Here is a 144,179-nt window from a genome sequence, read left to right on the forward strand (position 1 = left end):
TTGCCTAATGAAAGACAGGCATGAGGGCCAGAGATTCTACAGCTTTAAAGGGGGTCCCTGCTAAAAAATGAGCAATGTTGTCAGAATGTTTACGGACAACTAGAAGGCTTCGAACTTGCCATGTTTCATTTTGTGACATTATCATGGGTTTTTTGTTTGTTTTCCATATGATCAAACCAGAAATGGCAGAAATGCAGGAACATTCATCATTAATAGATGAACGAAAACGGCATGCAACTTTTCTCAACAACAAAACACTGCAGAAAAAGTTACAGCAATGCACTTTCAAGAGCTGCCATATACCTCAGACAGTGAAGATACTTTTTTACAGCTGTGTCATCTGCCAACAGTGACTGGGAACCCAAAATGGTAGGACAAATTGGTTTCCTTCCAATAAGGATGGACTAACAGGTCGGCCAGAGGCCCCACTTGTTTTAGTGCCAGTGAGTTACTCAGACAAACATCAGGAGGATGTATCTATCTTCAGCTCAGCACCTGCCTCCCAGTGCATTGTGGCACTTGTAATGCGGAAAATTGCCACACTGGTTTGCACGTGCATCAGAGGACTGCATTCGCCTTGTCCTCTCCTTCTGTCCAGGTTCAGAGGTTATTACAGTGGAATTAGCCTACTACATCAGTGGCAAGCACAAAAAAGTTCTGTGAAAAAGGCGAGAATAAATGCCATAATATAAATGATGCAGAGAAGTTAAGGTGATGAGCACAACAAGTATGTATGTAGTAATCTCGCTAGTAACTTCAATAATGTCTAAAAGAAGCTACAAAGGAAGCAGGAAAGAAATATGACCAGAAATATGGCCGTCTCAGCAAAGTTCATGGCAGATGAGTATCCCAAAGAATGATATGACTTGATGGGTTTCCTGTTCTGCAGTTGCATAGAAATGTTTGAAAATGCATCATTCATACATACATACATACATACATACATACACACAATATACCTACATGCATTTATGATTGCAGGAATAAACATACTGTGCATTACAATACAGAACAATATCAAATAATTTTAGTCAAATTTTTATTCTGTTGTCAATATGAGTCATTATTTGCTAATTTTTTGCTCAATTTCTTTAATAAAATGTCAAAGTGCAAATGCTGTGTTCTTTATACTATTTACCAAAAATATGAATATCATTATTGAAAAAATGATTATTAATTTTCCAATAATTAAAATCATATTTTGAAACCAAGAAAATGGAAATCAAGAAACAATAAAGTGGAAAATTGAAAATAATGAAAGGGATTTCATGGCTCTTCCGTTCCTATTCTGGTTTCCCATCTCATATCATAGAGCATGAATTCAGATAGAGAAAATGGGAAGATCATTCATCAAAACCAAAAGTAACAGCCACAACAAAACTACCAGAAGAATCAATATTTGTAGAGAAGGGCAACACTCACCTTGAAGCTATGGAACAAAAGTCAACAGGAGCATAAACGTTAAAAATTTGTTTGAGCTCCCGGTAAGCCTGCATTTGACACAGATTTTACAGTTTTACTGTCAGAACATGCCAAAGAATCAGACCACTTAGATATTAAAAAAAAAAACATCAAAGGAGGCCCCTGTGCAGCAATGGACCAGCAGGGAGTGGACCAGCCACAAGTGGAAAGTGTACTCAGACCACTGTCACTCACACTCAGATTGCCTCAGAAGCCGAATCAAGCTACAGCCCCAGCTCCTTTCCTCGCAAGACATCACGTGTGTCTCATGGGCAGCAAGAAGATAACCCTCTGCAGCACCTTCAAAGGAACGGGCAGACTTGTATGGTGTACTAGCAAACTCCTGGTAAAATCCTGAGAGCCTTACAGCTGCCGTAACCATAGTAGCAACACATAACACAACAGGACAGCTGGCGGACAGAGACCGAAGCAAAAGTGTGTTTAGAGGTGCTTTCACTCTGAGCAAAGTATTATTAGTATCAGAAGTATTATTATTATTATTACTATACTATAAAATAGACAATACATTATTCATTAATCCAAAAGGTAAAATTTCACGACGATCCCTGAACAGCAACCGAATAATATTTACAAATCACAACCCAAGTTGGGGTCAATTCCATTTCAGTTCATTCAATTAAGGAAATGAACTGCAATTCAATTTAAAGCAGAAAAGAGTGATGGGAAATTGTCAGTTCATTAATTTCCTGAGGGCATGAAAAGTTTGAGGAACACTTGTCAAGGTTGACTGCATTTAATTGTCCTGCAATTTGCTGAAGTGACAACCAACGTTAGGTTAATAATATATATTCTTGGCATAATGATTCGAAAATATCACTGTCTTTGATCGTCCGGTCATCTTCACATAACGTTCACCTCACACAGGGAACATTTTTTATGAAACAACGCGTGACACCTGCACTTTTGGATTACTCTCAAAGACCAGGAGAGCAGAGAGCATGTTTAGAAACCTTCGCAATAAAATTCATTAACCATGAAGTCAAACTACATGAGATATAAAAAAAAAGAAAATTCGGGTGAATTCGTGACATGGGATGTCTTGCTCTCTCCTCCATGCATGCACGACCGTGAACAATGTGTACTTTTACTTCAATGGAGAAAGTCCCTGGAGGGGGATCTGGCAGTGAACACACATGCAATTAAGGAGCAAGGCTACCGGAGAGGTTAAACAGAAAGGAATGATTGTTATTGAGGATTTCAGCTGCAATGAACCAACACGGCTGCTTATGTGCACGGCAGTGAAGCTCATCAAAAAAGATTTGTATGGGGAAGAATAATCACAGAAATAAACTATTGAAACAACACATATTTATCAGCAGTTATTTCAAATTCCAATCAAGTGAGACTGATTGAATCTTTTGTTTGACAGGACTGGAGTGTGGACTGAAAAAGATTTTTTCCTTGCACTGAAATTATGGCCTTGCGTGATGTTTGAAGGGATATCTATATTGCAGCATTTCAGGATAGGGAGTAAGGACATGTATACAGGACATGTATACAAAGTACTTTTTTGTGAAACAAAACAGCTTGCTTGAAACTTAACTTGAATAAGAGCATGATTCTGGCACCTGTGCATGTACTTCTCTTAATATACTATTACTACTACAAATAATAATAATAATGATAATAATAATACCATCTTATCAAAAAGAATGCACTCATTTGCATAGTCCATGCTGGCTTCCATACATACTGCAATTTTAATTTGGATCTTGGCTGGTGTTTATTGGACTATTTATTAGTTGCACACCATGCTGGGGGTGTTACTGGATGATACTGCAAGTTTAATCAAAAACTATTTTCATCCTTGACATTAAGGTCAATAAATCTGATATTTTTTCCAGCATTTACACCAAAACTTAGTTTAGTATGGTTTAGATCAAAACAACACTCAAAACACATGTTTCTACACATTTTGTACATTGTACAAATATATGTTACACTATTAAACATTATTTTAAAAAGCATGTAATCATCCCTTAAATATATGTGTGGAAAAATAAATGTTTTATTAGAAAAATAAATTGATTTAGTATACACCTAAATCCCATGGTGTTTTCCACATAATCTTTTGCCTCATCTTTGTGGTCAAAAAAGATTAACTGTGGCTCATTTTTGTGTCTGTGTACCTTTTTTTTATATAGGCTGAAATAAGAGCACAGTCCACTTCCATCAAAAACTAAAGCAGATAATTACAGTCAGCAAAGAGATCGGTGTGTACATTCAAAATTCAACATGAAAACAAGAGATCCACCAGAAAAACTTGGTTTGGGGCAGAAAAAGTATGTGTATTTCCAGTTCTTTGATGCCCTGCTTTGTTGCCAGCACCTGAGGAAATGGGATTTGTTTCCTTTGTATCCCTTTAATGCATTATCTGACTCATGGCTGGAGGACAATATGCTAAAATCAAAGTTGAAGTTCACAGAAGAACTTTTATTTTCTTGAAGTCCTGTGAAATGAAAATGAGAAATATACTGTAAAGTATACTGTTCTTGCATGAAATAAATTATGGACTGATAAACAATGAACTAAAAAAGAAACAACAGAAGTATTGAAGAGATACCTGATATTTAAAGGTATACAAATAAATTTGAGTCGTGCTCAGCAGAATGTTAATGTATTTGGTGAATGCATTCTCATGACTATCTAATTATGGTGAAATATTAAGTCCAACAGGGTTCAGTTTTAGGCTCTCCTCTCATCATATATGCTGCCACTTGGTATTAACATCTTCTAACATTGGGTAAAATTTCACTGATATGCTGATAATACCCAGCTTTATGTGACATTGGGACCAAGTTGAGTAGTGCAAATTGCCAGACCATATATATATTATTAAAAACTTTGTACTTGCACAGGACTGCAGTGAGAGGCAAATGCAATCTTTTGATACAGACTCACACCAACATGACTATTCTCACACTGCAAGTATATAGTATATAGCAGAACATAGCCTATAGCACTATATCTACTATGAAGTAGCTGCCAATTAGTGGGTCATTATCCAAGCAGCTTGCAGGTACCCAAGGAGTCCACAGATGCTGAAAGCAGTGTAAAAAGGGGACTGTCAGACCTACTGACCCCAATTCCTGGCGAAACCTCACCACACTGGCAGTGACTGATATACATGTAATGTCAGTTATTACATACATAGTTAATCTCCAGCACATGTTGCAAAGGGGTCAAGGAATTCAGTTTTTTTCCCCCTTCAGTCTACCTTTCCACTGGTCTGGAGTCTAAGCTCTCCTGTCTAAATGTAAAGAGTTGTAAGGAAAAACAGGGCACAATTGCAATCTTCGTGGAAAAGTTGTCGGCAGTTGTCATATTTATATTTAGTTTTATTGAATAAAAGCAAAATACACATAATATACAGCCAAAACAAAGGAATCCCCCCCATTAAAGAAGGTTCCCCTTGCATGCATTACATTATGTACAGAATTGCTATAGAGCAGGGCATAAATTATTTACAAACATTTACAGGCCTGGATGCCAGGCAGAATAACATGTTCACAGAACATAAGTACACCTGCTCCAGCAGTCCATGTATCTGCAGAAGAAAAACATTCCATTACAAGGCAGCGCATCAGGTCAGTGTAAGTTCTGTCAAAACACTGTGAAACATACAATGAACAGTAAAACGGGGCAGGGGAGGGCTGAGTGACAGTGTAAGAACCGTGAGGTTCTTTTATTGTGCTTGTGTGAGGGGGAACTGGGAAGGGGGGAAAGAGGGTGAAACTTTATTGGAGGAGGGTGAATAAACCTTTCCATTTTTCACGGTTTTTCACAGTTGTCAGAAATACGTGACACGCACTCCGGGTTCAGCGGAGTCAAAATGAACCCCGAGTACTCAGTGAAAGCATTCTTTAAACTGATACAGAGCTTTGATCAGGATAGACAATAATTAAATAACCATCAATTTGAGAGTGAGAGTACATGTGGTGAAATACAGGACGTTTGGTAATGAGATTATCTTCCCCTAGCAAGAACAGAGCTTTGATCAGGATAGACAATAGAATACATGTGGTGAAATACAGGAGGTCTGGTAATTAGATTATCTTCCCTAGCAAGAATAGTTTTCAATCACCCATCACCGGTTTCTTTAGAAGTATCAATTGCCACAATGGTTAGCTGTGGCCAAAGTGACAATTTAAGTCTGTGAGCAGAACTGTGGTTACAATAAGGCCATCTAGACAAATGAATACAGGCATTTGCATACCTTAAGTGAGAGGATCTGTACTCTCTTATGCTACACTGAGTGAGCTGGTTTAGGCATTTGGACCAAAATCTTACGGGGTTCTATATCAAATAAAAGCTGATGGACTGACCGATTGACTGATTGATTAAATTGTTTGATTGATTAAATATTGTATTATAAATTGTTTTGTAAATGTAGCATTATGTGTGTGGAGGAGAAGGAAGAACTGATTACCAGGAGATTCTGTATTTAAAGTCAAGTATCAAATCAAAAGTGAGCTGAATTATACCTGTATTAATCCAGCCAGGAAAGACACAATATTTCATAAAACAGTTAATTAGGTTCTGCTTCTCTCTTCTGTGCAGATTTGATTTGGTGGTGCATTGCCATTATAACAGTTGTGTTTCTCTCTTAGGAGTGAATCATAGCAGTAATTGTTATATATTTCACAGGTCCATTATTCGCTGCTTGGACCTTTGTCCTCAGCTCCTTAATGCAGATTAATTTGATTGCATTGAAACACATCTGATTTAGTGGAAAAAACCAATTACAGCTTGCTTACACACTGCATGAATTATAGTGATTTATTTAGAGTAGATTGAATCTGAAACACATATACATTAATTAACTTTGTACACGGGCACTTGGTTATGACAGCATATCAAAAGGATTTTAAGTACCAGTTCAAATTGAGTGATAAAAACCCCTGGGCTGTAATAGTGATTGCCTCAAACAAAGGCTGCACATTAAAATTGATCCAACTGAATGAGCAATGGTAGTAGACAGGGAGGGGAGAAAAGCCATGTTTTTGATTGGAGGGATGACTGAAATGGAGTGTTCTGCGCCAACATTTGCCGGAAGCTTGACTGAACTAGGCCACTGCTTCACCATGAGCAGGTGTGACATCAGGCAATCAGAGTCGGGATGTGTCAGCAGCTGAACACGAGCTGCAACTTTTCTGTAAACTGTGCACAGGCTGAGATTTCTGTAATATCCCAACACAAGAGAGATGAGACATTCTGCCACTAAGAGTGGGGTTTCTTGGTCACAGCTTCCTGTGGGTCAGATGACATTGTGAGGGTACCGCGTGACAATAATAAAGTCACACTGATCATGACCACACGCAGCAAAATTCTGATCTGAATTATTGCGAATATAAATGGAAAATATCTGTGTCCAATTTTGAGCATAAGTAAGTGCAGGCATCTTATCTGAATCTAATCCATTCTAATATAAATTTAAAATTATTTTCTTAACAGCCTTATGAAATTCCTTTTTTGAGTTTCAACATAGTTAAATGAGCTGTCACCATGGTGTTGTACATCATCAGTTGGCCTGTGGGTACAAATTGCTGAAAAACTTCTGTAGAGGACTAATTCAGGGAGGCTATTGTGGGAGCAGAGAGGGCTGCTCCTGTATTTCTCTTGTTCGCTGCCAGTAATTACTGTTGGGTCTTTAGGACCCACTGCAACAGTAGCCTCACAGACAGGCACCTGCATGAGGCTGATCGCTAATGGTGTGAGGTCTGTAATGCTGTCCTGCTCACTGCCTGAGTGCACCCATACTCTGCTGTGCAAAACCCTCTGTCAGCCAGTTCTCTAGCACTGCAGCTCAAAAGGGGCCTTCTCCTCAACAACAGATCTGCTAAATTGTTTTGTTTGGTTGGCCGAGCATTTCATCCAAAAATATGTATGTATTTATAATTAATATAATTTTAAATGCAGTGCCACTTTGCTGCTGCCCATCAGAAATACAACTGCTTTTGTGCATGACTCAAAATCAAAACCTCATATCAACTGTAAACTGAAATGTTGCATATTGACCCTCATTTACTCTTTCCGAATATCCAGGCTGAAGCTGAAATTATTGCAATTACGTCCTGCAATGATTAGCATTCAAATCATATTAAAGGTGATGCTTGACATGATCATGCACTGTTTGTGAAATGTTCAGCCAAAATTTGTCAACATCATTCCCAAGAGGTAGCTACAATCCTGCCAGGCATGCAAGCCCAGTGATTGAATTTCAGACATGAATTGCAAAAACAAGCTCAGATTGGATTACATTTCAGAAGCGGTGCATCCCCTTAAGACACAAGAGCAAAAACTTTGAGAAGCCTGACAAACATACAAATACCTGCGTGCCACAATCCATACCATGATGCATGAAAGTCATTTTAACTAGATATAAAAGCAACAACAATAATGTAAACAATAAAAATGTAAACAATAAATCTAAATCAAGTTTGCCTGGGGCTTGTCTTTTTTTTTCTTGAAGGGAGATCGGCATCAGTAGGTTGGGGAGGTTATATCTACCTTTATAATAAATAAATATTATCACACCTTTGGACGCTGCAAGTCAAGTTCCGCTCTGTTACACAGTCTGTCTGTTGTTTTGCTACAAACACCTCCTTTTTCAGGGCGAAAATATTCGGGGTTAGGTTGAAAATATTTGTGCTATAGCCCCGAATGATCGGACCTAACAACGCCACTGGTGCTATGTATTCCCTGCTATTTGTCATGTGTCAAGGTGGTAAATACATGATTGCAGCAGCGGGACATGTCACCTACAGATACAAACACCATGTAAAACAAGATTTTTTTGTGAAATTGCATGTTCAATTTTTCTGAACTGCAATTCCAACTGCTGATGCATGTCCCATGGGTTCTTCCTTCAAGTAAGTCCTTTGAATTGTTCATACACATCCATTAAGCCTGAAGCGTGAGACTTAAATCGAAACGAAAAAGATGAGTATACCCCCATCATGCAACAAGCATATCCATACATACAACACACACATTGTATGAATGTATAAGCAGAGATGGATACAAAAACAAACAAAAAAAAATTCACCATTGCAGCTGTATTCAGGTACCCAGGATCATTCTAGCTTCATCTTTCCCTTACCATAGAGGTCATGACAGGCAGTCCATAGGACAGCATCAGCAGCTTGCTGTTATGTACCATATTGAAAGGAACAAATGTTGAAATGTTAACATTTCTGTTCTCAACCATTGCACTCTGGCAGAGGCCTTGAGCTAGAGTCACAGCAGATGGATGTTCTGTGAGTGGGTGAGCTGTATGCAGTTTGAGGCAGGCTGTAGGGAATGTTGTCACTCATGGCATGGCACGTCTTATCTGACCAATTCGGATGAAGGTCAGAGAATCTACTTTTAAACCCTCTTTATGTTCACATCTTCATCCACTTTGTGTGCCAAGCTTTACCACTGATCTAAACATATGTAGTTCTCTTCCCTTGATCTATTTCCCACTTCTTAAATCTTACATCTTAAAATGTAAACGGGCATCATCACGCATGTGTGGTGTTAAGCAAATACACTGTAACATCAAACACTAATTTAGAAGACTAATTAAGTACTATATTTTGATCTGTTTCCATGACAGTTTTGCTATCAGTGGGTAAACGTAATTATGGCTGCTCTGAACCAGATCAAATGTGCTTGCTTTATTTTTGATATATTAATTAAAGCATTGCTTTGAATTCTGTCTGAGCAGATAAAGCATTAAGGTACAGAAGAACAAGTTACCCACAGCACAATCCACAATTTTTGGCTGGATTCATGTAGGTTCTAAAATTGGGATTTGGTACATAGCTTCACCTTGGAAATGGCATAAAGTGAGTGAAAATTTGTTAAAATGGGAAACAGAATGTTTTTTTACAAATATGGAAGGAAAAAATACACATGATGGTGTAATTACATGGGGCGAGTGCTTTACGTTTTTAATCACAGTTCATACTATAGCGCTGATCTTGACCTGGGTCAAGGCTTGCATTGAAGTACTGTGTCTTTTGTTTGAATGCATCTGGCTTTGGTTTCTGCATTGAAATGCCAAATGGTTTCACCTGTCAGTGACAAAACCAACATTCATTTGTCATACACCTGATTGTTAGTTTTTTGCATGGCTTCCAGTGGCAACACACCAGTGTAAATGAGCTGAACGTGAACCAAGTGCTTGCAAGAAAATGTGTGCAAACCATGAAGGACGACAAAAATGATATGGTCGTCGTGCTCCTTTGTGTATGATCAGCTGCACCCCCTCAGGGGGATTAAACCTATTTTAATCCCCCTGAGGATCGATCGTTAGCCCAGCTGCAGCGTATCCTACGGCTTTCAGAATATCCTGTCCATTCGTTTTCTCATCCGGTCCCCTCTTCTCAAAAAAACTAATCCATACCACTTCAGCCGCGCGTGCATTACATCTGTCCGTGTCCAGAGAAAACAGTGGGTGAACAGTGGAAGAGTGGGCAGAAATATGTCCATTGCATCTCTATATTCATGTTTGTGCAGAGCCTGGAGTCTCAGCACTGAAAAGAGTTGTAATCATTAAATCTGGCTGCTATGTAATGCTTGTATGCTTTGCCATTCAATGCAGTGATGATGAATCAAGAGAATAAACTTAATGAAATGACAATCCTGTGTGCAACTTTGTTTATATGGTGGCATTTACAGAATAATGGGTATAAGTGCTGCGTAAAGCTATCAAATAAAATTGCATAATTTCTACTGTGTATATTCAATCCAGATGTTTTTTTTACATTCGTTCCTTTGTCTCCTCCCTCTGCAATTTCCAAAAACTGGTTCTTCACCATTAGTTTTTAAAGATGGCTGTTGTATTTCAGAAAGTTGAACATAATCAGCCATGGTTGGAATAAAGTGAAGGGAAGACACTCCACATGAGACAATGCCAAAGCTGGATCAGCAGCTGGGTTGAGTAAGTAGTGTGGAACAGATGGGCTCTTATTTTGTGGAAGAATCTGACTGGGTCAAGGACATGATGTTTTCTGTGAAGGAGATGATGCCTTTGAGGGTTCTGAGTGGAGTGGGAGGAGAGGAAGGGTGTGGCATGCCAATGGGGTGGTCTGCAGCGATGCATTCTGGGATATAGGAGTGAGCAGACGTAAGCCAGGGAGCAATGCACATGCGCAGGAGCTACAGTATGTTCTTGCTAAACAAGCTCACAGTTGTGATTTAATTTTAATCGCATAATCTGGCTACACAAGAGGACAGCAGTTAAAAAGAGCAGAGTGCCTATTGGGAAGACAAACCCACAAGAAGATATCTATAAGAGTGACAGATGCCACTACATCCCTTCTTTCTACCCAGGCACAGTGGAAGAACTGGACAGTCCTCAACCCAAGAGTCTACAGGTCAACTCTACTCATTCTGGAAGCAGACCCAAAGGCAGTTAACTTTAGCGGTTGAACTGTGGTTGCCTGCACCTGGGATGTCTGGTCTCACCACCACTCTAACCTGTCTAAAACACTCCATGATGGTCTCTAACCTAACCCTAACCCTAGCCCTAAATTTAAAATTAGGAAGAGATCATCTTTTCCAACCAATGCCAATATTTCCACTTTCAATTTTCACACCACACACTTAAAATTAAAAAATTCCAAAATGAACACTAAAATTTTCCAATTACTATGAAAGCAAAAACATTTAAAATTGGAAGACTGAATTTTCCATTTTTCCAATTTGCTGCATCAAGGAGTGAAAATTGAACAGACACACATTATGCAGCAACATATCTTCATTGTTGCCAGGTGCAAGTCAGTGAAATTGTCTTTGATTTAAATGCTGCCTCCAAATGCTTCAAGTGCATCACCAGTAAGAATTTGCGCAGGTGATGCCAGGACATCCCAAGTCAGTGAGAGTATCCAGAATGGTACAGCAGAGGTGCAGTGAGGTTGATAAGCCCCACAGCTGGGAACCCAAAGAGGTGACAATATATCCCTCTTTAACTCTTTCTGCCAAGTTAGTCGCTCCATGAATTTCAGCATGAGTGGTCGACAAGATCCTCCTGGATGTCAGCACCTCAAGCTGAACCTCAAAAAATAAAAAAAGTCGATTAAAATTAAAATTGTATTTCCTGGTTCACTGGTCCAAAACCTCACTCAATCTCCCTGAAGTGCAGCACTCTGACCCCCTCCTCTTCTCGTTGTGAAGTCACACACAGGTCAGACCATTATTCACGCAAGACACATGAAGAGATTCGTCTCAGGACACTTTAAATTTAGGACACTGACAAACAGGGACAAAGAGGCAGCAGAGATGGTGAGGTCTCGCACACCGATCAGACCTGACTAAAAAGATTTAGCCGCATTTAGCTGTCATGCGTCATAAGGACATTCTCTGCAGATTACAGGTTATTCATTACATCAACACACGTTGATGTAATGAGTAACCTGTCACACGTCATTACATCAAGACACAGAGCAAGCTTTGTTTTTGTGCATTGTTTGATTATTCACACAAATTAAAAATCCCTGGCAAACAGGAAGACAGAGGGATGAGAACTTTGCTCTACAGAGAGCCTCTTCAGACATCACTCTCCTCAAGGGCTGTGTCCCAGATGGCACCACTTGCCCTAGTGTAAGAGTTAAAACTTTGCAATATGTTCTGTGGTTAAAATGTTAAGAGCTGTTATCCTGAATGGGGTGTTGTTGATTAGTTTGGCCTTGATGTTTGGCAAAAAAGCTTGTCTAGAGGCTAGTGGAAGAGGGGTCTGTAATGGTGATTCTGTAAGTTCTGTGTGCCTAAGGTGAGTAAATGACTAAAATGTCCCCCGTTTTATTTAGTGCAGCACAGTCTCATCTACAATATATACTGCCCACAACCACAGATGTTACACTAGGCTTGTATATGTTGCATCCATTTTTTTCTTCTGACTCCGAATTCTGATTTCTGAATCAGAAATCGGCCAACGAGGAAACTGGTCATTTTTCTACTTTAGACTTCATACACTCACTCTCAAGACACTCTCAGAATTTGGCACAGAGGATAATTTACGGTTTATACCTCTTGTCCCCCCCCCCCCCATTTTCTCCCCAATTTGGAATGGCCAATTCCCCAAATTCTGGAACGTCCAATTTGTCATCATTGATGTTTAGTCCCATTTCACAACCGCCGCTGTCAATCCGGAAGAATGTGGACAAGCACGTGCCCTCCTCCGAGACACGTGATGTCAGCTGCTGCTTCTTTTCAAACTGCGGTCCACAAGCACAGAGATGAGTCGGAGGAAGACATTTCGTACGCAGCTTTGGCACGTGGACCACAGGCGCCCGATCGACCAGCAGGGGTCACTGTTGCTATTGGGACCAACCCCCCTGCTGACATACCCACCCCTATCCCCGGCAGAACAAAGCAAATATGCTCCGCCCGTGAGCTCCCGGTTGGGTTTGAACCTGGGCCGTAGCATTCAGTCTACACTAAGAACAAGAGTAGACTTTTACCAACTGAGCCACTCGGGAGCCCATACCTCTTGTTTTTTAATAGTGGTGTTTTATTGTACTAAGCAAATCGTACTTGAAGACCCTATGTTTTCGTTCTTTGCTTGTGAATTAAGCCTTGAGAGACTGTGCAGGAATATTTTAAAAGTGCATATATTATAAAAGCTTTAGCAGAGTAACTTTTTTCATATACACAGACTTAAAAATCCATATGGCTGGCTGCATTTCTAAATTTTCAGTATTTGTCCCTATTTACAAGAAACTGTGTACGGATATCACTTATCCCAGACTGTGTGATATCTGTATAAAAATTAGCTTTTTTCTGTAGGCAGAATATGATATTTAATTACTTTGAGTACTTATATCAGGCAAACCTCAGCCTCTAGGGTGAAAATGAGGTGTATCTGAACATCACATAAAAGGGACAAACTGTGAAAGCCGTCAGAACAAAGCCTTAAAACAGCCTTGGCATGGGTCATTTGTCCACGAGCGTAGTACTCTACAATGATTTCAGTGAATGCCTCTGGAAAGGCAAACTCATTATTTTCTCCCTTAGACCATTAATTTCATACAGAGGATGAGGCAGAATTTACTTTTCTTAAAATTGTGAAGCACTATTTAATAACATCCCCCAAGGTTGTGAATTCCAATCAATTGTTGTGAGTTACAGTGAGGATTATCTCCACAGCCTTCACTTCAAGTAGTAAAGATTCACCTGAATGACTGGAGCACAAAGCCAGCCTTAGCGAAGCGCATGCTTTTCTATCCAAGGTTTCTGTTTCGTAAAAAAAAGGAGCAAGGTCGTGAATAAAACACACACAATGAACGTGATCGTAAATCAGTTATAAATGATTTTTTCCCCCCGTATCGGACAGTAGGAGGGTCTCTGAGCAGCAGAAAGGACACATTTCTATTTCAGTGTGCCACTTTCAGTGATGTCCATTTCTGCACAAGCCGTTACTGCGTGACCTTGTGCTTCCCATAACTACATTGTGAAGGATGGACAAAGAGTCTTTTCAGTACTTTTTTCTCTCTCTATTTTTTTCTCTCTCAAGTTTATAGCTTCAGGATAGCGGAGGAGTTCATGTGCTATTTTATTATATTACAATTATATTATTCAGCAAGGCAGTGAACACAAATTACTACAGGATATCACTCTTAAAAGCTGGGGAACTGCATTGTAACTAGATTTTTGTTGGATTCCACTAATTGAATTGTATTATGTATAACCATGTTTGGCATACTGGACGAACTGAACAAATCAGTGTACTGTGTGCTGAAGCGTTCAAGAATTTGATTTGTTCAGTGCTTGAAGGTGCTTAAGTTCATTTTCTTTATAGTTCTGATACGCTGCCATCCCCAATGTGATGTCAGTCTCCATTTACTTCTCATGTTTTGATTTTGCGCTTTACAACAGGCTGCCATTATAGTTGCTCTAAACATTTTGGTTAGTCACCTGCCTGAGCACAGATTCTACAAGTGTCTGGGGCTCTATTGGAGGGATGCAAAAAATTTCTTGCAGAGAAATTCTATCTTCGGGTGTTTTGTTGATACTAGTTGAAAGCACTCTCTCAGGTGCTGCTCCAGAATTTCCCATAACTGTTCAGTTGGGATTAGATCTTGTGAGAAGACCACAGTACATGGTTTACATTGTTTTTATGCTCATCAAACTATTCAGTAACCAGTCATGCCCTGTGGTGAAGGTGTTAACGATGCTAGCATTTACCTTGCCCTCTAAGGGGTTGTGTGGACCTCAGCCATGCCGTGAGAATGCACCCCACACCATGACAGAACCGCCAGTGCCCTGCACCATGGGAAACAAGTGCTCGGACCTGTGGGTTTCTTCATGCATGCACCATACCTGCACTTACTGGCTTGTTTACAACAGAGTGAAGGATGAATCATTGGATCATGCTTTCCAGGACTCAGCAGACCACTGCCTGTGTTCTTTGCACCACTTTACTTGAAAAACCTGCAATTTTGGTGTCATAAGACGTTTATGCACTGCAGCTCAACCACAGTATCCCTCTCTGAGAAATTCTTGATCGACTGTTCTTGATGAAACTGCCTGCTCTTGGCCTCATTTGCTGTCAAGTGATCCAGAGTTGCTTGTGAATTTTGCTCAGAATTTTCATACATGATCCTAAACATGATGAGATGTTAATTGCTTTATCAGGAACTTAATAACTGGGTTAGCAGATTGCTAACTCAGGAACCATGCCTGCATGGAAGCACCTGCTTTCAATATATATCCCTCATTTACTCAAGTGTTTTCTTTATCTTGACAGTTACCTGTGCGTGACAGCATCTTGAGGGACAATAATTAAGTCGCTTAATTTATGAAGCTGTTTTGCATTGGAACTGAGCTGAATTTTGGCCCATATATCTGCTTCCAGTTTGACCACATATTTCCTGTCGTAGTGACCAAAGATTACACAGACAACAAACCATCATTTTTATTTAATGACACTTGTGTTGAAGAGCTTGGGTATGCTGTAGGTGCTGTATGCTGGAGCTACACAATTCCCTCGTCATTTTTAGATTTCACCTGACAACAGCGAGCCAGAGGCTATGTGAAAATTAATTTGTTGATAACAGAATGGGGAGCAATTAGCAAGTAGTGAGGCAGTCCTGTTTCCCTGTTCCCGTACAGATTGCTATTACATATTTGTTTGGATAACACTGATATCCATGGCAACACACATAGCACCCACTTATACAGCTGGACATTCACTGAAGCAGTTAAGTACCTTGCTCAAGGATCCAACAACAGGCCCCACCTGTAAATCAAACCAACAACCCCTGGGGTACAAGACCTGATCTTTACAACTACGCCATACTGCAGAGTACTGGGACAGGAGGGAATGGCCATAGACAGAGGTGTATGAGGAACATGGAGGCGGGGCAGGGGGTCGGGGAGGGAGCCCCCATAGTGGTCTGGGGGGCTGGCTGCAGTCGGAGTCATGAGTGTCAAACCAAAGAGGAAACCAAGAAAGTCGCTCGTCTCAAGCGATCGTTTGTCGAGTTCAATACTTTTCAAGGAGAAAAGCACCAAATGACTAGAAAATGAGTGATCCTGGAATAAGGAAGGGACGTGATTGACAGATATTCACACCTTGTTGAAACTCACTCACGGCCTGGGGGAACTGGCACTGAGGATGTAGGCTTTTCTCTTGGTTGGCGCAGACGAGAGAGTTAGCGAATTCTCAGCAGTTGAGGCGGTCAATGTTGCCCATTTCCCTGTGCAGATATATAAGACAAGTGCGACAATTTTAAGGCACTTAACTTGCAATCCAAGGGCAAGAGGGTGACAGTTAAACAGGCATTGAAAACATTGGAAAATGAGGTTGCTGGGAGGTGGGCTGTTAAACCTTTTAAAATTATCTGCGGTGTAATGAGCTCACATTATCCTGCAGCGATTTCTGTCAAACCCTTTCACGCCTTTTTGGTCCTCTGAGCGGAGAAGCATGCGAGGTGAGATTTTTCATCTGACAGAGCTGAAGCAGATAAAATGAGGGATTATTCACTAACTGAAGCTAAACAAGGCATTTGGTTGGCTTTTTCAAATTGGAGTGGGGGCATTCTTTTCTCCACAGCATATGTTATATGAAAAACTGACACAGATGTCAATGTTCTGTCTTATCTTTGTAAGTATGTGTCTTTCATGGAAATATCCCTTTGCAAACCACTGGTATCATGGCATACCTAATATTCCATGTAATCTCAAGGCGACATGCTAATAAATGTTTTTAGAAGCTCTAAACACATTGTTAATGGTTAATGCAAGCTTTGAAAGATGCCCTTGATATGTAAGCTGAAAGTGATGATGATGATGATGATGATGATGATGATGATGATGATGATGAATCTGCAATCTGCAATACAGATTTCATTTTGGGACCTCACACCAAATAAAACAAATGTACTAATTTTACACTGAGCACACAATACCCGTGAATGAGTTAGGCTTTCAAGAAGCTAACAGACAACTTTGTCTGTCTGGCATTGCTTTCTGATTAAATAATTTCAGATTTATAAATGCATAAACATGATGACAACCTCAGGTCCTCTCCTCCGCGTTAACATTCACAGCACCGGTGAATGACGCATGCAATTTCAGTGAAACATGACCTGCATTTCTATTTGCAGTTTTGACAGTTTCGTTCTTCTTAGCCTGGTTTACAAAAAAAAAATCCTTGTCTTTTTTCATGTTTACAGCTAATGCTTTGAGCCAATCTCAGTTAAGCCTAAACCACAGGTAACACTTTTATAATTCCTGACGTTTCCATTAATCAACAATTAAGAACTTCAAATTTTTAATTAGCCAATGCCAACAGTAAAATGTATGCATACCCAGAGACTGCCAATGACATTACTCAACATCTGTTTCCTGCCACTGCAGTTAATACTTGCTACCCTTCTGTCGTTTCCCACAATTGATCCAGTATCAAATAATTCCTTTTGTGAACTGGCTGGCAAAATGAATCAACAGGAAATCAAAGTCAAAAAATGAAATAATGTCTATGACTCACTTATACATAATCACTTAAAGACTTCAATAAAAGGCTTGCATGACTTAAATGGAATCTAGCTCTTCTGATACAAGTGACACCTTTTAGTTATTTTAGTGCTAGTTCGGATCAAACATAAGAAAAAACTTTTGGTGCTGTAGAAAGTATTTAAATTCTCACATGCAGAAAAACTAGTTCTGCCCTGTTAGGTTCGACTGCGTGAATCAGACAGTCAGATAAATCAGATAAGACCACTCTTGCAGAGACAAGGTTTATTCCCCAGGAGTTATGCATACAAACAGCGCCCAAACTAACAGTGGCTCAGATGAGCATTCACATAAATACCCATGTGTGATTTAGACCACATCTCTAGTTGTTGACTGTATTTTGAGAGAGTGATGTGAAAGTGAATTACAGGCATTGATATGGTAATTATCCTTTGTTTGAAGACAGTTCCTGTGGACCATTTGGTATGGTCAGCATTGATATGGTGACAACTTTGTTCTATGACAGTTCCTGTGGGCAATTCGCCATGGTCCAGACAGGCATTACAGCTCTGTATTTGACATGGTTTTAGCAAGCAGATAAATGTGTAATAGATGGAAGGATAAGTCAATAATAAAATGCATAGAAGACTCAATGAAAACAGTATGGATCAAAATGTCGATCTTAACAGCCCTTAAATTGTTCATATTCACATGATGCCAAGTTACAACCAGATTATTGTGCCTTGTGCCTTGGCCCTGCTTTTTTCTCTTTACAATCGTAAGCGAATATGTGCTATTTGTCATATAAGTAAAACTGCTAGAGTGTCACAGCCCATCCTCAATTTCAAAGTGTAAGTAACATGGGCCATAGGGCTCAGCACATGTCCAGAACTAGGACCTCAACCAACTCAGCTAGTCACAGATGTGTGCAGAGGCGATATATATATATATATATATATATATATATATATGCTGTGTGTTTCAAATGGCAGCCTCCTGCTCTTCAGGGCATGTGCCCGTGTCTCTTATGAGGCTCCAGAAGTGCTTGATTTACAAAATTCTAAGCCTACTGTCATGTGTAAACCATCCATACTGTGCTTTAGCCACTTGCTATCTTTAGCCTGATCCTTGTCAGTCTATGGTAAAATCTAATACACTGAGAGCACAACAATGACTTCCATTTCCTGTCATCTGAAAATAGTACAACTGACATTGAATTCTCCCTCCAGTGTTGATTGAATGAGTCCACCAACAAGGATGTAATTCTAGCAGCTGTGTGTGGGTGCAGGCGATGTGACCTCAAAGACAGCATAACTGACAGCTGGCTCTCTCTGTCTCTTTGTCTGTTGTATATTAATATCATTCGTGGCTGTCAGTGTTTTAGTGTTTGACAAATGAAGATCATTTGCTGGATCAATGACTGCTCTTCAAACAGAGGGCAGAATTAATTAGACAATATCACAAGCCAGGCAAGATAGCTATTTTTTTCTGTGTCATAAGTCTGGTTGGGGACTGATTGCATTTAGTGTGGATTTCTCAAGCTCCAGTTTTAAAAACAACCAACAGCTTCACTGAAGTTATTAACGCTGTTAATTAATTGTCGGTATTTCACAGCAAATGCCTTTGTCGCATCTCTCAGTAGACACCACACTGGGCTTCCTGCCAGGTTTTTGGAAAAGTAAATGCAAAAACCTCCAGTCTGCTGTCCCACACCATTTCCTCTCAAATATTCATGCCATATATTTTTAACCACCAGTTGGCGCTGTTGCCATTACTTAACGAAAGGATTGAAGACAAACTGTTTCCTTTTTTCAGAAATGGTTTCATGTTTCATGTATTGCAATAAGCAATACATACATCACATACATCACCCACCTGTTAAAGCCCAAATGTGGCCAGTTATTCACTTTTAACAGTTGTACCATGGCAGGGATATGGCTACTACTTCCTAGGTTAGCCACCGGATGGCCACGTAACATCCTGTGTTCTATGTCTCATTTAGTTAATTTCCTTCACCTTTCTTAATTAGTTATTGTTTACACCTGTGTTCTTTGTTGTTTAAACACTGCCCTTAAACACCTACCCTGTTTTGTTTCACCTGAGTCTCCAGTAAGGTTAACTTTATTTCCTTTGAACCAAACCTCTCGTGTCCTGAGTCATCTCTGCATTTGGATTCGCCCTGCTCCCAGGCCTGGCGCTATGGGGGCGTTTAGGGGTGCATTGCACCCCCAGATGGACCCCAGTGCACCCCCAGTTGTCTCCTTATATCCTGATGTCTACATAGTATTTATGACTTTTTGTGCACCACCGTGGATTGCAGTTACACCTCTCTGTATTTTCTCCTGCCGCCGAGCCCGCCTGCTCCTTGTCACAGATGTCCTCTTATATGTCATCTTAATGGCATGCAAATCAGGAACAGGGGTGTGTATGAATCACCGAACAATACTACCTGCCGTCACATCAGGTGTAGCATCACGATGAGCCTTTTTGCATACACCCCCACATCTCAAAATGTGCTCCAGACCGTAGCTCCAAGTCTCCACCTATTCAACTGAGACGCATCCCTCAGCTGCAACCCCTAGTTATTAACCAGAGATTTGGGCAAATTTCTTTGCAAGATTGTCCTCCTCCTTTCTAAATGTAATAATTTAGCATGGCTCCACAGTGAATCGCCATCCTCATAAGCGGTCACGCAGGGGGGAGAGGGTGACAGTAATAACTACTTTGTAGATTTATTCTGTTCTGATGTTAACTCACTCGTGTTCATGGAGCAAAAGGAACTACACATGTTGTTGAAATGAACAGCAAAATTTTGTATGCTGTATTTATGCATTACCGAGCTTTACAGAAAAAGACACACAAGGAAGGGGTGAGTGGAATGGGTTAGTGGATGCATTGTGTGTGCTAAAGCCTAGCACACAGTAGTACAGGTGTTGTGCTAAGTTAACCCTTAAAAATCTTTAATCTTTCAGATATATTGCATGAGAGGGTTTATGTTTTCAGGTGGTGGTGGCCAAAAACTGCAGCTGCTGCTGCTCCATGGACTACACTTTAATAAAGCCACATTCATCTGTTATATCTGAATCCCAGAAGCCTGTGTGAGCAACTACAGGGTGTATGTGGAGGACCAAGAGAAAATAAGAACTGACCTTTTAGGTATCGAGTGGAGCTCAAAGATGAGCCCTGTGTCCATTTGATCCATTTCATTTATCATAGTGCACTATTTGTCTCCCATCTCTGAAATAACACAAATGTATAGGGGAAGGAGAAAGAATCACTGGCTTTCTGACCTGGACATGCCAAAGCTTTTGATCAGCTGATGCCCTTCCATATGTTTTCTGTTTGTTGTTTTTGCCCCAGCCTTGTGCTTTCAATTAGAGTCCTTGGGGTCGCCCTCACCAGGCCTGAGGGTGGACTTATACAGCCCCATTGGGGAGGTGGTCTGCAGGCACCAGGGTTTAACGCAGTTCTTCCAGGCCATGAGACATCTGTCATGCCTTTGGCAGTGGCACGGAGGTGCCCTTGCCGAAGTGCTGGTCCCGTTATTGTGCAAGGTAATAAAAAGAAGAGAAATGAGGCTTTGTGTTCTTATTTTGTTTTGATTTACAACAGAGATGTCATTTTGGTATGACCCTGCCTTCATCAGGGTGATAAATATACTGCTACTTGGAAATGGTTTTGTTCCAGATAGTGTGTGTGTGTGTGTGTGTGTGTATATGTTTGATCTGCGCTCTTCACTTATCAGGTGCAATAAAGATAATGCATATTCTATATATGTGTTGCTCTTTCTTGAGTCTATTTTTGTGTGTTTAGACCTGCTCATTTCAAATAAAGTAAAATGTCTAAGTTATTCTCCAGGTACCAAGTGAAATAAGGTCAGACTGCACCGTGTTTATGGAACATGTGAATATGTGCATGTGATAGAGAACAATACAGGCAAGTATTCATTGACAGTGGAAATTCAGGCAGAGTGTGTGTAATTTCACAGGAGTATACTCTCTTGACTTATTTTGAGGATAATACCTACATTCTAAATAGCCTTGTGACACAATGAAGACACTACACATGGCACATTTAAGAGCTGTACCCATTATGTTCTTCAGCCTAATGTTGATTGGGTGACTCATTGTTGCCAGGTAAACAGGTTATTTTATGAGCAGGGCTTCACTAATGGTTCATCATCCTCAAGGTCTTTTTTTACCCTCATTTTGTAAAGCTACACATCTCTGGCTGACCTTGGCAATAATCTTGTGTATATGCACACAGTAAATAAAATTACCTGAACGTGGAACGGGTCAAACTGACCGGTTTGTGGGTTGGGAACGGATCAACTCATTCTTAGGGGTGAAGCACTGTACTGGTCAGGAGGTGTCCCTAACACTATTTATCAGTATGGACTTTGCACATTCAGCCTCTTCATTCGCCTGCATTAGAATCATGTTTTAAAGGGTTAATAACAAAATTAAAAACTCTTTCCAAATTGCTTCATCATTTTTATGTACAGATATTGCTCTTTGAAGTGTAACTGGCTCAAGTAAGTACTTCTGTCAAGAACATGTGTTGAAATTATCCCATTTAAATTAACTTAAAGTTAAGATTTGATATTCTGGTTATAAGCAGCTGCTTATCTGTCCAGTTAGATAATCAAGCCCTTTTGTTTAAAAGCAACCCAAAACAATATGGTTTATTATGTCCTTAAAAATTCCACCTGTTGAAAACAATGCCTCCTGATTGTATTGTTTAAAATACACAAGTAAGAATATTACCATTGTAATGCCATTGTCCTTCATTTTTAATGCGTTTCAAATGGTCTCATGGAACTTCTTTCATGAAAAAGTTTCTTCTTCATGAAAAGGCCCCCTAGTGTTAGCTGGATGGAAAAACACAGGCTACTGAGCAGAATGATGCAAAGAAATGTTTCTTGAAAGGTAAATCAGTCCTGGCCTCTAGTGTTTAGTTAATGAAATAACAAGTGTAACTACAGTCGCAAGTACACTGTGCGTACCGGAGATACATTTTATTTTGTGGAACATACATTTTAAAAGAGTTTTTTTGGTGTTTTGTCTATGATTTTACAGTCACACATGTCATGTTTACAACAAACGAAGGTACCTTGCTCATAATATATGGGCAAAACAAACACGGTCGAGGTCAAGCGGTCTTTTGACAGACTAGTGAAGTCAATGACAGATGGCAAAACTGATTGTGAGTCAGACAAATCATATCCAAAATCAGTTGGTTTCAGGGGGTGTTTGTGTTTAGAGAACACACCAGTTCCAGATCAACTGTTGCTTAAACTGATGTTCATCCTCAGCTGACATATGCACTGATCTTACGTGCAATGAAACCAAAAAGAAAATGCACAAATGAAATGACCAGACCATTTGACACAAAGCACAGCATTTTGAAAATGTTTAGAATTTAATATATGAATTAATGAGAGTGTTTTTTACACCAGCATGCCTGTGTTTTGGTAATGCCCAGAGGCCTCCTGGCATAGCAGACTAATTGACCTCCAAAGTAAGAGATGTATCAAGTCTCTGATTTCTCCAGTGCAGTGCCCATGACATTGCAAAGGGCATCTGCAAAAAGGACTGGTGCATTTCTACATCAAACCAAATTAGGGAGGGAATCATTTAATCATTCCCAGCCTGAAACAGTGGGGGTAACTCTCAGTCGGAACATTCTAATTAGGCTGAATGTAAATGAGGACAAAAAGTAGACCCAAATTTAAGTTAGATAAGGGTTCAAAGGCAAAAACTCCTGAAGGAAAAAATGTCGCCATTAAGGAAGCCAGAGGTAAGGGAAAGGAAAAGGGTCCTCTAGCAAAAGCTGAATTAATGGTGTGCCCATTCTGCCTGTGCAATAATAACAATAACAATAGTAATAATAATAATAATAATAATAATAATAATAATGATAATAATATTTATTATTATTATTATTATTATTATTATTATTATTATTATTATCATCATCATCATCATCATCATTTATAATGATAATTAGTAGTAGTAATGGTGGAGTGTTCTGGCAAAATTCCGAGGCTGTTTCAGTCTGGCCATTTAATATCCCCTGAGTTAATTGACAAAATAATTCCCCCGCCTAGGTTGTCATTGCAAAAAATAATTAGTTTTCAATTGACCCTATCTTTTAAAATAAAGAGTGACAGATGTAGCTTATGGAGCAATGTTAACATACTGTATTTTCCATTCACACAGCTGGAGATTTACTGAGCCAGCTCAGGCCAAGTTTCTAACCTATGATGTACTGTCCCACAGAAGAACCAAACCAGAAACCTTTAGATTATAAGCCCTGATCCTTACCATTATAGTGTCGTTGTCCCAACTAGCAGTGCAAGAGATATCACTTATTTTCATTCATGTCAAAAATAATACCAGTCAGCTTATCAACCAATCAACAGCTGCAATTTTAATCCTAAACTGCATATTACGCGCAAACAGTGCAAAAGCATTAGTTCATGTTAGCCATTATCTTCAACACAAAAAAGATTCCGTGAGTAAATTTTCAAGTGGTGCATCCTATAATGCAGTGTTTCTCAATCCTACTCCTGGAGCCCCCCTGTCCTGCATATCTTCTATCCATTCTTGCTCCAAACACACCTGATTGAAATTAGTGTGAGCTCTTGATTAAATCAGGTGTGCTCAGCTAATCAAAAGTGCCACTGATGAGTTCAGTCAGGTAGGTAGAGCAGGGAAAGATGAAAAATGTGCAGAGCAGGGGGGTCCCAGGAGCAGGATTGAGAATCAGTGCTATAATGTATTGGTGAGAATCATGTGTCAATATGTGAAATGGTCTAGGAGGAGATTGGACAGTCAGCCAAGAGGATAGAAATCTTAAGTGGAAAATTAACATGCACTTGTAAAAATGCAAAAAATGCAAGTGCAGCTTAACTTGTTTAATATGAGCAGGCACACAGAATGGCTTGTGTAGCAAATTACCTGGCTCTATAGCACCACCATGAGGCCAAACTGACTTTATATGGTGGGCTTCCCTGCCAAAGTTTGTGTCTTTTGTTTGATAGTCCTTCTGCATTGTATTCCTGTTTTTATTAAACGGGTGAAATAAAGAAAAAGTACTAATCTGGATAATAACAATATGGTGCCTACACAACCGTGATGCTTCACCTCTAATAGCCCAGTGAGTTCAAACTCTGCTCAGCAACACGGTGTCCAAACCTTTAACAGGAGGTTCCTGTGCTGTCGGTATTCCTGTGCTGGCTATGGATGTTGGGTTTTAAACGACGCTCCTTCAAGAATGTTCATAGCATGCCAGCAAATGACAGCATTTGTAGCTTCAACAATGGCAGAGACACAATTTTCAGTATGACACATACTGAGCTGACTGTTTAGTCCAATGTATAGAAATTCTGTGGTATTCACTAGAATGCATTGTAACTATTGAAAGAAAATGAAGGCCTGTAACAGCAATCGGTAATGGGACCTCCCTAGGACACACTGTTAGAATCAGAACAGAAAGAGGCCCACAGAAATATCAGCTGGACCTTCTCTGCCTAACTCAGACATTATTGAAATGACAGTCTGAGAGGGTGAAACACTACATTTAAATACTGAGACAGTTTCTGTTTTGCATAAAGCTGAGACACCTCATTTGTCAGCATTAGCACTATGTAAAAAAAAAGCTTCTGCAACTTTGCTTTGTGTGGGGTTAGGAGCCCTTTTTGCTGGGAAAAGCAAAACACTGGCATACGCTGCATAACAACTGCACTTTGTAACTTCAAGCTGAACTCATGTAGTACGTTGTGAAAAGTACAGAGAGCCAATGAAGCCATGCTAGAGTGGGTTGGATATGTTTACATGTTCTATTATTTCTGAGACACATGTAAACAACCAGAAGGTTGGAATTAAGATCCACCAGGTCTGCTAGAAAAATCCACTGGGTTTGCTATTTGCCATTTAGGGCTACACAAATATAGTCCACATCCACCCCGACCCCACAAAAAACCTGCGTATGTAATATTGGCCGGCTGTCAGCAAGCAGCATATATCCACTGAGCCATCAGAGAGTTAAAGGGGTGTCACTTTAAACTTCTCTTGAAGTGAACATTTGTAGCATGCCTGGCTCTGTATGATGTCACTTGTGAGTTGCTTTGGATAAAAGCATCTGACAAATGAATAAATGTAAATGTAAATGTAATGCCACCATGCTCTATTTCAATGAGGCATTAAAAAAGCAAATGTTGCAGGGCTAAAGGTGCAGACCGTGTTCATTTCATTCACATTTTACATTCTTGGCAGATGCTCTTATCTGGACTTACAAAGCGAAAGTACAAGAGTGCGTTGAGTAAGGTCACAATAGCTAGAGTTCATGCAGAACACGAAAGAGTGCATCTGAGCATGTGTCAATTCAACACACGTGCACACACAGTTCAACGAGTACTTTTGTGAAAACAGCGAGTACAAAAGTGATCAAATTCATTTTAGCAAATGCACAGGTACTACATAAAAAAGGAAAGATTTAAATTGCAGTTGTGCAGGGATGCCAGGATGCAGTGGGGCTGGGTCTTAATAATGACAGATTACATTTAAACACCGCCTTTCAAAGTTAAGACTCGCCGTAACCACCGCTAATGTGTAGCACTTACCTGGGTGACGAGCAAACATCTTGCACCAGAATGCTCAGTTTAATGTCTCATCTGAAAGATTTTGTCCCCCTTCACTGCAATGGGGCATAGGTCTCCTGCTTGGAAGGAGACCTGAATGGAAAGACTTCCCTCCACTGGGTGACCAACAACACTTCTAACAGCAAACTGGTGCTCTCAGGAGGTTTTCCACTCAAATTTTAACCAAGCCCAGAGCAGCTTAGCCTTAGCCATCAAGCAGAAGAAAATTGCAGAAGAAAATTACAAGTCTGCAGCATTGACCATTACGGGACATTCATTCCACCACTTTGAGGCCAGATCTAGCAGTGGTGGGGCGAGATATGCAACCCCATGAGCGAAGGACAGCCCATCCTGAAGTTATAAGGCATAGTGTCCTAGCTCGAGTGGATGGGGATACATTTAATGTCTGATAATTGTTCACATATATCCCCTCACTCCCCAGTGGGCTAACAGCAGACTGGTGGAATTAACAATCCAAAAATTAATGATGAAAACATTCACCATTGTACAAATCAATCAAGGCAAACTTGCAGGGTTTATTCATGGACACTCAGAATCAAACAGGGGCAGATAGTGAGGCTCATATTTTAAATTCTAACATTAAACAAAATTCTGTACCAGCTAAACTGGAAAAGGCCTCCATCACCAATTTGCCTCTAATCACATTTATTGAATGTAGAAACTGGACATTGTTTAACCCAGTGTTGTAATAAACAGTTTACTGTTTATTAATTCATAGCAGAACAGACCCTGATTTAATAAAGCAGATTCAGGAAAGGACAATCAGTCCTGTGTGCGCTTGGACTGCAAATGGTATTGCCCTCCAAGATTCACCACTTCAGCTAGTAGGCAGCAGTGTGCTGTGGTGGTATGGAGCAAGCAGCACTTGCAACCCAAAGTTTAATTCCTGAGTGAGCCACTGCTGCTGTACTGTTAGGCATCATAAGGGTCCTTTTTCTGCCTCAGTAAATATCCAGCTAAATAAAGATAACATCTAAAAATGGTAACCAATACAAACTGCTATAAATGTAGTGTTGGGCCATTGGGTTGGTGTTTACAAGATTTAAGGCATAGGCAATTAATTAATCCTGGAGAGAAAATCCATTAACAACAGAAACATTGATTGCTTGGCTAGAAAAAAAAAGTTACTCTAAATTAGTCAACTGTTGCAATGAGTTATAGAAAACATTCATATGTATAACAACCTTTTTTTTGCAGACTCTATGGGGCTTAAGTTCTTTTTTTTTATCTCAGCTCAGAAAAAGGAAGTTTTAAGTCATCCTGTTCTTTATATATCTCTAACTTGGTCAAGAGCAACACTGGTCTATTGTATTAACAGAGTTGCATGAATCTGCATAGTAGGCCTAATAACTACAAACATTTACTTGCTGTTTAAAACGTACGTTGGTCATTTAAATGGGAGAGAAATATCCTTCTCTTATATGAATGCACAAAACAACATAAACAACCTCAAAAGCGAAGTGCAAAAGCAAAAGACAAACTTTTATTTGTCCAGGGTCTGAAAAAATACGCAAATACATTTTCTACTACACCGAAAGCACATGAATTCTGGTTGTCATAACATCGGCATTTTCCACAATTTAGTTTGCCATAGCTGACTAAAATTATGACAATTGCACTTAGTTGAAATCAGGTGGCAGAATATTACTGCCGCTTTGTCCCTCTCCAATTTCCCACAATGCTGTGCGGCGTGCAGCCTAACATGGCGAATGTAGCTGCTGTTTTTACCAGGGCCTTGGACATATGATACCAAAACAAAGCACGAAGATGGAGACTGTTTAATGCCTGGTGGAGTAAGAGCAGTCTGGAAAAAAGAGGGTAAAGTGTGTTCTTGTTTCTAAGCTTCACGATGTCTTTCTGTCTCTCGGAAAAGCAGGATAAATTCAGAAACAGTAATCAGGAGAGGTTTTGTGCGTGGGCTATGCAGATACCTGGCTCGCTGGTTAGCTAGCGAGCTAGAGTTTACTGAAGCATTAGCTAACGTTAGCTAGTTAGCTATTTGGGTAACTTTACAAACAAGCTAGCTAGTAAACGAGCGAGCCGTTCTCTGTTTTGTGCAGATAGTGAGCTAGCTAGTGAGCTACATCGTAGAACTAGCGATCTGTGTTTTGGCTAATTCGGAAAGCATAGATAACAAGATGTATTGATTGCTAGATATCAGCCAGCTATGTTTAACATGGGTAGACCTGGCTTGTCAGATAACAGCAACAACTTGGGGTTATGTTACAGCTGGCTAGCTTGCTAGCAGTGCTGCCCCAACGACCTTCGATTTGCAAGTTCCCTTTTCCTCGAATTGGCGAACTAATGATCTGGACTATCTAGCTAGTTTTAGAACTGTGCTAACTTAGCGACCTATTGTGCAAAATCTGCAGACTGCATGTTGTTGTGTAGTTATGTTGCGAGACTTGCTACTGTTACTAGCTAGTGGTTTTCTCCTTTGTATCGCTACCGTTGTGGCTGGCTAAGTTTGCCAGCGGTCTAGCTAGTTTCATCTGGTCGGCGATGCTGTTGAGCTAGATTGACCTAATATGTTGCTAGCGAACTGAATATTTATAGATAAAACTATACATGAGTCAGTGTAAACAGCTTTGTTTATTGGGCATTTAGGAAGCTAACTTGGCTATTAGGCATGTATTAGGGCAAGTCTTTTTGTTTTTCAGTAGCTAATAAACAAGCTCGCCGGCAAAGTTATTTAATCAATCAAGCAAAATATTCATATTGTGTTGCGAGCGCTTCCCTTTGTGTCGTGTTGTGATTGTCCACTCAAATTGAAGCCCGTCCCTACGCGTCAGCATTTTGAACTTTAACCTTTGTAGCTAGCGAACAGTTAGCTACTTTGCATGCTTAACAGATAGATATAGTTTGCAAGCCGAGTGGGTTTTGTGTGGATAGCTTGCAAAAAAGTTGGGACGACTTGCGGATACAATTGCAGCATGCTGTCGGCGTGCTTTCAGACGCTCCCAAGCAAGTGAGCTCTGCTGGATGTTGGTTGTGATTTTGATTTCCTCTTTCAGTGCGTAACAAACTAATATTTTGTGTTTTCTTCTGCTATTCTTAGACCAGAAAAGAGCATAAGAACAAAACTCAATGACTTCTGCTGTAGCTTGATAGTTTTAAGCAGTGTATTTACTAGTGCGTGTTCCTCTAGGTACTCAGTGGGCTGTGCTGCTCCTTCCTGGTAATAAAGACACCTAGAAAAGCTGATCATCGTTCTGGGACGTAGAGAGCCATGGAAGACACCCTAAGTCCCAGGAGAGTGGTTAAGCCCTCCAGTAGTGAGGGCAGAGAGGGGAAGACCCAGTCCTCAAAGCTCCAAAGAGACGCTCCCCCTCAGAGGGACTGCGCCAGGGCCCCGAGCAGGAGCGTCGGCCAGAACAAAGCCCCGGCGCACGAGGAGCCCCGGGACACGGGGAGGCCGGGCGGCCACGGAGCGGGCAGGAGCCCCGGGGGAGGCGCCCAGGAGCAGGGGAGAGGGAAGACCCGCAGACTGTCCGGCAGGACCAGCCCAGGGGATAGGGGGAAAGCCAAGGCTGGGAAGCAGCAACAGCAGCAGCAGCAGCAGCAGCCAGACACCCCGCTGCCCTCTGAGGGGCGAGACCCAGGGGTCAGCACGGCTCCTGCCGCGAAGACTGGAACGGACAGGGAACTGGCAGTCGCCGCGGCAGCCAAGACCCGAGTGGAACGCGGTCCGCACAGCGCAGTGGAGAACAGGATTGCCAAGCCTGCTGCAGACCGGAACGACTCACCTGGTACGTCCAGTAGGGAGGCCACAGTTTCACAAGTTTGCATCACATGAAACAGATTTCTTTACATGCAGGGACTGTATTCTTTACATTTCAGTTACATTTACATGTCAGTGACAACTTCCTTTACATTTCATGGTCATTTACATGTGAAGATATTTTCCCTTACACTTCAGTTTCATTTGCCCTGAATGGGTTTCCCCTCCCATTTCAGTTTCATTTACCCTGAACGGGTTTCCCTCCCATTTCAGTTTCATTTACTTGTAATTGACAGTTCCCTGACAGTTTCCTTGTCTTCAGTGGACAGTCACTCCTCACACACTGTTTTCTGGGGCAGCTTGTACTCAGAGGTGCAGGAGCGCATGCAGTGAGGTCACATGAACAGCAGCCTGTACAGGAAATGACAGACCACATCCGATCACATAGCATCAGCTGCGAATATTTTGGCCCCTGTTTTAGTTCAGACCTTACCTGCTCACGTGCTCACTGTGTAATTTTTCTGAGCCCTCTGAGTTTTTTTTTCTCTCTTTAAAGAGCTGACTAGATTACTGGTGTGATTGTTGCATCAAGTCTTCACTATGGAAAGATAGTGGATGTGGTTATTGCCTAGCCACACAAGAAACTGTCTGATGCAGAAGATTTAAATAAGTATTTCCGTCTGTACAGTGTCTTGTCAGCTGTCTAGAATTACTCTGGTTTGAAAGACAGTACTCAAAGAAGACAGCTTTACTGTCAGGAAACAATGCTGACATTGGTGGCCAAAGTGAGAAATGGCTCAAATCCTTTCTTTCACCTTGTAGAGGATCATTTGATTTATGCCTGAAAAGAGACATGGAAATGATCAAAAACAGTGTGCAGATTACCTAGCAAGCTTTCAAAGATTTGCTCTGTTTCTCAGTTCACACTTGATGCTGGACAGAGCTACAAATATATTTTGCTGTTGGATCCTGTGTATCTTGTTTAATAATGTTAATTAATAAGCTAAAGTATGCTAGAGCTGACACAGTAAACCAGCTAAGAAATCCATCCGTATCCTTACCACAGCTGTTTCCACAGAAAATTTCAGCCCGGTAGCACTTTTAGTCATATGTATATATGTACAGAGTATACCCGATTGCAAGCGACATGAAGCAGACAAAATTGAGCTTACTAAATCACTGCTTTCTTATCTGATGTAGGCTTTCTTTTTCAATTCTACAGAATTTGTGCTTTTCCTTGAAAATGAGATTATGGATTTTTGAAATCCAATAGAAATTTATTTTAAAGCGTAGAACCTCAGCTTTTTATTAAAATACCTATTAATGAAAAAGGAAGCAGGAGGTTATCTTGAAATATCGTCACTGAAAGTGTTGCCTAATTTCCCAATTAGTCATAGCACTGATGGTTATGGTTGTCATTGTGAGATTAATAATGTTGTCCGTCCATCCACCCCCCCCCCTTTTTTTGATACAGTGTAAGTACTCTTCATCTTCTTTATATGGCAGACCTGTTGACATTAAATGAACTTAGATTGTTGCAGAGTGCCTGTGATTAAAGACAGGCCGGCAACAGGTGGGGGTGGGAGTTTCAGAGGCAAGCGGGGTGGCATTGACATGGGTGGAGTTTGAGTGATAGATGGAGTGACATCAAGGGGGGGTGGAGTTTGGATGGTTGTGAGGGTGAAATTAGTGTGGGTGGGGTTTGGGTGGTGGGTGGAGTGACATTGGTGAGGGTAGGGATTAAGTGATGGATGTGGGTGGAGTGGCATTAGCACGGGCGGGGTTTTGGTAGTAGGTGGTCTGCACGTGTGGCTGATGGTGTCGGGGTGTGGTCCGCAGGAGAGGATGCAGCAGGGCCTGTGCTCGAGTCGATGGTGGGGGCGGGGATGGATCAGGGGATCGACGAGGCAGCGCTGACCTCAGAACAGCAGCTGGGCCTGAAGCAGGCGGAGCAGCGGCTCATCAGAGACTACATCCACCGGCTCGTCAAGGTACACCACACCGCTACATCAGCCAGTGGGCCGACAGCATCTTTCTCTGTTTACCTGTCCATTTCATAGAAGTCATAAAACATCATGACCTGATTGTGAGCGCGCACACACAGATAACCAGAGAGCTGACTGCTCACATACCTTTCCTGAGGTATACGTGTGCATGCTCCTTGGAGAATGCCGTGAAGACGTAGTCTAAAGAATACCTCTGCCTTGAATTGTATCAGTAGAGATCATAACATTTGAAGTTATGCCCTTTGATTTTATTTTTCCCTCCCCAGATGTAAAAGTAAATGAATGCTAAACATTTGTCCAGCACAGAGCTGCACTGCCATTAGGTCTTGATTCTACAACACTTTTTTACACACAGCCACGATTGCACATCCAGATTTCAAATTTATTTGAACATTTATGATGTAATGATCATTCATTTACTTGGCAGATGGCCTCATTCGGGATGATGTTACCATGCTTAGAGTAGTGCATATAAATTTCTTTGGTACTTCATGCCGATCAGCATATGTGAGAATGGAGCTGACTGCCTTTTTCAGTGGTGAACCATAGTGCTGATGCTGAGTGTGGTTTAATTGGCAGCGCTCTCCGGAGTACCCCAACTTCCAGTACCTATGCACTCTCTGCTCTGTGCACATCGAGAACATCCAGGGGGCTCACAAACACATCAAAGAGAAGCGCCACAAGAAGAACATCACGGTGAGAGGAACTGTTTCTTTAATGCTTTTCTCCCCGATTCATGTAACCCTGTTCTGGAATTGCCACATTATACTTTTATAATGTGCTTTGATTACTGCATGTGTGGCGAATACAGTTCACCAATACACTGGCACACAGCCATTGGTTGTTTCTCCACACTAAAAGTCTTGACAGTGCCCCACAGTCAGGAGGGTGCTCATTGGAGGATGGGCGCTACTCCGCTGATGGTCATATAAGGGACCCACAGACACCTGATGGATTGCAGGGTGCCTTAGATCAGTGAGGTGAGGACACCCTGGCCGACCTACCCACCCCTATTTCTGGAAGAAAGAAGCCAGTTTGTTCTGCTTCAGTGGGCCCCCAGTCATGCTGGTTTCAAGCTCATCCCATAGGGCTCAGCCTGCACTCAAGATGCACGGCTTGCAGATTACGATTCTCAGGAGGAGAAACGCCACTACATTAGTGAGACCTGGGATTTAAGGCTTAGAGCACGATTTAGAGAGGTAGTGAATCGAAGAGTCTAAGTGGTTTCCCCTTGTGGTCATTAATGGAAATGCAGTCTCCAGTTCCTCTGTGATATCAGCTCATTTATTTTTCATTTATTTATTGATTGATTTACCCTCACCTTGAGGGTATTGCATTTACCTCAGTGTCTGTCTGCGCCTGCATAAGAGGTGTGCAGAAACTTATGTTGAAGGATTGCATGAAGTTGTTGATAGTTAAGCCAATCATTGCACACATGCACATTGTAGGATGTTTGCTTCTCAGACTGGGGGGGGGGGGGGGTCACCCTGTTTCAGTTTGAGATGCTACAATTTAATGGTTCAGCCTTGGTGCATTGTTTACTAGTGATAAACTCTCAGCCCCAATCCAGTCACAAGTGCTGAATTTCTCAGTGCATGTGCCTTTACTTGCCCTTACTTGATCGTGTGTGGCTGTGGAGAAGTGGGCTGACACTTTTAGCAAAAATGAACACAAAGGACACACGTTCAAATAATAGAATAACTCATTTTAAAGGATACAATTTCATTGTCATTTAACAAGTTGACAATTAAACAAAGAGACAGTGTTGGGGGGGGGGGGGGGTGAAGGTTCACTTTCACAGTGACTAAAAGTGGGCAGTATCCAGTCAGATACCTTGTACTGAATCCAAGGGTGGAGTGTCGTAGACTAATGAATCAGCGAGACCGTTCCCACGCGGAGGTACCTTGACACGTGATGCCTGGCGGGTAGGCTAGCCTACGAGCTGATTGTCTGCTGAGCGGTTTCATATTTCTGAATCTTTTCACTTGAAAATTAACATGTTATAGGCAGACATTGACAGTGTAGTGTTTTTTTTTTGACTGAAAAATGCAATTTGTCCGTCTAATTAAAAGCACTGTAACATGGCAGGAAGACATCACTATGGGTTAAACAAAGCTAGGCATTGTTTTCACTCACTGAAGTCAGCCCTGGTGAAGAGAAGCAGTGAAAGGAGCACTGGAACAGTCAGCTACTGTATGAAGGAAGAAATGCTTAAAATGGCTAAAATCTGCTGTTACCAGCATTACCCATAAAGCATTACACTGAAATGTGCCACAGGTTGGATTTGCATGGTACTTTTTGTTGCGCTTAATTCACTTTGCTTTTATGTTTCTGTAATACAGTCAAATAGGCCAGCCATTGAAACGTGGTCATGCAGTGCTTCTAATGCTGTTGACTCCTTATGGTTTTTTTGCTTGTGTTGTACTCTGCCTCACTTGTAAGTTGCTTTGGATAAAAGCATTTGCCAAATGAATAAATGTTAATGTAAAATGTAGGTGATCTCGAAATTAATCCTTGCCCATCCTGATAGCTCATAATAAGAATGAGAACTAAAGAATTTCACATCATTGTCGCTCATCATTACTCATCACTCACTCGTGAGCTTGCATTTAGCTCTTGATAAGAAAAAATCTGTTCACCAAGAATAACCCACAGAACTAGTTTTGTTCTAAGGTAGCATGTTATGTTTTTTTATTTTTTTTGTAGCCTTAACAGTTTTGGCCATTTTAGTTAATTTAAGAATAGACACTGTGGGGGAGTTTTTATTTTGAATAGTGGATGTTTTTTTTTTTTGGGGGGGGGGGGGGGGGGGTCATAAGAACACTGGCAAGAACAGGCATTCAGCCTGTCTTAGTTTGTCATTTTGCCTTTATCTAAAATAGCAATACTTTTCTTTAATGTCTAGTGTTCATTCACGAGGGCCACAGGGTCAATTAGGTGGTTGTGTTTGCAGTCCTGCACTGAATGGTGACCCTTGTCCCGTGCGCGCCGGGCGGGCGATGTCGTGTCTGCAGGAGAAGCAGGAGGAGAACGAGCTGAGAGCCCTGGCCCCGCCCTCTCCGGCCCAGCTGCAGGCCGTGGACGCCTCGGTGACGAGGACCGCCCATTCGCAGGGCATCTCGGAGGAGGACTTCCTGGTGCGGCAGGGCATCGTCAGCAGGATGGAGGAGATCATCCAGCAGCAGCTCTCGGGTAGCACAGTCCAGTTCCTTTCAGCAAACAGGATGCTGGCCAGCCATGTACACCACACGCATGCATTTACAGATAGGCTAGCCTCAACGAATACTGAGAACTTTATCGTATTCAATTACAAATAAGACGCCAACAGAATTTAGCTGGAAATCCCCTTTTTGTTTTGAAGCTGGTTCTTCAGGAGAGAAAACTGCTGACAGTTTCCTGGTTTTGGATGTGACAATGACTGGCGATTACATCTGTAGCAATGACTTGACGGTATCTCACAAGACTTTCACACTGCGGAATGTGATTTAGCAATCGCAAAACTCCCAGCCGAAAAAATCTCTCTCGGCCTCAGTGGTGCTGCAAGAAGCAGTATGATGTTTTACAGAATGCAAGGCATTCTAATTTATAGCAAATTTCAAAAATTGATTTAAAAAACTCTGAAAAAAGGAATGAAAATGCAGGAGAGCTGCCAGACGACCCATTGCCCTTATTTATTTCACGTTAAACTGAATTGTCGCCACGTTTCGTAACGAAACAGCTCTGGTTGTGGTGGGTGGTGTTAAACCGGTGCCATTTCCAAACTGGGTTTAAAAAGGCCTCTGTGGAGTGCTTTTCTTGTGGTGAATAAAACCCAGTGTAACGAGGAAGTTAGCGTCTAGGTTTCTGGCATCAGTAGCGCAAAATATCTTTAGTGCTCTTTTAACGCCAAGCCGTTCCCTTCCAGCCTGCTCCCTGCGGCTCTACGGTTCCTGCCTCACCAGATTTGCCTTCAAAACCAGCGATGTGAACATCGACGTCTCTTACCCCTCCGACGTAAGTTAAGCAGGATTCCGGGAGGCGTGGTCTCCTGTGCTTAGGTTTACAAATGACACACGTGAATATTACAGCGGCCCATGCGTAAAGTGAGGTTATTTTTCAGAATTTCAGAGGCTGACCTTTTTTGAACTTTATGCTGGCATAGTTGGAGCCTTTGAAGGGACATGGATTGGTTGCATATATTGGTAATCATTGTCTAGCATATCTGCTATATCATCCAGTCCTCTTGGGGCAGAACAAGCGTTCAGGGGGGTAGCTGTTGGTTCCATGGCTGACCCAGTTATCTTCAGTTATTATTTATTTATTTACTTTATTTATTTTTTTTAGAAATAAATAAAAATGTGGGGCATATGATGTTGTTCCAAAAATATTTGTTGTCTTTTCAGATGACCCAACCAGATGTTTTGATACAAGTTTTGGAAATTTTGAAAAACAGCTGTAAGTTGACTTTCATTTCCGATGGGGGGGGGGGGGGGGGGGGGATCATGTCATGAGAGAGGTTGTGAAATCTCACAATGAGCTCTTTGTTTGGCACTAACGTTAAAAGCTTTGCTTTAAGAGAAGAGCTGCAACCTGAGTGGTACAAGCTCTAGGACTTTAACAGTTCAACAGAGAAAAGCAGTGCTTTGGGAATAACAGTCCATATATCTAAGGCAGTTCAAGTCTCACGTACAGTTGCTACTTCAAGTACTCAGTGGAACAGCTGTTTTTGTAGTGACTCTTTTCACAACAATGCTAAGCATCCTTTCCATCTTAGAAAAGCAGCCATAATGCCATACAAGTTTAGTAATATCAACTGTAAAATTTGTCTGTGTACTTAAAATCTCCCAAAACAGGAAAGTCAAGATGCCAAGAACATGACACATACCTCATTTAGGGATTTAGGAAAACAATTATGAAAAATGTAATCCGTAAGCTTTCATGTTATCAGAATTGGGCTGAGGAACGTGATTATATCACTGGAGCACTATTACTGGATCAGAACTGAAAGGAAACCATGTTTTATATGGTTGTAAAATCTTCAGTTCCTCTCAGCTTGGTCTCTCTGTTGATTTATATTCCTTTTTGTTTTCCAGCTCAATACACAGAAGTTGAGTCTGATTTTCATGCCAAAGTTCCTGTTGTGTTCTGTAGGGATGTCAACAGGTCAGTAGGAAGAAACAATCATTTTTCAATGTATTGTTGTTCATAGTCACAGCAAAGCCATTCACTTGTTACGTCTGTTTCCAAGAAAAAGGAAATTGATCACAGTTTTCGGTTGATAGTCACTACCTTAAATTGGAGAGCTGTAATATGATCGTTCTGAGGCTCCAAAGCTCTGTGCTTGTGAGTGGATGCTTTTTATTATTAGAAATTGATTAGCAGGATAAACCCCTTGAGAAAAGGCGTCTCGTTTTTGAGGGGGACCTGTAAAGACAATATAAACGTAGTCATGATACAGTGGGGAAAACGGCCAACAATACAAACACTTATAAATAAGAATAAACAGAAAGGAAGAACAAGCGTATCTTTATACAAATGCATACAGAAAACAGGAACAACTAGCATGCAGATAGTGTGGCAATAAAGCAGATTATAGTCCTGACTCACCAGGAAGAGCACTCAGTCTTCAGACAAGTAACAAATGCTTCTGTAACACCACGAAAACGCGGTGTGTGAAGCGGTTCCTGAACTGAGTGGTTAGTAATGTTAGTAGCGCTGAATACCTTGCCTTGTCAGATTTTCAGAATCAGTCTGGGCGAATGCTGGCTGACCAGGCTTGATTTTTGTCTCCCTGCAGCGGTCTGCTGTGTAAAGTGAGTGCGGGTAACGATGTTGCCTGTCTCACCACCGACCTGCTGGCAGCCTTGGCCAGGCTGGAGCCCAGGCTTGTTCCCCTGGTCCTGGCCTTCCGCTACTGGGCAAAGGTAGGCCAATCCCCTCCCTCCTAATTGTCTGTGAAGTTTTCTTTTCTTCTGGTTTTGCTCTCTGCTTTTCCCTCTTCCATGGCCTTACAAGCTGTATTTGGTTATCATTAATGGGGGGAAAGAGGCTTTGCGAACGCCATAGTGGCTGCAGCTCCCATATGCTCTCCACAGGAAGGCACTATTGTTGGCTCAGATCAGTGAGTCATTGATAACACATAACAGCTCAACCATTTTGGGATTTGTAAAGCCTCTGTTGTCACAAGCTTTTGTTTGTCTGTTGTGCCTCATTTGAGGCACAGCATGACATCTGGTGGTGACCCTTGACCCCTATACGTTTGTCCTTTCAGCTCTGTCACATTGACTGTCAGGCGGAGGGTGGGATTCCCTCCTACTCCTTTGCCCTAATGGTCGTCTTCTTCCTGCAACAGAGGAAGGAGCCCATTCTCCCCGTTTACCTGGGCCCATGGGTAGGTGTCTTGCTCACAGCCACTGCCCTCCCCCAGAGAGGGACCGCACTATACTCTTCTGGTTGCCTTTTTGGAAGTCCTCTCTCGGTGAAGGCCGTTAACTTTTTTTTTTAACTGCTAAGCCGATTTGTCTCATGCCCATGCAGATTCGTCAGTGCAGATATGCTGTGTATTTCTTGTCAGATTGAAGGTTTTGACGTGAAGCAGGTGGACGAGTATCACCTGACGGGGGTGAAGATGGACAGGTTTGTGGGCTGGGAGCACCGGCCCCCTCCTAACAACGAGGGCAGGGGAGAAGGGAAAGCCAAGGTGGAGCAGAAGAAGCCCGCCACCAAGAAGAGTGAAGCCGTGGATGGGAACGGCAAGCCGCTGAAGGCTTCAGAAGGCCTGGTGAGTACCACCGTTGGGCTGGATAGCTGGGTACTTGTTCTGTCACTTCCCCTGAAGAAGGTAAGTGGAAACTGCTTTCATTCTTTTGAGACTCGCAGTGCCTTCAAGCTCCCACATTCTCATCGCACGCCCTCTGTTTTTGCCCATTCCCCCGTCCCGCCCCTCCCCGCCCCGCCCCTCCCTCGGCAGACGAGCCTGACGCACGACGCAGCGCAGGGCGTGTCCCTGGGGCAGCTGTGGGTGGAGCTGCTGCGCTTCTACACGCTGGAGTTCACCCTGGAGGAGCACATCATCAGTATCCGCCTGCGGGAGCTTCTGTCCCGGGAGGCTAAGAGCTGGCCCCGCCGCAGGCTGGCCATCGAGGGTGAGCAGCATGGCGTACCGGTTTAGGAGCGGGGCTCATTGCTCAGAGGTTACCTGCTTAATTCCCAGGTTGGCCACTGCTGTTGTACCCCTGGGCAAGGTATTTAAAATACAATTGCCACAGTTGCTATCCCACTATTTAAATGGATGAGCTGAGTTGGGAATAGTAGATCCATGCCTGCTAAAGGTAATAGTCTTGATTTTAAACACCAGAATCATTAGGCATTTGGCATTTTGGTGTGATGGGATAGTATAATCTGAACATCATTTGAGAAAATTTCAGGAGCACATTGTGCACACTATCCAGTTTAGATGAGTTATGGATGTCTTTTTACTTATGACCCTGTTCGCTGATGTGAAAGACACAAATGACCGAGATGTCCGCCACTGTCGCCGTCCTCCCAGATCCATTTGCGCTGAAGAGGAACGTGGCACGCAGTCTCAACAGCCAGATGGTGTTCGAGTACATCCAGGAGCGCTTCCGCACCGCCTACAAGTACTTCGCCTGTCCGCAGACCAAAGACGGGCTCGCCAGGGGGCGCCAGAGAGGCAAGAAGGGGAAGTTGAAAGCTAAGGCGGCCAGAGGTGGGAAGGAGGACTCGTTGGCGAAGGAGCAGGAGGGGGGCAGAGGCGCCGAGCAGGGGCTCCAGGACGTGGAGGAAGAGAGCGAGGAGGATGACGACGGGGGCGGAGGCGCGAAGGAAGAGGGCTTAGACGCCAATGGGGCCCTGTCCGCCAACCTGATGGACCTGCTGCTAGGCGAGCGGGACGAGAGCGGGGGCGGCCCGCGGGAACACGCCTCCCCCTCCCCGTCCCGTTCCCCGCGGGGCGAGGCGGTGGAGAACGGGCTGCAGGAGAGCGACGAGGAGGACGAAGATGAGGAGGAAGAGGAGCGGGAGATGGAAGAGGTGGCGCCAGAGACCCTGCACTATATATTTGACAGGATGATCTTCACTGGGGGAAAGGTGACCTCTCTCATATGAATCCAACATTTCGCTTTCAGCCAATGCTCATGTATCCCATTAGGATTAAGTCTTAATAGTAATGATACTCACTCATCCATAGAGAGAGGCTACAAAACCAAAGTGTGAAGTATGCTGTGCTGTTAACTTGAAGATTTATTATGTGATTGTCTTTTTTCAATGTGCTGATCAAACAGCAGTACTCTTAAATGAAAGGAGCTGTAACTCTTGGTTCCAGTGTATGAATCCCAGTCCTCTGAAAACATGCGCTGTTAATCTTGGTTCTCCTGTGTGAATCCCAGCATAGTGTTCTAAAGGCATGACCTGTGACACACTTCTTTTGATATATCTTTGGTCTTCCAGCCTCCCACGGTCGTGTGCAGCATCTGCAAAAGGGACGGTCATCTGAAGGACGAGTGTCCCGAAGACTTCAAGAAGATGGAGCTGAAGCCGCTGCCGCCCATGACGGATCACTTCCGCGAGATCCTGGACGGCCTGTGCAGGCTGTGCTACAGTGAGTGCTGCTCTTAGCATTTAGCAGTTAGCGGTTAGCCATTTGGCACCTAGTGTCTCCACTGGAGTTTGTCTTCAATTCGCTCAGCAGTCATTGATGATTTTAAAATTATTAGTCAAGCTATTACTATTAATATATAATTAATTTGAATGATTATTTGTGAAAGTGGATAACGATATTTATTGTAAGTGTTTACGAAGTACTGCTTTAATGCATTGTACCCGTTCTGTGTTTTGTAGATGAGCTCTCCCCCTTACCAGTGGAACAGCAGAAGAGGGAACAGATTCTGGCTAGTTTGGAAAGGTTTATAAGAAAGGAGTACAACGGTACATGTTTTCATATTATACAAAGTAGCAATGTGTTTCGCATGTAGTTTGCCATTTCTGAATTGCATTATTCCATAGGCTATAATCAGGCTAAGCCATACCTTTTTCACTGATATTTGATGTTGAGTTTTATCTTGCACATTCTACATCTGTAATGATGGCCACTAATCATGTCCCTGCTCTCCGTCTCGTTCAGAGAAAGCAAGGCTGTGTCTGTTTGGCTCCTCGAAGAATGGCTTTGGTTTCCGTGACAGTGACCTCGACATCTGCATGACCCTGGAAGGACACGACACAGCAGAGGTAGGCACCCCTACACTATGAACAGACTGGGTGGGGCAGAACTGCTGCCCGCACTGAAGTGGACATTTTGAAAAACCCCGCTGTCCAAGCCCAGAATCTCCCCTTCTCCTTTCACCTTAAACTAATTCAACGCATCTGTCTGCTTTCAGAAACTCAACTGCAAAGAAATCATAGAAGGACTGGCCAAGGTACTAAAGAAACACACAGGTAAGACATTTACCGCACCTTACCGTCAGGGATTTGACTCGTCTGCTTGCTTTTTGCTTTTCAAATGGTCACCTGTCTCCTAATGCCCTCTAAGTCAACCCTTGAAAAGGATGTCTGCCAGGTGAATAAAATGATGGAAATTGGTAATTGTGGCCATATGTTTTACCCAGGTTTAAGGAATATCCTGCCCATCACAACAGCTAAAGTGCCTATAGTCAAATTTGAACACAAGCAGAGTGGGCTGGAAGGAGATATAAGCTTGTACAACACTCTGGTAAGTTCTTTATTTCATGCTGCTGTACATGTATACTTTTTTTTTACGTATGTAATGTGTATATGTATGTATATGTTTCTTTTCAGAATAGACTAGCGGCATGTTCACCAGCTCTTAGTACATGGTAATGCATAATGTTTTCAGCTCAGCGTAACACTGCCTTTCTTCTCGTAACAGGCACAGCACAACACCAGAATGCTGGCTACATATGCTGCTATTGACCCCCGTGTGCAATATCTGGGTTATACAATGAAAGTGTTTGCTAAGGTAGGCTGAAACCCCTTTCCTTCTATCAGCATGGAGACTAGTTTGCCTCCTACGTAAAGCAGAACAGCGTTCTGTTATTCTTATATACATATAATGTATGTGTGATATACACCGTCATACTTAGTGCCTTCTACAGTGTCCATCCCCTTGCTGAGCTTTCACTCTGGTCATGACTGCAAGCTTAGACCCGACACATTCTAAATGAGAACGAACATTTCCAATTTGCAAAACCCAACTCCAAACATTCAAAAGAAAACAAGAAATGTACATCTAGTAAGTAAATAAAACATTAAAAATAAAAATGGAGACATCAGGATTGTTTAAGTATTAAACACTCTTGCTATGGCAACCCCAAATTAGTTCAGGTGCAACAAATTACCTCAAAATTTCACAATGAATGGCCTGTCTGTGTCCAGCAATAGTGGCTCACATGGTTCCAGAATAAATACACCTGTTTCTGCAAGGTCTCTCTGTCAGACTGAATTTTACGCAAATATTCCATCATGAAGACCAAGTAGCTTCCACAACATCTCGGGGATAGTGCTGTCGGAAAGCAGGCTTCAGGAATGTGACGGTGTGAGGTGTTTTTTTGAGAGCTGTGGTGTTCTCTGTGACAGCGCTGCGATATCGGGGACGCGTCGCGGGGCAGCCTGTCCTCCTACGCCTACATCCTGATGGTGCTGTACTTCCTGCAGCAGCGGAACCCGCCAGTCATCCCAGTTCTGCAGGAGGTAACGCTTGCCGTCCAGCCCCTAGCTTAGCATGGAAACGGCTAGCCTTAAACTGACTGACCGCTGGTGCTTTTCCAAGTGCACTTGAACCAAATGTTTTTATGTGATGGATGTTGAAGGAACTAGTCAATGTTACACACGTCAAAATACTGTGAAATACTATGACACTGTGAGAGAGGATAGAAATTAAATGTGTCTAAACTGAGATTTTGCTCTTGGAACGTAGAGCATACAACATTTAGCTGTATGATATACAATACAGCATATAATGTGTTGTGTTGTTGTAGCACAACAATCTGATTCCTACATGTTTCCACGGGCCTGTCTATACAAAATATCATTTCATACATATTGATCACATACATGGGTAAGTGGAGATAAATTTCCAAGTCTGGTAAAATCAGTACCTGCTGGTCAAAAGTTTATGGTTACACATACTTTATTCCCCTTTTAATAGGACCAGTCAGTGGGTAAGTGGTTTGAAGTTGGGAAGTCTCGTGTCAGTGCAGTTGCAGAGGGGATTACAGTAACAGAACAGTCACAGAAATGGTATCAGTCACACAGGACCAGGGAGGAGATGGAGAAAGAGGATCAAAGAGAGACATGCCATACGCAGCCAGTTCCTTGGAGAGAGAGAGATGCAGAACCAAGATACAGACCCGCAGAGCCAAGATACAGACCCACAGAACCAGGGAGAAAGAGGGACATAGGAGACGAGGTTACAGGACAGTTGATACCAAGAAGACATTTTTAATGGTTGAGTTATGGTTTTTATTTTCCTTTTTTGAGTTGTATGCTCAGGTGGTACTCAGCGCCAGCGTCAGTCAGTCCCCTATGTGAAGAAGTTGACAGAAACAGATATGTAAGCCAAGAACAGCAGCACCTAATCAGAAATGATCTGTGCTGTCTCAGACGTACAGCGTGTACACACACAAAGCAGTTCAGATGTCGCTGCTTTTATTTATGATATGAGGAGATGGCTTTGGCAGAGAAGTGGAAGCAATACTTGCTTTGCTGACACCCTCATGGATGTGAAATTATTGGTGACGCCGACAACCTGCACAGCATTAGGTTTCCGCGGTATTCGGCTCAAACAGCGAAAACACGAAGAGTTTAAGCACCGAAAATACATTTAACATTGAACATTTCAGGAGTGAGTGTTTTTTTTTTTTCCTCCTGTTCACTTTACTTTTCAGCTGTTCTCCGTTTGCTGTAACATTCGGTGCGCTGACTTGGCCGGCACTTGGCAGGCGTGACGGTCACAGCTGAATCTTTCAGGAGGAAATGTTTCAGCGCGGTTATCATCAGATTTGGGGATGTTTGCGTCTGTGTACATTTCGATCCGCGGTAGTCCAGTATTTACCTAGCGTTTGCAAGCAGCTGTCAGGAGCTGGACTGAAGTATGCGCCGTTGCCCGCCTAGCTGTGTTTGCCCTGTTACGCAGCGCACAGATTTTTGCTGCTGCCAAAACCGCAGTCTCTTACTCTTTTGCCTGATCAGCAGCGCTTTGATTGCTTAAGGGGCTTCTTCCACCAGGTGCCAGATTATTTTGAAAAAAGTCCATGTATTTTGCACAGAGAATGTCTTTGGCACTGAAGCACGAACGGATGGGTATTAAGAGACAAAAAAGCTTAACACTGGTAGTGCCACCTAGTGGACAGATTAGATTTACTACTTTGCTCTGGTGAATTTATATGCAGAGTCTACTGAGAGTGGATAATTCTTTGACTCGCAGAGAAATGTGCAGTGATCATGTGTTTTTTTTGTGGGGGCCTGCAGTTTACTGATTTTACCATAGTTATAATTTATAGCACCAGTACCTTTTATTTTATAGGGAACAAATTTACAGGACGACTATAGCAATTTTACATTGGTGTGTTGCTAATGAATATTGATAGTCACATAAAATCACACTGTGTGTTGTCTTGTGTTTGGGTAAATTCAGCTATGAAGAGCACTGGGTCAGTTCTGGGCCAGCCAAGTCAGCTTTTGTTTTTGTTATTATTATTTTTTTAAATTATTGTATTTTAACTCTGGTCAGTAATCCCCCTGGTTGGAGACTCTATAAGCTTATCCATTGTGTATGTGTGTACTCTATTATTCAATTTCAATGCAGCTTTTAGTTGGTTAACAGCCACAATTAAAAACATAATCTCCCTTAGATATTTGACGGGAAGACTGTCCCTCAGAAGATGGTCGATGGCTGGAACGCCTTCTTCTTTGATGATATCGAGGAACTGGTACGTGTGTAACTGGGTCTTACCCTTCAACCATTTTCTGAAGCTTCTTCTACAAAAAATACTACAGCATCTTGCTTCTCCTATTATGTTATTCTGTGGTGGGCTGGATGGGCTTGTTTGTTTACTTGTGCTGGAAAAAGCTGCTCACAGTTCCTGCCTTTTACTGCCTTTTCCTGCCACAGTTAATAATGAAAGGTTCCAATAATTTATCTTTCCTGTGGTATGTAATGTGTACAGGGGGGGAAAACATCACAGAAATAAGTAATAAATCAATAAAACGAACAATAGATGCTCGTCTTCCAAAATGGTTCCCATTGAAGCTTTTTGAAGCTCCTGTGTTGTGTATAATCTGTGCGTTTTTCACCCCCGGCCCCTCAGAAGAGGCGCCTGCCGGAGCTGGGGAGGAACTGCGAGTCGGTGGGCGAGCTCTGGCTGGGCCTCCTCCGCTTCTACACCGAGGAGTTCGACTTCAAGGAGCACGTCATCAGCATCCGCCAGAAGAAGCGCCTCACCACCTTCGAGAAGCAGTGGACCTCCAAGTGCATCGCCATCGAAGGTAAGGGCCCCTCTCGTCTCCACCAGAACACTGACAGTGCTCTCCTCCCTGAGTTTGTCTGACTGGAGCGTTGACTTGAGAGTCTTTCGTGCTTTTCAGATCCCTTTGACTTGAACCACAACCTCGGCGCTGGAGTTTCACGCAAAAGTAAGTTGAAGCAAACTTTGACAGCCGTCGATAATCTGACGTAGATGACTGGTCATGTGTCACCTCTTTTTTTTGTTTCTTAAACACTACAAAAGACACACACTGAGTAAAAATCTGATTCCTTCTCCCCTCATGTAGTGATTAAAAATGAGTCCAGAACTGGATGCATTGTCTCATCCTGTCAGGCCAAGTCTTTGCTCAAATGATGCAGGTCCAAGTTGGTCCTGTTAGTCATTGGTGTAATGGGAGAAGGTGCCGATGTCTCTTTTACAGTATCTGCATTGGCCAGTGTGAGAATCCAGACAGTGAAATGGAGATTGGAACTTGTTAAATTTCTAAATGTAATGAAAATTGAATATATTGCCATGCCAGAATTACGGATAATGTGGCCATTACCATCTCGAAATGGAGTGTGCCATCTACATTAGCAGCAGTTGTGTTTAATACCTGACTAAGAGTTGAGACTGTCCTGCTACTGTGTCATGTACTTCATAATCCTAGCATATGCTATTTTAGACTGAACTTTAAGCACTTTGGACAGCTGTCTTGACTGTATGCCGTGGTCGGCCGTTTTAAACCACTATGCGTGGTTCTCCGCAGTGACGAATTTCATCATGAAGGCCTTCATCAACGGGAGGAAGCTGTTCGGCACCCCCTTCTACCCTCAGCCCGGACTGGAAGCGGTACGTCATCCGCGCACCCACTGGCGCCCGTGACCGCCTGTGCCCACCTGCCCGAGCCCCTGCCCCACACAGGCCGCGGCCTGCCGTGGTTTTGTGTTCACCCCGTGACTGCGATGCAGATTAAAACATGAGCACTTCTTTCATCACACCCGTTTCGTTCTTTGCACCTTGCTGCCACGACCTGGCAGTTTACAAAAAGTACAGTGCTTTGGGTACAGGGAAAATAAAAATGTTCTAAACCGCAGAGTGTGAGTCATTGGTGTTTGGATAAGCTATGTTGTTCTGTTGTATTTGTCAATAAACCATTTCATTGGTAATAAAAGAATAGTGCCATCTAGAGTCTCCTCAGGGAGCAGTTACATATAATTGCTCAGCAGATGCTCCTATCAAGAGCAACTAGCTTATTTTTGCTTTTATATAATTACCAATTTATACAGGTGAATATTTACAGAGGCAGTTTGTGTTAAATACTTTAGTTGTGAGTGCAACATTTAGTGCCTCCCATCGGGGAATTGAACCCGCAACCTTTGGGTTGTGAGCTCTGTTCCTTACCACTACACCAGCACTCCTCTGGTTCATGGCTTATAGCAATTAGTAACATCCTGTCACTAAAGCAGATGGTTTTTTTTTTTTTCTTTCACGGGCTCCAGGACTACTTCTTTGACTCAAAGGTGCTTACGGACGGTGAGCTGGCACCCAACGACCGCTGCTGCCGGATCTGCGGAAAGATCGGCCACTACATGAAGGACTGCCCCAAGAGACGCAGGTCAGCCTCCGCCTCCCGCTGAGCTCGGAGGGGACTGTGTGCGGGGTGGAGCTTATTCTCATACCGGGGAAACATCAGCTTCAGGGGACCCCTGTGCGCTGTCATTGTAACTTAAGTATTGTTCAGAACACTAAACTCTGTGCGTTTCTGTGTGTATGTTTCTCTGTGTGTGTGCGTGTGTTTCTGTGTCTGTATGCATCTGTGTATGGATTTGCGCTCGTGTGCATGCCTACGTCTGTGTGGCAGGATGAAGAAGAAGGAGAATGAGAAGGAGGAGGAGCTGAAGGAGGAGGAGCGCGAGCCGCGGGAGAGGCGGTGCTTCCAGTGCGGAGACACCGGCCACGTTCGCCGTGACTGCCCTGAGTACCGGCAGCTCAGGCAGAGGTGCACTGCAGGCCCAGGTACCAGGACACCGCCTACTGAGCGCCTGCGGTCCTGGCTCTAAATACTCATCCGTGCAGCTGAACACAACCATGTTAAACATCAAAGCTAGACCTCGGTAACAGTTATTAACAGCAGGCCAGTCTTGCTCACAACAAATAATCCAAAATAGATTAAATCAATTTAACTACATTCAATTAAATGGAAATGTAGTGTTTTAAAATGGCTGTCTACATTCATAAAAGGACCTCACTCCCTTTTTTTCTCCGCTGGCAACTTTACTACCTAACCCTAAAACCTAAAGGTTAATTAGAAGGGAGTTTCCATTGAGTATATTTAGAAAGGCTGTTAACAGGTTGTATTTATAAAGCACTCTGAGGAGGTTCAGGACTCCTTGGCCTCACCACATCACACACCCCACTCGTGCTTTTTTTTAAATACACTAACACAGTTTGCTAGGAAGCTTAATCTTAACCTTAACACACTACTCTTGTCTTAATATTTAAAAGACACACTGTCATCACTTGACATGTGCCAAGAGGACAGGCAGCAGGTTAACCCTTAGATGGCTGCGAACTCGATGAACTTGATGATCCAAAGGTGTTTTGTCAGGTGATGTAGCTGGTGTGAAATGTGTTGACATGGGGTTTGGTGCTTACATTCAGTCCCTCAGATGGTGCGCACCATCGTCAGCTCTCAGTCCATCCCGGTACCCCAGTCTGCGGTAGGAGCCCAGGATCGCCCCGGAAGGACCAGACAGCCCTCTGAATGCGTAAGTGCTGTGGGAAAAACGAGATCTGGTAGTCAAGGCCATGTTCTGTCCTGACTTACAGAATAAGGATGGCATGTTCCACTGAGGTGCAGAGTAAATGCAGTATTATCTCTTGAATAAGAATAAAAACAACATTCCTCTCTGATTTGCAGTCAGAGACGCGACAGACTCCGCCCTACTCGCCGCAGTCCACGCCCTTCAGCCAGGGCTCCGCCCACTCGTCCGGCTCCTCCCCCTCCTCCACCTCCCAGGCGAAAGCAGCGGGACCCCACAAGCAGGCCCCGCCGCCGCCGCACCCCCAGGTCCAGCTCCCGCTTTTCAGCTTCCCCCACTCGCACACGGGCCAGTACCACCCGGGCCTGCCGGCACTGGGCGTGCTGCCGGCCCACCAGCCGCAGCGCCACTCCGTCCCCCTCCCCTCCGCCTCCTGGCCCATCCACGGCCCCGTCATCCAGACCACCTCCTCAGGGCCCCACCCGTCCCCGCCGGGCCTCAGCTTCCCCCTCCGCCCCGCCCCCTCCAACGGGAACGCGGGTGCCTCCGCCTCACCCGGCGGCCCCGGGCCCATGAACCTGAACGACCCCAGTATCATCTTCGCCCAGCCGGCGGGGCGGGACGGGCACGGTCACGGTCACGGTCACGGGCACGGTCACGGGCACGGGCAAGGACACTGGCACAACCACATGAACCCCGGAGCGCTGGTGGGGAACGGCACTCTGGGGAAGTCAGGTACACACTGGGAGCACACGCACCATCTGTTCGTCCCATCTGTGTCTCTATCCGTCCATCTGGCTATCTTTCCATCTGTCTGTCTGTCCGACACTGCGTCTGTCTCTTTGTCCATTAGTCTGTGTGTCTGTCTCGCTTAGTGTTTTTATCCCAGAGTCCCGTTTGCTTTCTCTTCCTCCGTGTGCCCTCTTAAGATTGATGCCACAGGCCGCCCTTGTGTGTCCCCTGCCCCTCTGCAGGTATCTGAAATCATTGGGATTTCAGATCATTTGTCTGGTCCGGAAGCTGAATTTGCAGAATGCTAAAATTACACGCTTGCTCCGCGGCTCTGTATAATTTTCTGTCTCTGTCTGTGTTGAGTCAGGCGTCTGTGTTCAGGTAAGTGGCGTCTTAAATTTGGGGCTGGAAGGTGATACCTAGTCTTCGTCACTTTGCACTGACTACCTAAACTCCACTGTCGCTCACGCATGGCTGTTGTGGTGGGGTTTTGCGAAAGCAGTGTTACTGAGGAAATAACTCCCGAGTACAAATTGTCATACACGGCCGAATAATGCTCTGCAAGACATCTAGTAATGCAATTCGCCTGTGCTTTGAAGTGAAGAACCTCTCTCCCCATCTCTCTACAGACCAGGGGTACCAAGGCCAGTATGGGAAAGTGACCCAGGGTTCGCTGTCCTGGGAGCACGGCAGTGCCGCCCAGTACTCCCTCTCCCCCTCCTGGTCCTACCGCATGCCCCAGAGCTTTCTGCCGCAGGGAAACGGCGGCTTTCAGCAGGGCAAGCCTTTCATCTCACAAGGTCAGCGCTCAGCAGCCCCACTGCACGACTGCCCGAGAGAGAGAGAGAGAGAGAGAGAGAGAGGGAGAGAGAGACAGAGAGAGAGGTCGTCTACTAGGCAGCGCTTCATCTCCTGCTTATGTGGTCGGTCACAAAAGCAGGAGTCGTGCTGTGAAAGTGATTGAAAGAATATCAGTCCCCATCAGTTGAGGAATTTTCCACTCGCGTATGTTAATGGTCCACGTTGGTTGCGGAATTTTCCATGCTTTTTATGCTCATAACATGGCTTTCCTGTAGTTTTTGCTGTTGTTGCTATTTAGGGTGAGCTTCCTTATCCAAGGATATTTACTTAGCTTGCGATTACTTCATCAGTTTACATTTTAAGATACTATTATTATAATTTTTATTCCAATCACATTATAATATGTACAGATGCTATGCAGATTGCACAAATTGCTCAAATATACAATGTAGTATGTATAATATACAAAACCTTTTGGTAACATAACCTCTAGATCATGCTCGCACAATGACTGAACCTTGTGGTGGTCTGGTGTTTGATAGTGCGAGCAGGCAATAACACGGCTCTCCTTCTCGCCCCCCCCCAGGGTCTGTGGTGCACAATAACGCCCATTTCCCTCTCCTCCCCCACGGTCGACACGTCAGTCTCAACTACATCCAACAGAAGAAGTGAGACGGCCTCTTATTTTACTCACATGGGTTCGAAGTCTCATCCAGACAGGATAAAGGAGATATATTTTAACTTCACATTATTTGGCCATAAGACAACTTTTTAAAATAAATGTATAATTTTTGTACAGTTTTTACCTTTTTGTGTCATCACATTGATTTGTGATACAAATGTCAAATATTTTAATGCCCCCATTTTTGAAGGGGTCCAAAAAGTGTTTTTTTTTTTTTATTTGTAAAGGAAGGATTAAATATGTATTCCTTTATTTTGATTAGCTGTACTTATACTTTGCTTGCTGAAGGACAAAAGGCTTTGAATAGAGGTTTGTTTTAAAAACATGCCACCCTAATCACATTATTATGTAGTGTTCAAAAAAGTCCCTAAAGAAAAATCAAAAACTATTAAAAAAAAAAAAAGAAAAACGCAACAATGACTTATGATTTTTTTGTAATAGGCTAGAAGTTATATATCTTGTGTCATAGCTCTAGATAATTCTGTTGTATTACAAAACATTCTGTTGTACTACATTACTTTTGATCCTTTTATGCAGCTGGGTAGGTATTGAGACAATTTGGATTATGTTACCAAAGAGCACAACAGCTGTGCCCCATTGGGAAATGGAACCAACAACCTTTCAGTAATGGGCCCTACTCCTTACCAGTGCTTACCAGTGCACTTACTCAAATTGCTACTAGAAATCTCATTCCCCAAACAAAATACACATTTTTTTAGTTTGCAGAGCACCAGGACTACACTTTTAGAGTAAGTACATTTTCAAAGGGTACAACTACAGTAGTCCACTGGGGAATCGAACTAGCAACACTGGGGTTTCTAGCCCCATTCCTTACCACTGTACCACACTGCTATTGCTGTCCGTTACACCGAAGCCAGCCTCACAACGGGTGGGTCGCATACTCTTAACGTTTGTGATTTCAGCCTGTTTCATGGTGGAGAGCACAGTGCTTTGACTGGTTGCCATCAGTCAGTGATTGACAGCACATGGCAGGGCAGTACCACTCATGGGATTCATGAAGCCTCACTCTGCCATCTCTAGCCGCTTCTGGAGCTGCATCCCAGAATGCTAAATTATGCTCTACATCCTCATGTCCTTCATGAACCAATTCCTTCCTTAATTGTCTGTACGGTGGCGGATGGGAGACTACCAGACCCATGTCACAGTCCATATATATATATATTTTTTTATTGTTGGGATAACAGAAACATTCACTAGATTAAAAACAAAAAAAATCACATACAACATATAAGCAACCAAGTAGCCTAGTGCAATGACTAATCACAGCAGAAATAAAGTTTCACAACAGTTGCACACATCCAATAGATTTTTCACTACAGAGTTCATAAAAAGGTGATGTAATGTTTTACAGGACAAGTGTTCAGAACAACACAAGGCTAGATTTACTGATTGACCTCCGTAAACTCCCACACCCTTTTCCAAAATGGGTGTTCCTTTGGCACAGGGACAGGGGCATTGTCTCTCAACACAAGGCACAGAAGGCATTGCTGGTTTGAGGGCACACGCATAAACCGGCGACCATACTAGCAGACACAACACAAGGTTTCAGTGGTTTCAGCTTATAGAATGCCACCCTCTTAGGAGCTGCTGAAGAAGAAGAAATAAAGATTGTGCTTACACCAAGCATTGTGTAACAGTAACCAAGCAGTGCACCTTTGGACCGCTCCATTCTGAAGCAATGTGCAGCAATGTGCAGATTCTACAAATGCTAGTTTAATGAAAAAAAAAATCCATTCAAGGGACATTGAGATTCCTCTGGCCCTGGACAAAGGATTAAAGGTGTACAGATAATAGAATTTAAAAATAATCGTTTTAACAGTTCATGTGATTACTTTTTATCTGTTGAGAGAAAAAAGATTAAGAAACACTAACTGATGATAAAAAAGATTTAATAAAATAAAACATTTTTTCTTTGTTCCAACACTTTAAATCTCCATTCATGCTAGGTATAGAGAACAGGGATTGAAACTGAACTCTCATGGAAGAGCAGTGTCATTTCAGGCTTTATTAAATATAGGTTAGTGTACTGAGCTCACTGTTAAGGTCAGGTGAGATTGGTGTTGCTATGATACCAGGAAATATGAAGTGGTGGCATCTCTCTCTGAAGGAGTGAAAAAAGGGTGAGCTGAACTAGAACTGCACAATAGCTGAATGGATTTTGTATCCTTAAATTTAACATTTTAGTGTTACATGTAACTGGTTCTATTATAATAGAATGCTATAATGTGAAATACTTCATGATACTACTACAGATCTTACCAGAAGTACTTCTCTAGCCCAAGATATTTACAGGACGCTACTTCCAATTTGTGTGTGAATTTGGAACTCAAGGTTGTGTGACCTATTTTTTTGTGAGCATCACTTGAGTGCAGCCACTAAGCGTACTGACCTGTATATGAGTAGGATGGGCAGCACAACACCAGTGATTACCTTACCTCATTCATCTGAAGTAAAAACAAGTGGAGGTGCATGAGGCTTGCCCTGAATTGATTCTTTTTTCATTACCATTGAAGAGATAATCACATATACAATAATATGACAATAACAGCAGAATTCAAACGTTTCACAGTACAGTTATGCTCTGGGAATTATATGCTTGGGAATTAGACAAGAGCTAGACACATTAACCCCAAACACAGGAGACAGACAGAAGATTTCTCTTGACAGCTTTAATAATTAAACTTCAGTGTCGGTATATTAAATGAAATTTGCTGGAATTAATATGATACTTTCTTATTAACAAGACAATCTTGACAATACACAATGCAATGCTATCTGACCATTCGTTATTGGATACACCAATGAGTTGTTAATGAAGTTATGCGAAAAAGACATTGTTGTGAAGGCTGTTTGTACCAATGAGGTATGAATATTTTCCTGGCAGCCATTGGTTCAGCCCCCCATCAGTAAGCCTGTGCAACGGAAGACGGCGACTGGTTCAGCCCCTTTTACCGACTGCTGCAACGCCAATATGGCGCTTTGGGCCCGAAAAGCTGTCTAGTCAAAGATTGGAAGAAGTAAGTGTCAACGACGAAATAAGCCTGTAATGATCATGTAACAGATGCCCTATTAGAGACTGTAGGAGTAACAACTTCCGTCTGTGGACTTTTTAGGACACCAAATAACAATGATTGATTTGAGTATTCGCTAGTCTAGTTCGACTTGAAACTAACACAGACTCCTGCAGTAACTCCTAGTTAACTAGCTATAACAAGTCTAACTATAAAATGTAATGTTAGCAACAATTCAGCTAGAAAATGAAGATGTACTTTAATATAAGCTAGCCTTCTTGGAATCCATCGGTGAATACGGTGAATACAGTGCAAGGCTGGATGTTAGCCGTCTAGCGAGTGATTTTGTGCACGTTGAATTGTTTGACAAAGTTGTCAGATAAAGGACAGTTTTAAGATCGCTTTAGTCCTCTTCGCTTGCTAGTCCTGCCTAACTTTATTTGGTATTTTGACCTCTTGCTTGCCTGGGCGTTGTGCTGTATCCTAAGTCGGAGAGCAAGGCTGAAGTAATACAAAATAGTACAAGTAATACAAAAATGATATTCTTGTTCTTGCTCCCTCCAGACCTTGGATTGGCAGTGAGCTAAATTACTGAGGAGTATATCTTTCGTGACAGATAGTAGACAGTAATGCGATTATAATCAATAAGGCGATTATGACTATAGTTCGAATTTAAGACGTTTATATGAGCTGTAAAAGAGGCGTTCCCAAATGTTCATGTCTACATGTGAGTAATAGATATTTCTGTTAAAGAGTGGTCTTGTCCCGCCACTCTCATTCAGGTGAAGTATGGAGCTATAGATGTAAGAACCACTCTACGTCATTATTACACGTCTCGTAATGTTTATCTCCTTCAAGACATGAAATCCATCTCGTATGTTCTCTTCAGAATGTTGGTTTTTGACATTCACCTTCTTTCTTCTAGGCATGTACTGGCGGGCTAGTATCATTGACGTCTTACAATAAATGTCATCTTCTTTCAGACATGCAATGTTTTAATGCAATCCAAGAAGCGCGATTTATTCAGTCGCATTGATTATTACTGTGCATGTTAACGTAGTCATTGAATCCTTGCAATTTGGACACTCGAAGGAATCGACCTTGCCAAAAAGAGGCAAAAAGTTGTGTATGCAGGAAGTATATACAGTTTGTGTTTGTGTAGTTTTTAAATGTTGTTTCACATACTTTTTAACATTAGGAAGTGATACTTATGTCAACCCTCGTCCCTCGTTAATAAACCATTTTTAAGTGAACTGCAGTTAAATGTAGTATAATCTGTTCTATCAGGTTAATTGGACTTCACGTTCTAGCGGCACTGAGGTATAGAATGCCTTCGTGCTCGGCTTACGGTTGCACTAACCGTTCACAAGACGCAAGGAAGATCGGGGTGACATTTCACAGGTGGGCTACTTGATTTTTATTCTTTTTTTTGTTGTTGTTAAGATGGCTCTGTGGCTATCATTCATTGTTATAGCTGTTAATCAAACTATCTAGCGACACAGTAAGTGGCATCTGTATTCATGTTTTCGGGGAAAACAGATTTCCGAAGGATCCTCGGAGAGTCCGAGAATGGGTGGTTCGGATGAAGTGGGACAAGTGGACACCAACACCAAATTCTCGTGTGTGCTCTCGCCATTTTGAAGAGAAGTACTTGGACAGAAGTCAGGCGACAGTTCGTCTTCATGAGAAGGCTGTGCCTACTATCTTTTCATTCCCTGCTCGCTTTCAGAAGGTGAAGCATTTTATCTGCACTTTAAGTGCTTCTTTATAGATCTTCTGCTTGTGTCTTAGGTATAGGCTAGTTTTTAAATTAATATTAATATTATATTAATATTGATAATGTCAATAAGTGTATTAGGTCCGTTGTTTGATGTATGTGCGTCAGTATAAGGCTCAGTTCCTACCTCATTCCGTATACATTAAACTGTATTCTAATTTAGTAGATTAACTAATGCATTTGCTTGATAAGTTGTTTTTTGGTCAATATACCCTCGGTTTAATAAAACATCTCTGCATATTCTCACTCTAGAAAATATTTAACTATGCCAGTCAGTCCATCCCTTAGATTGAACATGTTTTATTTGTATAAATTTGGGTAACCAAAAGAAATACTGTGAAATTGTGAAACTTGAAATCCTGTGAATTTTAAGTTTCAAGCTATTGACCAGAGGTGGAAAACTCCAGCTTCAGAAAGTAAAAATCCTGCCACGTATTTGTTGTAGCCATTCACTAAACAACGTGATTTCACTAATTAGCTCCTCTACCTGGCTGAAGAGTTGTGCTAATTAAATTCAGCTGGTGTAGTGCATGGGTGGAACAAATACGTGGCAGGACTTTTACTTTCTGAAGCCGGGGTTTTCCACCTCTGCTATTGACACAACACAAACCTGATTGTTCGATTACAATCTTACCACTTGGAATCCAAGCATTTCACATTTGTATGAATATAATCTTTTTTCTGTCCTCTATGTATTTAGAAGTCTGTTCCACGAAAGTTCCGCAAAAGGGAGGTGAGCGCTGGAAGCACAGAGAGTCCAGGATCCGCTCCAGAGTCGAGTCCCGGCAATGCAAGCAGCATTAACAGGCCAACGCTAAATGTTACTGCCATTGACCACAATTATGCCTTGATGGAGTCTGCGGTGAAACTGAAACACAGACTCAACCACATGTGTGACCAGCTGGAGCTTTGCCAAAAGAAACTGAAACTGGCACAGCAGAAAGTTCAACGGCTGACAAAGAGGGTCTCTCGGATGTCGTCCATCATACAGAGTCAAAAGGAAGGGAGGACTGTGTCCGCTAACAGCGCTGACGTGCGCCAGGTAGCTGTAGCTCCTAACGAGGAGATGGCCTTAGACCACAGCTCTGATGAAATGAACATGGAGGACCCTCCCTGACTGCTCAACAGCATTCACCACCACCACTAACTCTGGGTAAGGATGAGACGCATTGTTTTCTAAAGGTAGTTAGTGTAATTTAATAAGTATTATTCATAGCAATTATTCATACATTTGTAGATCAGAGTTTAGTGTCACAGACAGCATCCTCATTAGGGAGAAATGTATGCCTATATCCCTATATATTTTTTTAGGGTTCATAGATAGCGTAGCTAGCTATATTGTATTTGCTCACCACTGTCTTTGACTCTGAAATGGTGAAACTGTTCAGTGAAATCTTGGCATGTTAATATCAAAGTGTGTGTGGAAAATACATGCACATTTTTGGTTGCATGAGTTTTGTAGCAATGTAACAGTGATTTGATTTTTTTTTCCTCTTCTTACCTGTAGGTTGGCCATTTTAAAATGAAAACATGGAAGAGAGGGGAGCGGGTTAAGGTGTAAGTGTGAATCCAAGTGCATTTCAAACATTCTTCCATTGCAACATCACAAAACACCCAGATAGGACTTTTTAATGATTCCAGAACATCAAAAGGCGTGACAGCAAGAACACAACATGAGGCATCATAGCTAAAGGGACCAAGATTTAAAAAAATAAATTAAAAACCATTCTCTGATGACAGCTTGAGCTTTCTCTCACCTGCAGATAAACATGAATGGGTTATTTTAGTAATTATTTAGCTTTGGAGGTCAAGTGCATTCCTTGTGAAAGCTATGTAAATTATTTAATATTTTTTCTTCAGTAGGGGTAATATTAAAGTAACTATGACCTGATTGTACCCAATCCCTGCTCTCACAATCTTCACAGTTCTCATAATAGCTTGATCAGTGAGTGCGGAAATATAATGGCATGTAATGTGTTTTCACAGCCGCAAGAATTTGGATCGTCGGGCACAGCATCATGAGCTTTGGAGAGAGAAGAGGGCAAAGGAGAAACTCTTGAAAAATTTTGGAGGTTAAATTTGGTTGTCAGTCAGTTTTGGCACAGCATGGAGTGGTGGTGTTCTCTCTCTCTGCTTTGTTTGAGCTGCTCTCCTCTTTAGCTGCCCCCAGTATCTCAGTCATCCATTCGAGGGGGAATTGTTAAAACACATGGAAAGCACTTTGACCCAAGTGTGTGAGAGGTTTCCTGTAATGAAGATCATGTTCTCGTGCATCACCCATGGATGAGTGTGAAGAAGATCAAATCCAAAGATTAATGAGGCACTTAAATGGGTGAACAGTGAATGTTTGTGAAGGGTTTAAGGGGAAAATCGAAATGCTTTCAAATGAAGAACAATCCGCCTGGGTATGTTAGGAGCAACGGTCCATTTCATTGATCTCGGCAATTACATATTCCTCAAAAATTTCAATCTTGGGATTGATTATCTTTACATTTATCTTTATCTACACTGCTTTTATATTGGAAAATGCAGGTAATGGACAAAGAATTGTCAGGAGGGCATTAGTCCATTGTGTGCAGCCAGGACAGTCTGGATAGGATGTGACAGCCAGCGAGGGTCTGGCACCATCGTTCCACAAGCAGGACACCCTGGGCTGTTACCACATGTGCCTCCTCCATGTTACGGAAGTACTGAACCTGAAAATGGGCATGGCAGGGTGCTGGGAGCAGTTTGTGGACAGCAACCCTGTTGTACCCAGCCCCATGAGAGTACCTGCAGATGGTACAGGGTATTCCTAGCCCCACCTTGAACTCATTTCATGGAGTTTCTCCACCAGTGAAAACAGTTTGAAAACTGTTTTGCCTGGCAGCTTGGACTTTGATACTGGGAAGATATTTGCATATTTCATAGACCATGAATTTGTGGCGGCCACATAATTCAACTGTTGTATGGCCTTTGTTCCCTGGTTTTTGTCTACCATCTGTAGCTTCATTTTTGTTGTTTTCACAAAAATAAAATGACAAAAAACGCACTATTTTATCTGTGTACAATATTATTGGGGTAAGACAAAATTCTGTTCGTCTGAATGAAAAAAGCTGAAATGGAAAATTTTTCTGTGGTCATTAATATATTGATTTAGAGAGGTGTAGTGCTTGGTCGAGTGGCTGCACATTAAAGTTTAAGCACAGTTTGACACTTAGTGCTTGAGAATGGACTATGATTGAAGTGGAAATGGGGCCTTTATTTAAATAAAACTGAGCCATAAAGTGCTGAGCCAAATTCTTGTTAATATCATGTAAATGCATGAAAGTATGAATATTTTAAATGCAGTGTTCTGAACAGCAACTAAAGGCATATCAGCACATCTGTATGGTTTGATTTGAACCAGCTCCACGTTGTTGAAAGGTTTATTCCATGTAAGGGTTTCAGAAACGATTTTTCATTTGATACCTCTGTGATTAGTAGGCCTTGTTTAAGAGGTGTATAGGCAGGAGGTTTTTATTGCCAAATCTCTAACCACTTCCTGCTTACACCCTTTTAACTCTAGTGTGCTGTGCCATGACAAATTAGAAAAGGTCTTAGTTCTTGTGTCTGCACTGTCAGGCAACCCTGATGAGCACAAGCTACTGTATACTTGTATTGGGTAAAAGGGTTAGGGTTAGATGGCACAGATGTTAATGTTTGTAATAAGTCAGACCTTGGGGCCAAGTGAAACTTTGCAGATGGCATACCTGCCAATCCATGCATGTGTGACAAGGATACATGATTTGCCACATTTGACCTCCCCACATTTTGTCATATCTCCTTTTGCCACTCTTGAAGCCATTAATTTAAATTCTAAGTATCATTTTACACAAGTTTGAAGACATTTTATGATATTATCACATCATGATAGCCTCTCTACGCTGAGCACACATAACACTGGAGGTGGTCACATTCTTTCACAATATGGCATTCCAACATTTAACCGGAACATTTATCATAAATTCACATTTATCAGTGGATGAAGACAGTGAGCAGTGAGCAACAGGAATGGCTAATTCAGTTACGAAGTTACTAATTAACCTGCCTTCAGGGAAATGGTGTAGAATTACACCACCTCAACCTTTGTACGACATGCCTCCATTTGCAAAAGCCTGAGAACACCTACACTATTTGTAGGTCTTGTAAGGAGTTAGGGAACAGATTGAGCTCAGGACAATACAAGCTGCGACCAGGTATGTAAATTGTATTGTTAGCTTCAAGTAAGACAAAGACACATTTGAAATATTGAAAGAATTTTGGTTGCAGTTGCTTTGGTTAAAATCCAATGGTGGTCATATGACAGTTGCGTGACTTGATCACGGGTTGTTATGCTCTGTATCTAGGCACTCCTCAGAGTAACCATATCTTCAGTTTCTTATTGAAATATTCTATTTTGCATACTAGCACTGTTGTTACAGCTCTCTTTTTGTCTGTTTGAAATTAACATTGGCTGCTGTGCTGTGTTAATTTTCACTTTTGGGATTTCACTATCAGTACTCTTAAAAATGTTAAATGGAAGCAGTGTTTCCTTAGACGGGGGCATCATTTAAACATGTAAATGAATCAAGTCTTCATTGAATCATTTGTGTCAGCATCAAAAAGTACATTTTTGTGAGCAAACCAGTCTTGTTTGTCATATAATGCTGTAACAGTTATCTTTAACCTTATATTTCAAGACTGACCCAGAGTTGTTTGAGCTTTTTACTTGAAATTGTGCCAGTCGTTTTTCATATATCAATTGTAGCCAGAGCAGTAGTCGCCAGTTAACTTCTGGTAAAACAGGGTTTGTACAAATCAGTGGCATGTTTTGGGTTTCGCTGACTGTGAGTCCAATGGAAAGACAGAGGTCTAGGGTGACCTGAATGGCTGATCCCAATTCTGCTCTGCCAGGTTCATATTGGATGGGCTAACCGTGTGTTCAGTTTGCTTGAGTGTCCAGAAGGGCAATGTGCAAATAGATGGGGCAGGGGGAGCTTAGCTTGGCCTTGGATAGGTCACTTGCAAGGAACTTCCTGTGGGACATGCCGACCCACTTGTTTATAGTGTGGAAAAAACTGTACAGTGCTCCACTTTTTCTGGGCTGGTAAAGATAACCTTTGTGTGTGTGTGTGTGTGTGTGTGTGTGTGTGTGTGTGTGTCCGTGCGTGTGTGTGTGTTGTGTGGGTGGGTGGTGGAATGGGGGGTCGTTGCAGTAGTTTCTGATGAGTTCCAATTATGGGAGGCAGAAGACTTACCTTTAAATCAATCAGTGGTCCTGAGGCTGTTATTCATGATTGATCAGCTCACCATTTCTAAAATGTACCACCCATCACCTGATTCCTTTTAATAATAATTCTGTCTAATGTGATGTGATGTTTGTTTCAAATAATAATGATCAACTTAATTGTCCAAAAAGCAACAACAGGCTTTGGAGAATTACCAAATCAAGGTAAGTTTTCTGCTTCCTGTACTTCATATCTCATCAGCCATAACTGGCACTGGTGCATCATGGGAGATTCCTCTGTATACAGCAGCTCCCAGTTGTGTGTGTTTTTGCTCTGGTGACAGTGTCCATGAGCTGTGTTAACAGCCAGCTGTATGGAGTTTAAAATCAGAAGAGGGCAGCAGGTGGCATGGCAGACCGACCTCCAAGAAAATGTTGCCTCAGCCAAAAAAAGCCCTGGCAGTGAAGGAATGTGGGATTAAAGTGCACTCCTAACACACATTTACCCATAGGGTTACTCATCAGCTTCAACAGTGTTCTCCTTCAGTGTAAATTTTCATCACGTGTACATTTCCTTTCAGGGTAAAAATGTGTTTGGTCTGCAAAAATGGTACCAAAAAGCATGAGGACATAGATTTTTTTATTTTATTTTATTTAACCTTTATTTCACCAGGCTTGTCCCATTGAGATTAAAATCTATTTTACAAGAGAGACCTGGCCAAGAAAAGCAGCACATTAAGCTTCAGACAAAACAAGACAACATAAGTATAAAAAAAGATTTAAAAAGATTAATATTGATACTCCAAATCAAGGGAACTTCAACGGTGTGTGCAATGGTGTGTCTGAGAATTACAAGTAAAGACTGGGTCATCAGGATACATGTGCTCATTTCTTTGTTGTGATGTCTCAATACTCTGTACCCCATTTCCCTGAAGATATAACACATCACAAACATTCCTTGTAGCAGTAGTATTGATCATAAGACAGGACATTGCAGAAATTCCAGAGGTCTCATCAGATAGTATTGAGCTTATACAATGAAGCCTTAGATATTCTATATATTGATCAGTCAGCTCAGAAGACAACATATTGAACATTCTGTCTCTGCCATCGTTAAAGCTACAAGTGTTTTGATTTCATTATAAACATTCTTGAAGGGCCTTGGTCTAAAGCAGATCATCCATGGGAATGCGTAGGAACATAGTAGCAGAACTTTCTGTTCCCAACTAGAATCTCCTAGATGGGGGACAGAAAGAAGGCTGGACCTGAATATCTGGTCATAACAAAACATCTGTGTTTTCAATATGGCAGGGAGGGCATAGAGGTCATAACCACAAAGTGGCTGCTTCTGCTGCTCTAGTGCTTTGCCCTGCTGCTTATTGTATGTTTCCTGTTCCTGCAGGAAGTGGGTAAGCATGGGTTCCTTGGGCCTCATCCTCGGTGTAGTAATGTGTCTCTGGGGGCTGGCTGCCGGCAGCGTACCTCAGATTGTTGGCCCGTGTGTCATCAGTGCAAGAGAGGTAGGTGAGATTGCATGGATTTTACATCAGTAATAAACAGGAAGGATATGACTGTTGGGTCCGTACCAAGCTGGTACTTTCATTTGACCATAAAAGAATGCAAAGTTCTTCTAAATTAGGTAATAATAAAATGTTTAAGATGTGACACACATATAGTCTTTATGATGAAGTTTTCTTGCAGAGTTATTGCTAACTCACAAAATAACTTTTGACTATTTTAGATAAAGTGCACTGTAGCACTGTATTGTATGTGTAGTTTTTTCTTGGTAGCAGTCTTTTCTGGCGACTTTCATTGTAGATAATCACTTCTGTGCCATTTCAGTATGACAATAAAATGACAGATTTTTTTGTTTTATTTTTTCTTGATTTTCTTGGTCACTTTTTTTTCCAATGAAATGAGAGTTTGCCCATTAAACATTAGGAGAACTTTATTAATAGGATATGTGCTGTAACGCTAATATTTTATTAAGCAAATTGTTATTTTGCTTGTCACATTTAATTTATTTTAATTTCATTTTGCTATATCAGATTGGAGCTTTCAGATTGCATGTAATTATATTGTAGTGGTCTTTAAGTTGAAATATCAAGTTTAATTTATGTGGCAACGTTTGTACAATATCAATGCCCAAAAAACCTAAACTTTAAGTGAATTCCACAGACTGCAAATGTAAGCCTATTCCCATTTGTGAGATATATTCCCATATATTTTCACAAGCCATCCTTCAACTGCAGTCAGAGGAAGCTCACCAAGATCCCTGTTGAGATTTGGCCCAACGTGACCGTGCTGGACCTGTCTCAGAACCCCCTGAACCTCAGTCGGGCCGAAACCCTGAGGGACCTTCGGCGGTTCAGCCACTTGGCTCTGCTGAACCTGTCGGGCAGCTACCTCCCCCTGCTGGAGACGGACGGCCTCAGCAACCTGCCGCTCCTGCGCGTGCTGGACCTCAGCAGGTGCCAGCTGGAGGCTGTAAAGTCTGACGCCTTCCGGAACCTTCCGAAGTTAGAGACGCTGCTGCTGGGGAACAACAGGCTGCGCGACCCCTTATCCTCTGCCCTCCGAGACTTAACCTCCCTGTCCTTCCTTGACCTCCGTGGAAACGTTCAACTCAAAGACGCCCCGCCAGCTTGGCTAAAGGGAGTACGGACCGTCCTTTGGCCTGGAGGCCGCCACAGCTTGGTCCCGTCTGAAGGTGGGTCATGACCTCTCTCAGAATGTCCAGGAAAGCCTGTTTCATCTTGAGTGCTATGGCAGGAAATGAGCGTGTGGCATACTGACTGATAGCTGGTGTAACATGCTTGCCCTCTGATAGGTGTCACGAGCTTTCACAGGAAACTGCTGATGGAGGAGGAGAGCACTACTGCAGGCAATAACAGTAAGATCGCCGCTCCTTCCTTTTCGTTTTAAGCTCTCCCAAACTAAACATAACTGTGGTCCACTCAAGTGTGAAACAGTGGTGAAGGTTTATTGAATTTTAGAAGGAATTCTTTTACATTGGCTTAAGCTGCATTGTTGAATGAGTGCTATAGCCAAGTGGCTGGCTGTACCAACTAATAGCCAGATAATAATGGGTAGACCTTGTATGGGACCACCTTCTACTGCAAAATGCTATAGGGCAGGGCAACATACAAGCATAGTATGGCATAAAAGTGAACAGACCCTTGAAAAGATATGCTTTTAGCAGTTCTGTATTGACTAGATCTGCATTAAAATGACATTTATAGAAAATGTCTGCATTGAGCAGTACTGTATTGAAAAGATACAGCTACTGAACCTTTTTTTGTTGAACATTTCTATAATGAACAGATCTGTTTTGGAGAGATATGCATTGAACTAAACTGTATTGAATAGAGCTGCTTTAAACTGATAAATGTGCAGTACTGCATTGAGCCTTTTTTCATTGGAAAGAACTGTATTATGCTGAGGATTTCTGTACTGCTGTAAGGTGGCAATACTTCCCTCCCTCTCCACTCCAGACGGCTCCCTGAGAGGGGTCAATTCGAGCGAGGGCGGGCCCTCACACAGCTGGCAGTACCTGGTGGTCGCCCTGGTGGCGGCCCTCTCCGTCTCCGCCCTGATCGTCCTGGCGGTGAAGTGCAAGCTCTTCCACCGCTACCTGGCCAGCTACCGGCACTCGCTGCTGTTCGAGGGCGACGCCAGCAGTCAGTGCTCCCGCACCGGCCTGGCGGTGTCCTTCCCGCAGCACAGCCTGGACGGGCGGGCCACCGGCGACACCCGGCCCAGCGAGCTGGAGGACGACGACGGCTTCATTGAGGACAACTACATCCAGGCCAGCGAGAGGGAGAGGGCCGAGAGGGAGGCAGAGGACCTGGGCCAGGACAGCGACGACGACGACGACATTCAGTTCACCATCGGCTAACGAGAGGAGGGGTTGGATAATAGTGAGGGAGGGGATATGGTGGCCCATCGTGATGTTTGTTTTGTTTTTGTCTGATGGGGGATTGGGAAGACAGAACGAAAGAATGGATAGGGTGGGCCAATGTGTTGTTGTTTTTTACTGATGAGGGATTGGGTGGGTTAACAAAATGAGGGATTGGACAGATTAACACCAAGAGGGATTGGGTATGTGTTGCCAAAATGAGGGATTGGATAGGGCGGGCCATCGTTCTGTTTGTTTTTTTTTTTTCTGATTAGGGATTTTCTACAGTGGGGCATTGTGACATTCACTTAGTTGTTTTTTAATCCCAGAAATTATTTGTTTACAATGACTGTATGCATATGATATGCACAGTTCAACACTGGTGGCGTTATTTTTGTAAATAATTACACAGATATGAAACAAATTTATGTCAGTTAAGCCTGTTTCACTCATTTTAAGAACTGTTTTGTAAAACAGAATTTTCACGATTGAAAAGTTCCCAATCAATCTGAATGAATAGATGTATAAATTATTTTCTATCTATTTATCACACCTTTCATTTTGTTACTGAACAGATTCAAGTGTATATTCTTATATTATTGCGCAATTAAGATGCAGACCTTGTGTGGCAATTGTAAAATGGACCAAGCTATATTTTCACTCCATTTATGTAAAGCAGGAATGAACGTTTTTGACTTCATGCTTTCTGCTGCCAATAAAAACTCCAATCATGTAGACCTTTGTAAGTCTCTCTTTCACCACAGTATCAATGTAGGTAAATTGCTTAAAGAGTGCCTCTACAGCAGCTGTGGCTGTGCAGATAAGGGAAATGCAGGACTGACAATAAGCCTGCAATAAACCTTTACAGACATGAATTTATACGCTCCCATATTAAAGGTGAAAGTGCATGTTTGAACTGTGAAAGTATTGTATCAGGGCATTAAAGGACTTTACATAGTGTGAGCATGAAAAGGAAATGTACTGAGTAAGGAGAAGAGATATCTTATGAGGCTAATCCTCTGTTAATTGATTTGTTTTATGAATTAATTCTTTTTAGTCACTTAGCAGTGACCATTTTCCAAGGCAAATAGCATAGTTAGATTTTTCATATGTTGTTTGATTATGTGGGTAGATATCTGTTAATATATCTGTTAAGTTCAGGGTTCAAGCCGACTTAAGCCCACACAGAGAACACAACCACCAACCTTCAGATGACAAGCGTAGTCCTTTTACTACAATACCATCCTGCTACCCAGGTACTCCTATGGCAATACACAGTATATTCAGTTTTAAGCATTCCCCTGTGCCAAACAGCAGGCTACCTTTAACCACTTTCATCTTTGGTATTGTGCCAATTTAATCAAGTTGTCATTGGTGCACACAAAGATAGGAAGTCTTGATTACAGCACCTAAATTGCCACTAGATGGTACTACAGACCACCTCAGTTTGGAATAATTATGTCTGACTCCTAGTTATAATTACACCCTGGGGATGTGGAAGCTCAACTTGATCTGTCCTAACATTTATTACTATGTATCTTACAGGTATTGATGGGGTGATACATCTTCAAAATTAAAAAGAAACCTGACCTCAGTTGCTCCCTTTGAGCAGGAGCCTTTCCTTTAGCATCCCAGGGTAGGCCTTTGTGCAGACCACCTCTTGCGAATTTTTCAGCAAGAGTTACCTTCTAATCTCCAGCCAATGGTTCTCACTTGGTTGCTTTTGCATTATCCAATGGTGCCACCATGCAAGATAACAAAGGTATTTTAACTTACATTATTCATGCACTTTACAATAAACAAATGTTGGATTTTGTACACATTTTGAATATCACATTGTACCACTATCACTCCACTAATACTGTGCTACTGCTACTTCCCTACCATTATTAACATACAGCACAGTAGTTCACATTAATGTCAATACTGTTTAGCAAAATTCCATTATTTCTCTGTGTAACAAGCTTGAAGAAGCCATGTACAAAACAGTGAAATTACTGCTTATTCCAATGATAGCGGCCCCATGACCATGCTGTCGGTAATTAAAAGACAGAAGACACAAAGAGTTAAACTAACACATAGATAGACATACTTTTCCATTTTTGTTGCCATTTTTAACATTTTAAACATGACTGGAACAAAAAGCCAAGAAAAAGCCAACAGCAACAACCAGATAATTAGTAGTCGACTAGACCACCTGGTGGATGGCTGAGCACCAGGACTCACGGATTTATTAAATTTCATTAAATAGGACCTGCTGGGAATCACAACAGCCAGTACACCAGACAAGGGACTGAGGTGGACAGAAAACAAGCATATCTTTATTTTTCAGAAAGACCATCTAGGGAGAACTAAAAAATCATCCGCTACCACGGTAAGAAAGTATATAAGCCAAGTGGCCAAGGTGAGAAAGTATATAAAAAAACACACAAAGTCCTCTCAGCAGGCAGCTCCCAATGACAGATCCTACAGGGGTGGTCTTCAGAGCACTATGGCACACCCAGACACCCTGTGGTCCACCCAGAGTTTCCCCTAACCTGCCAATGTAAGCACACTTCCAGTCCTGCCAACTTCCTCCATTTGGTGAGTCCTGTGCTGTGCTGGTCTTGCTGCTTTGGGATCCTGGGCCATAATAGTGTAGTATTTACAAGACAGTAGTACTAACAATGATAATAATGAAAATCCATCTAGTTTAAGGAAAAGTGTTGACCTTAGGACAACTGCTTCTTTAACCCTGCAGGTAGGGGTGTGGTTGGGGGGCGGGGGTGTGTCCAGCCCATGGGTGATTGAATTGTATTGTCTATGGTGCAGTGTTTGGAGAGCCGTGTACCACTGCAAACAGGCTGAAGGATTCCAAGCCTTTCAGGCCTCCACTGTTGATAGCATTCTGAACATGTCTTTGATGCGCACAAGAGGTAGTTTTCTGCCTCTTTTTAAAATACATTTTGGTGTCTTGGATTCCTTGCTCCTTATTGGATTCCAGTGTTGTGAAGGACAGCCAGGAAGCTACAGGAGTCTGGTAGGACTGTGGGTTTGATTCTACATTTTGTTTGCTGTTGTTGTCTGAGTTGAACTGATTGTGAGACTTTAGTTTGTGGATTTTGTGAGCGTATCCTGTGATCCACGAGGCTCATTGGACCTTCATTATGTACTCTGTATTCACGTTTTCTTTTTGTGTTCTAAATTTATGTGTTTGATTCATATTCAATACACTTGCTCACATAAACATAAAAAAGTTATATTTACTTGGCTAGACAATGGGAAGAATGTTGTAGCTGTTTATTGTTGTGCTTAAGAGTTATCAAATTTATAATATGCTACACACTACAATGATCTCTGTGCAATGTATGCCTCCTTGTCTGTGCAGTCTGGGAAAAGACACAAATCTGTGCAATGATAAAACAGGACAAAACGTGGCGGCAAAGAACTGAACTCAATCCAACTATGTCCAAAGACATCTTTCCTATTTTAGAATCAACTGACGTTCTGACAGTTGGTAATGTTACTAGCGATGAGGCTGGACTGACAATAGATTCCATGCTTGTCTGGTTCTCTCTTGTCTGGCTGCATATCACCAAATGCAAACAGAGTTTCCACTAATCAGGTCCATTCCACTCTCATGACTAGAACACTTAGGTCAGACCGCATCTTTGAAAGGCAGAACGAGTGGCTGGGTCTTCTGCATGCAATGATCAGTGTGCTGGTCGCCTGTTGATGTGCAACTTACTGGCTGTCGGTGCTGGGCAACAGGGAGCTCCACTGGTGCCTGTCAGCCAGGCTGGCATCACCCATTGCGGCTGGCCCGCACCCCAGCCCTGAGCGCAGCGGCGATGCCAAGGGAGCGTCATCCATTGGGCTTGGCAGAATTATGCCCCCCCCCAGGCCACACCAATGGCCATTCTGCCACGGGCCAGGAGAGTTTCAGCCAAGCAAGTGCTGTTCACACTGGCAGGGAGATCAGGCTTGCACTTGCAAGGTGGTGGTCTTGGTGACGCATAACCTGGACACTGAAGCAGTCTTTGTTATTCACCTTGTATAAGAATCAATTTTTGTTTCATTTTTTTCCCAACTAGTGGTATCATTTTGTATTGTTCTTTCAGTCCACTGTGGCTTTAGTTGAGAAGTTATTTTTCCCACTGAAACCAGCTGGGTTTAATGAACAAGTGAAATATTTTAACATTCCGGGCACACATGAAGTCAGTGCAAAGCACCTGGGTTATTGTTAACCTTTATTTAACCAGTAAGTCCTTTCAGGTTAGGAACCTTTTTTTCCAAGAGAGACCTGAAAGATCAAAAAGGTTGACCATAGTGGTATCTGAACCCCCCCCCCCCCCCCCCCCCACCCCAACACACACCCACACCTTTTGTTGTGTCCTACATTTCTGTTGGTGTGGTTCTGGATTCCATACCCCTGGGCACAGCCTGTTAGCCAGAGGCGTTTCAGCCCAGTTAGTACCATTTATGCTGGCAAGCAGATGAAGCTTTTATCTGCAGCCTCACAGTCTTGGTGATCTGGCGAGGAGATAAAGCTTACATGGTGGGCACTCAGCTTGGCTGATGCACAGCCTGGACACGGCTGAATCTGTGTGTCCATTTGCCTGTGTCATTTTAAGTGGTTTACAACATAATTGGTTTATCCCTCCCCCCCAAAGTGCTGACCTTGTTTTGTACTGGCAGATATGGAACAACATTAGCTGTTTTATATTTCAATATATATCAACACCTCTGCTTGAACGGGAGAAAAGCGAAGAAAAAGCCTCTGCATTAAAAAACGGCAGTGCATCAAACTCTCACACAGGAGAAAGCGCTTACAATTGCATAATGTAAAGGGGGTCACTCGCTCTCCTACACCTACACACATATATTGTACACATTTTCCATTTTTTTCCTTTCTCCCTACCCCCAATCAGGTGGAGGGCCTACAGTCTCCACGTACATACCGTTAAGTGTGGCTACAGGGAGAGTGACAGAATGAGATGGGCTTCTTAATTACATCACCATGTATACATCCTTGAAGTGACAAATGGCAGGGCTTCAATCAAGATCACAAATGCAGCTGACTGAAAAGCTTGGGCCTGGAAATGGTAAAAGCAAGGTCACTGGTTCATATGAATGATTCGCTTGCTCTCTTGCAGTCTCTTACAGCGATTCATATGGCAATGCACTGCTTATGAAAATGTACATTGTTGGAATTTTATTGTTCAGAAATGGTGACCAGCATGTCGCAGAACTGAATGTCACAGAGTTGTCTGAATTAAGGCATCTGTGAAGCTGCATCAAAAAGTAGGGAAAACATATTATTCACAACACTACAAAATTAGGTTCCATGTTGTGCTAATACTGTCTGTTCGCTGAAATGTGATAACATACATCCCCATTTAGAAAACTGTCTACGTTTTGCAGTTTTTTTTTAACAAAAATTACAATATGTTCTGATGGCCTTCTGTATGAACTTTGCTAACCTACTCTGTTAAACAAGATTCTGTTCACTGCACAACCAAACCGAGATTTATTGACTCATTAGCTGTTAGGAATAGTTCACAACTGACATTTCATCAGTCATTGTCAAGATTCACTCAGATGAAATATGTCCGTTCTCAAACGTAAATGTTTCTAGTCATGAATCGTTATTATGAATGGTGGTGGAAAAAGTGGGACGGCCTTTGATGAATCATTATGCGCTGTTGTGCCTCGTTTTCTTGGAGATATCTCTGCTGTCTGAGCGTCAGTGCCAAGTCCCGCCCCCTTCAGAGCAGGTTGATCATGCTGGAGACGGTCTCGCTCCTTGCCTCCCTCATCCGCCCTGAGGTGGTGAAGATGGCCGCCACCCCGGCCCTCAGCCCCCGCACGGGCGGCAGGAAGACGGCCGCGGCGTAGACCGCCACTGCCAGCGCCGTGGCTCCGCCCGCAGCCGTCAGCGCCGCCCCCGTGACGAACATGTCGTTGAGGGCTGAGCCGGGGCGGGGCGGCCCGGCGGCGGGGGCCAGCCGGAGCAGCACGGCACCACAGACGAGCAGGGTGAGGCCCGCCAGGAGGCCGACGGCCAGGTCGGACGTGCCGCCGCTCTTGAGCGCGGCGATGCGGCTCCAGCTCCGCACGCAGTCTGTGTCCTGCACGGCCGAGCTCAGCAGCTGCTTCAGCAGCACGGCCAGCGACAGCAGGCAGAGCACCATGCCCATGCCCAGCCGCCACTCGCCCGACGGGCCGCCGGTGCTGTACAGCAGGCCCACTCCGCCCGCCCCGCAGCCCAGCACCAGGGCCACCGAGAAGCAGAAGCACAGCAGCGACCTCCGCGGGTCGCGGAACCACCACAGCTCCACCTGCTCCTCCAGTATATTCCGCTGGGATGCCGCCCAGTCCGGCTGGGCCCGCAGCCCCGCGGAGAGCACCTGCATCTCCGCCATCTCTCTCCCCACTGCCATCTTGCACTGGAAAACACACCACACCTGGGTAAACACCTGGGGGATCTAGATCAGCCCTGCCACGCCAATGTGAACTCCTGGGGAAGAAGTACAACTCGGTTAGATAACTTCCCCCACAAGCTCACAAACAGTTATACCTCCTATTACCCATAATACTTCTTTACAGAGTCACTGCATTATACTTCACTCAAGAAATGACCCAAGGTCATTCTGCATAAAAAAGCACTTTCAGAGTTCAGCGTAGTTCAACATAACCAGCATCTAACTAATGGAGGAAGGAGTCATTAAGTCTGCCTCAGCTGCACATATTAAAATCCCAAAGTGAAATTGTTAAACATTGTATGTTTTTTTTCCTGGAGTACCTTGCCCCGGGCTTAAACAGTGATGTTAAGAACATGATGCAGAGATGAAAATTCCTGTCCTGACACACGATGTATTAAGTATTAATGCCTTTATCAATGATTGCTCCCTGAAACCTGTATTGCCCTCAAGGATGCAGCACAGATAATTCTCCACACAAGCCCCATCAGCAGCTTCACTTTTTATTACTGCTATATGTCCTCCTTGTTGCTTTCCAGGCAGAATGTGTACAGTTAAATTAGTGGAGTCAGTGGTTTTGGTAATGAGGGTGAATCCGCTTAATAACCTACAACCGTTGTGTCAGCCTATTTGGTAATATAAAATAAACACATGTAGATGGAAAATTGTCACTGTAAACAAATCTTTTGTGTCTTTGCCTGGTTGTATGTTTCTGACCTGCCATCCAAACTACAGTAGTTATGGCTAAGGCTGTCATGGCAGTGCGGAGCTTTGTAAGTAATTCTGGCACAAAATGAAAAATCTTGAGCCTGACAGTTAAGCTTTGCAATATTACATCAGGGCACTGGGAAACCAAACTCCAGCCCCCTGTCTCATTTTATTTCAAACTAATCGGACAACAGACGGGCTTTAGTCCAAATCTCTGCAAGTCAATCCAATACCAGTCTCGCTGCTGGCCTGCTCTACCAGCTGTTTTCTTTAGGCATCAGGTCTGAAACTGCTGTAGGTCAGTTTCAGTAGGCTGTAATTTCCAGAGGAGTAATCTACACTTACTTGAAGTTTCTACAAGATGAGCTGAAACTGTCTTCCAGTGACATAAAAAACACTTGGATTCTTGAAAATAGACAAACAATAGACAATAGGATCTTAACATTGTCTTTTAGTTCTCCATCTTCTGCCTTAGTGCCTGAAGTTTTCCACTGCTCTTGAGCTTTCTTTGCCTTCCAATAATGGCACCAGTTCAGCTTTTGAGGATTTCCCCCCTCTATATATTTCTAAAATCCAATTCTTATCCCTCTGGAGAGAATGGTATTTTCTCAAAACAGAATGCCACATAAAATGTACTTTGACCCCCTCTGCTTTTCTTCCAATATTTTCTCCTGATCTTCTCACCCAGCACCACCTTCCAGTGTTCCACTTCGATATTTTTGTTTGCGTCTTTTTGTGTGACGTTATCGTATATTTGGTATGTGTTTCTTGGATTTTCTTGAAAACTGACGCGATTTGTCATGATAAAAAAATTCCACCTTTGTGTCTGCAATACTTTTGAAGAATGATTAACTGAAGTGAACTTTTGTCATTTTGTCTATGCAGGCCTTCATTTAAAACATAGAACCTTAGATGTATACGTGAAGATGAAGACAAGAAAACATGTCTCAACATTAAAGAAAATCTGAGATGGTCACACCCAAGCTGGTTTCATTTCAGCGACCTGTATGCTTATAATCAATCATTAATATAATCATATTAATATTGTTAAGAAGTTACTTTTAATAATCTATATGTATGTGATGTGAGGAAAACTGAAAATATGAAAACTTACCCAATCTTCCTGCGTTTTGTTCAGTTCCACAGCATCTCGTTCCAAGTAGCAGTGCCAAAGATCTCAGATCTATGGACGCACCAGTCAAATAAAAGCTTTTCAGTCAATAATTCATCGGGACTTAATGGCAAATAAAAGGAGGACGCATTATGATGGTTTCTGTGGTTTTTCAGACAGAGATGGCTGCTTCTAAAGTGCGTACTCAGTCTAACATTTACACTTAGACAGGGTTCAGTCTTATACTTCTGATCTTTATGACCCGCGGGCTCTTGGGGAAGCCCCGGCGGTGATACGTAAGTCCTGTGAGGGCGAACAATGTCCCCCCTCTTTCCTCCTCCTCCTCCTCCTCATCCCAGCCCTCTCTATCACTGTCCCCCGGACAGTGACGGGTTGCAGCTCCAGGTGGCATGGAGGCGAGGTCCCGCCGCTGGCTTCTGCAGTCAGTAAGAGGGGAGGCCTTCGCCGGCCATGCCGTCACAGTTGGCACTGTTCCCTCCGGCCTGTCCGTGCTCTCACTTGGCACCTTCAGTTGGAAGCCTGGTCAGGGCTTCTCTGGTTGCACCCGGGAAAAAAAAAATAGGAGTGAGGGCAAAGGGTGGGTCCCCTCGTCATGAGACATCAGTGATATCTTCACACACGTCTGAGCCAGCAGAGAGCACACAGGGGTCTGCGTACAATAGACAGCTCAGGCAGTAACCCGCTCAGGCCTCGGGAGAAGACTAAAGGGACTTGTCCTGCTGCTGAGTAGTGGGCCGTGATGTCACTCTTGCCACATAATGCCTGCTTGTGACATAGTAAATTGTGTAATTCACATGATCTAAGCTTGGCTCTTGTTTCACCACAATGGAAGGGGGTTTCGTTTCAATCCCCCTTTGTTTTACTGATATCGTGCAAAATTTTATAATGAAAGTTTTCAACGAAATGCACCCTCTTGGGCTCAGCTTATTGTTTGTGAAGTGTTAAAACATTTCTCCTTGCAATGATCTCTAACTTTGAGAGATGTATGGGTGACGCATTAAGCTATGCTCTTAACTTGCAGTCTTTATTTAAGATCTTATGGCACTTATCATAATGAGCAGGAGGTTCCCCAGAGGCCTGGCTAAATCTGGCCTGCCTAATTATAAACCCAGTTTAATTGGGGAATAAAATGCCTCTCCACCTGCCTGTTAGCCTCTCCTACACAGCTGATGTGCCTTACCCAGGTGGGTGCTACATGCGTGTCATGGTTGGAAGTAAATGAAGCTATTTCAGATCATTCAAGCGTGATTTGTTATGATGCCCTTGGAGTTGTGCAATACACCAGCCAAGCTCCAAGTGCAGGTCCTCATAGATCCCCTCCCTGGACCTGCCTACATCTGCCTGGATAAGGTTGTTAAACACTAACTTTCTTCACAGAATACAAGTAATGTCAAGTCAAATTGGCCTGAACAGAGCAGCCACAATACATGCACATAATTATCCAGTAACTGTGAATGTAAATATCCTAGTTTACTGAGGTAAATGTCACATTAACACAGGATTCACAAGCAAAAGAGTCATAGATCAGTGGTTCAGCATGGCCAGTGGACAACTGGTGAGCCAGGAATTACAGTAATTATTTAAAAAAGATATAAATTAATTTTTAAAGATTAAACTATGTGTAGATGCCATACCTACGTTAACTACCTTCTGATAATAAGAGGACATGCATTTTTTTCCTTTAAATTGTTTTCGCTCTTTTTAATGATTTTAATGATTTCACTCATTTTACACTCTGTGAGGCACAGCTGTGGCTTTCTCTGACCATGAGATCAGCAGAGCAGCATCAACAGCAAAACTTCGTAAGAGGAGGGAAAATGCACAGGCATCGTGCCAGTCATTTATGCTTTAAACCACCTCTTTGTCACTTCTGAATAAGCAAAGTAAGCACAAGAGCAAATAGAAATGCAAACATATTACATGCCCGATGGGCAGAACGTATTCGGTGAACACAATACATGAGCCCACCTGTTATGTTTTAGCACTCTCAGATATTTCCTGACAGAGAAAAACAAAAACTTTTTCAGTACATCTTTTCAGTAAGTCGGAAAGGGAACATGAGATTTAACTACAGCCAAATGCGTCAAGCCAAATAAACATTTACTGTCAATATCCGTACTTCATGTTTTTTGCAATTTACAATATTTTAGCTCCTAATAACGTGTGTGCGCCTTTGTTTACATATGTTTATAGGGAATTCACAGGCTAGACAGATCACGTCTAATCTAGTGTGTCTAGTGTGTAAGCTGGAAGAAAAATGCAAATTCCATGCAATTACAAGGCGAAGCTTGTAGTTTTAAATAATGAGATTTTAAATAATGTATGAAATACTGATTTATTTTAAGATATTCACATTGAGTAATGAATATGCAAACTCTGCAGCCCTAATAAATTAAATTATGGCCAGCACCCTCATTCCTTGTAAGAACCTGGTTAATATGTCATTACAGTGACATGTTTTGCAGCACTCTGCTGAACATTAAATGTAACAGTTTTTGCTTAAGAGATGCTTTTATTCAGAACAACCTGGCTTACAATTTTTATGTTTTTTGCATTTGTTCGGGAGGATATGTAGTGATACGGTTCAGGTATTTTGCCCAAGGGCCCAGAACCAGCTTTGGGTTTCCAACATTGCGCTTTACCACTACACCACACTGCAAAGTTCTAAAGGCCCCGTGGGTGGGTGTACTTTGTTTATTTGCAGTTGGACCTTTTGTCAATGAGTGAGTAACGTGAGGAATTAAGGTGTTTCAAGAGAAACATACCCAGACATAAGAGGGTTACAGGTGAGAGTAATTGGTTGTTTTTTCCCACTCCCGGGAAAACATCATTCTCTTGCATTTGCACCTGACCACCTCTTCATGCCATGCATATTTGTTTTTTTAAAAAAAAATCAGCCGAAATGAGTACGAACTTTGATTCTCATGTACGCCAGCAGGCCTTAATAACATTTAGATGCATAATTGATGTCCACTGTAATTAGATCTGCCCATGACCTCTGCCTGAGGTCTACATATGAATCTCTGTCTGCTGCTTCAACAGATGGGGGATATCTCCCAGGTTTGCTCATGGGTGTGCTGTGATTTGACATCAGAAGGCATACATGTGAATATGAATGATATCCTCTTGAGAAGGATTGAGTGCAGCTACTGCTGCTACTACTACTAATAAGAACAATAATCATAAAAACCTACAATATCCTTGATACCCAAGTGTGTGAAACCTTTTGGCAGTAATTGAATAAGAAATGCATGCGTATTGCGGGGTCTGGGGTGGGAAGGTTTATTAATTTAGTCCTGGCTCGTTTATTGTAAGTCCAGAGAGGGATTTTTAGGCCCAAAATCTGCTTCAGTTTTATGGTACCTCTTACTGTAGGCATAATAGCCCCTCTCCATCCTAATACACCCACCCACTTCCTTTTTTAAGTGATAAAGTTACATTTCAGCCTCAGCATCCTCACAAACATGTCTGAAATTTTTGAATGAGTCCAACAGGGGCCATTGTATGGGCTGAGTGGAAGGATTAAGCCTCCAAGAAGGCTGTGTTAGACTGTGAGGAGACCTAATCCTTCTTGTTCCTGTATTGCTTTATTCAAGGATTTAACAGAGAAAGGTATTAGCGTTAAGGTAAAAAGCAGGAAATTAAAACTTCATGCCAATAGGGGGCAGCATATACATTGCCACACAAAGGCAGGGCTGTGCTGATCACACTTACAAAAAAAACTTATTTGCTTTGATGGCCATACTTCTCCAAAAACAAAAAAAATGTGAGACTCAAATTTTTCAACATCATAGTCTCAAATTGGGGTCAGAAAAGAAAAGTGTGCTTATGTTCCCCTGGCATTAGAGGTCTGGGGTTGAGGTCGGTCTGCCTTTTGCAAAATGTGAACCTGCTACACTATATTATCCTAGTTTGTACCTCAGTGTGCCCCAGGATCACATGTAGCTCTGAGGCAGGTGAGAACAAACAGCACATTTGTGATAGGTCTAATAGGATGATGCTTTCACAGCAAATCAATATTGATATTGATACAAGACACCCTAGAGAGACCTAGGTTGGACTGTAACTCTACAAGAAGCACCCTGGACTGCCTCTGTCGTGCACGATTCATACACCTGCAAATCCTAATGACAAACAATACTAATATCTAGGCTGCACAAGCATAAATAGGTAGTTTTATTGGCTGACTACAGGAATAAGTAATCCTTTGTTGAGCAGGATTTGGTGTTGAAATCACACATCTTCCGTAGACTGCACCAGCAGAGAATTAATACAGGGAAAGAAAAGGAAAGGCTTAAGATTGCTGTTCTGCGTGTAACAAATATAACTGGATCAAAGAGTAGAATCTTAAGTGTTTCAGCATAAAAAAAGACAGTAGGGGTAATGGTTTATGTAGAGCCAGTACAAATGTGATTATGGCTTAAATCTGCTGACTGGCCTTTATTCACCAATGGGATTCTCACCGGGAAGAGAGCACTGATAAATCTGTGATGGGCGTGCAGCTCTTAAACGTCATGAAGTGAATAATGGGAACAATATGTCCCCACGCGGTCCTCCTGAGAGGCCGAATTATGAGGGTTTTCATAAATGAGTCTGAGTTTATTCAATCAGAGTGTAGGTTTCTACAGATTTTTAAATGAGAAACGAGCAGAGACGTTTTCATGTTCATTCTTCATCCCCTGTTATCAGGCACCGCTTTGCCTCGTGCCAGTGTCTTAGGATAATTTTACAGCAATAAGGAGACCCTAGCATTAATAGGGCATTAATATTCATTATCTCTGCTGATCCAGTACCAATGTCTTGATGATCTGAAATTCACATTAAAAGAAACCAGTAGGAAGCCAGTCTTCTGAGATCAACTGAGATGGATAGAGATGATGTGGTATATGTCACATGCTGAGGACAGATTCATCGAGATGTGCATTCAAGAAATAAAGCCTAATCCAGAAGGCTCTGCAATGGTTGCATGAGAATGGTGATTGATGCCAATGCAGCGCATTTAGCCTGTGCTGGTTACTGTGAGGCTACAGCTGTAGGCTTCCTAGCCTTGCAGGCAACTCAACAATCAAACTTTATTTGTCAGAGCAAATTTTTACAAGGGAAATTGAACATAGAGGAATAGTGTGTTGTCCAAAGGGAATCTAAAAACCAGAAAACCCAAGGCCAATTAGAGAAAAAATATGCCTAGGACCCAAGGTAAAGGCTGTCGAGAGACTCCTGGAAAACAGTGGAAATGTTACCAGTGTGATAATCATACCTTGTTAACAATGTCTGCTTTCAGGAATGCATAATAAAATGTGATCTTTATTCTGACCTTTTGTTCAGGACAAAACAAAGTGCCCCTGCAGAAAAGTGCCACTGTGTCAGTCCTGTGACAGTCCACGATGTATGAAATTGCTGTGACACACCCAGTACCCGCTCGACCTTGTGTAGTTTCTGAGGGGTGTGTGCTCATATTCACAGCCCACACAGCCAAGCCAGTTACACAACTGCCAATGCACCGTGTAATTGGCTCATCAACATAATCAACCCATTGACTGTGGTTTGGAAATTGCTTCTTCCATGCTACTGACTCCTTACAGAAGCCACCTAAACGCTTTGGTATATGCATGTACTCAGTAAATGCTGTAACAGATGCATCATTTGCCTGACTAACGTAATAATATTGAAATATAGGGGTAACATCAGATGACAACTGTTCACGTTTGTTGGATAATGGGGCGTATTATGCCATGATTATCAACCGGCTGCATAGTTGGAAGTGATGCTCTGGGACCTTCCATTACACAGTACAGGTTTAAAGATTTGACCCTATGAACTTTAAGTACATTGTTAAGAAGGATGTTATAAAATTTTAAACCCTGATGGTACAATGCTTGCTTGAGTAAAACTATAACTTTGGTAAAATGATATTCAGGTATGTTATAAAATTTTAAACCCTGATGGTACAATGCTTGCTTGAGTAAAACTATAACTTTGGTAAAATGATATTCAGGTATGTTCATCAGGAATGGATTGAAAGTAAACAGCAGTCATACATGCATAAATGTACATGGAATGTTCTTAAAATATAGCATGCCCTGTAAATTAACTACATACATGGAATGTTCTTAAAATATAGCATGCCCTGTAAATTAACTGTAGTAATCCAACTGCAGTACTAAAGTTTATCTACTGTGTAAGTACTGCTCAGTTTTAAGCTTGTGATAGACTGCAATGTCCCTTATAACTAAGTGGAAACCATTTCTCAATACGTATGTTGCAGTGGCTGAAAATTGTAGGTTCCTAATGTGACAAGTCTACTAAAATTGGGGTTGTCACAAGGTTTCACAGTTATGTGACAAGAATACATTACTGTATTGAAAGGCAATTGGAACTGGAAGCTGTAGAAGCTTGAAACCTGGCATATACGGTTCAAACAGAGCCGAGTCTCTGACTGGGTTCCAAGGCTGTATTTTTATCTCTTGTAGTACTTTAATGTTTTGGCTCATTTTCTTCAGTAGTGTGCCATTTCAACACTGTACTGTAACTCCAAGAACATGAAACATTTGCAATTCCTTTGTAAAACCATGATACAAATACAATGGGTTTATATTGGTGCATTAATAAAACTTTTTCTGTTCATTAGCTCATATGTGCCCTAGATTGTGGCACAATGGTGTTAATCAGATCCAAAAATAAAAGCAATAAACATTATTTATGATTTCCACATGAGAGAGCTAGTGAGAGCTAGTTCAGATCAAAAAACATTATGTTTAACTTCCACATTTTACATGTGGAAGTTAAACATCATGGTTTTTGATCTGAACTAGCTCTCACCTGTAGTTTGCATGCAACTAATATGTTAAACTTGAATGGTGAATTTTATGAGTTCCTCTTTGGTAAGACACCGCAAAACATGAACAGATTACACAAAGTCATCTCTGATGCTTTTCAAATCACGTGCACAGATGCAGCTGGCTTTAGCAATTTATTGAGCTTATGAACAAAGACATTTGAAATGCAGGAAACAACACCTCTTGTTACCGAGGGAACAAACCTGCCATTAACTTCGGCGCAGGAGCAAAGCGAGTGGCCCTCTCCTATCATGCGCGCAGGCATGGTGGAACACAACAAAAATGCATTTAGCTGCTTAGCTAAAGAGGACTGCACTCACAACAGCAAAAATGTACATGTTCTGCTTCCAGTGCCCAAAAAAAAAAAACATTTTTTGAGGCATATACTGCAAGTGATATAAAAAACTTTTAATGAAAACATAAACCTTACACATGCGAGTGACAAGTGCACTGAGCGCAGTTATTCCTATGAGTATACTTTTCATTTTTACATGGCAGACGTACAGCTGTCATGAGGTTAAGATAATACAAGTCACAAAGTCGTTCAATGGACTGCAACAGGAATAATTGCTTTTCTAATTGTGATATGGAAATTCAAATTGTACGAATCCTGGACAGATGCTGCAATAAATCTTCATTTGCTGCTAAATGGAAAAACTACAAATAAGAAAATAAGTGACATGTCTTTTTAAAATTTTTTTAAATACCGCTTTCATTTTAGATGACAGACACTAAAAAAGATCCATTTAAAACACCATTTTTTTGTTTAATGTGGGTTAACATTAATTTCATCTTACCCTTTGATAACTGTCAAAGTATTTAGTCAGCCCTGATTGTGTAAATGAATTCAAAACGTTTTTGAAGAGCATTTTTAATTTAGGGTTAGATTCAAACCCAGCACCTTGACAAACTTAAGTTTAACTTAACATTTCACATGTGGAAAAAACATATCAGAAACAACTGAGTGGTTGCCTTTAACTCCATTATTGATGTGAACTTTTCACATATTGCCACTATGGTGCTTGAATATAACCTTTCAAACTTTTTTTGAACCCCTAAAAGCTGAAGGATCATTTTGCCTTCAAGAGAGGATTTCTCAATTGTTGGGTTGCCATGTATGTTCTCAGCTTGAGCTGCACATTACATGTGCCTGCAGTTTCTTGGGGTAAATGTTTGGGTGAGTGCAGAGTGTGGGCTGACTGCAACTCAACCTCCAAATATCAGCCCAACCTAGTGAAACCAAATGTCTGTCACAAACAGCATTTTAGTCATACAAACAGCATTTTAGTCATTTTCCACCCTTGCTTTGCACCCTTAACTGAACACTCACATCCAGTCAATAGTACCTCTTCTCAACTGAGTCAAGTCATTTTGTCAATCCTTATCCTTAGTGGCTGTTTTCAAGCAGGAATGAAATTCAGAGGTGCAGATGGTCTCCTCGGAGCTGACATCAGACTGCTGTCGTTTGCACAAAGAAGAAAAATGTTTGCCCTTCATGTTCATTCATCTCCATGATCAAACATTAACAAAAATTTTCTTTAAGGTATGAATAAATGTTACCCTTACACTTGGCTGGATTTATAAGTAACTTCATGGTATTCAAATTTAGCAATAATTAACACAGAGCTAGCTGCTTCGCTATCTAGTGAACGAATGTCATGCTAAGCTATTTTATTTAGCTTGCTGGTCACGTATTGTGAGGACAGCTTGTTCCTCTCTTTTTTCTTTCAGAGGGATAAGTAAAGGAGCAGGGTTTTTCACCACCACCTTGATGGCGCATGGGGAAATGCTGTGTAGGCGGCGCAGTTACAAATTTCCAGAGCTGGTTCAAGTTCACAGCAGGCCATACCTCCATCGTACTCTTTGTCCTTGTGGAGCCCGGGATGGTGGGGGGGCCGGAGCAGCTCGCCCTGCAGGCCCGGGGGACGAGTCGGCGGAGGGGGCGGGATGGGGACTCTGCAGTCCTGAGGGAGGAAGCGTGTGAGACCATAGGTTCCCCAGGCACAAGTCTGTATGCTCACACACACACAAGGGAGGTGGCTACCCATAAAACACAGGTTTGCAGTTAGATAATTACATAACATTATGTGCTTGGCACACAACTTTATCCAGGGTAACTTGCATAGCTTACATATCATCTATTCACACAGCTGGATATTTACTGATGCCATTCAGATTAATAAACTTAGACATGGGGTGCAAGAACAACCTTTGGGTTACAACACCTGCTCTGTACCACTACCCCACACTGGTGCCAATAGTTAACATAATGTAATTCAACATGACTGAAAAATTGCTCACACTTTCATCAAAGCCAGCTTACTTAAGCCAGCTTACTTTGCAACTTATGTCCTCAGTGGAATCTTTACTTCCTGCCATGGCACTGCATTACACCCTCAGACAGCACATTATAGTACAGTTGTTGTAGAATTGAAAGGCCCCCCTTACCTGGCTGGGGCCAGGCTCGGAGACACAGGGCATAGCGCTGGGGTAGAGGCGGGGGTAAACCAGTGGAGGGTCGCCGAAGAGCCCAGGCCGGGGTACAGGTCCCAGCGGCGGGGGTGGCGGCGGCATGTTCACTACGATGGCCTGGCACCCATAGCTGTTGGGGCAGGAGAACAGCTTAGCCCCTACACTTTAGGAGTCAGCATGACACAGCACCTCATGCAGAGGGAGCTATGGATATGTATAGATTGACTAAAAAAATGTAAAAAAAAAAATAATATGAGAGATTAAAGTCTGAAAACAGAATGTGTACAAAATTACACTGTATGAATTTTGGCACATGTGGTGACGCTCACTCAGGCAAGCCTGGCTGGTGTATTTGGAATGCACTGGTGAAAGGGTTAAAAGGGAATGGCATGGTCATCAGCTCTCCAGAGTACAGGTCCCGCTGTGCGACCGCCGCAATGACATCATCGGTAGGGTAGTGCAGCGCACCTGGGAAAAAAAACGGACAGAAAGAAAGGGATGTCTCCTGCTGCATTTTTTCTCAGGTCCATCTTTAAGCCCTCAAGCCGTCAGCAAAGGTGCTCATATTGTAACATAACAAACCATCAAACACCACAGCATGAGGGAGTGAGGGGCGAAGGGGTCGTAAAATGGGTTACTTTGGAATGCACATCGCCAATCCACTGCTGTCGTGATGACAGGACATGTCTAGCTAGATATTTGAGAATTGCTGTTCCAGAGATATTAATCCAAGAATGTATGAACTGACAGAAATGTACAGTAACACCTTGTGTATTGCTAGTCTTACACCAAAAATCTACATTCACTGCCAACAGTTATCCATTGAATCAAAAAGCAAAGGCTCTTGAGTGATTATCCTCAATAACTGTCTACTACTGTACTGCACTACACTGGCCTTCATTGTTGACTGATTTATCATTCATGTGTAAGCCATGGTTATGCTTTTTTTTTAAATCAACACTTAAACCTGAAACCGTCCCTTACTTATTTGAGCAATAACGTTCATTTAAGTTTTACGTATACCATTCTCCATATTAATATTGATTCACATTAAAATGGCTCAAGGCCCTGTTCACCTGTGAGAAAATGGAGACGAGGAAGAACATTCACAGACTAACATATACGTAACACAGGAGTTAGTAGTGTGTTCATTTTCAATATCTTTTATTAGTAGAATGAAAGAAGTACCATTAAAAATACCATTAGAAGAAACAATTGAACTCTTAATGTTGCACTCGGGTGTATTTGAAGTGGTGGCTTGTAATCAATGCTAACAGAATACAGCTTGCATTTGAAGTTGCTTGTGTATTCTAAACACTCACCATGATACACTGTTATTACACATAATTTTACAACACTGCTAAATGGAGAACGCTTAAGTGCTGTGTTAGTGGCACTATTAGTAAGATTACAGGTGGCATCTACACCAAAGTGTCCTACTTGATGTTTGGTGTGTATAAATAATTTTCAGTAATTAAGTTACAAACAAAATGAATGGTCACCCATAATGAACCATGAGCTGGGGTGGGATTATCCCTCTCTTGCAGTACCGTCTTCTAACCACAACCTACTGTGCATTTGCATAGTAAGAGGCCCATGTGAAAATCTGCGCTACTCAACTGTAACATTTCCTTTTGACAATCACTTATATTCTGAGATTGTACGTGTGCACAGAACCATGACCATTCTTTGCACACGGATGGTAGATCAATAGCACCCTAGATTACTCATGTCTGTTATTACGATCACTGATACCAAAATTATGTCAAGATACATTAAACTATCTGACTAACACTACTGCACTATTCTGAAGCAAACCTACCCCATGCTGCCAAAAGTATTTTGAGTAACTTGGTCCACTGTTTTTCGTCTTACTATGAAGCAGACTATGGGCTTTTTGTGTCACATCAAAGTCTCCAATACCGAAAAGTAACAGGATGCCAAACATTTTCAATTTATGAATATACTACGGTTGAAAAAGTACACTCCAAACGTGATATGACTTCGCTTGTTTATAAATCGCTTTTATCTTCAGCACCTTTTAAAGTCCAAACTGGCATCATTGTCATAAACATAACCATCTTGTGGCCAATTACAACACATATAGATTGGATAATTTTATGTAGTTAAATTATAACATTACCTTTACTACTACTAATCATCTTCTTTTTGTTCCCTTGACTGCTTGACAGCAGTTATTTAAAGACAGAACCACTTTTAGTATTGTTAGCATTTTATTGACTGTCCAGGAATTTATGCTTAAAACTTGTAAAGTCTTAAAGACTTCACTCTGTTTAAGACGGACAAAAAACAGCACCAAGATAACTAAGGATATATTGTGAGGCCCAAACTGAATTAAGACAATTTTTGTGAAACGGTAGATATATTTTTGCAAATATGAGTAAGTAGTTAGTACTTATGAATAGTTGGGCGTTTTTGTTTGCTTAAACTGTTTTGTGTTGATATTAGAAAATGGTAACCTATTTCATAGTTATCGCTATTACATACCTAACTATAGTGACGTGCCTAGCCTTAGTTATTGGGCTATAGCCCCGGGTCTTTTTTCATTAGCCCTTGGTCTCTTCTCAATGCCAAATTATTATTGTCCTATGTATTATGTGCATTAAGAATGCAAAAATATACACCCACGAAGAATGCTGACGGAGACGAGTCTGTAAAATGTAATTGCAACCTAACTACCCCATCTTTTCCCGTCCCCTAAAAGAAAAATCTGAGCCCGCTCGCGAGACGGTGCTTCGCACAACACGGCGACATAGCAAAAATAAGAAAGGTGATATTAACATTACAAGATATAACGTTATAGCTATACATCAAAAATATCGACGACGTGATGATATTTGTCTTTTAACTTTGAACTGATGAAACTTTCTCCTGTGCCCAGCCGGGCCGCGTTGACACGTTGGCTGTCGATATTATCTTGCTAATCTGGCCATCACACCACAGTCGAGCAGGTCTTCAAGCTTTCAAGAATTTAGGTAGCGTTATTACTTACCGAAATATCACTGTTCGGTACGTCCAAGCATGCAGTCCAAAGTCCAAAACTTTGTCTCATGAATGGCTTGATGAACTTGCAAAACGATACAAAATTCAATTGCAGTTGGGAGAACACGCGGTTTCTAGAATCTATCTGTCACGTAAAAACGATACAGGTTATTACAAACTGTGTACAAGCTACTGGGCCCTTCATGTCTCCATCTTAAAAAAACTGCTCAGGCTGCACTAACCAGATCGGCGTTCAAAGCGGTACAGTGTGCTCGATAACATGGATTACGGTGTCATCGATCGCTTTAAAAAAATGGATCAAAGACGCTACGCCTTGTCCCAGGCCTGTCCTAAATCTATAGTAAATCAGGAAGGATAGTTTCTTGTGATAGTATGTTCCCTAGGAACATGGTGGAAATGTAAATGTTTTATATGCACTGGAGTATAACATGTTTGTGTTCGTTTATGTGTGACGACGAACCTGTTATGTTTAGCAACATTTAGCCCACTGTCACTACCAGAACAATGATGGAAGTGAATTCCTTCTGTTCAATGAAATCAAGGAGAAAACTCGAGCAAACGTCCTTTAGTACTTTTTAACATTAATGCTGTTAAAAAGTGCTTTATAATGAAAATGCCGTAATAACTAAACCATTATAACTATAACACTCTGGCATTTGCATTATTCACATGTTACGTAATAATATCACGTATACGTATAATATATGTATCCGCTTTTAAAACTAAGATTACATTCTGTGTTTGCAATGTCTAGACACGCCCCTGACTACTTATAGCAATCTATAGGTTACTAAATTAACCAAAAATAGTATTGGAGTTTGGTTTGCTGTAATGTGTCAATAAGCAGTGAGCTAAGTTGCTAAATTAGTGTAAAACAAAAACAAGACGTCTGTTACCTAGCTTGATATCCCACTACTGCCTGTAATATTATAGCTGGCTAACTAGCTATAAAATTCACACATTGATGTTGCAAAAGTATTGACAGTGGTTAAGCATTGCTAACTTGCTAGACTTACTAGTGAAACATGGCCTATGTCTACCAGACCTACCCAAAATAATTAAATAGCCAGTTAGATGACTAACTCATTTTAATTTCGTCAGGTAAATAGATTCCGCGTGACAAAAAGACAATATGCCAAGCTCCTTTGCCTTTCTTAGCCCTTAGCCTGTAACCGCTAGTATAATTGTAAATAATGTTAACTACTTTATGTTGCTATTAACTATGATCACTCTCAGAAAAAGCTTTTAGAGTGATCGTATTCTCTGGGCTCAACAAGAGTATTCATTAGATGGAAAGTTAATTAGATCGTTGACTTACTTCTGTTCATTAGTAAGGCGTTGTCTTGCATTCCATTCCACGGGGCAGGGCCGCCATATCGCACGCTTTCCCTGGTCGTCTCTATTCCCGCGGCACTAGCCCCAGGAATCACCGTAGGCTGGGGAATTTGGTCACGTAAATCCATGGTTTTCGGTGCACTTTCGTTTACCGACTTCACGGGAACCAGAGCTGCGTACATTTTACCCTCTGGTTCTGTTTTTCGAGGTGGCATCTTTATCACGCTTTCCGTCCTTGCACTGGGAGTAGGCGGGCGTCCCGCTGTGGAAGCAGGGCAGGTCATGGTGTCCTTGTCGTGCTTGTTCATTGAATCGCTCATAATATTGACGTAGCGTACACCGCCACTGGCTTGTGGCTGCGCCTCTCTGTGGCCAACGCTCGGCAAAGACTCGTCTTCTTCGTTTTTCCCCAAACGTCTCTGCATTGCCATTATTCGCGTTCTCTCTGTAATAAGTGAACACTTCCAACAATCGCAAAGAGAGAACGGACACATGCCCGCGTGTCCCTTCAGTTGCACAATGAATCCATGATTCCTACATCTTGCACATTTCGGGTGACGTGCAATTTTGCCAATAGGCGACTGACCAAAAGATTTCCCCGGTTTTGAAATCTTTGACATTTTACTGCCGACTTTTCTCTACCTAAACATGTATTGAGTGTTGAGATGGCTACCCAGTTGTCTATAACTGTCTCGACAAGGTTATCAGAAATCGTGTTCTGGATAAGCAGTCGTTAGTGTTGTAAAATTCCAGTCGTCACGTGACAATAAAGTTGTTACATTTCAGTGGTGGGAAAACCAGCCAAGAACATTTCCCACTGGGTTAATTAATGGAATGTATCTTATACAACGAAGCATTTTCTCTCACTCTGCTTAAATAGCGTGATCTGATCAAATTGCTAAAGCAAAAGCTATCTTTGACAGGCTACAATTGCAGGGGAAAATGTCATGACAATAAATAGAAAGTAAATTTAAAGTAGGCCCTGTCTGGCTACACATCCCGTGCACTGCATTTCACATTAGAATAATTGCAATTCTGTTATGTTTATAATGATTATTTTGTGCACTGCATGTCAAAAATGCAACCCTGTTAACATTCCGAAAAGAAAAAAAAAACAACAGTTTCCCATTGGTAGTTGGAAGAGAGAGATTGATGTTCATTTGTATTGTATGCTGTTGACCTTTAACCACTCTGGCATTCAGAGTGTCATACAAATAAACACAACTACAAATACCCAAAAGGTGGAAGAAGTAAAAGCGATTGTCAAGAAAGTTTCAAATGTACCGCTATCCCAAGACAGATTGCTCGATTTGTGCCTTCGACCACTCTGCGAAGTTGGGAGAGGCGGGAAATACCTCGTGTGAAGACCGGGTATTGTCGAGATCCGTTGCCTGTTCTTAACTGGGCCTTTCATCTTCAGGCCCCGTGCTCACGTGTGTTAAGAGGGAAAGAACAACCTGATTTATGAGTCTGGCCCTCAGATCCCACCAGTGTGTCAGAGCTCCACAGAATGCTGTGCCCGGTCTACAATTTTCACGTTCCATCTGTCGATCAAAACTTATGCACCACAGCGGCCTGTTACTGAATTGCAACAGAGTGTTTTGTGCTACACAAAGAGAGCAAAATGACTGTAAAAGAAAATAAAAATGGCTAAGCTACGAGCCAGGACTAGATAATTCCAAAAAGAGTAAAAGACATGCAAGAATGGGATCGGCAGATAGCACAACAGATAAAACACCACGATAATTATAATAAATGATTGCAATAAAAGAAATAAAAAAGGACTAAAATGAAAGATGGTTTATCATTGGCACCATAATATATGTACAATGAGACAGAGTGAATGGAATGATAAATGACAGCAGCAGTGAAACCCAACTAAATGTTAATGGTGATAAAAACTCCTTTTAAAGCCCACTTAAAATATACACATGGAGCTTTGAGCCTCTGCTTTAGACTCATTTGCCTCATTCCCCTCACACACCAAAATGTATGAACTCTTAAGAGAGGTCAAAGGCCTGCCCACCTCTGCACTTATGCACCTCTTTGGCTCCCAAGCTCGTGCTGCAAATCACACGATCTTCAGAGCTCCTCCATAAAAGAAGAATGCCGACTGGGAGAGCCGAGACCCTTATTTTAATCTGTCAGAGAAAATGGATTCCGACAGTTTAGCGCCTGGTACGCATTTGTCCTCTGTGAGCGGCCTTAGCCTGCCTTGAGATGAATGCCCGGTCCTCAGTCAGTCAGTGTGTTGAATCTCAGAGTGTGAAATCAAAAGAACGTCAGGGAAGCTCAGAAGTCACATCCAAGGGCACTCACCAACTTTTCAGTTCTGGAACTTTAAAAGTAAAAAAGTCACATTTTAAGGGAATTCTTGTTGAATTCATAGCATCAAAGCATCTGGTTTCCATTACAGCCAGGCTCTTAATTAGCCAATAAAATTTATATGCTGATAAGGTACTTTCATTTTCATTCTACTCTATCTTCATTTACTTTGCACTAAAATGAATACAAAATGAAATTTACATTTAAATAAATAAAAATCTGAAATAGTCACTGAACAAGAACTGTATCCTATTATATTTTTGCTTCCAACTTTTCATTGACTTCATAAACTCAGCTTTCTCTTGGATGCACAACAATTGTAACAGTTTATAAATGTAAAATGTACAAATCACAGAAGTATTCATTTGGTTCTGTAGCTGACTTTGGAAACTGTCAAAACAAATATAGTTGCAGAAGGCATAGCATTGTTGTGTGATTACATGAAAATCAGTCTCTGATTTGTCCTTGCTCATCAGACACTAGAGACAAGAGAGGTGCAAGGATTGCAGCCCAAAGGACCATAGCTCTGTGTCCTTTTTAGGGGAAATTTACAGTGCAAATGTGTTTATAGCTATAGGGGGAAAGTCACAGTGAAAATGTGTTTGTACTGGTGTGCTCCTGGTTCAGAGAGAATTGACTGTAAATATTTTGTGATTGTTTGCTGACTCACTTTATCATTGGTAGGTCTTACATGCAGTGCCGAATGAGGTGGTTGATATAGTGTGTTACCGATTATCTGTAATGCGTTTACACCAATACGTGAGACAATGCGTAGGCCAGTTCTAGATCATTGCTCTTTAGGGAGACGTCTGTAGTCGAGCAGTGAAACACTTCACTGATATAACATTATGGTGAACCAATGGGCAATTTTTAAAAAATTCTAGGAACTATTTTTTCCATTACTCAAAATGTGCATTACATATGACACAAGCCAATTGACCTAAATATTCTGATATAGCTACCAGCTAGCTAATTAGCTTGCTACCCAGTTTTCTGAAGCTTTGAATGAAGAAAAACATGGCCTCTGGCTTATATGGTGCAAATTAATGACTTACATTGTGCAAATGTGAAAAATTGCATGGAGTTCACTGTAAGAGCAAGCACAGGCATGTTAACACTAGTGAGGCAGACAGGGCAGGTCACTGCAGTGAAGTATTGGTGGTAGCAATTAGCTATCTATACTCGTTATTGGAGGAGAAACACTTAAAGAGATGTCACGTCTGGAGGTAATTTACGTTAATCATATCAGCTAAACCATGTGCTAGGTCTAGGATATGTGGAAGTGGAAAATTGTTGACCTTAAATTACCCCGTGTGGCTATGTTTTGTTTTTCAGTGAGTTTCTATTATCTATAAGCTCATTACTGCCCATCTAGCAGGTGCTGATGAGCTGGCAGAGTGCCTGGGTTGTTTAATCCTGATTTCGAAAAAAAATGTCTTAGTTAAAGGTCACACAATTCAGTATTCCCTGGATTCCCTGAACAGTTCACCCTGAATTCACTTAAATGGAAGTTTTTTTTTTTTTGTTCCAAAACAGTTTGGCAATCACCAGTTCATGAAAAAAGGTTAATTTCCATTGACAAAAAAAAAAAAAATTGCATTTATTAGTAAGTACCATTTCAAAACTGATCATTTGTTATTTTCATTCATTTTAAAAGGAATTATGGTGGATTTGGAATGAAACCAACATAGTGCGGATCTATAAGCTTTTTTGTTATTGTGCAACATGCAGCGCAAGTTTTGTTTTTTGCTTTTTCCTTTTTTGTTTTAAAAATGTTATGTTGGCAACTGACATAATTGTAATGCAAAGAATGGAGCTCAGGGGAAAGCTTCGCTTCCATTCTTATAGGAAGTGCTGCTAAGGCAGTGCATCCAGATGCTGAAGAACTGAGTTATGCTGTGTATTCAATATTGAGATGCTTACCTTATCACCAGTAATGCTAGTTACTTCAAAAGAGTCATTCATGGTGTATGATGGTATCTAAATCCATCATTTTAAAAGCTGGTTCAAAATGAGTTTGACACAGATAACTGCTATTCTTACTTTGGAAATTTGTGTCCTTATTTCCCAAAACATCAATTATGCTCAGAGAGGTTTTGTGATATTTATTTAAATGCATCAGAGAGCCACAGAGGAAGTCTAATGGGGGACTGTCAGTAATTCATGTTTAAATCATGCTTTCCTAAAAAAAAAAAAAAAAAGTTCTAAAATGAAGCCTGTGAGGCCGAAGGCACACACACTGTCTGACATCTATAGTTTCTTCAATGACACTGTATAGGATGTTGCTAAAACAGAACAAAGGAATCCAGTAGCTCCCCAAGCAGTGTGTGAAACTCCATGTGCACAAGCTTTAGAGGCAGCGCTGAATGGAATAGGCGGATGGGTGACCAGAACTCGCTGGAGGTAAATTGTATATGTTTGCCATGCTTCAGCATTCACCATTCCTTCCATTAAATCTACTCATGAATTAAATTAGGCCTCATTTCAGAACATGCGCCCCAAATAAATGGATGATGGACGCAGCATGGGTAAAGGAACAAATGAGCAAATCTATAGATACATAAATATACTCAATCATTTGAGCCAGTCTGCAGCTGTGGGGAAATGAGAAATTTATTTGCATAAAAATGTGCGGTTCCGCAAGATTAGGTTTTAATTGTTGTCTCTGAATGGTCCCGATAATAATGTCAGTAGCCCCTGTTCAGGTGGAATGCACTGGAGTTTATTATGAGCTGTAACTCCTTTAGCAAGCATGAGCCAAGCTTTGTAAGACCGCCATACAGAGTAGTCTTTCATCTGTGTTGTGGACTTTTCATGTGTCCTTCCTCCCAAATTGAATAATGTCATATATTCCAAAGACAAATATGGCTGAAACGGTTCATTTGTTGGGAAAAGAAAAGAATAACATCTCTTGTGCTATCTTCTGCTCAAGACAATAGGTTTTTAAAGCAACACTTTAACATGTCCTGCAAGGACAAAACAATGGCGGGAGCAGAGAACATCTGCTGAAAATATAGCGGAATTTATCTGGCCATTTAAAACATTTTTCAACTCATGATGCTCCTGAATAATACATGGGGATTTCCTGATTCCCTCTGGGTGGAAAGGAATGGCTTAAAAGCAAAGATCTGAAGGATGAAAATGTACAGCAGCGTTGAATTCGATAGATCAGACATTGCCCTCAACGTTTTCATTAGCCAGGATAGTGCACCGGAACTCTGGGATATCTCGCCGTTCTTATTTCTCTCCCTCTGTGGCAGTATATTTCTCGTAGTGCTGTCAGCGTCCCCTCGGAGGAAACAGGGAAGCAGCGCTTTCATCCTGCCTGGCCGTCGATCTGCTCCGCCCTCTTCAATCCAGGACTCTCGGTTTGCCGAGGGCACTTTGAGCTGAGTGTCATCATTAAAAGGATTCGCTTTGCCCTGGCGGCTGGGAGCGCTAAGGATTGTGATTTGGGTGGATGGCTCCAGGCACTGGGACAAATTTCTCAAGGAAGAGTTCACCCCCTGGTTGTTTACCAGAGGCTAGGGTGGAAGTGATGAGCATCGTCCCCTTGACAAGCAGTCTGTCCACATAGGTCATAGGTCATCTCGCACAGGGCTGTTTTTTACATTCCCCTTTTCCTCCAGTAACTAACAGGCAGACAGGCAGAGTTTCTACCTCTATCGAAAAGACTGGGTACTTTCGTGGGCTGTAGGTATTCAGTTCTTGCTGGAGCTGGAGCCTCAGATTCTCCCAGGTTACCAGTAAGTTCTGCTTTCTTTTTCCCCGTTGGTCTTTGCATAACTCTTTGGAAATGTTAGTTGATTTTCCCTTTACATTGACACACTGTATTGGCCATAGTTTGCAGACATGCATAAAGTAGTCCTTACTAGTGCCCTATTTGCTTCCAGGCTATGTCCATTTTGCACACATGCACAGCCCATTGCAAGGCTAAAATGCTGTGGGTCCCCACCCAGATGCATACATGCCTAATATGACAATTAACTACACTGTTGGCTCTGGGCATACATGAATTAAGTCTATAAACTTTTTTTAAGCATACATCAGCAATGACTCATTCAATTTATATGTGGCATATTTCTCAAACTTGACCACAGCACAAAGTCTCTTGCCATTTGGCCTGAAAGCCCTGTCATTGCCTACAACCACTAGTCTTATTGTTGTGCTTGAAAAAATGTCTTACATTATGTGTGAGATGCAAGGATGCAAGGATCTTTTTCTAATTAATCTCAGATGCTTCAAATGGCCATGCAACACTGAATGTGCAGAGCTTGAAGGATTATAATAGTGAAGAGATGCACACTGTGGAAAGAAAACAAGAACTTACTTAACAAATGCAATGTCTAAGATTACTGTCAGAAAATGTGGTCTTGTTTGAAATTGTTTCAAGTCTCTGCCTTCAAATTGGAGGACACTTGCAGATGAAGCTATTATCTTTTCTGTCTGAGTATCTTAATAACATAAAAAAGTGAAAACATCATGCAGTGGCATGGTGGTATCATGCACACTGAGCAATTCTGTTTAATCGCTCCAGTACCATATTCTTACATCATATTCTTTCCATGGTCATCTTTCATTTTCTACATTTAAATGATTCCAGTGCCCCTTAAAAGCTTAAAATAAGCACCCATTGCACTGACATTCAAAAGCCCCAGAGTTAAAATCAGCTGTGCTCTTTAATTAAATTTTCCACCTTAAATGATTGTTTATCTAACATTTAAAACGGAATGTAGAACCACTTTGTAAATTTGCCCAGAGGATGTTGTAATCAAATTTTCTGTGTGATAATAACAGATAGCAAAGTGGACTTTCACTTCCTTATTCTCGTTCAGCTAATAAAAATGTTTGGTAGCTGCTCTCTCCACTGCGTATCAAATGCATTTTCAATAAGCATTACTCACACTAAGTAAATCGGGAATTGGGAAAATGGATTTGTGTTATGCAGACAGTTTTAGACCGATTAAAACCGGAGGCTGTTTTTCTGTGCCTGTTTATATTTATATATATATATATATATATTTATTATATTTGCCCAGGATTTGTTCTGTAAACAGAGAGTTGTGGGTTTGAAATGTAGGCGGACCATGACGCAATACCTGCCACATGGCTTAAGTCATGAAGAAAAAGCTGGTGCTACTGTTTTCAGTCACTAAGTATGTAAATTTGAGCCCGATTAAGAATCCATTCATTCAACGATTCCATTTTTTTGACTGAATTTGTAATGGTTATTTGTGAACAATGTGACATTGCTCTGTTTAATGCGATTAAGATTAATGTATAACATTTTTCAAGAATTTAAGCAAAAACTGATCTAATGCATTTTTTTTTTTTGCTTTGTTCTTATGAGTTAATATGGAGGGCACTGTATATTGATTAACTTTATACAAATGTTCTCAATATTCCACAAATTCCTATCACTTTTGAGGTCAAAGGCCAAGGTCACAGAGGCCCTTAACATGTTTTTATTCTCATTTCCAGCCTTTAATATGAAAATAAAAAGAGAAGCCAGCACTCAAGTGATGGACAGGACACATTCATGTTTAATAAACATTAGCCTTAGAGCGAGGATGCTCACGTTAAAGTCAATCATGCATTCTGCCTCCAGTGCATTTCAGAGGTTCACTGAGCCAATGCAGAGGTCAGTCAAGGGTAGTGTGAAGCTTCCGTGACCAGTGGTCACTCACTGTGTGCATTTAGAGCTGTCCTCAGAGGGTCAAAATTATGCCTCTGCACCACAGGAGTGATGAAAGCTAATGAACCCTGGCCAGTGTGAACATCGCCGCTTGGTTGGGCCCAGCCCTTTGGACAACCACATCATCGCAACCTGTCTGCTGCCTGTAAAATAGCACAGTGCTGCAGCCTCTGTGAGCTCAGAGGAACGATCAATGTCACACGTTAGAACCTGTGCGCCATCCCTGTGATGGATCTGAGTAATCACGATTGGGTTGCTCTCATTCCAGCAGACTGGTTAAATAAAGGGTTCCCCCGTAACCTATGCATCAAACCGCTATCCCATGGTGAAGCTCAGAATCAATATCAGTGGAAATCCCACGATTCACACCAATGACATATTATTTTGTTTAGATGTAGACATCATGTAGTATTTTTTTCTCATGCCTTGTAGAGGAAGTGACAGCAAATTGGGTTTAAGCATTGGATGATGTGAGTTGGGAATTAAAATGGGGTCATTGATAATCTACCCCCCACACAAGCACACAAACACACACACACAGCTGGAGGAAGTACATTTGAATAGTGGGAGTCTGTGGCTGGGGTGGATGAGAAAACGTCCATCTGCGGTACTAAGTAGTGTAGGTAACCTACAATTAGTACTACTCCAGCAGCAGGAATCAGTGAAGGGTCCAAAAGGAATGATCTTCTCACACATAGGGCTGAGGACCTGACTGGCTGTCTGTTCAGACCGGTGGGAAAGATGGCACAGCATCCCTGAGCAGCCTCCTGACCAAGCCCACATAATGCATACATGAATTAGTATTCATGGAAGGCATGGGCTGCTAATGTGGCTAGGGCCTCCCCTGAGTGTGTGGTAATGTATGGAACATGCAAAACTATGTTAACTGGTAGCCATGGAAGTCTTTCAAAAGAAGCTGTCTCAGCATTACATATCAAATATGTTTTTAAGCTGCTATAAATATGACAAATTTTCAATTTTCCTGTTAATATGCATTTGTATGTTTACCTGTTTACTTACTCAGGGTAAAAAAGTAGCCTATGGATGGTTAGAAAGTAAGATATTCAGAAGTGTTTCAAAAGCATAACAGTTGCACCAATGAAAGGAACAGAAAAATCTTAAAAGTGATTATTTTACATCAATGTATTTTTGGTCTAGGATGTGCACAATAACGGTAACAAGTGTAACCCTGTAACTGGTTCATTAAACTGTGATTTAACTGTGATTTAAAACTGATAAAAGGATGAAACCAAATGAGTCTGTTGCTACGTAAATGTGTTGTTTCATTTGTAAAATAAGTGGGTCTTATAATTCATCATCCATAGTTTTACCTGTACTTTGAATACTTCATATCATATGCACAAAATAAAGACATTGGGATGAAGTTGGTGTGCTTTTAGTACCCTAAGCAAGATCTAATGAGAAACGATTCCTGACTGTTAGAAAATGTTTAATCATTTTATAATAAATCCAAACAATACAAATTGTGAAACCACTGTTTTCTTTGAAACCGTTATCAGTAAAACATTATGAAGCTTACGAAAGTCATATCAGATGTAAAAGATGATATTTTTTCTCAACTATTCATAGGCGTTTTTTTTTTTTTTTTTACTGGTGTCATGTAAATTCAGTCGAACTTAAGTGAAGCAGAGAGGAGAACATGCGCCTTTTGTCACATTGAGTCAATCGACACAAATTTCGCCTGTGATTCCACTTTAGGGTGGATTGAGCACATGAAAGGAATAGAACAATGACATTAATTTTGATGATTAATAGCATTCAGCATAAAAAACCCCTTACAGAATGCAGTATGCAGACAGATACATATATTGGCTGTCGCATTAGATTAATGATGTTTAAACAAATCAGAATTCTGTTCTAGTTTGGAATGATCCAAGTTGTTTGGTATGCACAAAGCCCATTTGGTGTTGGCAAAGCCTGCTTCATTTTAACTGCATTTTCGTGCTTATTTGGTCTTTTTTATTGAACACATTTGAGTTCTGAGGCAACATTCAATGAATTTCAGATTGCATTTACTAATCAAAAGTTTGTAGCAGTAAATGTCAATATAAACTTTTTCATGTCTGCTGAATACATGCAATGGTCCCACAAACAGTCTATAGTAGTTAGCACTGCATAATGCTGGAAAGCATGCAGTGGACCCATGTACATTACCATAAGAGTTAGCAAAGCGGTGTGTGGGTGAAAGCCTTATCAGAACATATCAGAGTCAAATGGGCTGTGTTTTTTTTTTAATTTTTTAATGTGCTTTGTATTTGCATTTCATTAATGCATTTTTTCAGCCATTTGTCTGCTCCTGTACCTTTGCTTGAAACATTATTTTGCAGGTGTAATTCAAAGTACTAACAAAAAAAGGAGACAGGTGAGATTGATTGGACTGCTCTGAGTGAACTGCTCTGATAAATGGGTCCCAGCTTATCGCATCTCTTGATAACAAAAGTCCCAAACTCTCAGCCATTGTTCACCTTCAACTGCAGTCTGGAGCTCTACACTTAAATAATGGTCTCCTTAAAAACATATACTATATACATATACTGTACCCTATGCTCTGGGGTGTGTGTGGTCTTTCCCCTCCGTGCTGGCGCTCTCATTAGCCGTGCGCATGTGAAATTAAAAGGAGGGGTGATGAGGGGGGCACGGCGTGTCTGCGCTGCTACGAGAGACACGTGTAACAGTGTTTGGGAGTCCCCCGCCTCGTGTATTATTGAGCGCGGCAAAGTTGTGGAGCCTGTTAAGGATGTGCGGCGCTCTCAGCAGGCTGGATCCGCCTCCCAGAGCGGCTGGCCTTGGACATTAGCATGCGCGTTCATCTCTCTTGACCTTGGGCTCTGTTTAGATTCGGGCCTGTCAGCAACAGGCCTGCAGGGCAGATGCTGGGAGGGTGATGACCCGAAGGCAGGGATCCAGGGCCAGCTGTATCTGGCAGCACTCATTTGGTCACCTTTGCCTTTGCGGGAGCCCGTGTGCTTAAGCCGTTACCTTCCCTGCCAGACCACTTCAGCTACAGAAAAGGAGAGATTGAGAGAGAAAGAGAGAGAGTGTGTCTGTGAAGGCTTGATTTGGTTTTTCTGCAGGTGCAAGGTGAAAAGGACGCTTTCCTTTCGTGTGATCGCCGCGGACGGGATTTTCATGTGTTGTCAGGCTGCTCATCTTGCCGGCGGCTGCTGAGTCAGGCGTGCTCGGAGCCGACAGCAAAGTGCCCCGCTGTCGCCGTACATAAACACTGGAAACAGAAAATGCAGGTTCATGCTAATTCATGTGCCCATTTTTCATATGAAAGATTTACTGGGGGAAATTATGTGCAGTTCTGAATAAAGCAATCCATTCAATTTCCTTCTTAAAGCAGTGAGGAATATCACCGAGAAGCATACAATATGTGCATACAGTTCATAGGTTGAACTGAAGCGTATACTTGTATCGCTGATATATCTGAGGAACACTGATAAGGTAGTTCCCAGTGAGCAATGAGAGTTAAGCCTCTGCCAAAAGCAACCACTTGTTTTTACTTTCGTGCATCGATTGCAATATAGCAGATCAAGGCAGATCAAGAAAAAAAAGCGTAACGGAGCTGAGAGGATAATGTGTCGCTGTTACAGTTTGTCAAAACGAAAGGAAATTGCTCGTGCTGAGCCTGTGACGGATTTCTCCTACTTCGGGGAGGCAGAGATGGCTGATATATATCACATGATCACATGCCGTCACGCAGCCCACCCCCACCCTCCAGCGATAATCAGTGACACATCCTTTGTGGTTCAGCCATCGTTTGGATGTAACCTGCAGATATTCGGTCCCCTTCCGTCTTTGTTCAAACCACAGGCATGGATTTCGTCCATCGCTGCTCTATATCTGATACAAACACAAAGAGCCCAGGCCCTGATGAAAGGTACTGTATCTCAGCAACGCCATGTCTACATGGAACGAAAGGCATCAACCATCCACCTGCATTACGGGTACAGGCAAATGTAGCACCTGACGTGTGCTGGTCACAAACCAGATGACGGCATTAGCAGACTGGTCTAGCTCGACAGACTGTGTGTGGCCCCCTCTTCTTAAGCGCCCACATTGATACGTGGAGGACTCTGCAGAGATGCTAGGAGCCAGATCCTGTTCGCAGGGATGCGAACACGAGCGCTGGAGATCGCAGCTGACATGACTGATGAATGTAAGGTGACCCTCCGCAAATTGACCCAGATGGGCAGAGGCCCCATTGGTCTCCGGCCAGTGCGATCAGTGCTTATTTTAAGCTGAGCAGATGCTCCGATGATGCCTGGTGTTATTACCCAAACACACACAAATGCAAGGGCTCTCCGTGCCATGAGCTTCTTGCACTTAGAGCGGCAGGGTTGCATTGCTGCAAGGGGAAGTGTTCTACAAAATAAGCAATTGCCTCCTTAAAAGGTTAAAGTGAAACCCTCTGCTCCCTGGCTCTTCAAAGCCTCGATTCTGTGCTTGTCCAGTTTACTCCCTCGGTGCAGTGAAGCCTGACATTCTCCTGACAGGTTATGAATTAGAGGTTTAGTGAGTAAGAGGGAAAACAGGAGCCGGGTTTATACTGAGGACATTCGTTTGATATTGTAAAAACTCCACCTGTGCTCAAGGGACTGTCACCAGCACCTCTCCCTAGTTGAGTGAAAAGGGGTCCAAATAATCCCTTGAAAGCAGTCCTTTTAATTGAATTGTTCCTGGCTTTGCCTTTGGAGAGTTGTAATGTCAGCATGACTTACATGTGCTGTTTTCTGAAGAATAAAACCATGCAAGCTTTGTGGCGCGTAATAAATGTTTCTATACACCCAATACACAATCTTATAGCAAAAGCTTTGCCCTGCTGTTTACATAAATATATTTAAAAATGTTACATATAGTAAAATAATTAAAATATTAAATAATATTTAAAAATAAAAATATTGTATTTAACTACATTTAACATGAAGTACTGTATATTTGAAGATATATTGAGAATTTAAGGGATATTGAGAATTCATTTTACATTTACAGTGTACACATGGTGGACACATAACCTGCGTAGCAGTGAATGACATGCAAGGTACATTAGTGCATGTAGGCCACATGAACAACAGCAAAAACACACAATAGAGAGAACAATAGGAAAGGGAGCAGGAGATGGAGGGGGAGATTTGACGATCACCCCAGCAGCATAACTGTCTGTTCCAGCTCCAATTGATCTGGGGGGGTGGACATTTTAGAGATTCGCATGGGGCTTTATGTCTACATAGCCAGCATTGGATTTGATTCCCTGGTGGGCCACTGTTGTGGTACCTGTGGGTAAGGCACTTACTTTGAATATCCTCAGTAAATATCAACTGTACAATTATTATCCAATGGATAATATTTACAAATTGAAAGTCATTCTGGATAAGGTTTGCCGCTAAGTAACTGTTATGTAATGTAATGAATCCTGTAAAATCATGACCTGCATTGTGAATTCAAGATGAGACCATATATTGGTTTGTTCAAATATCTGACCATTGGAATACTAATTATTTACTTGGATCAGTATTTTTGATGAGATTAATGACAAACGGGGAACAGGAAGAATTGGAGTTTCATATACTGCTTGGGAGGAAAAAAAAAACAGTTGTTTGCTTATTAAAACTTGGAGGTTTCCAAATATGATTTATATTAAAATCAAATAGCACCATTTAGTGATGATGAACCTAATTCAGCATGTTATTGTGGAACCCTGCTCTTCCGCTAAAGCATGATCCCATGTCCAGCATGTTCATGTGGATCAGTAGGAATACCATTGGACAGAGTGTTTACTGTTTTCTCCATGTGTGTTGTAGCTATAAGTTTTGCAGTAATGAAAACTGATTGCTGGGACAATGTCCATGTATTCATATGTCTCTGAGTGAAAATCATCATTGGAAAAATGGGTTTCGGTCCAAACTAATTTGCATATTACTATTTGAGAGAACTGGCCCTTCAAAAGTTTGCAGATTTCAGTGGTGGGAATGGGCCACCTTTCTTAACGAGCTGCTTAACGAGATGCCTAATGAGGTACTTGACGCGCTGGTGGTGAGAGCGATGAACATGCCTACGGCACAGAGACTCCTTTCCCATCCCTTCCCTGTTTCATCCAGCAGAGAGTCAGTGCTAAAGTGAGAGGATAACACACCCGGCAAGTGATGTGTGCAGCACCACATGTTTATAATGGGCGTGAGAATTAGCACATTTCTTGTTAAGATGCTTGTCTTTTATGATTGTTGTGATTACACAGGATGGTCTCATAAACAATCTTGATTGGATCCCTTCTGGGCCTACATGCCGACCATGTCCTAAAGCAGCCTTAAAATAACCTTTATAAACACAAAGCAGTGGTCTGTTGTCCATCTCCTCTGTCCTCTCCTCATTTCTCCATGTACTTTGTCTCTTCTTTCCTGCGTGTATTAAAATCTAAGCTTCCATCCCCTGTGTGGATACAATTCTTCTTTGATTCTGAAATTATCACAGTGTATGCTTTATTTTAATACTAGAGAAGCTATTAGCCACCTACCTATGCAGAAACACATAAACACCCAGGCAGAAGGGCCAGTCTCCTATAATAGCACTTACTGTGGGTGATTAATTCTGGATGCGGTTGTCGCAAGTCAGTAGCAGTGTCACTGATCTTCATGGAGGTGGATTAACAGGGCTGAGCGGAAGGGACCACGCACTGTCAAAATCATATCGCCCCCAAAATCAGACGGACGGTACCACCACACTCCAAGTGTGCACACAACCACAGAGGTTTTCAGTCAAAGTAGGTCAGTGTTAGCGGTATCTGATGTCCTCTGCTGTCAGTGAGATGACTCTGTAAGAGAAACTCCTCTCCTCCTCTGAAACGTGAGCTTTTTTGGGCTGAAGTGCCATGTGATCACATGGGAGGATGTTTTATGCAGGACGTTGTATACTTGTGCCGTAGTTACTGCAGCGGACCCCAGCAGCTGTCCCTGTAATGGCGGGCTTTGATGCATAAAATCAGATGGCGCATTAAAGTGTCTTTAATGTTGTGCAAGTCCAAAACATTATCTTTTTGCTGAAAGAGTGACGTTAGAGAAAGTTACACTGGTTTCAGAGCTACTTTTTACCACAAAAGAGAAAATCAATGGTGTGCTTAAAATATTAATGTGTTTAAAAAGTGGATTAAAAAGCTTATACTTGCACTTTCCAAAGTATAAAAGTACTATAATCCAGGCTTACAATGAATGTAAGTACGGAATCCAGTGACATAGTCATAACCATGCTTCTTAATAATAATAATCATAATTATATTGTGCAATGTAAGAATCTTTTCCATGCTGAAAATGCTGTGCAGGATATGACTTCAGTCTGGGCAAAGATACAAGAGTGATAAGAGAATACTGTATCATTGAATAAAGAACAGAATCATGTACGTAGCCCATGACTATAAATAAAAACTCACACCCTCCAAATCAGTTACATTTTATTATTTCAGTTCTGATCAATAAGCTCCATCCCCTCATACCAGGACTTTTTATCATTGCAGGTGTGTTGTCTGTGTCTGCATCCACATCTGCTGTCTGGCTGATGTCAGACCAGAGTATAACTGGAGGCAGAGACCGCAGTGCCTCCCAGTGCTGTCAGCTGCTGTATTCTTGTTGGAAGTCCTGCAGAGGGCGGGGCTGGCGGTGCAGAGAGAACGAGGTTACCCTGCAGTTATGCAGCGCAAGAGGAGCAGACACGGCAGAGACTTTCAGACTCCAAGAGCATTAGGAGGATTGAGGGGCTTTTCCTTTTGCATTTTGGATATTATGAGCTGGAATTTTTTGACAAGCTTTTTGAGAAGTCTTTGGTGTGAAAAAAACTATGCAAAAGTTTTTCTGGAGTCACTTCATGCATAATTATGAACTCTTTGTAAGTAACATTTTTCCTCTCAAGTGAGGAACAAAAACATAAAATTGTGTTTTCCTGGGGCTGATGAGGGGAAGACCAAGGCCAACTATAGGCACAGGAAAACTAAATGGTTATTCACGGCTGCAGCTCTAGAGAGACCTCCTCGCACTCTCCTCATTTATATGCACTTTGATTTGCATACTTGTGTGCTGATTGGTTGCAGGTGAGAATATTATGCCCATTTGTGATCCCCTCATTTAAATAATTCAACAGTGTTATTATACAGTCAGCATTGCTACACCTCAGACCGCATTACACTTGTACACATTCTGCCAGCATTTTATTTTTCAGACAGCAAAGAAAAGTGTGACTTGACACGGTAGTGTTGGTGACAAAGACTTAATAAATACATAACTGGATAAATATGCATTTCCTGAAGGTTTATGGATGCCCAGCTGATGTTTCATTTGCTTAGCAGATGCTGTTTATATTCGCAAATAAAAAGCGCATCTGCTAAGCTAATTCATGCATCATATTTATACAGCTGGATATTATGCTAATGCAATTTAGGTAAAGTATCTTGCCCGAGTGTACAACAGCAGTGACCCACCCGGGAATTGAACTGGCAATCTTTGGTAACATGCTCTGCTTCTTACTGCTACTGACACCCTCCTAAGTTAGTCATATTTGTCTTCTGCTGTTATTCTCCTTCCCTTACCCATATTGAGAAATGCATTAGTCATTGATACCTTGATTGAACCTGATAGTCATGATCACCTTCACAGAAAAAGGGAAATGGGTGGCATAGCTGGTGATTTCTCATGTATTACAGTGAGTACTATTAGTGATAAATTCACAATTTTATGTCAGGCTATAGTTGTGTACCCCGCTGCAACTGTCACATGCTATTAGGACTACTTCAATCCTTGACTACTTCAATTTGAATGGTGTACTGCTGCTACCCACCACTATGACTAATATGACAATGAACACTCATGGTGTGTAGTCTCAGCTTGATCTCACAGCTTTCTGAAAACTGTGATTTCAAATAATGGATTGAGGATGGTTATTAACCTCTGCTTATTGTGTTTCAATCTTATTTGTCTTTTCATGCTGATTGAAACAGACTAGATAAATAGCCTCTTCCCAGTGCTGGAGTTGGCCCTTGATGATGAGCTTTGTGTGTAGAAAACTGTCTCTGACCTTCTTGTTTGTGTTCAGTTCCCTTCAGCTGCAGCTTCAGATTGGTTTAGCAGTCATGTTTACGGTATGATTTACTGCAGTCTTGCAGGTTATTGGAGTGGCAAGGTTATTTCCTATAACATAGTGATAATTGTGGTGCTCAGATGCCCACTTTCATAATGCACATTATATCACCTGCAAGGGGAAACGTGCAGATCACATTCAGAGCTGGACACCGCATAACCTGTTTGGAAGAATTTTCCTGCCGTCGTGCCGTCGATTTTTAAACAGGCATGATGGTTATGGATGAGGACAGAAAAGCCAGCGCTGATGGAATATGTTTTCCTGGGAGGAGGTTTGGTTTGCCAACTGCACAGCGCTTCTCTAGCATGTTCGTTACGGGGACGGCAGTGATTGGAGCTGACAACATTCAAACGTAACAAAAGCTCCTTCACACTAACGTTTAGCCTGCCCTGCATTCACATTGGTTTCTTTTTTCTTTTTTCCTTTTGTTGAGAGCTGCCACAACATGGCTTGCAATTCGACATGTAATGAGGACCGTTAAACAGATGGTCAGCCAATGGAAAAAAGTAATTTACAATCTTGAGCAGTCAGCATTGTGACACAGATTTCAAATAGATGCATTATTGTAAGTGGAAATAGATGTACTGCTGTAGATGGTTCTATAGAGGGTCCACCTTTTTCCTCCACACAATGTTTAATTAGTTTTTTGTAATGTAGGGTGTAAGGATATATTGAACGTATTGAACGTGAATATTCCTCTAGACTGATAACTAGATGATCATGAACACAATTCAGTCAGTCAATATGTGACAATACAGTTGTAAATGCACTGTAATACTTCCAGATAAAGCATATTTTCCAAACAGAATAACAAACCCGGAAAACCTAGGGCCAATTCATGAAAAATGGAGAAATATTCCCCAATATCAGGAAAAGATGGTTGACTCTCCTTGAAACTCTTCGAAAACATAGAGGTAAGCACAGAATAGCCAAATGAGGGCCTTCAGTTTGGTTCCTAAATCTTCTACATTGATTCATTAGGTTAGGTGCCTAAAACCACTAATATGCACAGTCTCATCAACAAATCAATATTTATGCCGTGATGATATTTCGTATAAATATCATTTTTCCCTCTTGTATTAGCAAGTTAGGCTGTTATTTTTTTCCAAATAAACATTGGAGGCAAGGACATTTGAAAATCATCCACGTCATGGCATCCCATCATGCACCGGTGCACCACGTACCTTCGGCATATCCAGACTGTGGGAATGCAGATGCCTCTGAAGATGTGGAACAGGTGGACTCACCGTCCTCCAGGGTATCTGTCAGTGGCCAAACTGTTTTTATGTTTATATGAGGCTAAAAATAAGGCCACCACTGCTAGCTATTCTCCAGGTGTGATTTCACAGGAATAGACTGTCTGTGGCCATGTTTTGCAAGAGCTCTATGCTCCCCCGTCCTGTGAAAATGCAGCACGTTAATCCTTTGTGCTTTTCATATCTGTAATTTGTTCTATTTATTTTTGGTGCAGTTTGCTTGAGGGCTACAATGCTATATTATTTTACATTAGGATGGTGCAGACCACTTTGCATAACCATTCCCATCCCGCTCAGCCCATCCTGCAGGTGTGATGTGTGCGTTCCAAACCCAAAGATGGGGCCGTAAACTGTTTATAGGCCATCTGAAGTTTTACATAATGGTTGCATATGGGGGACTTGGCAAGGCGCGCACAGGTGTTCAGACGCGATGATTTCTTGGGTTAATTGTTCCAATAAACCTGCAGGAGCCTTCTGTCGCTCAGCATGGCTACACGGTCCCGGAATGAGACTGATGTTCTGATTTAAAGCCATCCTGTCCAATGGAGTCAAATGACTTATCGATGTTCTTAAGCCTCTGCCTCCCCTACTCACCAATACGTCACCGTTCACCACAGTGAAAATGATTCTGTTTTGTGAAGGGGTGTGTGAGTGTGCGTGTGTGTGTGCGTGTGTGAGTGTGTGAGTGTGTGTGCGTGCGTGCGTGCGTGCGTGCGTGTGCATGTGTGTGTGTGTGTAGGGGGGTTGCTTGGCAGCGCTTCGATCCTCCGTTGCGGCGTGAAGCGGATTTCAGGTTACGGCACGGCCATCTCATTGGGCAAAACGGCTCATGGAAAATCGGATTGCTCTCACCAATAGCCCCCCTCTGCGTCTTCTGCTCTGTTTTGCATATATTGAGTAACGTCTTTCTTTTTTGAACATTTTTAGTGCCATTCCCCCCACCCAAAAAAAACCTCAGTCAGCTCCATTTTCCCATGAGAGAGAAAAACCAAGGACAGGAGTGCTGATTTTGTGTTTCTTACAGCACAGTCATAAAAAGGATTAATTATGGGCAGATAACCATTAAGCTGCAGCAGTTTGTTCCCCGTGTAAATGTGTAAAAACTTTCATTTATGGAGCCAAATTTTTTTCCTGTGGTCGTGAGCAATATTATCCTCCTCTGTAAGGATACGACTCTGGGGTTTTTTTTAGCATGCTTTCTGTCACGGTAATGGCTGCCTTTAAAGATTTTGTTGTTCTTCTTGTTCACATCACTCCTCTTCTGGCTGATGCTGTCACATCTGAAGATATTAAATCTGATGCCCTCTTATTACAAGTGCCTTAATTTACATTATATTCCAGTATCCAATTCCATATTATAAAAAGGATTACATTTATGTTCAAGTAGATCTGTGATGAGCATAAATATCATGTGGGTGTCATCATGTGGAACTGTATAATGGAAGTATATAATGGATGAAGAAATGTAAGGAGAAGACATGACTCATTATTATATATTTTAGGTGCATGCTTTCATGTTAAATGTGATGATGTTGGATAGGGGAGGCATTTTTGTGCATCTTAAAGAATGCTGCCATTGTGGTCCATTCCATAATGGGAAGCCATTTTGTTGGAGCTGGTTGTTCCAAGCAGCTGTCATGTGAAACTGTGGGGAGGTGCTGGAGATGACAGGCCATCTGCCACCGGGACCGCCTTGCAAAAAAAAAAAAAAATGCCCTGAACTGGCTGTTCTCAGGGAGCAGGAGTGAAATAAGGAAGCAGGGACATCCTCAGCAATATTACAGCAATGTGTCCATAAAGCGAACGGTATATTGCATATTTCGTGTCTGTACTGACGCTTATGAAATGTATAATCACACAAGAAAATACTTTATACTGATAAAACCGACAAGTGCCATTTTAATGTTTCAGTATATGAGTACATGGATATAAATCTTTTCCTGGATGGGCCTCATGATTGCCATGAGCCCACTGTAGGGCATGTGAAATGTTAACGCAGGGTAGCAAACTGTAGCTCTGTGGAGCATAAACACATTTTTTCACCAAGCAACACAATAGGATCAGACTCTGCATGGTGCTGTAAATCGCATCTTCCATAATTCATAACATAGGCAAGCGAGGAGATAACTTCATCCACGGCCGCCCTCTGCTGAATTTTATTTATTTATTTTTTTTAGATTGCCCATTCTGCTGTTATTATCTAACTTTAATTTAGGCTGAGGAGATTCCCGGAATTTCAAACCAGGGGATCATTTTATTTGTCGCAGCGCTCCGCTGAATTTCTCAAATTGTCCATCACATGCATTATGTAACTTAATCGTATAATTTGGGGCTGTGGAGATTTCCAAGCATTGCCAGAAGTACAGAATTTCCTCCTTTGCCAGCTGTTATCCTGGCATCGGCCTGTAATTCTAATACTGCTCGACTCTTAGCTTCTCAGTAGGACTCTTCACAGGGAACCATGTAACATCACATAATATGAAACGGTAGAATACTAAACATTGTGAGGCTGTGGGGTGAATGTGGTCATGGGAGCGGACATGCAAGGCTGCAACCATCAGAATGCATTTAAGAGAGGAAAGCAACCTTGGGACTCCTTTCACTATCAATCTGTCAATCTTTGACCCAATCTGTTTTGTGACATTAATATCCTCTTCCTTTCTTCTTAAAACAAGGAAAAAAAGATTGTAGTGAGCAGGTGCTACTCCGATTGCAGCTTTGGTGCCATGTTCTGTGCCGATTAGCCATTGGCAGTCCATATACAAAATGGTGCCCTTTCCAGCCGCTCAGTGCACAACCAAGAGGGATTACGGCAGCGCAAGGTTAGGTCTCTGTTTGGGTGCTGCATTCCAGATGTTGAGGATATAGTTCTACCATTCATAGCTGAGGAGCCCCCTTCTTGATTAACACGATTGGACATCTCCAAGCAAGCATTTGAGGACAAGCTTAGTTGGTACAGTCTTCCACTTATATCACTCTTTCTCCATATGACTCCAGGATAGTTGCACAATAGGTCAAGACTACCAAAAGTAACTTCAGAAAAGGCAAAACAGCTGCTTTAGAAAAAAAGTGCAAATGCATATTTTAACTAAAGGTTCAAATTAAAGGTTAAATTAAATTTAGACTATTTAAACTAAAGGTTGTGTTAGCTGTTTTGGTGGCCTTCATCGGATCGTTCTCCTCTCGGTAGTCCGAGTGTGAATCTGCTTTATGTTGTCATGGCTGCCGTGGACCACCCCTTGCACGGCACCCCTGCCTTGCATCCATCTCTCGCTTCACCCCCGGTGGACATGTTGCGTATTGCAGCTTGCTTTTCCCTACTGGCAGCCTCAAGGTGTGTCAACTGCTGAGTCAGCTGGAGCGAGTCATGTGACCTCCTGGAGGTATGCTTTGACCTTTCTGTGGCGGTTGGATCCCTGTGCAGTGACCGGCTCTTCTCATCTGTGCACGCATGCAGGTGGATCTGTGCAGTGATACTGTAACCCCCTGTGAATGAGGTCTGGTTCAGTGGCCACGGTGAAGCTCTGGGCAGCTGTTAGGTAGCTGTGCTACCTCTGTGTGCTAATGCTGTGGGGATGCTCCTGTTGGAATTGGCAGGCTCAAGCCTTGGATCTTCCATAATCATGCGGCCATACTGAATGTTCTTTCCTCTGATTCCACAGGGCTTCTGGTAGGCTTGGCCTGGCTGTCTGTTTTGCTACTATTATCAATATTGCTTCGTGTACATGTACCACATTGTCCTGGATCTTGACTGACCTGATGGTTATGAATTTGAAAAAGGTGGCTGAGAAATATCAGAGATTGACATTCTCCTCTGTAATGCATTTGGGATGAAGGAACACTTGATTTCTGTAGTGAGCCACTTCATCTCCATGTGAGCCTTCAAAACATACACAGGTGGCTATCCTGAACCATATAAGCCTCTTACCTTTATTTAGAGATTTATATTGATTAAAATTGTAATCCATCTAACTTCTCTTCTGCCCATTTCCAGTCTCCACACTGCACTTTGAAACTAGCAGCATCATGTTTGCCTGCTGTATGTGAAAACATACCAATCTTCGAGAGAGAGAGAGAGATAAAGCAGTGGATTTATGAGGGGTTTATACGAGGGTATAGGGAGTATAGCCTGAGGTAGTTTAGAAATCATCTTCAAACAGTTGAGAATAATGAGCAACAGAATGCTGAGTGCTGGTGGCACAGCAGTCACCTCAGACTCATATTTAGACTTCCCCAAGGACCACCTCAGACTCAGTGCGTGGTCCGTGAATGAACCACCAGCACCTAACTGCCAGTACAACTTAAAAAGGGAGTTGCTTTCTCTCTCTGGCACAATGTACCCTTGTTTTGTACCCTACTGGAGGGTCTTCCAGTGTCAGCATATTCTTTACAGCAGTGATGCTCACTTCTTTGATAGGAGAAAAGAACTGGCAGCGAGTCGTCCCTCAGGTTCACTGTTACCGGTTTCACATAGTCATTATTGCTGATGCTGGATCTTGTGGAAAGGATGAAGCAAGTTCTGTTTTGGGACTCATCCTCTTGAACATACTCTTAGATTTTCTCGGGTAAGAGTGGGTTGTTGAGTTTGATGTCAGCACAAATTAGATTTGTGTCAACCTCAGAGTGGCATTATGGTCCAATTTTGCTTCAAAAACACATGAATTTCTCTCTGATCTTTTATCTAGCAGGTGGAAGTGGATAAGCATGCTCTTCTGGTGCCCCCACTGTTCCTTTCTGTCTCTATGGTTCATCTCTGACCAGGACATATGGTTAATCTCTGACCAAGTCCTGACCAGAGCCTTTAGCTGAAACAAAAGTCAGTTTTCAAATAGCCTTTGTTACACAAAGGGGTCAATCCAGGACACAAGCAGGCAAACAGAAGGCCCTTGGCTGGTTCGCCAGGGTGCAGTACACAGATCCGGTCTGCATATTCTGTCTGTGTATCTTGTACGAGTGGCCCACCAGCATGAGAGCAGAGCTGGCAGATTCCTTTGTCCTCTGAGTGAAAGATCTTTCTGGAACACTTTGTATGGGGATGGGCTGTATCAAAACCGACTCCTATTATTTCTTTTAAATTCTTTCCCCAAGTCGTACAAGTGTACGTGTGTTCATGCCTTGCAAACTGGTCTCATCTGGGCAAATTAATCAATGTCAAATAGCACCACTGCCCTCTGGCTGGATCCCTCACTCAGAGATCCAAGGGTGCTTAATTAACCACTATGTTTTCTGTGCCAGAGTGTATGAACCATATGCTCTAACTGTATTTACTTTTTAATGAGAGAGCAGCAGTGGTAGAGAACATTGGGTTTGTTGTTGCTTGATGGGATTTGTGTGACGTGCAATGGATGTCATGTATTTGACTGTCATACAGGTGAAAGCTGTAAACCTTTTTTCTCTGTGTCAAGTTTGCACTAAAGAGGAAATTTCGTCAATTTTTTTCAGTCGTGCTGTAAATATGAAATAGACAAGATCCCTGAATGTCAAGTGTGCACCTGCTAAAGGTCTAATTTAGCTTATGCTGATGTTGAGTCATGTGTTCAGACCTAAGTTACCAATGCTATTGCTGAACTATGGGAAATAAACAACTTGAAAAAGTCTTGCAAAAAAAAAACTGGCTTAAGACCAACTGGAAACTAGCTGGATTCATGGATGAATCACTCCTAGGAGGGATTTGTGAGTGAAAGATTCTGACACATATGGAAAGAGAACATGTTGATTTACAGCCAGTGTGAGGATGTGCATATCATTGTGGAAAACAAATTACTCCTGCATGATGGTACTTTAGTATAAAGTTCGGTCTACGCTGGCAGATGCATATACGTATAGATATAGGCAGGGGTGTAATCTGTACTTGAAAGGAATTTACCAACATACACCTCATCAATAACACATGCAGGACAAAATTCATGTAGTTTGAACGCTTCAGGAATAACATTTTAACTGTGGCTGTATCAGCGTAAACAACAAGCATATATGTATAAGTGAGTAAATGTCTTTGTTTGACATTCATACTGTACATGAAACTGATGTGTTTCTGTATAGTAAGAAGACTGGTTTGGCTGATTTGGACCTCTGGAAGTTAAAAGCATCTGTAATGATAAAGAATATAGAGTAAACAAGGCTCATGATGTTTATTGTAACATTCCTCTTTTACAAATTTCAGTTACAATTCACTTTACACTCCTTTGCTCTGACCCAAGGTTAACAAATCAAGTTTTTTTTTTTTATTTTATCAAAAATCACTTCAGTCGAGAGCTCAGTCAAGGCCATTACCCTAAAAACTGTTAATAGGGAGGCATATAGCACTAGTTGTTTTGTCTCAGAAAATTCTGACCAATGCATGCAACATGTAGCCAAGCATTAACATTATTAATACTAGGAATAAAATATTATAGAGGTAAAATCCTTATAAAACCTTAATCTAATTATTTATATCATTTACAGAAGCAAAGTTTTAATTTAGAATTTTTAACAATCACATTGTAAAAACACAAATACTCCAGCTGTGGTAAGATATATGTTTATTACAAAATATGTTTTTTTTAATATGAAAACTACATTGACATTCATTTTGCATTGATTTCTTTTTGTGTCATTCATGCTAATTCCTGCTAACTAGCTGGATGCAAATGGAGGTGGACCCCTTTTTTTGCACCTGAGTCTTAAAGCAGATCTGTAACTTAAAATTCAGATTGTCAAATAAATCTGTTTTAAAGTCCCCATGTGAAATTAAACAAAGTAAATCTTCCCAGGTGTAAAACCATGGGCAAGAGCGTGGCATAAAAGTAAATGAGCAGGGCTTGTCCCTAAAGGTTGCCAGTTTGATTCCCAGGTGGAACGCTTATGTTGTGCCCTTAGGGTAAGGTCCTTAATGAGATTTGCCTCAGTAAACATCCAGCTGTATAAATGAATCACATGTAAACATTGTAAGCTACGCAAGTCACTCTGGATAAAAGGCATCTGCTAAGCAAATCGTCAATACATCATTCAATGGACTGATGCCAGGCCACTTCTAGAGGTGATGTGAAGTTAGTAAACTGGTCTTGGCAGTGGCAGAGTGGGGGGAGGGGGGGAAGGGGGGCACGTTCCTCAGAAGATTGTCTGTTATTATTTGGACCCAACCAGCTGGAACTTTACTTCTTTAATTGACCTGGTGTCTATGATGTGCAAATGTTGTGATCCCAGATTAGAGAAATCAGGAATCTGTGATTCAAATGCAAACAGCATGGTCCTTTAGAAGAACAGCAACACCTGAAAGCTTCGCCTGTTGTGTGTGACTCCCCTATTACCCAGCACTATGGAGTACAGAACACTATGGAGTGTAGAAACAAATGACTAATGTTAAAATGGCCTACCACATTTAACTAGTAAACGCAGCCATGTCTTGACCCTTCACCTCTGGATGTAAACAGCGTGAAAAGAAAACCAAACAAAATCTGCACACTAATCCTAACAGGTAAAATCCATGTATTGATCTTGTAGGTGTCTATTTGCACTGTCCTACTGGTTTTGTGGCTCAGAATCCTTTCCTTTGTCCTTTGTATTTTTGCACTGAAGTACAATACACGTCCACACCGTGTTGTACAACCATAGCTGTAAAAATACAGTTATGTTATTTTCGCTCTGTGTAAACTGTCTGTTGAGGCAGGGTTGTTACAGTTAAAATGTCACAGTGAAACTGAAGTTGAAATAATCATGAAGATAGTGGAAGGTGTTTGTTCTTGGGGCAGCAGCATGGAGTAGTAGTTTGGAATGTATTGCAGTTCAAAATGCGTGAGAAAACATTACTGGTGTGACTAACTGATTAAGGTGAAACACTTAGTAAATTACTAAGTGTTTCGAGTAAGTGGTGGCATTTGCTGCAGGAAAATAATTTTATTAAGCTGAACCCCTGTTTTTGCTCCAATTTTTTGTTCAGAGTATGAAATTTGTGAAACTTGAAAGCAGCATTGTGCACTGTGGCTCTTTTCTGTCTAACGTGCACCTAGATCTCTACTGGCAAATGAAATGAGACATACCAATCGCACCACCAATATGGCCCCCCAGCCCTTCCAGATCTTTTACTGACCCACTTAACTGTGCGAATGTCCAGTTATTCCAGCACTGCAGTGGGCGGAGGCCATGTAACCACCGGCAGGGGGACAGCCAAAACCAGGATTTGTCCTTGCATCCTGATATCTAAGGCATGCCACATAAGCCATCTGTTCATTTGCTAGCGATATCACCTAGCCTTGGTGACCCCCCCCCCTCCCCACCCCACACACACACACACACACACACACACACACATACACACACACACACACACACACACACACACACGCACACACACACACACACACACACACACACACACACACACACACACACACACACGCACACACACACACACACACACACACACACACAGACACACACACACATATACACATACACACATACACACTTCCACCATTGGTGGTGCTTGATGACATCATATTGGTCAGAACCAAATACAAATGCTAACACAAAAAAAGTCAGCTTTAGAGATTTATTTCAGCAGAGCTGTCCTAGTTCCCTCTTCAGTTCCCTCCCGATGAATCACAGAGTAAACAGCGCTCTCACATTCTATGTGGGGACTCCACTTCACCAGACAAGAAGACCAGACATATATTTTTTTATCGCTGTTGATCCTTCAGCTCAGACTGGTGGGTTTATGCCAAGAAACTCAGAAATTATAGTTGGAAAATGACAAATCTCTGATTTCAACTGAGGTTTGTGAAAACAAAAACAAAGCATGTGTATGATTGTCTCAAAGCTCTCTGTCATCCATTGTCCTCTTTTTGAAAAGTAAACACAGTCTCGATTGACCTTACCCATCTTCTTTATGGTTACACACCTACACAAATTCACACTGTGTTCAGTCATCTCTGAAGCTACCTTTGTGAATGTGATTTTATGAATGCAAATTTGCTGCAAGGTAATTCTGAAACTGATATTCTTAATTCTGATATTTAACTGATATAGCAGCTATAATAGATATCAAAAGTACAACAAGGGTCTTTTTTCTTTCACAAAATCCCGAATCCATGGCAACAGTTAGTTTTTTTAAGTCAGTTTTATGCTCTGATTGGTTAGAGAGATTATTGTGGCACAGGGATTATGGTCCACCCAGGCTTAACGCCATTAAACTGACAGATTATGCTGTTAGAATGGTCGTGGCCTAGATTTGACCAACGGCATAATTCATATTAGTGCTGGAACTCATATTCATATTATTCCACTCATGAAATTTGTATTGTGTTAAGCGTAAAAAATTGCTATAAAGAAAGATTGCTATTCTTGCAGATACAATCTGCACCTCAAAATCTGATGCAGGTTAGCATTTGCATTTAGATGACTGTAACATTATTTTGCACTGTGTCTGTGATTAGTCTACTAAGAAGCGTAGTGGGAAACAAAAGGTGTGAGAGAATCAGCATGTTAATGTCAATGTCAGGATTGGACCCCAGAGAGACACACAACCCCCCTGGTTCAAGAAATGTGCACAGAAGGTGCATCCTCACATCCAATAAGATTTCTGAAAGTGATGATTGACACCCACATTTTCCCCCTATTCCAGTCAAAAGGTCAGAAGGACATTTCACTCTGACATCACGGGTGGATGCGGCCTCCCTCTCTCGTCCCCTCCCCCTCTCTTGTTTTCCATCCCCCCATCCCCCCTCCACCCTGTCACACGTGCACATGATTGCCATAGCAATGTACCGTCCCCGGGGGGTGCAAGAGGGATGCCCCGTCTGTCTGGGTGACTGGCAGAGCGTTTTGGCTACAGCTCTCCCTGTGTGTGTGTGTGTGTGTGTGTGTGTGTTTCTCTCTGTCCCCACTCCCTCAGCTCCAGCTCTCTCTCTCTGTCACAGCAGGGGGGGAACAGGGACGGGGATAGTCCCCTCTTTAAATATCCTGCTAGTTCCCCTCCAGACAAACACACTGCGAAGCCCAGTATCACTGTCAGACACACACAGCAATTTCTCTGTTACATTTTGGCTGGGTATTTTTGATGAAAAAAGCCTTATTGTGTGGGTGGGGTCACAGTTTGGTTTGAGGGGGGGTGTTAAATCTTAGAAGGGTAGACGTTGACTGCATGCAGTATGACTCTTGAATTACAATGAATGAACAGCAGGAGGGAAAAACTTAAATAATTAATTATATGCCCGTTGCTTATTTCATAATAAAATACGAGTTCCCATCACTTGACCAGAAACAAGATATTTGTTATTCAATTTTTTAAGGCCATAGAATTTGAAATTATTTTAGATGAATAAAGCGCCATAAATATTTCATTCTTTTTTTGTGAGACCATTATTGCTGTTTTAAAACACGGCCGAATTACAGATACCAAAACAAGATCTGCATTCCTTTGAGCTATTCAGTTCTCTTGGGATGGTAATCTTAATCTCGAAACAAGATGCCATTAATAGTTTATGTAAATGGTGGCTGCAAGCTGGTTTTCACTGTAACCATTTCTGTTTAATCACTATTAAATATTTGATATTACAGTGTTACGTCCCACTTATGAAAAATGCTGTGTGAGTGTGTGTCTATGTGTGTATATATATATATAGTGCTCAGTATTTCATATCATTAATTATTCCCTGTATTTATTTTCATGAACCATGTGTATTTTGTAGCCATATAGTGCAGAATCCTTTAAAAGTTCAGACTATAGGAAAGCATACATATTCATACTGTGCCCTCTATATTTATTCATAATCCCTCTTAAAATGGAACAGAAAACATAATATAACAGAAATAGAAGTATACATGGGTTCATTTTTACTGCTTCCATTTTCTTCTGGTTTCAACTTTTATCTGAGAAAAATTGCACGAATGAAGTCCATATTGTTGAGTTTCATATTAACTCTCATCTCTCATCTCTCTCTCTCTCTCTCTCTCTTTACATATATATGGATCCCACAAGACTGGAATTGTTTTCCAAAGCAGAAAATCAAATTTAACTGACATTGGTGTGCAGATATAATTTCAAAATGAAACAGTAGAAACTCACCTGAACAAACACAATTTTGTAAAAGCACTGCCTTTTTGCCTTATCCTCCACTACTGGCCTGGATTGTTTTGTAAGAGTAACACACTACACCCATATCAATGTGACTCTTTCTAGCTCCATGGACTGGAAGGGTGGAGTGAACTCGGACAGCCAAAATGGCACCCGCTAGAGCAGCCAGAGCCCAGTTTTTATATATTTACACAAGTGTGAGCGTGACCATGTAACTTAAGATATTCCGTTGGTTCCTTTTTCCACGGAAAGTATCACATGCCGAGTCACTTTTATTGGTCTTTGAACAAATTACTGGTACCCAAAATATACAAGTTGGCTTCTTTGGCTTTTTTGTTTAGCAACTTTATTTCCTAAATGCTTGTATGTTTAAGACTGAAGTGTGGTGGAGAGTTTACAGGCAATGCCTTTTGAGTCCGAGCTCATTATACATTTCAGCTGAATTTCTGCTGGTTTTGAATGCAGCAGAGAGAAGAATTACCTGTATTGTAAAAGATGGCATGCTTGAGTCTGCGCAGTTTGTGGTGGGTCTGCTAATAGTGGTAAACCCTGGCAGGTAAGAACATAAGTATCCCATTACAATGAATACTATAAGCTCAGCTGGAAGCACATGTGGTTTTTTTTTTCTCATAATTGCTGACATTCTTACCTCAGCAAGGGTTCCTTTAAAATAACTCCTTTTAAAAAAGAATGGAATATTATGTTTTGGTGTGAAATGGAGGATTCAAAAACTCATCATTATTGCAGTTCCTGGTGACTCAGAATCTCTGAAACGGCATAATGGGATATCTACTACCCCTTTCACTCTGCAATATAATTTAATTCACTGGTGTTTCAAGTCTGCTCGTCCTCGCGATGAGCAAGAGCGGCTTTCCCGGACAATATTGACTAGACATCTTTCTTTCTCCTGTCACTAGCCTGGCTAAAGCATTACCTCTATTGCACCCCTGAGAGGAGAGTATATTCTTAATTTTTCATTCGCTTCTCATCTATTGTGCTGGGGAGTGGATGGATGGGCCAGGTAACGGAGCCAGTAGAAGCAGCAAGGAGGACGAGGGAACGCTGTGAGGCTAAATGGGCTTTGCAGGAACTCAATACCATGGTCCTGTGCAGTTACTGGTGAAAGCCCTGAATTGGTGCTTTGCTTGTGTGGAGTAGGAGCCCTGTGTGAGACATTTTTAATGTGCCATTTATGTTTGCAAGGTATCTTAACTTAATTCATCCAGAAGAAGCCATGGCTAATAAATATGAATCTGTAATACTGTAACTGTATAGAATGCATAAACTTGAAAACGCCATAAAATATTCAATGTAACATAGTATCTGCCAAAATGTGCATGTAAATTTCAGTTCACATTAAAACTACATTGTTAGTATTAGTATGGTATGAAGTATGAAAGAAATAAGACTTATCAAGGGGAATATTATTTTTAATGGGGCTTAGTGAATAAATACAATAAGGGACAGATGATTTGGGGAAAGTGGCTACATAAAATAAGCTGGGAATAGTCGGGCATAGTGCCTGAACACAATAAGAGGAGCTAGAGGAGGGTAACGAATACTGTACATTTACTTCACTGTGGACAGAACTGTATAGAGCCTACTTGACTTCTGAATTTTCCAGTCCATGTCCCTCTGAAGATTCCCCAGAGGTGATGGTACAGTGAAGAATTACTCTTCTGCTCTATTTCATGCAGTCCCACCTCCTCCCCCAAGCTGATCTCAGAACAGAAGCAAAGGCACCACTCCTGAGGAGGAGGAATGGTAGGAGTGCAAGTAGGGCTGCAGTCACGCCTTATTAAGTTGCCAAGATATTGTGTCACGTTCAACAAGGTGGACAGGAGATTCATTCATTCATGCTTTCCTCAAATAAAGGGTTCCCCATTGTAAGAGTTTATAATTTATGCTGTATGTGTTTTGGTGCTTGCTCCATGCATTGCTTACTTTGGGAGCGCATACAATAATGTATCTGAGATGCACGCTGTGCTATGTGAAGCCGAAATTTAGACTGCATAACTAGTTGGGGAGCCGCGGAATCACTGCATCCCCGCTTGGCTCATATGTAAACACTGACCGCGTGGACACTTAAGGGCGCCGCTGTTTGCAAGGTGTCATTCTTCTCTAGCATGGAAACCTTGCTCTCCCCTGCGTTATTTTACCCGTCCCCCGTCAAATTATCTCTACTCTAGTACTCGCAGAAGGCATGTTGTGATGTCACTCCGCCAGCTGCGTGGGTGATTTAAGCTACACTACCGCAGGCATAATCCCGCCCATAAACGTCGTCACCGATTCAAATGGCAAGTGGAGCACAGGAGAAATCAGTGAGGTAGCGAACACAATTGCGTCGCTTTGGGGAGAAAGAGGACGCGCGAGTCTGGCTTTGTTTGTGCATGAAGGCAAATCACCTCTGCAAAGAGATGTGGACAGAAATAGGGAAGCTAATGCTTTTACATTTGTTGCTAATGGAGCTTCGCTCGTCGGAAGGTTTGTTGCATTTTGCCTCTCTGAACTTGAAATTATTTGTCTTTGCAGCTGATGATTATGACTGAGTTTACGTTACTGTACATAGTCGGATCAAATGAACCCACCGTTATCTATAACAGTAATTATCTATTGTACCCGTTGCTGCAAGTATTTATTTGAAGGGCTGCAAAACATATTGTATTTTAAGCGTAGCTTTATAATGTGTGGTCATTTAAAGTGTCACTGAAATAAATCGATTGCGTGTGTCTGTGCGTGCATGTGAGCGGCTGGCAGATTCTAAGGAGCGCGAATCCTTATTGCATCGCGCGTATGTGCAGAGGCCGGTGTCAAGCTGCTTTATTCGTAATGAGTATCGTGAGCATGGGGATGTGTAGACGAAAATGCCCAATATGTTAAAATACCAGTGCACTGTGGCAAGCACGCCATACATTTCCTTCGGAAAAATACTAACCTAACCCGAACAACATTTATTTAACGCTCGTCCCATTGTCTCCTCCTGGCCATACAGATTGGTAACACATTCATTAGTCTCTTTTATAGTGGGTACTCTTACAACATCTATTCCGCTAGATAAAATATTGGCAATTTGCGCGAAATCAGGTGTGTGTGTGTGTGTGTGTGTGAGTATGAGTGAGTGAAAAGGTAAAATTGTAAATATCAATATTAATTAAGGCAATCTTTCGTCAAATGCAGGCACTGAGACAGACTGTGAGACTGGCCAGTTTCAATGTGGAAACGGAAGGTGTATACCTACTATATGGAGGTGTGACGATGACGACGACTGTTCGGACAATAGCGATGAAGAAAATTGTCGTAAGTAACAAGGCAACCTTGCTGGCATAAAAGTTTAATTGAAACAGGCTGACATGTCTTAGAACAATTTAACCATGTGCCACGTCTGTTCTGAGCTTTTGTTTAGCAGCCAAATAGAATATGCTATGGAGCAGCGTGTGCATATGTGCATCCAGGGCACGATTCTTTAGTTATAACAATTTCGGCTGACAATTTTGAGGGCGCTATAGGTTCTGAAATAGAAGTTAACACTGATGTTAAGTACACACTAGATAAACGAGGTGTGGCTGGACACTGCTCCGCCCCCTTCCAAACACCTGTTGCAGCAGGTGAGCTGTTGAGGAGACACAGCAAATATAGATTAAACTCAGAGGCTCTTACAGTTGGTGGCCATTAAGCTGATTTCAGTTAATTTTTTTTTTTTTTTTAATCTAGTTTCAGTGTTGGTTGCATGGGAAATCCATGATAATTTGTCTGTGTAGTGCTTTGCTTTCTGTATTTCTTGACTTGTTTTGAACTTAATGGTCAATTGAAAATGTGTATTTTCCCACTGAAGAAATTATAAAAGACAGCCAAGAACAATGAACCCTTAAGAATTCATCATGGAACTAATTAGAAAGGTGTTATTATTGTTGTCCATTCATTATCGTTTTACGCTGGAAGGCAGCTGAAGTGATTTGGAAGAGCCCCTGAGATGTGAGTTTATGTGGATTGGTTTGACTGAATGAAAGCTGGGGATTTCAAACCCTTTTTCCCCCTCATGAGACTGAGCCACATAAGTGGAGAGACACATTAAAAATTAATACATTATGTGCCTGTGTTCGTTTGACACCTTTATTTGGCTAAGCGTTGCTATATGTAGTACCAGTACAGCAATACTTGATATTAGGGATGATGCTTAAAAAAATGTTTTCCATCCTTGAAACACTGGCTTAATTTTAGTCATCTTTTTTCTCCTGATGGCAAAATCGATTACGGAGAGGTCAGTGTTTCCGTAGCCATGCATGAATGTAATTCTGTGCCATCGCTTAGGAAAAGATATGTCTTGTTATATTGAAAACTGGCTCTATGTGCTATCAGTATGCTGCAGCCACGCCGGGTGCGATTTGCCTGAGGGCCTGACCTTTTAATGCAGCGGGCAGAAAGGAAGCCGCTTGAAGAGGGACCGGCATGCAGGGTGGGAGGCACGGACACGCCGCTTCACACCTGGTTTACCCATGCAGAGGCGTGTAAGCGACCGTGGGTTGTTTTGGATCTGGGGATGGGGAGTTTGGCGGCTTCTGGGGGCTGTTTCATGAGGGCGTTCGGTTTCAGTGTGAGCTCAAGGAAAGGCGTGAAAGACGATTGGAGCACACGTCTGGCTCTTACGAAGGGCAGGGGCCAAAAGATAAGCGCAGTGACAGGTGACAGGTGACAGGTAGCGGCACGCTGCCTCTGCTCTCCGGCGGGTGTCCCTGCTGCTGGTCAGGGCCTGCCCTCCGTTTCCAGGAACAAAGAGAAAACAAAGAGTAGGCTCTTGCCAGAGGCTTCGTCCCGCCGCGGGGCGCTTTGGTGACTCAGCGGATGGCGGTTTGAAGAGAATTCCCACGGGTCTCTTTCTCTCGTTCATCTCCCGCCCGCTGCAGATCCCTGTGAGATGTCCCAACACGCAATTACAACAACTGAAATGGGAAGTATGGCTTTCTGGGGTGACCCCCCCCTCCACCCAGTACACACACTCAACCCAGCCAACCGTGTCTTTTTTCAGAGGAGATTGCCTAAACCTGACCACAAAATGAACTGCACTGATTCCGGCAAGACTTGGTTTTTGTTCTCTGCAGAGGGGGGAGGCAGGGGTACTCTGGGACACGTGATAAGGAAGAGCCCTGAAATTTGGCTGCGAGGGGCTTGTGAGTCTTTGGAGGCGTGCCATCCCAGTAGAATCCTGCCATCGAGACCAGCAGAATGTGACTCCGGGCTCTGAGCATAAAAACGGGTCAGCCAGAGCATGTTGCAATAACTCGTTTGCTACAGCATTGTATCCTTTAACACAATTCTGTTGGACATTTAAAAAGGCTGTTCCAGCAACTCTGTGTTAACAAAAGGCACGGTTTTGTGGCAAAGAAATTATTACATATATGTGTACTTGGAAAGCAGCGTGTCCTTGCAGTGAGGAGCCAGTCTAGTAATCCAAAGGTTTCAGCCCAGAGTGCCTTAGTAAATAGCCAGCTGTGTAAATGGCCGCTATGTAATTCATTCTGGATAACATCTTCTGCTTTCAATGGTGGGTCACTGCCGACCAACCCTTGAAACTACTCAGCTGTGTTAAATGAAGTACAGTGTGTGTATGATGTCAAATTGTAAGCACCCTTGATGAGTGTGTGTGCCAAGCAAGTAACCCATGTGATATATGCAAACAGGTGTTATGTATAGATACCACTGTCATATATGGATAATACTGTATGCTGTCCTCCAGGAGGCAGACAAATTTGTTTATATTTTATGGCAGTTTACATATTCATGGAAGGTTTATCGCTAATCAGTTTCTTGGTTATTTGCCATATTAAATCGGTCTTCAGCATAGCTGTGTGCTGCTTGACTGCTCATCATTACCAAGGGAAAAAATATTATTGAATATGCCATAGTCTGCTGAATTTGCTGAGGTTGAGGCGTGAGTAGGTCTGATCTCAGCGCTGTTTCAGAGCGAGGGTTGGGCTGTGTGGATCGGGAGTACAGATGATGCTGTGAGGGGGGGCAGAGGCATGATGGAATGTTTCCCTGCGGACCCCTGCTTGCCCTTCACCCCTTCTCTTCGTCCGTGAGAAAATGAGGGCACCGGAGCCCGGCTGTAGCCGCAACGCTCTGCCGCACGGCTGATCCGCCTCTGTTTACAGCAGAGAAGGGAACGAGTGAATCCCGCTCTGTGCGGAGGAAGACAAGAAAGGAATGAAAATCGAGCTGTGCCTGAGGAGGTTGTGTGGGGGCTGTCGTTTTCGACAGGCACCCCCTCTCAGGTGTTACAAGGCGCGCTCTGGAAATCCTCCTCAAAGAAAGACGCCTGCTCGGAATGGTGTGTGTGAGATAAGTGGCCAGGAAGAGTGCAAGTCAGAGAGCAAGTTCTTTCCACAGCGGACCACCCTGTGCTTTTCGAATGGTAATAATTTCCTCAGGCCTGTGTTTATGTATAGCTACAGCTGCAGTGGTCTCCTCTTGGGGGGGGGGGGGGGGGGGGGTGCACTGGCTCGCTCATCCAGCAGCCAAATAAATGCATCTTAAGAACATCATCTGCATGTCACTGTTGCCCGTGTCCTGTCATTCCCAAGCGTAATATAGTGTGTGTCACAATGCATTGCATATCACATTTCATGCATACTGTACTGGGTAAGTATTGTAATACAGATATTTCTGTAGTACCAATGTCTGAGAAATTCTTGCCTTATTTATTATAATAATATGTGTTATTTATGTGTTATACCATTCATGCAACGTTTTGCAACCCAAAGTGCTTAAAATACAGACAATGAAAAAAATAATTGATCATGCAACAAAGATGCAAGGAAAACAAGATATTTTAGGAACAAAACAGTAAAATGATGGTATAAGTAAAACAAATAAGAAGACAAAATAAGAGCAAAGAAAGAGCGGGACATCCAAAAGCCATGCTAAAAAAAAGTGCTTTCGGTTTGCTTTTAAAATTCACTGTTGACAGTGCCTCTCTCATATGTTTGGGCAGGGTTTTCCAGAGCCTACGGGTTTCCAAACAGAATGCTACCTATCCACTTCTCTTTAGATTTACGTGTGGAACACACAGCAGACTAGTTTGGGATGCACAGGGATGACGGCTGGCTCTGTAATCAGTTAACAGATCCCCTTATGTACTGAGGTGTCGGATCATTCTGTGCATTGGAAACTGATAAAAGAACTTGAATGAAACCAAAAAAAATGATAAATCCTAAAACCTGCGGGCAGCGGGTGCAGGGAGGAAAGTATAGTGCAATGTGGGCTGTCTGGTTGGTTCTGATTAATATTCAGGCTGCAACACGCTGTGCCGGTTGCAGCCTTTGCAGTGGTTTGTTTAGGAAGAGCAGAGTGTATTGTAACTGTCTGGTCTGTGTGTAACAAAAGCGTGATCTAACAGCTCTGCATCAGCTGGTTTGAGAAATTTCAGAAATCAGCCTAACTCTGGATATGTTTCTGAAATGGGGGAAAAAAGGCCTTTTGCATGATACTTTATACACTGCATTTAAAATGAAAATTTTTCCCATCAGGTTAGCTGTCTGTAGATTTTTTTTTATGTATTTTGTCTCTCTCTGTTTTACAACCACTTATTAGAACCTCTGTTTTGTTTGGTTTGAGCTGGAGAGTGTTTTCTGACATCCACGGTTTAATATCTGTAAGACAGTTGTTGAGAGAGTTTACAACACTTTCCTAACTTTCATCGCATCTTCAGCATAACTGTAGAAGTTGATATCATATTTCCATGTTTCCATATCATGTTTCTGCCAAGAGGAAGCATGTATAATGAGTAGTCAAGCATCTTCTTTTGGGTAGTAGGATTTGGTCAGATCCAAGAAGGATGAACATATGTCCAGTCTGAAAAGTCCCCAGAATGTGAAAAAGGTGGAAACTTCCTTTCCTATGCTGTTTGGAATAGATACCTCTTCCTACCACTAGGAGGACAAAACAGAGAGACGGAGCAGCATTTGAGGAGTGCGTGGCATGAATCAGCCAGTGTGGAGAAATGAAAGACAGTAATGAGGGAGGTAGGAGGTAGTGGATAGTGGGGGCGGATGGGGGTTTTGGAGGCAGGGTGACCTGAGGGTCTTGCGTCAGGTTTTGAAGCAGATATGAGCTGTGATTGACAACCAGTAAAGAGAAGTGTATACCCTAAGATTAGGTGGTTGCAGAGGAGAGCAAGTGGGCAGAGTTACCGATGAGCTGGAGTAGATGGATGGCATTGGCAAGGAGCCCAGCTAGGAGAGAAAGAGAGGGATGAATTGAGAGGCTGCGGCTTGTTTTTCATTAGATACCAAGATACCAGCATATGAGGGGTCCCTGGGATCAGAGCAACGGGGAAGCGATCCGTGTCTGAGGGCAGGGAAAAAGTTACAAACGAGGGGGACAGTCCCGTACGGTTTGTCATTGTCCGGGGACTGATTCTGGATGAGAGTAGCCTGAGGGTGCAGGGGGAGAGCTGAGCGGATTACCAATAACAGCAACTCCAGAGGAGAACGGGCAGCCAAAGATAACGGCGGGAGGTGGAGGTGAGAACAGAGCGCGGAGGAAAAGCTTGCAGGGGCTGTCAGCCGCTGCCTGCATTTCTGAGCAATGCTCTCTCTCTTGGAGGGAAGAAGGGGAGAGGGAGCCGTCTCGAACGGCAGGCGGTTTGGCTTTCTTCCCGTCCTCTGTTCTGCTGAGTTCACGCTTGCGGTGCCTACCTGAAAGACGGAGGTGATCCGTGGGCGGGATCCTGCGGAGAGAGCCGTCCTGGAAGACAAAGCACAGAAGCTGAGAGTGAATGCTGGTGCAGACATAAAGCATTAAGGAAATTTTGTTAACAGGTTTGAGGAGGGAATCCAGGCAGGAGATAAACGGCAGATACAGTGTAGCATAGTGGTTAGGGAGCAGGACTCGTAACCAAAAGGTTGCCGGTTCGATTCCCTGCTGGGGCAGTGTTGCTGTACCCCGGGGCTGCGTAACACACAATTACCTCAATTACCTGCACCAACAGAGAGGACATTGACGCACTAGAGGATGTGCACCGTTCCGTGAACATAAGGTTCATTAGTACGCCTATTGTATGTGTCCGAGGTGAAGCAGTTAAAGTTCCCTGAGTCGACTGTAAGGAGGGCATTGAGATGTCTAGGCCACCCAGGTATTCCAGAGGGAGGAGACTGAGAGTTGGCATGGCAGCTCAGGTGAATTCTTAAGCTATAGAGCAGAATCACTTGTGTGGCCTCCACTTGGAGAGCAGAGAGGAACATAAGAAAGATTAATGAGGACAGAGTACAGGCCATTCAGCCCATCCAGACTCATCATTATTCCAGGGGTCTAGTGTGGATCTAGCACTGTGTCAGGCCTCGTCTTTAAATGGGAGGAGGAGGTCCAACTTATCAGGAAGGCCCCTGAGTGGATCAGCAATGGCAGCGAGCGGTTATGGGGTGATAATGCGGACAATAAGAATTTAAAACGAGGCCACAGGCAGAGAGGGAGGGGGATACTCAGAGTTGCCAGGAATGTTTCAGCCTGCAGGGTGTTCTACATAATTTTATTGGTGTGTTCCAGGGTGGGTTTTTTGGCAAAACCAATGGTTCTGTGTGTCATATTTTAGTGAGCTTAATATTGTGTAATATTTATTCAGTGTTGTGTGAGCTAGGAATCTGGAGAGTAGTGCAGTTTATTAGAATGACAGTCAGATCAGCTGACAGTTAAAGTGCAGCGCATTTCAGCAGTGGAGTCCTGAGTAATGCTTTTCATTTCAGCATTAGACCCCATGGGAGTACATTCCATTTTAGCTGCAGAGTTCAAAGCAGGCAGTTCATTTCACTGGAGTCCTCAGCAGTGCAGTGTATTTCAGCTGCAGAGCTCTGAGTAGGCAGTGCATTTCAGCAACACATTTCTGCTGGAATAAACTCTGTCAGTTTGGTATGGATGCAGTCTGTTTGAACAGAGATGCCTCCAACACGAGTGACTATCACCCCACAGCCTTTTTGGTTTGCAGTGCTACGTGTAGTGTATGTGTTTCCAGTTGTCCTGGTGGTTGGCAGCCTTTTGATAGACATTGGGATTGAAATGGCTTTTAGTTAGCTGTGCTGTTCATTTCAACACAGTCTACATTACATCACAGGGTATATTTAGTGTGACTGTTTGATATTGTTTCTGTCCAATGACAAGAAAACAAAGTCTCCTACTAAACAGTTCCAACTAATCTAATAAAATTAGACATATCAGAGCTTGGTATGAATGGCTGCAAGGCCTGTAGATGAAGGAAAATACAGGAGCCTGTTGTTTCATGGGTAATAATGAGGATCAGTGCAGGCCATGAGCTACACATGAGTTACACATAAAGCTGGGAGAAGCTCTCACAGTGCTTTTATCTGCTAATAATGAAGTGAGTCTCTCTGCGTTTCTCATGGACCAAAGAGCTATTCTGATAACGTGGCTCACAGCAATGAAGCCTGTAAATAAATTCACTGTCATATTTGCAGATATTAAATACGCAGGAGTCTTGACAGGGTAAGGCACTTAATCCTTCCACAGAACCGTTACACCACTGAGTGGTACACTCCTGAAGTCTTTTTTTCTGAACCAGTTTATCTGATATTCATTCATACAGTTCAAGCGGTGCCCCAGTGAGAACATTTGTGAGTAAAATATGAAATTGATGCTCTCAGTGGTGGAGTTTGTTGCATGCCAAGTTAAAGAACGTTTCTGAAATGGGAGATTTGATGTGGACCTCTCTAATATCAGCACCCACCTTCGTCTGGCTGCAACCTAGGATGTTGGTCTGGAAGAGGCCTGATTTACTCTCAGATTAAGTGAGCAGACTTTTGCAGATATTTGCTTAAGTTTTTGACATGAATTTATTTGATTGTTCCTGACTGATGATGATAGGTTTGAGTGGCTTTGAGTATGTGTGGTTGCTGTAGAGGCAGCCTACTCTGAAAAGATTTTTGGTTTGAAGGGAGAGAACTTGAAGTTTTATAGTTTTTTAGGATGAGATGCTGATGCCAGTGTCTTGGGTCCATGCCTTTCACTGCTGTGTGTGAGCCTGGCTTTAGGTCAGCGTGTTACTCTACGGATGCTATCATCCTTTTCGCTCTCTTTCTCTGGCCTCCCTTGCCCATATCTCTCGCTCTCTTCTACTCCCCGCCATCTCCCTCTCTAATGCCCCCACTCTCTATCTTTCTCTCTTCCCCCTCTCTTTCTCCCACCCCTAACCTCTTCATGTCTGTGTTCAATACCAGCATTGCTGAGTAAACTCCCTGGTTCAAGCAGAAAGGAGTCCTTCAGATGTATAAACTCTTCGATGTTCATGTCCGCATGCATGAGAGAGAGAGAGAGAGAGAGACTTGCCTGTCTGCACTCCACCTGCCTGTGTCAGATGCCCTCTGTCACGTTATTAGTAAGGCTCATGTTCGAGTGCTGGCTTCAAAGAGATGCAATCAGGAAACCCTTATCAGAGTGTGTGTGTGAGAGAGCAGGGGTGGAGGCTGCTGAGTGAAGTGCTTTGTTATGTGAGAGTGTGGGCATATGTTTACATGCATGTATTGTGTGTTTAGATGTGCCACTTTGGCTGGGTTCAGACTGTAACTAAAAAGTAGCCCAATTTCGAATTTTATTTCCCTCATATGTGACCTAGTTCAGATGTTTTTAGAATAGTGTGGACAACAAGAAAACACACACACACACACACACAAACAAAATGAAGTTGCATCTTTTCAGTTCTGATTTGGCCCACACGAATATGTGGAAATATATTCATAGGGTTGCAGTCTAGCATAGTGGTAAGGAGCAGGGCTTGTACCCAGAAAGTTGTGCCCTTGGGCAAGGTACTTAACCCAGAATTGTCTAGGTAAATATCTAGCTGTATAAATCAATAACATGTAAAAATTTAAGTCGCTCTCAATAAGTGTATCTACTAAATGACCATAATGTAATGTTAATAAATCGGATACCTCCTCATGCGACTTGCATGCGACCTGTGTGTGAATGCTAATGCATGTTTAATGTGACCCTCTGCATGCGACAGGTTGCCCTCATCATTATAACCTTGCATGTGGTTTATTTCAGGACGGAGGTCCGTTCATACTGGTATCGGGTATGGGCCACGTTCAAAAATGAATATGAACAGTCATTAAAAAAAAAAGATCTGAGCAACAATTTAGAATTGAGCATTAAGGCCTGCGGTCTGAATGTAGCCTTTGCTTATGTGGGAGGTGCCAGTGAGTCTGTTGGAGGGTGTATGTGTATGTGTATGTGTGCGTGTGTGTGTGTGTATGTGTGAGAGAGAGAGAGAGAGACTCCTGTTTCTTTTTCCTGGTCTTTTCTCCATCTCTACTCCCTCATCAGCGTTAAATATTTATAAGCAATTTTATGATCCAGTTTTACATCCTTCTCCCCCATTTGGGAGCAGTTCTGAGTGCTGCTTAGACAGATAAGCGAGGCTTTAAAAACATTAGGATGCGTGCAGCAAAGTAAACGGCTAAAATGTCTGCTCAACCTGCGTCTGTTAATGGGGCTCTCACCCTCTGCGTTCTGAGGTTTCAAACCATTTTCATTTCGGTCAGAAGCTTGGACCCACAGTGCACACCGCCTGTCAGTTCAGTTACAGCTGAACAATGGCACGCTTGGTGGACTGCCCAGCTTGGCGCGGTGCTGAGCATCCTCTCATTGTTCCTCATATACCAAAGGTCCATACAGTGATTGTAAGCTGTTTTTGGTTTGGACTGCCGAAAATGACTGGAACGAGTTCCAGCCGACACCGAAATGATGAAATTTTAGCTCAGTGTATGCTTTTATCCAGGGCCAAATGATGAGCAGGCAATATGGGTGCAGTATGCAGTTGGAGCCGTTGAACACTTATGTAGCCTGACCAAAGATAATCCATGACAGCATACACAGGAAGGTGAGAAGCAAGGTTGAGACCCAAGGCCCTGAAGGTGATGGCAGGGTTTGTTTTCTCAGGCAGTGGAAATGTTTCAGTCATAACAGAGACAGTGCATGGTTCTCTGACCACTTGTGGAAGATGCTATGGTTTATCATAATTAGCCTCATGCTTTCCAAGCCTATATATCTCAGAGTTTGTCATATGATTCATACATTCTGGTCTGTTACTTTCACATGCGCTTTAAGAATTGCTATTTTACCTTGTCTCAGTGTAACAGCTTCCAGTATTTGTCTTCAAAGCTCAGCATGTTTAAGTGGGCCATTATTAAAAGAATTGAAATTGTTTTTAGCACAGAGTGGTAGCAATGAACATGCAGTGACAACATAAGCAGTAGTCTGCAGTTTCCACTCTAGCTTATAACTGGGTATCTTATAACAGTCTGGCTAGCTCTACATATGGTGTGTATTTCCCATGGCAAGAGAAAGTCTTGTAGAACAACTTTAAAACCTCAGCCACCACTTTGTGTCTTTACTCATAAATGACTGTCCGTGCGAACAGACTGTTGGTATATGTTCCTGAGGTTCAAATGTTAAATGGTGAGGGGTGTATGTGTAAGTAAATAAGGTAGTGCATTATAGTGGGGTAATCCTGGCATCAGCAACATCTGTGGTAGCAAGGTGATGCTGGAAGAGTCCGGAATCCAGATCCAACTGTGTCTTTGTGTCTCAGTCTCTGTGATGACACTGTGAGTTTCAGCAAATCACTCAGGAGTATATGGCATGTACAGCCCAGTTTTATTGATTCTTGCAAAGTGCTTTACTGCCCAGAAGCTAATGAGGTAATCTCTGGTGCAGGCAGGTGTATTGCCCAGTACAAATATTTATGTTGTAAAAGTCCTCTGCAGCCTCTTTCCTCAGGAGTTCAAACAGTGGCATGAAATGAGTTGAACATTTAGGAACAGTCTTTGCTGTGGTGGGTTTAGGAATAAAAAATGGTCTGTGAGCAGTTTTAGAGATGGGTAGAGGTGGCTGTGTGCTTAGGTTCACCTTCTATGCAGCAGGTGCCTTGCCTTCTGGAGTTAAGATGCCTCCCAGGTACAAACCCTGTCATCAGCTGTATCTGTGCTGGATTCCCTTTGACATGTATCCAAACAATTGGAAAAGAGCTCATCAAGTAACTGAAAAGGTTCTTTGTCCATTTCACTTGGTAACAGAATGTCATCAAGATACTGCGTCAGATTGCCTGGGCCGGCAATCAAAATCATGTTTCTCTTGTGAAATCCTTGTGGTGGCCAACACAGTATTGTTTTGCCTTTGGAAGGTGAAGAAAAACTTGTATGAGCATTCTGTCACCCAGTAACAGTGCCAAAAGGAGGTGTTTGCTTCTTTCTTAGGCTATTCACTTTGTGGAAGTAAAGAGGACTGTGGCTTTCACCATCGAGTGGGGAAAAACAAAGCAGTCTTACATTTTAATTTTTCCAGTATTTGTGAAGAAATTCTGGGAAGTTCTGTGGTTTGGTCACCCCTTGCCCTTTTCTGTTGAAGTTCCCTTTTTGTGGCATTAGAGATGCTTTTTCTCAGTTGCTTTTTGATTTGAGCTCAGTCTGCAATTGTGCAATATCCTTTGAGAGTGCATTAACACACACATTTGGCCCATAAATCACAGAATTCCTCAGTTCATTTTCTTCTGCGTCTTGTTTCTTCCAGAATGTTGAAGGCAGAGCCATGATCTTTTATTATTTCCACCTCTGAAAACGATTGTTTATGGGTGCTCTGATCTGCTCTTAGGTGTAAAAAAAGGGTTATATTCCTAAATTATTCAGGTTGTCAGCACAAGCAATTAAGGCCTATGGAGATATTTCATTGAAGGATTATAGGGACACCACTAGAGTACCCTATTTAAATTAGTACTTCTTCATTCCACAGAAATTCCAGGTTAACCTGTTCAGCATGTGTATCAATGAGTTAGGATGTCATACCTGACGTATCATATTATAGTGTCCTGTATGGGGCACTAGATAGACTAAATTTTATTGTGAACATTTATTCTGATACTTTGGCATTTGGTACACAATGGTACTGTACCCCACTGCAGGTAAACCATTACAAATGACCTGAGAATGCAAGAGCAGAAGGGTGAGATAGAATGTGTTTATTTTACTGAAAAATAAATAACAGAAATTGTACTGTCCACAGAATATATTACAAAACTGAATCATATTTTCCTGAAAACTGAATAATGAACTGAATAATAATACTGTGGTAAGAGGTAAGGTTTGTTACCAATTCCTTATGAAACCAGGTACAGTCCAGAGTCCAGATTATTATCCACCATATTATGTAATCCGTATTGAGGTGGGTATATGTCCTTATATTGTGATATCTTTGTCAGTGGTGTGTATTTTACTTGTCTGCAAGATGTACTGTTCAGGACCAGCAGGTTTCAGGTTTTGTGTGGAAAGAATTGATTGTTCTGTTTACTATGCTGTAGGTGGTTGATGTGGCAGCTGCGTATTGTTGGGTCTGGAGTTGAAAACCATTCAGATTGCATGCATGACAAACAATGCTTGCTATTCTTTCACATACACAAACTGTTGAACAGTAGGCAGCTTTGTCTGACTGTGCTTCCATTGACAATTCTGACGTTAATTAAGAACTGACTGACTGACAGGATTGCAGCCACATTGCTATACTCAATAGGCAGGTGACAGTCATAATCAGAGATGAATCATGAAACCGTTACCTTCTGCTTGTCTCTGACTGGACTCATTGATGGTGGCTCCAACGATCAGTCTTGAGCTATTCTGAGCAGAGGATCAATTTCAGATGCAAGCAGGCACACCGGCCGAATTCTGTTCGGTATTTCACCAGGTTAGGTCATTAGAATGTCAGGAAATGAAGGCAGCCGTGAGATGTGTGTTTATAACCCCAGTCAGGTCCTCTCTCCTCTGAATGCTTCGCATGACCCCTGCAGTGCCCCCCTGTCTGTGCTAATGTGGGCTGAGGCCGCACACGCAGCGCCACAATGCTGTTCGTTCACCTGCGGGGGCTGAGGTTACCCACAGCTACCTGTGCAGATATGGCAAGAGCAGCGTGTCAAATTCAAATCCAAATGTGCTTTATTAGCATGACCATCAAATGCAGCATCACCAAGGCAGGTTTGCATTTGCAAATAACATTAACAACACTGCTAGAAAACTTATTAATGGATAATATACCATATATTTGTAAATATTATTAATGGATATTAGCTCATATATTTCTAAATATGAGACCAGAAGCTTATAGTTCCCTTTAACTTCTCATTGTGTAATTTTCATTCTATGAGCTCATAGTGGGGACTGGGTCCTCTGCACAGTTCTTGCTATTAGTAATGGTCCTGACTTCTCTGTGTTCCAGCATCACCAATGAGGAGAGTGATGTAGGAACATCTGTGTTTGGATGTTTATGTTGAAGAATTACAACATACCTAATACACCTAATTATTTATGATAAGGGGTGTACTGCCTGTGACACTGAGTCTTACTCATTGCCTGTAGTGGTTATTGGTAGTACTTCAATGGGCTGTTGGATGGAAAATCCTCATGGTTATGGCCTATGGTCACATTACTATGCTGAACATAGGAAAAAGTCCCCTGTAATTAAAATTCTGAGCAATTGCTGTGATTAATTACTTTGGTTTCATCATCTGTTTGGGATTACAGACCTAAGTATTGCATAAAATCAATGTGCTAAAGGACATGAAATGTCGCTCCCTGTAAGCCACTTAGTGGAATGAATTTCAACAAGAGTGTGGATTTGTGGTGGTGTGTTTTTTAAATCTCAATGCGACCATTTGCTTTTAATCTGAAAACATCGGGTGGGGGGGTGTGTGCGCATGTGGGAGGGGGTTGTTTACAAATATTTATGCGTGCATTAAATTGCAGCTTTCATAATCTGTAGTTCTGTGCATTGTGTATATGTGTTCATTTTACAACTCTGTAAACACTCTTGGGGAGGTCAAACACCTGATGTGTCAGGAGACCACTTATGTGCATGTGTTCGAAGGTCCTGCCAAATTAATAGAACTAAATCACAGGCATTCCATTATGACCAAATAATCAGCTGCTGGGTTCACTCCATCTGGGAGGTTCTGGTTGGTAACAGCAGGCTATGGTGCCGTCTGTATTTCTATGTTTATTATGGATGTTTTAGACTACTCCCCTTTAAGAATGTTAATGAGGAGCGACCAAGTAGAAAGACTTGTAGCTTTTATAATAGCTGAGACAGATTTGTCAATGTCACGCGCTGTGTGACTGGTCGATATATATATAAAATGTATGATTGAAAGCTGAGTGATGATCCATGCCCTTCACCTCATTGAGAATCTAGAATAGCTGCTCTGATTCAGAGAACCACATTAATGTGGAGTTCAATGTTACTAACCACCTCAGAGTGGTGTTCAGCAGGGAGGTAGCGTACCATTGACCAGATGGATTGTCTTTTTCCCTGCTTGGCTGATTGGTGGTCGTGTTTTGAAAGCACAGGGGACAGGAAGCGACAACAAGAACCAATCACAGAAGGAGACTGAGGGCAGGCTGGTAAACCGCGAGGACAGCAGGCCGTGAGGATCCTTTCACGGATCTGCGGCTCCCGCCTCCCCCGCCTGCCACAGACCGCGCAAACATTTCCCCGTTGCGGGAGTCCATCTCCCTGGCGACAGCAGGATTCCGCTGGGCGAGTCATCAAATTACGCGGAACGGTAACTGCAGGGGAGGCAATGTCAGGTTTGCAGCGCGGCCTCAGAGGCCGCGGCCTCCCCCTAATGGGATCGATCTTTCAATCCCGCGAGCTGCCCGAATGGCGGTCGCCGGGGGTGCGTTCGGACCGATATGCCCCCTTAAATTCCTGCTGCATGCTTGCAGTGCGTTTTGTGTAATTGCGGTTCAGTCCGTGAATCGGCAGTGCTACGTCCAAGTTCGACAAAATGCACAGCATGCTGGTGGATTGAAGGAATCATTTCTGGGATGATCGTTTCTGTGGACAATGCAGCCAGCAGGAGCCTCAAAGAGCCAGTGCTGCTGAGGTGATGCTACCTTGACTACTTCAAGTACACCAATCACCACTGATGATATGGATGCTGTACTACATGTAGTGCTCTTAATGTTTCTCTCTCTGGGATCATTTGCATTAAGGTGTCCCTTGTGGCATGTAATATCAGTATCACAATGATGAATATGTGAACATGTCATTGTGTAGTTACTGATGGCCCACATCTAAAATTAGGTTTATGTTCATGTTCCACTGTCCCCCCAAGGGAACAACTTTTTTCATTCATACATAGGGAGAAAAGCTTTGTGAGGTTCCACATGCTGATTCTCTGTTGCCTGTAGTGTGTACTTAGCTGGACATGACCCGGTTTAACTGTGCATGCGCTGCTAGCAGTCAGCTGGATGATGCTCTGATCTAATTGTATATTTCCTGTTAGCGCGAGGTCACAGTGCCCCTTCCTTCCTCTGCTCTCTTCAGCAGTGCTTCCTTACGCAGTGGGGCTTCTGACACATTCATAAAAGCCCTTTCAGCAGCTCGACGTGTGAACTCTTGCAAGGCCAGATCATTCTGATTACAGAGACGCCGTTTCATTATGTGACTCAGTGCTAAGCTCAGTAATGAGTGAGAGAGAGAGAAGGCGAGGGAGAGAGAAAGCAAGGGAGGAAGGGACAAACGGCAAAAGAGAGTGTCTGAAAGCAGGAGATTAAAAGAGCGATGGAGTCAACGGAGGCCCATGCAGACCCGTTGCAAACCTCTGACCCTTAACTGAGGGGTATGGACCCCGGTGAGTGAGTCTGTGATACAGGAAGGCCTCAGTCTCTGTGATACTGCTGCCCAATTGATCATTTTAAGGCCCCATTGACATGTGGCAGTCGATTTCCAGCAGCTACTATACTGGTGTGCAAATAAAACATGAATTTCAGTTCACAGTGGTTAAACAGTATCTGTTTGCGACTCAAAAAATATGTGAAATATTTTCAGTATTGAATTGCAGCTCTAGCCATGCAACAGTTGTATAATTCCCATGAGCAATCATGTCGCCTCACGCATTGCTTATTTTGTTGAAGCATGGGCCACCAAAGCACCCAAAAATGGAGCAAGCAGAACCAAAGTCATGCTTCGCGTTTGCTTTGCTCCTCATGTCTGGTCCAACGCTCCACTGCTGTGTTATTCTGCTGCTCATTGTAGCCAGTGTTAAAACCGGCAGGCTAATTCAACAGTGTGCAGTCACAGTCTCCTTGCACCTTTTTATCAATCGCCTGTTACTGGACTCCACAGTTGTGCTTTCAGAAATTCTTGCAGTCTTGCAGGCAGCCTGTTTTTTTTCTGACACAAAACCTTGTATTTTTTTTTTCCCCCAGTGTCTTAACAGCGGCACCTCGGTGTTGGAGGGAAATGAATGGGGAAGGCGAGGTGTTGGGGAAATGATTGAGGAAATTGAGGGGCGGCTGGCTGATTCCTGCCGTGGACGCATTCGCTACAGAATTAGTTTGGCTCCGATTTGCTCGGGTTGCTCCCCAGTCTGAGCGAAGTCGAAGGCAGGCTTTAATGTCATTTTTATATGCGGTAAGGCCTCTAATTTTTCTCCCGTGTAAAAAAAAAAAACGAGCTTCAAGGACTGTGGACATCTGTCTCTGACTTTCCTCGCCTTGAGTTGGCAGAGACCTATTTCTCCTTCACTGCCACTGGGCTGATTTTAGCAGTGTAATAAGAGGCAAAGCTGTTTCCGGCTTCACCAGCGCTCTCAGTCCGCTGCACGGACACTTCGTCAGAGAGGTCTCTTTGACAGCGCGCTGCGGGACTCCCATGCAATGTTTGATCCCAGAACAGAGACAAGGAGGTGGAGAATGAGGCTAAAAGGAGAGAGGACGAGAGCCAGAAAAAGGGAGCTGCATGGCTGACCTGCTGCTGCAGAATATCTATTCCTGAGATGTAGCCTAACATCCAGACGCAGGTGCTGTAATGTTAATTTGGCATGCACCGGAGGGGGCACTGAGGGAGGTTTTCAATGTCAATAGTAATAACTGATCCGCAGGAATGCAAAGGGCTTTAAAAGTGGCAAATCCGTCTTGTCTTTCCCCAGGTGAGCGTGACTAAGACCCTGACTCACAAAGGCAGGCTTGAGTTGCTCCATAGAGAGCGACTGAGGGATTAATACACAGGTAAACGTGCTTCCTGGTGTTTTTGTGTTGCTTAAACTGATGCTCAGGTGGGGTAACTCACTGAGTAAGTCCAAGTCCATGCTGGAGAGGGGAAGGGGTGAAGGTGGCCAATCAAACACAGATGAAGCATTTTCACACATTCAGAGACAAGAGAGTAGCCAGGCTAGGTAGAAATGCAAGTATTTCATTTTCACACTTTTTTGAAATTGCTAATTGCTATTAACTGCTAATAAGCTCATCTCACTGTGGCATCCTCCTTACTCATGCAGGAGTCCTGGAACACAACAAATGCAATACTCTGCTGCACTAATGGGCAGCCAAAGGATTTTTTAACACTACATGTCCCACAGTGCACCACAGGACAGCAAGCTCCAGACAGAGGGTAGTCACAGCACTCACTGATGACGTCTGACATCAGACACAGGGTGTCTTGATACTGTTGAGTGGTGGGACAAGGGCAATGTAACATAGTCTTCCCCTGTTAGAATGTAACCAGCGGTGCCCCACCACTCTGCCCGGGTCATTGTGGGCCAATCGCAAAGCTCGACCATGAACTTGCAAAGGCCTCAGCCAGAGCTCAGAACAACTGAGCCACCGTAACTCACAGCTGAGTAAGTGGGATGTGGAATTGCTGTGAAATTGAATGCACTAACCAGTGGCAAACGCACAGAGACTGACCATTGCATAAATTGCATTAGGCAGGCGCACAGGTTTTTAACAAATTCCTGAACTTTCAGTGTAATGTCCTGGACCTGGATAAGCAGTGATCGGAAGAAGCACTTGACAGAAGGTATCTCCTGGGACTGTGTGTTAGGGGTGAAGCCTGTTGAGGACCTGCTAATGAGAGCACCTCTTCCCTCTGTCGGTACGACAGAACTCACTGCCTGCTCCATCTGGAGCCGATGCCCCCTGCTGGGCAGAACAAAGGGAGTGCAGAGCGATCTGGGGTCTCAGCCAGCATTCCTTAGCAGTGGGAGCCCCGCGGCCGCTTTGATCTGACTACCCACACTTCGGCTACCTGGGGGATCCACTGGCAGCCACACCCACAATCCTATTTGCCCAGCTGTTTACCCAGCCAAATCCTCCCTCCACCCCGCCGATGTCATTCCAGCGGCTGTCCAAAAGGTACATTTTCCTCTCCCCAGGGTAAAATGTCCCTGAATCAGTAGTTTCACAGGGGTGGAGAGTCCTGTAAACAGCCTCATCTGTGCCTGCTGGTGCAGTTATTGTCTTTGGGAACTTGTATTACCCCAACATAAGGATATCTTTGGAATGAGATACCTTCATGCTGTGCATGCACTTCTTGGTGCTCAAAGCCAGGGTGACACGATGCTTATCAGAGGAAATACACAACCAAACAAATTATAAAGTAATTAAACAAATATTGATAAAAGGAATAATAATAGTAATGATTAAGGAGATTAAGAATAGGAATAATAAGTGTACAGTAATGACATAATGTACACAATACATATTGTAAATATTTTCTTAAGTGCTGTTATGGTCAGCCTTGTGGGGTTCCTCGCGAGCTTCTCTCAGCCTGAAAAAGGGGAATGGTGGGGCAGGGATGCCATGGGGTGGGGTCCCTGACCACTGACACTTTACCACGTGACCAGTGGGGACCAGTGGGTCCACCACTCCTTTCCATCCATTCAATGTGGCGGTCGATTAACTTTTATGAAAAGTTGCACTTCTTCCAGCAGCTCTGAATGGCTCCAGAAACACTGTGTCTGTTCTGGGTTCTGTTTATACTTAGTGAAGATTTTTCCTCTGCAAATGGGCGTCCTTTTGAGCTGGATTGTTGCTTTTTCTCAGAGAGTGTTTGGTTTTAATCTAGCCACCTCCATACACACATGCATAAATGCACTGTAATAATCACCACAGCACTCATCACAGAGCATAAATAAAGCTCTGCTTTTTGCAGAGAAATTTTGTGCACACACACTAGCACAAAAACCAATGTAGGCCAGCTAAGAGCATGCAGTGACTTTCATGATAATCGGAAGTGGCAAATTTCCTTTTTTTTGGCTGGGAGAAAGTGTCGAAATGCAGATTTGGCTGTGCGTTGAAGGCTGACAGGGACGAGATTTGGTCACTGCCAGAGCAAGTATCCAGGGTTTAATTATTGCTGATTAAAGGTTGTGTTAATGAGAGGCTCCTTTCCAGCAGGACAGCTGTCACCCTCCCTGAGTCACCCTCTACTCCTCTGGCCATCCAAGCTCCCCCTGTGAGGCTGTTGGAGATATGAACTCCCGCCTGTTTGTCTTTGGGTATCTGAGCGACCCCCCTGCCACCCCCCAATGTGTCCGAGTCTGAGACCTCCTTCTGATACCCTGCCATCTCTGCCAAGGCAGACTAATCTCTGCAGGCAAGCAAATCGCAGACGCTTCATGACTCATCATTAAGAATCACAGAGGAAAAAAAGTTATCGCTGTAATCATCTGCAAGTGTGATTATCTGTTGGTATTTCCTTGGAACATTTACAAAGATATGTATGAATAATTTTTTTGGATGCTGATGAATTGCGAATAAAGGTGTCACTGGTGTTCCTGAATGCTGCCATCCCTCATTTTTTTCATCTGTTTTTTGAGTTGAGAAGCCTCATCTTTATGAGTGCTCAATTGGCCACGCTTCCAACATCGTGGCTACGAGGTCTCTGCTGTGCACAGCCTCTTTAAAGGGCAGTCTCTCTTTATCAGCAGCGTGAATCCCAACCTAACGGCAATCTCTCCTCTTATTTCACCCGCTGCAGTGCCCACCGTGTTGCTGTGTCATCGATACTATGTATTGACCAGCTATGTATTGACCCATAACCTTTTCTTTGTGATGCAGTCTATATTGTGATGCAGCTTGCATTGCAAGGATGCACACGATGATGCGGTCTATATTATACATGCACCCTACTCTGTGATGATGCCCACATTACAATGGAGCATACACAGTGATGCAAACTACACAGCGACGATACCTACTTAATGTTGATGTCTACACTAAAATGTAGTCTACTTAATTGTGCAGCCTACAACATGGTGACGATTGCTGTCAGAACCCTCAGACCTGGTATACTTTCCTATTTCAAATAACACTCTGTCTGCAAAGACCTTGGGTATTGTGCCAGAGTACAGTGTCTTTATCAATCTGTCCTTTACTTTACGTTACAATCATTGCCTTCATGTCCTTCTGACTAGCTCTATAAAATGGGAACTTTACTGTGCGAGAGCCGTGTAGATTTTGGATACAAATTTGTCAGCTCAGAATGCATTAAAGTTGCTTCTTCTCCTGTGCTCTCTAGGGTCACGGTGGCTTGTGGGCTCTTGCATAAATGAATACTGTGTGTATCTTGGCCTGGGGTTGTTACATGCTTGTCTGAGATCTGGGAGGATTAACTCTGCTTGTTTGCCATCCTCTTAAAATGGCTCATTTTAGCAGGAGGTGTGTTCCTCTGCAGTTGAGCATTCTGGGAGCAATTTGGGTTTCCTGGATAATGGAGGGTAGCTCTCTTTAGATCTGGATCAGTGCAGTTACCGAGGTCGGAGCCCAGCAGTGGACACAATCAGTGACTGCCAGGACGTTAGAGAGCGCTTCCAAGGTTCTCTTTAGGTTGCGACACATCGGTACGATTACTCTTCCTAGCCATAACGGAATGGTATCAAATAATAGATTTTTCATTTATTATATAAGAGCTGCCATTGCACTTAAGAACCATTGTGAGTTAGTCTGACTAGCAATTTGCCTTTTTTGACTCTTCCAAGTCTCTGGTTGCCGTAGAGACCGCCTCCCTTTTGTCATGAGGTCGACCCCCCATCTGAGCAGAGGCAGGAGAGGGGAGTAGGCATGGGGGGGGGGGGTAACAGTAATGAAGACATCCTCCACTGAGCTTGTCTGGTTGTCAGCAGAGTGTACACTGGACCAAAATGGGGATGTTCCATTTGAAAAGGCATGTAACCCCTTACAAGGGGGAGGCATAATGGTTGCCCTACAGAATTAGGGCTGGTTAACTAACCGCACTTGAAACACAGGTCTCCCCTGGTGCGTGAAAGCAAACCCTTGCAAGAGACGCTTTAGCAACTCGGTGATGAACATGGATGACCCCGTAATGGGATTCTCCCAGTCCTGTTACAGCTCTAGTCTGCCTATTATGTTATGCTTCAATCATTGCAGCAATACAGTACTGTCTCACAGCTGCTTTCCCTGTTATTGATGTTTGATGGTGTCTGCTGCTTTTGGAAGGGTCAAAGTTCACTTCTGGCAGTGTCAGGCTGTCACCATTTTACGGTTGTGCAATAACAGCAGAGACTGTGGGCCTTACTTATCAGTTCTATTATAAGACTTTTTGGCAAGGTGAAAACATTGGTGAAATTTCATCCAAAAGGTATAATTTATTGCTATATCAAAACCTTAATGGTGTGTGCCAATACCTACTTTTATGTGCTTAGTTAAAACCACTTGGTACATTTCTAAGGTCTGAACTCATTTCATCTTATGGTGAGTTTGCCAAGACACTGACTTCTGTGGAATGATTTTCCACAACAGGGTGATTTTTAAAAGCAGGCTGAAGTTAGCCCCCCCCTGCATTGTTAGCCCCCCCTGCATTGTAAGTACTGGGTTTTTGCTTATTTCCTATTACTCACAGACAACTGGAGAACCGATTCTTCTATCCGCTGATGAACAACTTTAAATCATGCTGATTAACTCAATGTACCTTCACGAGGGACAAATCTGCCATTGTCAGCAAATGAACACAGTGCTGTAAAGCTGATGCCACACCCACAGGATGAAAGCTGATGCCACACCCACTTTAAATGAACTGAGAGATGCTTGATGAACACTCGTCTGTGTTTTTGTGGGGTGGGGTGGGGTGGGGTGGGGGGGGGGGGGGGGGGGGGGGGGACTTGCTTATGAACTACCAGACTTGTCGTAAATTAAATGGAAAATGTTTGGGTGGTCAAGCATCAATGGGAACAACAGTGCCGATCATTCACAGACTCATCTTAACGGACGTTCCCTTATATCTATGGAGCTGTGCCATGTGACCGGTTGGGACTGTGTCCAGCCCACCGCCTGTTATACTGTCCTCTGAAAGCACACTCCTTTTATGAACTGCTGCACTCACTATGAGCATTCAATTGTTCCGCCTGCTTGCCTCTTGCCCAGATAGATGTCTCTTCCCACTTGGGACGGATCGCCCCTTTCAGTCCCGCGGAGTAAGCGAAATGCCCTGGTGCACGGCGTGTGCAGCCGACTGCTATCTAATGCACTTATGCGCCGTATTAGCGGTTAAAAACAACACTTTGGAACGTGACCCGGGCCAGGCTCTCAGCGTGGGGGTAATGGATGGTGTGTGTTCAAGCGTTTTCGGGCGGGATTACTGGAGGGGAGCGAGTAATTGAACGTCCAGCCGCTCGCCGCTCGCTGCTGGCTGCCTGGTATGGCCTCACTCTGAGGGCTCTTCAGCAGTCTCAGCCCCCATCAGAAAAAAAGCAAGACATTGCATAATCTGTCGACAGGAAAAAAAATAATACTAATATTAAAAAGCACTGCAGCCGGTGTTATTGCTGCATAGGGCTGGTGCATTGAGAGCTGAGAGAGAAGCCGGTGGGGGGCGCACATTGTAAGGGAGACTTCATTTCATTGTTCATAACACTGATACAACGCCGTTAAGGGGAGTCGCTGGATTTGGTTTAGTCGGCAGCTGTTCCGTAAGACGCCCCAGTTCTTTGCGGAAGACCCGCAAAGATCCCCTAATTCCGGCCTTACAGATCTGATCTGATCTGGCAGCTGTATTTCTTCCTCCCAATCCAATTTTCCCTGGTGCTCGGATGTGGGTCTTGGAGCGTCTCCAGGCTCTGCTCGCCAGCACCTCAGCCTCTGCTGCAGCCCCCCGGGCGGAGAGGCTGGGGCTCTAATCTGCACTGCTGCATTTGCCGCACACTCATCTTCTGGGAGTCTCCTCGGGGATCGAGTGCCGCGTGGATGAGGAGCACGCGAACCCTGAACAGCTGCGCAAATCTCTGCTGGGTTCAAGGCTCTGTGTAACCTGGAGAAAGGAAGGGGTGTTTAATTAGGCTTTGTGGGTAATTAGGGGCAGGGTTAATGACTCTGACAGACAGGGAGACACACTTGCGCTGGTTCACACCGTGGTGGGCTCACACTCGCTGCCACCCACAGCTCACCTCTGATTCACATGAATTACAGTAGCCAGTTTGGACACACCTACTCATAGAAGGGTTTTTCTTTATATGTTACTTTTTTGCATTATGGAGTAATAGTAAAGACATCAAAACTATGAAATAACACAAATGGAACATGCAGTGACAGAAAAAGTGTTAAATCAAACCATACTTTAAATTATTCAAAGTTGCCAAAAATATTTTTTGAAATTTTTTTTTGGAAAATTTACTATTTCTGTAACAAGCACATTTCAAGCATTTAAGCAAAGGTATTTAGATCACAATGTCTTGGAATGCATATTTCCTGTTACCTTCATCAGGAGTGTCCAAACTGGTACTGTAGGTACACATGCAGTGCTGCCTAGTTTTACTGCAAGTCTGGAACGCAGAGCCATACGTGCGTTGTAGTCTGTCGCATGCATAATTGGCAAAGCAGGTGGAGCAGAGATTAGATGTGTTACATTGTCCTGGAAAGAAGTCAGCTTGTCAATTTTGAAATGTTAAAAGCCCAGTTTAGCAGTTACTAGTGGAAGAAAAAAAAACAGTAATGTTCAGTGCTAGGTTTTTTCATTCAATCTACATACAAAATGAGATGTTTACCTACCCTTCAGCATTCCCTTTGGGCTGAAAGGTACTTCGAAGCAGAGCTCAGAATACTGAACAAAGGGGGAGCAGCGGTTGTCTGTTGTGGTGGTTAATTAGAACAGCACCTTCATCTCTGCCCTCACAGTACGAACTGTCAAACAGCATCTGCCTTGTCTCACAGCTACGTATGGGACTGGCCCATTTGTTTTCTCCTGATAAACCTACCAACTAAGGTACAAACGATTCCCTGCTGCATTGCAACCTAGCAGGAGATACAGTATCTGCTTAAATGTAGTATTGAGGAATGATATGCATAATGCTGTCAGTGCTGTATACCTAATAGATCATGTTTTGTACCTAATTAATTTCCCTGCTAGTCACAGTGGGCCGTGATGTAATTTTCCTAGGAGGCAGCTGAAGGTAACGGCAGTTTGCGCTCGTTCCTCCTTCCCGTGGGTTATTACGTCTGCGTCTGTTTAATTAGCTGTCTGGTTCTTCACCTCCGTTTCCTACCTACCAGAAGCGAAGGCAGTTCACTCCATGTGAAAAGGGCTGCTTTTAGCCATTGCAGCCGTGATAAAAAGGAAAACGGCAGCTCAATCCCGGACAAATGTCCCATTCATCAGTGATTTAACATTGAGTAATAAGCCTCTTCTCAGCCTGTAAGGCAGTAATTGATTACCTGATGGTGGGGAACAATTTCTTTAAACAGTTGAGCGGAGATTTTAATGCAGTTTGTCAGATTTCCGACAGCTTAGGTGACGGCCGCAGCACAAACAAGCTTAGCGGGACTCTGCCTCCAGGCCAAAGCAGCGCGAACATTAGGTGTTTTGCAAATGGAATATGAAGGGTGAGAACACTGGCAACCATCAGCAACACAAACAGTAAAACCGATTATTACCATCTTATAACTATGTAAATAAGCAACGGTGGAAGCTGTACTGTACATGGCTTCATTTCTGACATGCTTACTCAGCAGTTCCTTGTGATGTGTCGCTAAAGGACTTATTGGTGATGCAGTGCATGTTGGGAAGGATTGTCAACATAGGTCTGTGTATCACAACTTTGATCAGAGGGGAACATGTTGGTTTTCCTTCCAGCTGAGCTACAGATTAATTTAGCTTGTTAATTGAATACTGACATTGAAGACTTTACTTAACATCTTTGCATTTAATTTGTGCTGCTGGAGATTTTAAAGATGAAGTCATTTATGTAACATTTTAATGTGTTAAATATCTGTTTGAAAAAATGAGGGACAGGTGTCTTGTTAACCTTCATTATTTGTTCAGTTAATTGTCCTCAGCTACACTGAGCAACATTGCTTATTATAAATCTGAATGCCTGTCTGTATTACTAATTTGTTTAACACCTGTACCTGTGTCCTTGTAGAACACAACGCACTTCCAACAGCCCACACCTGTAACAAAGGCCTAAGAGCAGATGTTAATACTTGTTAACTGATATCAGGTTCAGATCAGTACTCAGCAGAGCAATCAAATCACATTAATTCTATAGGGACGCCAACACACACACTGTGTTTCCAGAACCAGGGCAAACTGTTACGTTACTATGTGGAGAATGTCATGATTCCCATTTGAATGTCAACTTTTTACAGTGACTCTTGTTTGGGATGTCCATCATTTATACATGCACACATACACTCACATATACATGCAGTCCTGCCAATATTTGTGCAAGCTGTAAAATAAATCATGTTC

General features: G+C 42.5%; 4 protein-coding genes and 2 long non-coding RNA genes across 6 annotated transcripts in view; 5 read left to right on the top strand and 1 right to left on the bottom strand.

Moving 5' to 3' along the window:
- Positions 1-27,793: 27,793 nt before the first annotated feature.
- On the top strand, positions 27,794-50,450 carry LOC118795758 (terminal uridylyltransferase 4-like). Its single transcript, XM_036554474.1, has 30 exons — positions 27,794-27,910; positions 29,241-29,841; positions 31,653-31,804; positions 32,399-32,515; positions 34,834-35,011; positions 35,724-35,812; positions 36,202-36,253; positions 36,892-36,961; positions 37,596-37,722; positions 38,070-38,189; positions 38,373-38,579; positions 38,769-38,943; positions 39,348-39,907; positions 40,268-40,418; positions 40,658-40,744; positions 40,941-41,044; positions 41,194-41,251; positions 41,422-41,525; positions 41,703-41,792; positions 42,410-42,523; positions 44,686-44,763; positions 45,142-45,319; positions 45,419-45,466; positions 46,067-46,149; positions 46,800-46,915; positions 47,162-47,316; positions 47,962-48,068; positions 48,221-48,797; positions 49,424-49,594; positions 50,182-50,450. The coding sequence occupies exons 2-30, from the start codon at positions 29,322-29,324 to the stop codon at positions 50,265-50,267; spliced, it is 4,674 nt and encodes a 1,557-aa protein (XP_036410367.1). The 5' UTR covers positions 27,794-27,910; positions 29,241-29,321; the 3' UTR covers positions 50,268-50,450.
- Positions 50,451-53,262: 2,812 nt separating this feature from the next.
- On the top strand, positions 53,263-55,917 carry LOC118795865. Its single transcript, XR_005005830.1, has 4 exons — positions 53,263-53,315; positions 54,597-54,710; positions 54,849-55,041; positions 55,787-55,917. It is a non-coding gene; the product is annotated as an uncharacterized LOC118795865 (long non-coding RNA).
- A 103-nt stretch (positions 55,918-56,020) lies between these two features.
- LOC118795866 lies at positions 56,021-57,149 on the top strand. Its single transcript, XR_005005831.1, has 3 exons — positions 56,021-56,239; positions 56,594-56,643; positions 57,073-57,149. It is a non-coding gene; the product is annotated as an uncharacterized LOC118795866 (long non-coding RNA).
- Positions 57,150-59,221: 2,072 nt separating this feature from the next.
- Positions 59,222-64,588, top strand: LOC118796065 (leucine-rich repeat-containing protein 19-like). Its single transcript, XM_036554896.1, has 5 exons — positions 59,222-59,303; positions 61,716-61,833; positions 62,549-63,023; positions 63,144-63,206; positions 63,757-64,588. Exons 2-5 carry the CDS (start codon positions 61,729-61,731, stop codon positions 64,209-64,211), a joined length of 1,098 nt encoding a protein of 365 aa, XP_036410789.1. The 5' UTR covers positions 59,222-59,303; positions 61,716-61,728; the 3' UTR covers positions 64,212-64,588.
- Positions 64,589-69,958: 5,370 nt separating this feature from the next.
- LOC118796066 (transmembrane protein 125-like) lies at positions 69,959-70,633 on the bottom strand. The gene has a single exon (XM_036554897.1). The coding sequence runs from the start codon at positions 70,631-70,633 to the stop codon at positions 69,959-69,961; it is 675 nt and encodes a 224-aa protein (XP_036410790.1).
- Positions 70,634-117,987: 47,354 nt separating this feature from the next.
- Positions 117,988-144,179, top strand: part of LOC118795449 (low-density lipoprotein receptor-related protein 8-like) — a 116,260-nt gene continuing 90,068 nt past the window's right edge. The window contains exons 1-2 of the mRNA XM_036553912.1: positions 117,988-118,133; positions 118,827-118,946. Of these exons, the coding sequence (XP_036409805.1) occupies positions 118,040-118,133; positions 118,827-118,946 (214 nt within the window). The 5' untranslated portion in view covers positions 117,988-118,039. The remainder of the gene's footprint in view (positions 118,134-118,826; positions 118,947-144,179) is intronic.

This window comes from Megalops cyprinoides, chromosome 20 (genome assembly GCF_013368585.1).
Source record: "Megalops cyprinoides isolate fMegCyp1 chromosome 20, fMegCyp1.pri, whole genome shotgun sequence".
Taxonomy (NCBI): Eukaryota; Metazoa; Chordata; class Actinopteri; order Elopiformes; family Megalopidae; genus Megalops; species Megalops cyprinoides.

What these genes read in the sequence shown, in the direction of transcription:
- LOC118796065 (XM_036554896.1), top strand. Translation starts at nt 61,729, where the DNA reads ATGGGTTCCTTGGGCCTCATCCTCGGTGTAGTAATGTGTCTCTGGGGG. An exon ending in GTGTCATCAGTGCAAGAGAG is followed by an intron (nt 61,834 to 62,548) that starts GTAGGTGAGATT and finishes TATTTTCACAAG; the next exon opens with CCATCCTTCAACTGCAGTCA. An exon ending in CAGCTTGGTCCCGTCTGAAG is followed by an intron (nt 63,024 to 63,143) that starts GTGGGTCATGAC and finishes GCCCTCTGATAG; the next exon opens with GTGTCACGAGCTTTCACAGG.
- LOC118795758 (XM_036554474.1), top strand. Translation starts at nt 29,322, where the DNA reads ATGGAAGACACCCTAAGTCCCAGGAGAGTGGTTAAGCCCTCCAGTAGT. An exon ending in AAGGACACGACACAGCAGAG is followed by an intron (nt 41,045 to 41,193) that starts GTAGGCACCCCT and finishes GTCTGCTTTCAG; the next exon opens with AAACTCAACTGCAAAGAAAT. An exon ending in CGGCACTCTGGGGAAGTCAG is followed by an intron (nt 48,798 to 49,423) that starts GTACACACTGGG and finishes ATCTCTCTACAG; the next exon opens with ACCAGGGGTACCAAGGCCAG.
- LOC118796066 (XM_036554897.1), bottom strand. Translation starts at nt 70,633, where the DNA reads ATGGCAGTGGGGAGAGAGATGGCGGAGATGCAGGTGCTCTCCGCGGGG.